This window comes from Sciurus carolinensis, chromosome 13 (assembly GCF_902686445.1).
Source record: "Sciurus carolinensis chromosome 13, mSciCar1.2, whole genome shotgun sequence".
Lineage (NCBI taxonomy): Eukaryota > Metazoa > Chordata > Mammalia > Rodentia > Sciuridae > Sciurus > Sciurus carolinensis.
In genome coordinates this window covers 2,243,597-2,387,775 of record NC_062225.1, presented here as the reverse complement: position 1 = coordinate 2,387,775, position 144,179 = coordinate 2,243,597, and the positions used below count along the sequence as shown (strand labels likewise).

At 47.3% G+C, this 144,179-nt stretch overlaps 1 long non-coding RNA gene and 4 gene segments (V, D, J or C); all 5 read right to left on the bottom strand.

Annotated features, from left to right (window-relative positions):
* Positions 1-10,190: 10,190 nt before the first annotated feature.
* On the bottom strand, positions 10,191-10,874 carry LOC124963517 (immunoglobulin kappa variable 1-9-like). The segment is given in 3 exon segments: positions 10,191-10,223; positions 10,417-10,718; positions 10,819-10,874. Coding segments are annotated over 3 exon segments (390 nt in total).
* A 22,893-nt stretch (positions 10,875-33,767) lies between these two features.
* Positions 33,768-35,999, bottom strand: LOC124963516 (immunoglobulin kappa variable 1-6-like). The segment is given in 3 exon segments: positions 33,768-33,845; positions 35,531-35,832; positions 35,933-35,999. Coding segments are annotated over 3 exon segments (435 nt in total).
* A 2,583-nt stretch (positions 36,000-38,582) lies between these two features.
* Positions 38,583-67,818, bottom strand: LOC124963515 (immunoglobulin kappa variable 3-11-like). The segment is given in 5 exon segments: positions 38,583-38,633; positions 58,359-58,533; positions 67,093-67,156; positions 67,252-67,536; positions 67,728-67,818. Coding segments are annotated over 5 exon segments (624 nt in total).
* A 5,463-nt stretch (positions 67,819-73,281) lies between these two features.
* LOC124963128 (immunoglobulin kappa variable 3-11-like) lies at positions 73,282-73,893 on the bottom strand. The segment is given in 2 exon segments: positions 73,282-73,659; positions 73,808-73,893. Coding segments are annotated over 2 exon segments (357 nt in total).
* Positions 73,894-97,200: 23,307 nt separating this feature from the next.
* LOC124963129 (uncharacterized) lies at positions 97,201-101,536 on the bottom strand. The gene is made up of 3 exons (XR_007104658.1): positions 101,354-101,536; positions 100,379-100,442; positions 97,201-99,352 (listed from the first exon to the last, which is right to left on the bottom strand). It is a non-coding gene; the product is annotated as an uncharacterized LOC124963129 (long non-coding RNA).
* Positions 101,537-144,179: the final 42,643 nt, after the last annotated feature.

Here is a 144,179-nt window from a genome sequence, read left to right as displayed (position 1 = left end):
GAGCTGCCATAATCCAGACCTTCTGGACAATTCAGGAGTCCACAGTTCCCATTTGGCCATCCACATTGGAGTGGGTTACTCTAATTCACATAGGTTGGAGGCCTCCCTGTGATAAAGGCACCCCATAATCAACATGGAACCCTGGTGAGAATGTGCTAACATACACTCCAGGTGGTCAGATGCACAGAGAGACTGGTTAGATTCCATGGTAAAGCTGATGGTTAGAAAAAGGCAGAAATATGAGAAACTGACAGAAAAATCTAACCAGAAGTGAGACAGTGAGTGACTGATGTGACCCAATCAGGGAGAGAAGGTTTTCTCCCTGGAGCAACACTGAGGGAGCAGCTTCAGAGACAACTAGACAAACATTCAATCAACTAAAGACAATTTTCCCAGAAAAACAGACACTCTCTCCTCCCACCGTCACAGCCTATTTATCAGAGGGCCTGTGCCAAGCTGGCCCCTTGTCAGAAAACCAACTAACTGAAACACCCTCAAGGTTTTATGATCAACCTAGTTGACACACCACTGACTTTCCATTAACTGAAGTGAAACACCACAGAGGATTAAGCACCAATCTAGTTGAGACACCTCTGGGCTTTACATTCACACCAAACAGAGAGAATAAATAAGGAACCTCCCAGCACGTAGTCTCTTCTGTCTCCTCTTCATGCCTGGGATAGAATCAGTCATCATGTTGGAACCAAACTACAGAAAAACCACAGCATAACCACAGTGGAGGACACTCCTCTGTGTGTGTGGATTTAGGTTCCTGGGCAGCACAGAGTCACAGTTTGGATTTTGGCCTATATCTTCATGTGGCCTCCAAATGTTAAGGAGACTTTCCAATAACTCAAATAAAATTCTGGGTCCTTTTGAAGTAAATGACAAAGGATAAGTTTTGGTCAGGATCAGGGAAGTAGAAAGGAAATAGTTCTGTAGTCTCCAACACCCCCATGGGGGTCAACTGCCCCTTAAAAACTGGAAAACCACAAACAAGGGAGGAGAGTTGTGGCAGTTACAACCACAGGTTACATGAAACATGTTTACTCAGAAATCCTCAGCACATGTTCATAAAGGGAAGCTCACATTCCATAAGTCAAGGGTATGGTGGTCAGTGTCCAACGGGAGTGCAGGATGTGTTAGCTTCCATGCGAGTGGACTCAGGAAGAAAGGGGGATGATTTCACACAGGATGAGTTGTCTGAACAAAACAGGGTCAGCTTAGCTTAATGTTCAAATCAGGCAATAATGAGCTTCTAATGTAATTCAAAAATAACTTGAAAAGTACTCAGATTCCAAATTGTAAAGCTTACATTATTAATACTGATGAAACAATAATACATGCTGGAAAAACCAAAATATGTAAAGAGAAGAGGAGAGAGAACAAGGGAGAGAAGGAGACAGTTGAGGAAGAGGAACAGAAACAATGTCTTGAAAATACTAAAAACCAGTTTTCAACCTAAAATGCAGGAGCCAGACAATTGAGGTTTCAAAAACTTTTCACACAAAACCTGGAGAACACATCATGGGTCTTTGCACAGGATAGGAAATGACCCCATGACTCTTCCAGACAAAGGCAGGTGGAGGCACAGGAAGGACTCAGTTGCAAGGAGGAGGTAAAAGAAGGAAAGACTGACAAAACTGTCTTCTCTTCTTTAAATTCTTTAATATTTATTCAACTGTGTGCTCACAACTATACCAGGGCAGCATGCGGTGTGTAGCATCCAAGAGTCAAACGCCTGACAACAAGCACAATTGAAACCCCTTTCCTGCAGAATCATGGGGCAGAGAATGCTGAGAGGAAGCTCCAGGAAGGAGGCCTCCAGGGGAGAGTCAGGAACAGGCTCAGCCTCCCAGAGGCCCTGCGCCCTGCCTCCCGATTCCACTCCAGCTGTTCAACACTCTGCCTCCTCACAGGACAGAGCTCTCCTGTTCCCAAGCCAGTGCCAGAAAGTATTTGTGAGTGACCTGAGAGGCCAGGACACTGAGACTCTTACCTGCTGACCACTCTGTGAGAACAGCTCCAGGGGAAGCCAGAGGACACCTGGTGAGGACTCTCAGGCAGCCCAGGGCAGGACACGGTGAGAACCCCAGGCCCTGGCCAATGGCAGCATCCACTGACCAATGTAGGGGAGGCCCCTGGGGATCCAGCAGAGAAGTCTCTCCATGCTGCACCTGTGGCTCACATCCCACACACCTGAAGACACACCTGGAGCCACAACCAGGAAGCCACCCCTGTTTCTTCACTCACAGAAAAAGCAGGGAGAGTGAAAGACTAATGGTTTACTTTGCTGGTTGGGGCAATGTTTTACACAGAAAAACACAGTGTATGCAAAATAATAGTAATAACTTTAAGAAAGTTGGCAAAACTACAATTTTGACTGACTACATACAGTAATCAGGCTTCACTGGATGAACATACACAAGGAAGTATGGGCAAAGTATTATAATCTTACATAGGTTAGATTATATGAGTTTTTCAGGCAAAATACAGATTTGTTCTTTGTTATCTATTCTGTAGTTTGACTTGCTAAACTGTGATTTTTATTTTTTTAAGAAAAGAGTTTTCCTCACTGGTAAATCTTTGTTCAAAAAGTCACTCACTTTCTGTTGTTCCGTCCCAGAGCATAGTGACAGGCCATGGGTTCCACATGGTGCATACACAAGGGCACAGAGCCTCCCCAACATGTGTACACCAGAATTTCTTTATCCTTTCAGGTGTTGAAGGACACCTAAGTTGGTTCCATAGTTTAGCTATTGTGAGTTGAGCTGCTATAAATTTGATGTAACGGTATCAATGCAGTATGCTGATTTTAAGTCCTATGGATATGAACCTAGGAGTGCGATGACTGGGTCAAATTGTGGTTCCATTTCAAATTCACAACAGCCTCAAAAATATTTGGAAATCAATCTAACAAATGGAGTGAATGACCTCTAGAGTGAAAACTTCAAAAAAACAAAGGGAGAAATTGAAGAAGACCTAGGAAGATGAAAAGATCTGCCATGCTCTTGGATAGGCAGAATTAACATTGCTAAAGGGCCATACTACTGAAAGAAATATACAGATTTAATTCATTTCTTATTAAAATGCCAATTAAATTCTTCATAGAAATAGAAAAAGCAATCATGAAATTCATTTGGAAACAGAAGAGAACCAGAATAGCCAAAGCAATCCTTAGCAAAAAGAGTGAAGCAGGAGACACCATAATACCAGACTTTAAACCAGACTACAGAACCATAGTAACAAAAACAGCATGGGATAGGCACAAAATCAGGTATGTAGACCTGGTTCAAAATTCAAGACACGGAGACAACTCACATAAATGCGGTTATCTCATACTAGACATAGTCACCAAAAACGTGCATCGGAGAACAGATTATCTATTCAACAAATGGTGTGAGGAAAACTGGAAATCCATACACAGTAAAATAAAATTAAACCCATATCTCTCACCCTGCACAAAAGTCAACTCCAAGTGGATCAAAGACTCAGGGACTAGAACAGAGAACCTGTGCCTAACTGAAGAAAAAGTAGGACCAAATCTTCACCATTTTGGCTTAGGAACTGACTTCCTTAACAAGACTCCTGAAGTGCAAGAAGTAAAATAAAGAATCAGTAAATGGGATGGAATTAAACTAAGGAGCTTCTTTATAGCAAAGGAAACAATCAATAACATAAAGACAGAGCCTAAAACAAGGGAGAAAACCTTTACTGCATGCACCTCACATAGAGCATTGATTCCCAGGATATATAAAGAACTCAAAAAACTTAACACCAAAACAACAAATACTCAATCAATAAATGGGCTAAGGAACTGAACAAGAACTTCACAGAAGATGAAATGCAATCATTTAACAAATGAGTGAAAAAAATGTTCAATATCTCTAGCCATTAAAGAAATGCAAACCAAAACTACACTGAGATTAAATCTCACTCCAGTGAGAATGGCAGTCATCAAGAATACTAGCAACAATAGATGTTGATGAGGATGTGAGTAAAATGTACACTCATACATTGCTGCTGGGACTGCAAATTTTGAAAGTAGTATGGAAATTCCTATAATTCCTAGTATTTAAGACAAGGTTACTTGTTTCCTGTGGCTTCTCTGCCCTCTACTAGTTGTTAATAGACATAGTGTCGTCAGGATTTTCAAGTCTGGGTCCCAGTGAGTCTTCATTGTTAATCTTCCCTGCTACTCATGAAACTGACCCTATGGTGTCCACCACTAGGACACCAGATGTTCCCTCATATTAATTATCTTTCCTCTACTTGAGGACAAATGACTAATAGACAACCAGAGATGGAAAGAGAGATTTGTTGTAAGAGAGTTAAGGAGAGGCCTCTGAGATCCATGATGGATGCTAAGGGTGTGTCTCTAGGAGGCTCCTGAGCATGCAGTGGATAAAGGCAGGTTGGGTGGAGCCAAGCCTCCTGGTCTCCATCTGTCAGTGCAGCCACCTTCCTGCCCTCTCAGACACATCCCAGGGACAGCTCTAGACCACAACCCCTGTGTCAACTGGGAAGGTCCTGAGGACACACAGGCCTGTGACCAATGGCTGGGAGGTTTCTACTCTTGGCTACATCAAACTTGGTCAAATTAACATTTCAAACCAATGATCGTCAACAGAACATCTGTTGCCACCAGCCACCTGTGTGTATTGAGCACTTGGGATGTAGTAAGTACACCTGAAATATTCAAATTAAACTCTAATTTCAATTTAATTTATAAAGTCACATGTGGCTAGTGTTCACAGCATAGGCCAGTTTAGTCCTAACAGTAATAGTCAGCAATGTCACTAAGACCCCCTGAATGCTGTTTTATAAACACATGGTCTGCCCTGCACCATCTTAATAGTGATGGACAGTCACATCCCAGGCTCCAGGCTGCTGTGTGGAGGTGATCTTGCTGTCAGACACAGGGCCAGTACCACACTTCAAGAGAACCTGAGGCCTGAAGATGCAGAGACTGTGCCCAGGGCTCTCTCTGGGAGCAGAAGCCTGTCCTGCTTGACCTCTTCCAAGACACCATGCAGGAGACAAATATCCCCAGCCACCAGGACTGACTGGCAACACTTTCTCAATGTGAATCCACAACCTGAACCACTAAAGCATTATTTCCATATGGAATCATGAGGATGCTGACTTCCTTGTCCACTTGTATCCTACATGCCCTGTAATTAAATCTAGGGAATTAAAGAAAGGAGGTGTTAGTGCTAAATGCACTCACTCCAGGTTTAGTCTCCCTGAACAAGATTTCCAGGGACACCTGTGGCCCCTCTCTTCCTTCACTGCTGTGCACTGACCCCTCCAGTGGCCACATGCAGACAAACCCTGAGCAGTTTCCTGTCCACAGAGCCATTTCTGGAGCAAAGAGTGCCTTCTTGCTCAGATCTTTACTTAGATAAATACTTTATCTAGATAAATACTTTACTTATATTTCAGACACTCCCCTGAACTGTGGTTCCTTGAGAAAAAGAGGCATAGTTTCCAGTTAGATGTTAATAGTCCAGAAATCTGTATTCAGCCACTGGAACTCAGAACCCACACAATAGTCTACTGCTCAAGTCTGTCCAGGTAGCAATAGAAAGAATGGAGAGTCATGGTGCTTGGGGTTCAAGCAGTGCTGTTTCTCTGGTTGATAGATGCCTTTGTTGACCTGTTCTAGTCACCATCAGTGATGCTAATTAGTTATGTATGCTAATCAGTTAATGTGGACCAAAACCAGAAAGCTCTGCTCCATGCTCTTGAATGCTAGTTGGAACCATTAACAACATGTGCCCAACAGCACACTCAGTGACTGTGAAGCGCCTGATCACCAACCTCACTTAAATGATAGCAGCAAGTGTGTCCCTTAGGAATGTTCATTTATCGTGAAAGTTGTTTCTATTATTGCAATTTTGTCACTTTCATCCACAACCACTGTACTCTCTGTGTTTAAAAATCTATGCCTTCCCTCTCTGAACATTCATTCTGAAAAGTGTGCTTGGCTTTCAGGACAGGAGCACCTGTTTCTAGGTGGGATGGAGCCTGGTCACTGGTGGCTTCTGGAGCATGTCCCAGCATTTGGTGTTTCCTCAGCAGCCTCTGAAAAGACACAGGGCCCACTTCATATCAGAGAAACAAGAGTCTCCAGAGGTTTGGGTCAACAGTGACCATTGTCCTTCCCTCATCCATCTGCAGCATCCATGTTTCCCATTAGTAAGAAAGAGGTGATGGACACACAGAGAACTGGCCTCAAGTCCTCAGTTCTGGCTGGAGCTCAACTTCATTAAAATACCCAAGAGGACCAGGATGGTGCCTACAGGATGGTGGAGGGAGGGGAGAGTCTCCCTCACCTATCAAATTCAAGTCCGTCCTGTGTTTTGTGAGTGTTCAAGTTAGTTGATGATGATGGGAAGATTTAAATGCTTTCTTCAAAAGTGCACTGAATTCAGTACCTGAGGCCTAGGAAGGGAACTTTTGGGCAGTGTATATTCAGTGTGTGACCCACAATATGGCTCTAAGCCTCAGGAAACAGCAGGAGACAGTGGGAAGAGTGTGCTGTTGTCATTGTTTCTCTTTCCTTCCAGTGAGCTTTATTTCCTTAGGTTTAAAAACCAGCTCCTTTACAAAATAAATTTAAAAGTCACACTGTGGATAGATTCATTTGAGCTAGGAATGTCATTTTTGACCAATAAAGAGTTGATGGCTTGGTGTTGTCCAGGAAGGAAGGTTTGGAGTAAAGGACCCCTCGTGCAAGACTCTTAAACCCTCCAGAGCATTTCTGAGCAGACACAGGGACAGAGCAAATGCAGGAGCTGCTGACCTCACCACAGCTGCCTGGGAGGTCAGGCTGGGCTCAGCTTAGGTCTAGGAGAAGGTGCAGGTCCCTCTGGCTCATGGAATTAGCTCCACACAAGGGCATGACATGATTCCCACATGTGGGAGATGAGGGCCCAGCAGAGGTTGTTCTTGGTGGATGGATGCTCAGAAGCACCAGGAGCCATGTGAGCACTGGCTAGCTGACAGCCCTGCTGTAGACACCTGCAGGGACCTCACTGGAAAGACTGGGAGGGTCGCCGACTGGGTCTCTATGTTGGGTCATGTTGATAAGGGAGAGACCCCTGCTGAGCAGAGACCAACTGATTTGTATTCACTTGGAATTTCATTATTTTCAATCATGGCCATTTCATAAGGTCCGGTCACAGCTTTTTAAAACAATTTCACCTCCACACTTTCAGTTGTGTTTATCCAGGGTAAGAGAACCTCTCAATACAAACCTTCAATGTCACTGAAGGGCCCCCTGATCTTTTCAAAGGCACCATGAGACTTGTCTCAGGAGTGCCCCCTGTGTGATCTCCAGTCTTCAAGGAAATCCCTGACACAGGCCCTGGCAGGACATGGTCCAGAATAAGCATCTGACAAAGGACAAGGCAGACAGTATCCCAAATCCAGAACTAATTCAGAAGCAGAAAAAGTGCCTGGATTAGCCATGATGCTCTGCCTCACCTGAGGCCCAGAGCAGTGGAGTTGGCCAACAATGGACTGAACCACTGAAACCATGAGCACCCAACAACCTCCCTCCTCTGAGACTGTTCCTGTCAGGCCTTCATGTCACAGTGGTGAAAGGCTGACTAACATCTGGGCCCCAGCTGTCCATCCCCATCATCAGTCATTCCTGGAGCACATCTGCCATTAGCACTTCCCACTCCTGGCTTCCTGCAGAGTTGCTCACTAAGTGGCCAAGAGGAGAGGGTCCTTTCCCATCCCCCAGCACCTGTGCTGAGACCTGTGCACACAGGTGAGAGCAGAGAAGCCCCTGGGAGGCTCCAGCTCTGAGGGCATCTTCTCCTCCAAAACGGGATCCCAGAGAGGCTGAGGGCCTCATGGCCAGAGGGTTTACACCTTCTGTGGTCATCACACACTGATGGCTGGGGAGGACTAGAGCATCTCCAGGTCTAGAAACTGTGTCTCTTGGTGCCAAAGGTCCAGGGATTAGAAAGATTCACCACAAAGGAAGGATTACTGCCTACTGTGAGGGATGTGCTAACTGCATAATTTCATGATCATATGATGCATAGAAACCTCACATTGCAACCACAAATGCATACAAGTGTTATTTCAAACAAAAGTTCAGACTGTTTTCAGTTAGATGCTTAGTCAATTCATTTTAAAAATACTCACTTGGAATATATGCAGTGACCTACTCTTCTTTGCAAACATAGCCAGGTTTACGTGGTCCTGGGAAGAGGCAGATGCCCCACACATCAGCAATATCAATCCTGAGACACCTGCATGGCCTGGAACACGTGTGAGAGTCCACTGCTCCACTCTTTCCAAGTGCAAAAATAGAAAAGGAGGATCTAGAAACTACCCAAATGTCCATCAAGAGTTCAATGGAGCTGAGTGTCGTGCTGCACACCTGTAATCCCAGCAGCTTGGGAGGCTGAGGCAGGAGGATTGCAAGTTCAAAGACAGACTCGGGAAGGCCCTAATGCACACACTGTCTGTAAATAAAATATGAAAAATTGCTGAGGATGTGACTGTGTGGTTGAGTACCCTGGAATTCAATACTAGTTATATCACCTTCCAGTAAAATGTTAAACATTTTTCACTTTATTTCTTTCTTTTTCATTCTTTCCTTCTTTCTTTCTATCTTTCTTTCTTTCTTTCTTTCTTTCTTTCTTTCTTTCTTTCTTTCTTTCTTTCTTTCTTTCTTTTTCTTTTTACTAGTATTGTTGGTTTGGGCTTACAGCTTCAGAGGCTCAGTTCAGGGCATAGTTGTCTAACTTCATTCCATTATTCTGGTCCCAAAGTGAGACCCAGGGTAGAAAGGTGTGGAGGAGAGACCCTGCTCACCTCATGGTCCCTAGAAGCCACTGGGACAAGACAGACTGTTCAAGGACATGTCCCCAGTGGCCTAACTTCCTCCAGGAGTGCCCAGCATGCTTAGAGTTACCAACAATTTTCTCCATTGTATTATGATTCCACTAAATGGATTAATCTACTGCTAAGGTGACAGCTTTCATAATCTCATCGTTTCACCTCTGAACATTCCTGCATTTATGACAACTTTGTTGGGCACCTCATATTCAAACAACAGCATTGTGCCCCTGAACCCCTGAAGTTCATGTCCATCTCACCATGAGAAATGCATTCAATCTCTCTGTAAGAGTCCCCACACTTTTAACAGTTCCAGCTTCAGCAAATTCCTACTCCAAGATCTGATCCAAAACTCAAGACAAACTCTTGACTGTGAGCCCCTAAATGTCACTAAAGGACAGAGAACTTCTACTCATTTTTTCCCTGAATATTACCAAGAGTATGGATTTAACCACATGCACAGTTTCTCCTTTACTCCTCAGTCACTGAAATGCTGTGACCACAGTCCTGAGGAGCTGGGAATCTACAACCTGTCCATCCTGTTGGAGCCATGAGGACATGGTGGTTGTGAGCAACTGAGTCAGGTCTGCAGGTATTCATAGTTTCGACTTCTGGCCTTACTGGAACCTGCAGTTGCTGCACTTCTTCCTACTTGGATGAGGAGCACCTTGATCCTGGGCAACTTGACAACTGTGAATGACAAACCAAACTCCAGGGACATAGTTCTCATTCATATTCATTCACTACAAGGATCTTCTTTCAAGTGTAGTTTCCAGAGAGGTATCCCCATGTTTTCTTACCAAATTTCCTTTACAACAACATCATGTCCACTGGACATGTTCCCTGATGCTATGGAACCTTGCCACTGGTCACTGCAGGAGCTCATTCCAGGACATGGTGCTGCTCAGAGAAACACCTGTATCACTTCAGTAACTTCATTCATTTCAAAGAAACTCGTGTCTCCAGAGCTTTGCTTCAACAGGCAGAGGCCCTTTTCTATACCTCAGGCATTGCAGAATCCTTGGGATGTATCAGGAGGGCAGAGCTAATGGTCACACAGAGAACTGACTTCCAGTTCCCAGTTCTGGCTGCATCTAACTTCAGTTCATTTAATAGCTCTATGGGACCATGTTGTGCCTGCAGATGATTGAGGAGGAAGGGAGAGACTTGTGTATCTTTACAGATCATTCTTAACCTGGATATTGTGAAGTTTTCAGCCAATATTCCTGGGAAACTGCAGACACATTCTTCAAATTCGGCTGAACCCTGTGTCTGATGGCATAAACACCCCACCCCCTGGTCAGGTGCACTGATATGCACCTTATTCAATGAGTAGACACATTGTCAGGTCTGTGCCTCTGGAGTAAGAAGAAAGAGTGAGGCTGCAGAGGAGCCTCCTTGACCCCTTCTTCCAAATCTTCCCAGTGACCTTCACAGCCTGGCCTACTCTGAGCAGTGCTCTCAGCAAGTGGAGGCAGCAGGAGGAGCAGCTGGGGCAGCCCAGCCTCACACTCTGCTTCCCTGGGAGGTTTTTGTCATGGCCTGTATCACTGTGTGTGGGTAACTGTTACCTTGTTGACAATAATAATCGGTCACATCTTCAGGCTCCAGGCTGCTGATGGTGAGAGTGAAATCTGTCCCATATCCACTGCCACTGAACCGTGATGGGACACCAGATTGTAAAACGTCTGCACGATAGATGAGCAGCTTAGGAGCTTGCCCTGGTTTCTGCTGATACCAGTGTAAATAATCGCTAATGCCCTCACTGGCCCTGCAGGTGATGGTGACTCTGTCACCTCGAGATACTGACAGAAGAGCTGGAGACTGTGTCATCTGGATGTCACTTCTGGCACCTAATGTGGAAAAACAATGCAAGACAGAAATATCCACAAATTACACACAATTAGACTGCAGGGCAGGTCTCTGAAATCTTTGGGCTGAGAAACTCCTTACCTGGGAGGCAGAGCAGCAGGAGCCCCAGGAGCTGAGAAGGGGCCCTCATGTCCATGCTGTGTCCTGATGGGACTGACTCCTGCACAGGGTGTGAGCAGCCTATTAAGAAGTCCTCAGGGAGTGGGCTGTGCTGTGGGCACATGCAAATCAGCAGGGCTGGGCAGGCTGGGCACAGCTGCAGGGCTGCATCCTCTCTGTCAGCACAGCCCCAGTGTCCCAGGTGTCCCAGGTCACTTAGAGCAGCACAGGTGTGCCAGAGAAGATCATGCTTTCACCTGAAATACACAGGACAAATCAGTGCACTCTCTTGTAAGTAGTGACTTACTGTTCTCTTCATGGTTCAGGAAAAGCTTTTCTTGGGTTTCTTAAGGACAATTCCTTATCATTGACCTAACTAGCAGGGAGCAGTTCAGGGGTAAAGGGATTTACTTGAATAGGATATCAAAACAACAATGAAAACAAAAGAGATTAGAATCTGGAAACTCTGAGGATGTTCGGGTTTTTCTAGACAGTTACCCTACAGGACTAGGAGTCTGGAGGAGGTGTAATCAGTCATGATTCCAGACCTTAGTGCCTCAGTCTCTCCAACACACACACATAGACAAGATGGTGCCTGACTCCCCAGAGCAGCAGGTGCAGGGCCTGCCAGGATTTTCCTCAGTGTCTTCTCTGGAAAGGTTAGAATAACTAGTAGAAGAAAGTTTTGTTTTTTTCATGACTTTAGTGAAGCATGAAGCTCAGCCCACCCTGGACCATGTGCACTGAACAGTGACCTGCTCCTTGCTGAGGGCTCTGGGGACATCCTGGGGACAGCACTAAATTGCAAACCCTCTCCACTCCCACCACTTCCCCTCCTCTCTGGACACCTCCAGGGTCTGGTCACATTCACTGAATGGGTTCTCTGTGTTCTGTGCCCTCTTTTGAATTCACAGGACAATCCATCCTCACTGCTCACCTGGGGCATCCTCAGAGCAGGGTACTTGTCCTCCCATCAGCCTGGCCCACTGCTGACCTGTATTCTGACTCCACTCCACGAATCCCTGGGAAGGGCTATTCTTATTAGAAGAATGTTAATACAGATCACTGAAGAAAACAGAAAACCTTCCTGAACTTGCTTCTGGGAGACAGATCCAATGTGCAGAGTCCAGCAGCCCTGTGTCCTGAAAGCATTGCAGACTCCTAAGTCTTAGTGGCCCCCACAGGATAGGATAATGGCTCCTCTCCCAGGGCTTCAGGATCAGGTTCCTACGACTGTTATTGTCTGTTGTGTTTGCTCTAGTGACAGGACTGTGGAACAACATGCAGAATTTGTAGCAAGGGTACCAAAATCTTGACCATGAATCTTTTCTTTCCAATTCACAAAACTCTTCCTCTTCCTTCATCACAAGGAGAGATTTGTGTAGGAAACTCAAGTGATCCCTGTGCTCAGGAAACTGCACAAGTACTTAAGGACATAGGATTAAGAGTTTGTCAGAAATTGAAAACACCTGCTGACCTCAGGGCACCAGACATGTAGTATGTGTGACCCTCCTGAGATCCCAAAGATGTGGTTTTGGAAAAGAGAACAGAAGGGGACCTGAACACCACTGTCACCTCAACTCCACCTCCTTCTCCATGTGCTTCATAATCTTTCCCCATCAGTAACTTTTGCAATGAGTGAGTAAATACATCAACCTAGAGAAAATTTGTCAAGGACACTGTATGCAAATATATTAAAAAGAAAGGGGAAGTCATCTTCAACAGCCCTTGACTAGTGTGAGAAGGGACAGATGGTGACAATGACGTGGTCAGGCATTGACCTGGGTTCAACTTTCCTGGGGTGGGACAGGATTTGTGGGATTGGTCAGACAACTGATGTGCCCACCACATGGTGAAGATGCTGGGGTCCAGATGTCTGAGGCCTGCTGGCTCATCTCCCTCAGACTAGAGTGCCATGGTTCTTGGGGTCAAGCAGTGAGGTTTCTCTGTGGTTGACCGACACCTTTGTTGACCTGTTCCAGTCACCATCAGTGTGTTGTGAAAAATTAAACATTTCAAATTGTTCTAAATTCAATTCAAAGAACTTCATAATGCATGGAGGGAAATGCAAATGCTCTCAGATAATGTGGACCAAAACCAAAAAGCTCTGCTCCTTGTTCTTGAATGTTATGTGGAACCATTAACAACAGGTGCCCAACAGCACACTCAGTGACGGTGAAGCTCCTGATCACCAACCTCACTTAAATGATGGCAGCAAGTGTGTCCACTAGGATTGCCCACTTTTCCTGAAGGTTGTCTCCGTTTTTGCAATTGCATCACTTTAGTCCGCAACCATGAGAGTCTCTGTGTTTAAAAATCGATGCCTTCCCTCCCTGAACATTCACTCCAAATAGTGTGCTTGGCTTTCAGGACAAGAGGACCTGTTTCTAGGAGTGATGGAGCCTGGTCACTGGTGGCTTCTGGATCATGTCCCAGCATTTGGTTCTTTCCTCAGCAGCTTCTGAAAAGACACATGGTCCACTTCATATCAGGGAAAAGAGTTTTCAGAGGTTTGGGTCAACAGACAGTGAACATTATCCCTCACCAGGCATCTGCAGCATCCATGGTACCCATCAAGAAAACAGAGGTGATGGACACACAGAGAACTGGCCTCAAGTCCTCAGTTCTGCCTGGATCTCAACTTCCACTAAAACACCCCACAGGACCAGGACGGTGCCTACAGGGATGGTGGGGGAGGGGAGAGCCTCCCTTTTCTTTCAAATTCATGTGTGTCCTGTATTTTATGAGTGTTCAAGCTGATAATGATGAGAAGACTTGAATGCTTTCTTCAAAACTGCACTGAATTCAGTGTCTGAGGCCTAGGAATGGAGATTTTGTGCAGTCCATATAGAGTGTGTGACCCACAGTACAGCTTTAAGTCTCAGGAAACAGCAGGAGACAGTGGGGAGAGTGTGCTGTTGTCATTGTTGCTTTTTCCTTGGAGTGAGCTTTAGGTTTAAAAAAGAGCTCCTTTACTAAATAAATTTAAAAGTCACACTATGGATAGATTCATTTGAGCAAGGAATGTCATTTTTGAATCAATAAATAGTTGGGGGCTTGGTGTTGTCCAGGAACGAAGGTTTGGAGGAAATGACCCCTGGTGCAAGACTCTTAAACCCTCCAGAGCATTCCCAATAATCATGCCACACTTCTGAGGAGACAGGGACAGAGCAGATGCAGGAGCTGCTGACCTCACCACAGCTACCTGGGCAATCAGGCTGGGCTCAGCTTAGGTCTAGGAGAAGGTGCAGGGCCCTCTGGCCCAGGGCATTAGCTCCACACAAGTGAATTGACATGATCCCCACATGTGGGAGATGAGGGCCCAGCAGAGGTTGTTCTTGGTGGTTGGATGCTCAGAAGCACCAGGATCCATGTGAGCCCTGGCTAGCTGACAGCCCTGCTGTAGACACCTGCAGGACCTCACTGGAAAGGCTGGGAGGGTGGCCGACTGGGTCTCTATGTTGGGTCATGTTGATAAGGGAGAGATCCCCTGCTGAGCAGAGACCAACTGATTTGTATTCACTTGGAATTTCATTATTCCCATTCATGGCCATTTTCTAAGGTCCAATCACAGTTGTTTAGAAGAATATCATCATTCAGACTTTCAGTTGTGTTTATTCCAGGGTGTGACAACCTCTCAAAACAAGCCTGCAATGTCACTGAAGGGCCCTCTGATCTTTTCAAAGTCACCATGAGACTTGTCCCAGGAGTGCCCCCTGTGTGATCTCCAGTCTTCAAGGAAATCCCTGATTAAGGCCCTGGCAGGACAAGGTACAGAATAAGCATCTGACAAAGGACAAGGCAGACAGTACCCCAAATCCAGAACTAATTCAGAAGCAGAAAAAGTGCCTGGATTAGCCATGAAGCTCTTCCTCATCTGAGGCCCAGAGCAGTGGAGTTGGCTGACAATGGACTGAACCACTGAAACCATGAGCACCCAACAACCTCCCTCCTCTGAGACTGTTCCTGTCAGGTCTTCGTGTCACAGTGGTGAAAGGCTGACCCTGGGCCCCAGCTGTCCATCCCGGTCATTAGAGTCATTCCTGGAGCACATCTGCCATTAGCACTTCACACTCCTGGTTTCCTGCAGAGTTGCTCACTAAGGGACCAAGAAGAGAGGGTCTGTCCCAGCCCCCAGCATCTTTGCTGAGACCTGTGCACACAGGTGAGAACAGAGAAGCCCCTGGAGGCTCCAGTTCTCAGGGCATCTCCACCTCCACCACTGGGATCCAGAGAGGCTGAGGGCCTCATGGCCAGAGGTTTACACCTTCTGTGGTCACCACACACTGATGGCTAGGGAGGATCAGGGCATCTCCAGGTCTAGTATCTGTGTCTTTTGTTGCCAGAGGCCCAGGGCTTAGAAAGACTCACCACAAAGGAAGGATGAATGTCTAAGGTGAGAGATGTGCTAAATGCATGATTTCATGATCACACAATGTATAGAAACCTCACATTGCAACCCACAAATGCATACAAATATTAGGTCAAACAAAAAACTCAGAAGGCTGTCAGTTAAACTCTTACTCAAATCATTTAAAAAATATGTACTTGGAATAGATGCAGTGACCTACACTTCTAGCAAGCTTAGCCAGGCTACATGGTCGAGAGAAGAGGCTGATGCCTCACACATCAGCCATTTCAATCCTGAGACACCTGTGCAGCCTGTAACACATGTGAGAGGCCTCAGCTCCACTCTTTCCAAGTGCAAATATAGAAAAGGGGAATCTGGAAACTACCCAAATGTCCATCCAAGGTTCAATGGAGCTGAGTGCCTTGTTGCACACCTGTAATCACAGCACCTTGGGAGGCTGAGGCAGGAGGAATTGCAAGTTCAAAGACAGACTCAGGAAGGCCCTAATGCAGACACTGTCTCTAAATGAAAAATAAAAAGAGCTGGGGATGTGACTGTGTGGGTGGTACCCCAGAGTTCGATCCTAGTTACCTCACCTTCCAATAAAATGTTAAACATTTTTCACTTTATTTACTTTTCTTTTTCTTTTTCCTTTCTTTCTTTATTCTTTTGTTTTTCTTTTTATTGGATTTGTTGGTTTGGGCTTACAGCTTCAGAGGCTCAGTTCAGGGCATAGCTGTCTGCCTTGATTCCATTAGTCTGGTCCCAGAGTGAGACCCAGGGTAGAAAGGTATGGAGAGAGAAGCTGCTCATGTCATGGTCCTCTGTAAGCCATGGGGACAAGACAGACTGTTCAAGGACATGTCCCTGTGGCCTAACTTCCTCCAGGAGTGACCAGGAGTTTCCACCATGCACAGCATTTCCAACCAGTTTGTCCATTATATTATAATTCCACTCAATAGATTAATCCACTGCTAAGGTTACAGCTTTTATAATATCATCATTTCACCTCTGAACATTCCTGCATTTATGACAGCTTTGTGGGGCACCTCATATTCAAACAATAGCATTGTGCCCCTGAACCCCTGAAGCTCATGTCCCTCTCACCATGAGAAATGCATTCAATCTCTCTGTAAGAGTCCCCACACTCAACAATTCCAGCTTCAGCAACTTCCTAGTCCTAAATCTGATCCAAAACTCAAGGCAAACTCTTGACTGTGAGCCCTAAATGTCACTAATAAGCACAGAACTTCTACCAATTTTTTCCCTGAATATCATCAGCAGTATGTATTTAACCACATTCTCTATTTCTCCTTTTCTCCTCAATCACTGGGATGCTGTGTCCACAGTCCTGAGGTGCTGGGAAGCCTATCAATCCTGTCTTGGAGCCATGAGGACACTATGTTTGTGAGCAACTGAGTCTGATCTGCAGGTCTCTACAGCTTCAACTCTGGCCTTAGTGGAAACTGGGGGTGTTGCAATTCCTCTTACTTGGATGAGGAGCACCTTGATCCTGGGCACCCTGACACCTGTGAATGACAAGACCAAACTCCAGGGACCTAGTCCTCATTCCTATTCACTCACAACAAGGATCCTCTTTCAAGTGTAGCTTCCAGAGAGGAACCCCCATGTTTCCTTACCAAATTCCCATTAAAACAACACCATGTCCACTGGACATGTTCCCTGATGGTATGGAGCCTTGCCACTGGTCACTGCAGGAGCTTGTTCCAGGACATGGTGCTGTTCAGAGAAACACCTGTAACAGTTCAGTAACTTCCTTCATTTCAAAGAAACTCGTGTGTCCAGAGTTTTCCTAAGACAGGCAGAGGCCCTTTTCTGTACCTCAGACATTGCAGAATCCTTGGGATATATCAGGAGGGCAGAGGTAATGGTCACACAGAGAACTGGCTTCCAGTTCTCAGTTCTGGCTGCATCTAACTTCAGTCCATTTAATAGCTCCATGGGACCATGTTGTGCCTGCAGATGCTTGAGGAAGAAGGGAGAGACTCTTGTATCTTTCCAGATCAGTCTTAACCTGGATATTGGGAAGGTTTTCAGCCAATAGTCATGGGAAACTGCAGACACATTCTTCACATTCTGCTGATCCCTGTGCCTGATGTCTGATGGCATAAACAGCCCACCCCCTGGTCAGGTGCACTGATATGCACCTTATTCAATGAGTAGACACATTGTCAGGTCTGTGCCTCTGGAGAAAGAGTGAGGCTACAGAGGAGCCCCCTTGACCCCTTCTACCAAATCTTCCCAGTGACCTTCACAGACTGGCCTCCTCTGAGAAGTGCTCTCAGCATGTGGAGGCAGCAGGAGGAGCAACTGGGGTAGCCCAGACTCACACTTCTGCTTCCCTGGGAGGTTTTTGTCATGGCCTGTATCACTGTGGGTGGGTAACTGTTACCTTGTTGACAAAAATAATCGGCCACATCTTCAGACTCCAGGCTGCTGATGCTGTCCCAGATCCACTGCCACCAAACCTTGATGGGACCCCAGATTGTAAACTGGTTGCACCATAGATCAGGGGCTTAGGAGCTTGCCCTGGCTTCTGTTGATACCAGTGTAAATTATTGCTAATGCCCTGACTGGCCCTGCAGGTGATGGTGACTCTGTCACCTCGAGATACTGACAGAAGAGATGGAGACTGTGTCATCTGGATGTCACTGCTGGCACCTAATGTTGAAAAAAAAGCAAGACACAAATATTCACACAACTACACCCAATTAGACTGCAGGGCAGGTCTCTGAAATCTTTGGGCTTAGAAACTCCTTACCTGGGAGGCAGAGCAGCAGGAGCCCCAGGATCTGAGCAGGTGTCCTCATGTCCATGCTGTGTCCTGATGGCACTGACTCCTGTACAGGGTGTGAGCAGCCTATTTAGAAGTCCTCAGGGCAGTGGGCTGTGCTCTGGGCACATGCAAATCAGCAGGGTTGGGCAGGCTGGGCACAGCTGCAGGGCTGTATCCTCTCAGTCACTCAGCACAGGTCCCATGTTCCTTAGTGTCAGAGAAAGAAACCTAGATCTACTATCTAAAATGTGTTCCTCTAGGCCATGGACTGAATACTGCCATTTATACATGAACAGTTCTGCTTCCTGAAATGTTGAAGTTTGAACCTAAGAGAAGCACACCAAGGCAAGCATATTAAGCCAGTTTTATTTAAAAGTAGTTCCCCAGACTACTTCCAGAGGAGTAAGGGCCCATAGCTGGTATTCTAGTATCCCAAGAAGTGAGAGAATCTGGCCACTTTTATACATTGTTTTCTTTGTCCTCCTGCCCTCCCCCCCTCATCTCTCCTTTCTGTGTGTGTGACTAGGCACAGGAGGTGCTGGTGGAGTGGCCAATCAGAGAGAAGCAGATGGATATGGGTAGGAACAGATAGAGGAATCCAAGCAGGAAGCTGCCCAGGAGTCACTAAGTAACATCTCCCTCTCTGCCACCTTTTGGGAGGGGTAGTGTAGTCAAGTAATCATGTCAATCAAGGGCTCTGGGGACACTGACTGTCAATCTCCCTGGGTGGTCTCCAAATTCCCAGATGCAAATGGGTCTCCATTTTCTCAGTCTGACCCAGATCACCTACCTACTACCTGCCTGCCCTTCATCCTGGCTGCATCCACCCTCTAATATGCCAGACTCCTTTCTGCTGTAAGGAAATGGGACAGTGACTACTGTGGTTGCTTGGAGCTGAAAGGGGAAACAGTTTGGAGTCCCCTTTTAGAAATCAGGACAGTGGAGGGGACCACAGTAAAAGTCTGGTTGGGGAAGAAGAGGTTGTGAAGTCACCTGGGGGTCAGTGAGTCTATGAGAGAGAACAAAAGACATAGGTACTGAAATGAGGTTAACACACACTGAAGGCTGCAGCATCTGGAACATGTCAATGAATGTCATGAAGATGATAGAGTCAGTGACCTCTCACCATGAGGTGTACGAGAGGAGAAGTTGATCCCATAACAAGGCATAACAAAGACTGGAGAGGACAGGCCTTTATTTGGGAGCATGCATCTTTAACATTGTCAGAATTATGAGGAATGTAAACATAACATTTAATTTTTGTTTGTTCTAATCAGTTTTATATGACAGCAGAATGCATTTACACATTTTGATAAATCATATACAAATGGAGTGTAATTTCCCATTTTTCTGATTGTACATATGTAGGATCTCATTGGTCATGCAGTCACACATGCACATGTGGTAATAATGTCTGTCTCACTCTACTATCCTTCCTACTCCTATACCCCTACCCCTCCCTTCACTCCCCTCTAACTAATATAAAGTAACTCTATTCTCCCCTAGCCACCACCTTATTGTGAATTAGCATCTGCATATAAGATGAATCATTTGGCCTCAGGTTTTTTGTGTTTGACTTACTTTGCTTAGTATGATATTCTCCAACTCCATCCATTTACCATTAAATGCCATAATTTCATTCTTCTTTAAAGCTGAGTAATATTCCACAATATGTCCCCATAAAATATAGTTAAGCTACTTAATATCATCTGATTTTAGTAAAATATACTTTCATTGGTATGACCTCTGTGTTTAGTAGAGTTCCCTTTATTTCATTACTTAGGCTAGGTAATCATTCTATCGAATATTGATTAAGCCTACCTGTTTAGGAGGTTGAAAAGATCTACAGGCCTTACACGGACTAAAACCTTCTGACTCTGGCACTTTCTCTTGATAGTTATCAGGCACTACTGCCTGAGAATCTTTTGTTAACTTCCACTCATACTTATTCTTGGGGCTAAGACAAGTGCACATCTTAAGTCACGTTTACTGTTTTTCTTCTTTTAAGTGCCCAGGAATGACTGTGTGTTGGTTTTAACTGTTTTGGTAGGTGTTTAAGATCAAGCTGGTCAAATTGAACTTGTTCCTATCTGCTCTTAAGAGTCAGCAGAATTCCCAATCGTGGGGAACTTGAGAGCAGTTCCTTAGCTCCTTTAGTGCCATTTACTAGGTAGGGTCTCCTTGATGAGGTGGCTTCCCTTGGAAGATTCAGGAATGTCTCCCTTTTCCAATAACCCTCCTCTTTGCAGCAGGTGATTGATTCTCCATTTTCCAGTATTTTCTATCTAAATCCAAATAAATTTATTTATTTATTTCGTACTGGAGATTGAACTCAAGGGTGCTTATTTACCACTGAATGAATACATCTCCAGACCCAGACCCCTCTAACCCACTTTTTTTTGAGACAGCATCTCACTCACTCAATTTCCCAGGCTGACCCCAAACTTGCAATCCTCCTGTCTCAACTTCCCAAATTGCTGGGATTACAGGCATATGACAAATTATTTAAATCCTAATACACATGCACACAAAAGATACTTTACATCATTTAAGAATGAGGGCATACACAGCAAAATATAGAAGTTCCTAAGGCAAAGTATGATGGTTAATCTTACATGTCAACTTGACTAGGTCACAGGGTGCCCTGATTAAATAATTCTGTGTGTTTCCAGATGAGATTAGCATTTGAATCAGTGGTGTCAGTAAACCAAATGATACTCTCCAATGTGGGTGACCATCGGTCAATTCACCAAGGGCCTGAATATAACAAAAGGCACTGTGCACATGCGTGTATGTGAGAGCGTTCACACACACATACTCTACCAGTTCTGTTCCTCTGTAGAATCTGATGCAGAAAGATACTTTAACGTCAGGATAGTGATGTCAGGAAAAGGGAAAGGGGTGAGGGAGGGGGACAGACAAGTATCAAACAATCTGTAACATTGGGCTTATTAAAACAAAATTATCTGTTGATTGATTGTATTTCTTCTGTAAAGTATCGGTTCAGTTCCTCAGCCCATTTATTGATTGGGTTATTTGGGGTTTTGGTGTTAAGTGTTTTGAGTTCTTTATATATCTTAGTGATTCAAACTCTATCTGTCGCTAATAAGTGGATGATGACACATAATGGGGGGTGGGAAGGGTTAGTGTTGGGGTTGGAGTTGGGTTTAGGGAGGGGGGCAGGAATGGAGGAAGGAAGGACTGTATAGATGGAGGGGAAGGGTGGAAGGGGAGGGGGGGAAGGGAAAAAAATGGCAGAATGAATCAAACAACATTACCCTATGTAAATTTATGATTACACAAATGGTATGCCTTTACGCCATGTACAGAGAAACAACATGTATCCCATTTGTTTACAATAAAAAAAAAAATAAATAAATAAATAAATAAATAAATAGTTAAATTAGAAAAAAAAAAAGAAGAAAAAAAAACGAATATAGTACTCAGAGGATTGCACATGAATACATGTATGAATATGTCCTGATGAATTCTACTATTATGTATAATTATAATGCACAAATAAAAATTAAGTTAAAAAGAAAAAAAAAAAAAACTCTATCTGACTTGCATGTGGTAAAGATGTTCTCCCACTCTGTATGCTCTCTCTTCACATTACTGATTGTTTCATTTGCTGAGAAGAAACTTTGTAGTTTGAAACAATCCCATTTATTGATTCTTGGTTTTACTTCCTGTGTTTTAGGGGTCTTGTTAAGGAAGTCAGATCCTAAGCGAACATGGTGAAGATTTGACCCAAATTTTCTTCTAGTAGGCGCAGGGTCTCTGTTCTAGTGTTCAAGTCTTTGATGCGCTTTGAGTAGAGTTTCATGCAGAGTAAGAGAGAGAAATTTAATTTCATTTTGTTACATGTGGCTTTCCATTTTTCCCAGTAGCATCTGTTGAATAGGCTATCTTTTCTCCACTGAATGTTTTTGGTGCCTTCATCTACTGTGTTTTTCTTTTCTTTTTTTTTTTTTTTATTGTAAACAAATGGGGTGCAGCTTGTTTCTCTGTTTGTACATGAAGTAGAGGCATACCATTTGTGTAATCATACATTTACATAGGGTAATGGTGTTTGATTCATTCTGTTATTTTTTCCTTTCCCTCCACACCTCCCACACCTCATTCCCTCTATACAGTCCCTCCTTCCTCCATTCTTCCCTTCCTCCCACCTCCCATTATGTATCATCATCTGCTAATCAGTGAGATCATTCATCCTTTGGTTTTTTGAGATTGGCTTATCTCACTTAGCATGATATTGTCCAATTTCATTCATTTGTCTGCAAATGCCATAATTTTATTATTCTTTATGACTGACTAATATTCCATTGTCTATATATACCACAGTTTCTTTATCCATTCATCGAGTGAAGGGCATCTAGGTTGGTTCTACAATCTAACTATTGTGAACTGAGCAGCTGTGAACATTGATGTGGCTGTATCTCTGTAGTATGCTGCTTTTAAGTCCTTTGGGTATAGACCGAGGAGTGGGATAGCTGGGTCAAATGGTGGTTCCATTCCAAGTTCTCTAAGGAATCTCCACACTGCTTTCCAGAGTGGCTGCACTAATTTGCAACCCCACGAGCAATGTATGAGTGTACCTTTTTCCCCACATCCTCACCAACACCTGTTGTTCCTGGTATTCTTGATAATCACCATTCTAATTGGGGTGAGATGAATCTTAGGGTAGTTTTGATATGCATTTTTCTTATTACTAGAGATGTTGAACATTTTTTCATATGTTTGTTGATTGCTTGGAGATCTTCTTCTGTGAAGCATCTGTTCATATCATTAGCCCATTTGTTGACTGGGTTATTTGTATTCTTCATGTAGAGTTTTTTGAGTTCTTCATATATTCTGGAAATTAGTGCTCTATCTGAAGTATGAGTGGCAAAGATTTTCTCCCACTCTGTAGGCTCTCTCTTCACATTGCTGATAGTTTCCTTTGCTGAGAGAAAGTTTTTTTTTACTTTGAATCTGTGCCAGTTATTGATTCTTGCTTTTATTTCTTGTGCTATGGGAGTTATGTTAAGGAAGTCTGATCCTAAGCCGACATGTTGAAGATTGGAACTACTTTTTCTTCCATAAGATGCAGGGTCTCTTGTCTGATTCCAAGGTCCTTGATCCATTTTGAGTTGAGTTTTGTGCAGGATGAGAGATAGGGGTTTAATTTCATTCTGCTGTATATGGATTTCCAGTTTTCCCAGCACCATTTGTTGAAGAAGCTATCTTTTCTCCATTGCATGTTTTTGGAACCTTTGTCTAGTATGAGAAAACTGTATTTATTAGGGTTTGCGTCTGTGTCCTCTATTCTGTACCATTGATCTACCTGTCTATTTTGGTGCCAATACCATGCCGTTTTCATTGCTATTGCTTTGTAGTATAGTTGAAGTTCTGGTATTGTGATGCCCCCTGCTTCACTTTTCCTGCTAAGGATTGATTTAGCTATTCTGGGTTTCTTATTCTTCCAGATGAATTTCATGATTGCTTGCTCTATTTCTGTAAGGTACATCATTGGGATTTTAATTGGAATTGCATTGAATCTGTATAGCACTTTTGTTAGTAAGGCCATTTTGACAATATTAATTCTGCCTATCCAAGAACATGGGAGATCTTTCCATCTTCTAAGATTTTCTTTAATTTCTTTCTTTAGTGTTCTGTAGTTCTCATTGTAGAGGTCTTTCACCTCTTTTGTTAGATTGATTCCCAAGTATTTTATTTTTTTCAAGGCTATTGTGAATGGGGAAGTTTTCCTAACCTCACTTTCTGAGGATTTATCACTGATGTCTAAAAATGCATTAGATTTATGAGCATTGATCTTATATCCTGCTACTCTACTGAATTCACTTATGAGTTTTAAAAGTTTACTGGTGGAATTTCCCAGTTCCTCTAAATATATAATCATGTCATCAGCAAATACGGATAGTTTGAGTTCTTCTTTTCCTATTCATATCCTCTTAATTTCTTTGGTCTAATTGCCCTGGCTAGAGTTTCAAGGACAAAGTTGAAAAGAGGGCATTCCAGCCTTGTTCCAGTTTTCAGGGGAAATGCTCTCAGCTTTTCACCATTTAGAATGATATTGGCCATGGACTTAGCATAGATGGCCTTTACAATGTTAAGGAATGTTCCCACTATCCCTTTTTTTTCTAGTGTTTTCAGCTTGAAGGTGTGCCATACTTTATCACATGCTTTTTCTGCATCTATGGAAATAATCATGTGATTCTTGACTTGATATGGTGAATTACATTTGTTGATTTCCGGATGTTGAACCAACATTGCATCCTTGGGATAAAACCCACTTGATCGTGGTGCACTATCTTTTTAATATATTTTTGTAGGCGATTTGCTAAAATTTTGTTGAGAATTTTTGCATCAATATTCATTAAGGATATTGGTCTGAAATTTTCTTTCCTCGATGTGTCTCTGACTGGTTTAGGTATCAGGGAGATATTGGCTTCATAAAATGAGTTTGGGAGGGTTCCCTCCTCCTCTATTTCATGGAATTCTTTGAGGAGTATTGGAATGAGCTCTTCTTTGAAGTTTTTGAAGAACTCAGCTGAGAAACCATCAGGTCCTGGGCTTTTCTTTGTTGGTAGACTTTTGATGACTTCTTCTATTTCATTACTTGAAATTGATCTATTCAAATTGTGTATGTCCTCCTGGTTCAATTTGGGTAATTCATATGTCTCTAGAAACCTGTTGATGTCTTCAAGATTTTCTATTTTGTTGGAGTATAGATTTTCAAAATAGCTGTTAATTATGTTTTCTATTTCATTTGTGTCTGTTGTGTCGTGTCTGTTTGTGATATCGTGTCCTGGTTCATTCCACATTTTAGTCATTTGAGTTTTCTCTCTCCTTCTCTTTGTTAGTGTGGCTAAGGGTTTAACAATTTTGTTTATTTTTTCAAAGAACCAACTATTTATTTTGTCAATTTTTTCGATTGTTTCTTTTGTTTCAATTTCATTGATTTCAGCTCTATTTTTAGCTATTTTCTGTCTTCTACAACTTTTGGTGTTTCTCTGTTCTTTTTCTAAGGATTTTAGCTGCAGTGTTAGGTCATTTATTCGTTGATTTTTTTCTTCTTTTATTGAATGCACTCCATGAAATAAATTTTCCTCTAATTGCCGCTTTTAGAGTGTCCTAGAGATTTTGATATGATGTATCTTTGTTCTCATTTATCTCTAAGAATTTTTTTATTTCCCCCTGATATCTTCTAGTATCCATTCATTGTTCAATAGTGTATTATTTAATCTCCAGGTGTTGGAGTAGTTTCTGTTTTTTATTCTGTCATTTATTTCTAATTTCAATCCATTATGATCTGATAGAATACAAGGTAGTATGTCTATCTTCTTGTATTTGCTAACAGTAGCTTTGTGGTCTATTTTAGAAAAGGATTCATGTGGTGCTGAGAAGAAAGTGTATTCACTCTTTGTTGGATGGTATATTCTATATATGTCCATTAAGTCTAAATTATTCATTGTGTTATTGAGATCTATGGTTTCTTTTTTCAATTTTTGTTTGGAAGATTTGTCCAGTGGTGAGAGAGGTGTTTTATAATCACCTAGTATTATTGTGTTGTGTTCTATTTGATTCCTGGAATTGAGAAGTATTTCTTCGACATACATGGATGAGCCACTGTTTGGGGCATAGATATTTATGATTGTTAGGTCTTCCTGATTTATGCTTCCCTTAAGCAGTATGCAATGTCCTTCTTTATCCCTTCTGACTAACTTTGGCTTGAAGTCCACATTATCTGATATGAGGATGGATACTCTGGCTCTTTTGCTGAGTCTGTGTGCATGGTATGTTTTTTCCCATCCTTACACCTTTAGTCTGTGGGTATCTCCTTCTATGAGATGAGTCTCTTGCAGGCAGCATATTGTTGGATCCTTCTTATTAATCCAATCTACCAGTCTATGTCTTTTGGTTGATGAGTTCAGGCCATTGACATTTGGGGTTATTATTGTGATATGATTTGTATTCCCACTCATTGGACTCATTTTTGTTTCTTGACACGACTTGGTTTCTTCTTTTTGGCTATACCTTTAGGGTAGTTCCTCCCTTTGCTAATTTTCATCGTTGTTTCTCATTTTTTCCTCATGGAATATTTTGCTAAGAATGTTCTGTAGCACCGGCTTTCTTCTTGTAATTCTTTTAGCTTTTGTTTCTCATGGAAGGATTTTATTTCATCATCAAACTGAAGGTAAGTTTTGCTGGGTATAAGATTCTTGGTTGGTATCCATTTTCTTTCAGAACTTGAGAAATGTTGTTCCAGGACCTTCTAGCTTTTAGGATCTGGGTTGAAAAATCTGCTGATATCCATATTGGTCTCGCCCTGAATGTAATTTGATTCTTTTCTCTCACAGCCTTTAAAATTCTGTCTTTATTTTGTATGTTAGGTATTTTCATAATAATGTGCCTTGGTGTGGGTCTATTGTAATTTTGTGTATTTGGAGTCCTATGAGCCTCTTGTACTTGATTTTACATTTCATTCTTCAGGTTTGGGAAATTTTCTGTTATTATTTCATTGAATAGATTGTTCATTCCTTTGGTTTGTATCTCTGTGCCTTCCTAAATCCCAATATTTCTTAAATTTGATCTTTTCATTATATCCCTTAATTTTCGTAGATTCTCTTCATGATTTATCACCATCTTCTCTGTTTGATCAACTTTGTTTTCAAGATTAAATATTTTGTCTTCGATGTCTGAGGTTCTGTCTTCCAGGTGTTCCATCCTGTTGGTTATGCTTTCTATGGAGTTTTTAATTTTGTTTATTTTTTCCTTCATTTCAAGGGTTTCTGTTTGTTTTTGTTTTTTTTTCAGTATCTCTAACTCTTTATTGAATTGATCTTTTGCTTCCTGCATTTGCTCTTTTAACTATTGATTGGTGCGATCGTTCAATGCCTGCATTTGCTCTTTCATCTCATCATTCAATGCCTGCATTTGCTCTTTCATCTCATCATTCAATGCCTGCATTTGCTCTTTCATCTCATCCTTTTAAAATGATCATCTCATCATTTTAACTATGTAATTCTTAATTCCCTTTCTGACATTTCTTCTGTCATGCTGTCATTGGATTTTATTGATGTAGCATCTAGGTTTGTCTGGGACATTTTCTTCCCTTGTTTTCACATATTTCTCAGGTATGTACCCCTCTAGTAGTGAAACTCTGAGATATTACAAATTTCCTCTATTGACTTATAGTGTCCCTGTAGATTTCAGTAGCCTGAAGTCTTGGCGGTACTTGATAATGCAGTGATCCACAAGGGGTGGTGGCCTTCAGGTGGCGTATATTCCCTGCTAATGGGCAGAGGAGCTTCCACTTGTTGACCAATGGTCAGCCAAAGGGGGCTAGAGTGCAGACTGGGGCATGGCTGGTCTGGGCCTGGGTCTCTGGTTCTACTGCCCTGATGGGAAAGTCTCCCCAGCAGGGAAGACTCACCCAGTGGGGAAGTCTCGCTGGGCAGCTCTCCTCCGAGAAGTTCCCTTAGGTCCAGGACTACCCCCTGGGATGGACAGTCCTCCTATGTGACATTCCCTGGGGTCTGGACCTACCTCCTGGGCCAGGGAGCCTTGCCCTGCGAGTGAGTCTGTCACTGGGCGGCCCTCGTTCAAGAAGCTGCCAGTGGTTCAGTCCTGCCACAGGGCCTGGGACCCTCACTCTGTGCAGAAGTCTCTCGCTGGGCGGCCCTCCTCTACAACGCTCCCAGCTGTCCAGGTTCACCACTCCAGCGGGGGAGTTTCTATGGGCAACTCTATTCCATGAAGTTCCCTGTGTTCTGGGACTACCGCCCTGTCCAGGGAGCCTCGCCCAGTGGGAGAGACTCAGCCGGCGGCTCTGAGTTGGTCGCCAGTCTCTCAATACCTCCTCTTCTTGAATCCTGAGTGCTGGAGTGACATGAAATGCAGTCACCCGCTAACCCAATATCTTGAAATCTCCATTTTCCAATTTTGATATCACACAATGTATAGACAGACAAAACGATATGCACATAAAACAAAAGCAAAGACTTTGTAGATGTCTGAGGCCTGCTGGTTCTTCCCCTTCAGGGAAAGGAGAAGGGATTCCTCCTTGTTCCTCCAACTTCTGAGACTTAATCTCAGTGCTGGCCGGGCTCTCTGCAGTGCTAAGTCAGCACCCTCCATGCCGGGTGAGCTACACCAACCCACTGACCAGCTGACTGGGATGCCTGTCTGTGTTGAGTGGTTCAAGCAGGACCCTCTGCAGCAGGCTTGTGCTGTGACACAAGGAGCCCTGTTGTGTGGCCATGTGGCCCAGCTCATTGCTAGGGGAGGAAGTGTGTGTATTGGATGAGGACAGTGTGTGCCTCTGAAAAGTCCCCAATAAAAGTCACAGCACAGACCTGCAGAGGGCTAGAGAAGAGCTGGCCATCCCCAGGAAGCCAAAAAGAAGCAACTCCTCTCTGGTCACAAAGCAGCTCCCAGAACATCACTGAGTCTTGTCACCATGTCCATGGACCCTGAGTAGCTGAGTGACTGAGCTGCACCTCACATGGGGAGTGCTGGACTCAACACAGGGCAGAACCCGCTGGCTCAGCACAACCTATGTCAAGATGGACACAGCTCTTTAGTACTGGGCTCAGCACATTCAGAGGATCCACTTGGATTAGGTGGACAGATGTCCTGAGGTCCCTCACCACTTCCCTCCTTACCCTAGCACCTCTGCATCAGCTCTGTCCTAGGACCTCACAGATTTCACCAAGCAGGTAATGGCCCAGGGAAGAGAAAGCTGGGCTTTGTACTCAGTGCTTTCACATCATAGATGGGAAATCATCATGGAGACCTCAGGCAGGAGCCCCAGACAGCTTCTCACTAAATTTATTGTGATTCTGATCAGAAAGCAAAACAGCTGAGCAATTTCTTAAGCAGGAAACACTGTGCTCAGCCTAACGCTGAGGTCAAAGCCAGGTCCTCCCTCTCCAGCAGGGTCAGAGCAGAGGCAGGAGGAGGAGCCAGGCAGGTCCATGTGCACAGGGTCTCCTGTGACTGACCCTGCTCAGGGAGGTTTGGGAAAGTGGAGTCACTTGCTCGGGTTTTGAAAGAAACCTCAAAACCCTGGACTGGGTATTAAACAACAGGAATTTCCATCTCAAGTTCTGGAGGCTGAAAGGCCACAATCAAGGATTTGGTCCCTGGTGAGGCCTCTCTGTCCAGCTTGGTGGTGTCAATTTCTGTTGCCCCCAGGCCACTCTTGATGACTCTGAGCAGGGAGGGGAGCTCTCCCTGGAGGACCTTGGAGGGTGGACACTTGTGGAGTGGGGTCAGCTCTCACCTGCATCCCCTCACTTAACCTCAGGACCTCCTTCAGTCCCTTCCTCCACCTGAAGCCGCACTGGTGTCGGGCTTCAGCCATGAAATCAGGGAACAGGATTCAACCTATATCATGTAGGTTCTGGGGACACAGAGAGCAGGGACCATGCTGGGCTTCCAGGCCAAGAGAACTGAAGAGCTTTCCCACAAGGCAGCCCCTGATAGCTCCTCCCATGAATCTCTTGTCACAAACCCACACTGGTGAAGCCTGAGGGCTCCCTGCTGATAAGAGGACACACTCTTATTTCCCTGATATTTGGGGATAGGCAGCTCTGTTTACTATGGTTTGTCTGCCATCTAGTGGTCTTGCTGTGACATGACGTCCTCAGGGTGTTAGAGGCTGGGTTCCAGTGAGGCTTCACTGAGTCCACTGTTCTTCATGGAGTTGATCCTATTATACCATCACTGGGATACTGTGTTCTGTAGGGAAAACAGAGGTTCCCTCATAGCAGTAATCTCCTACTCGAGGACAGAAGACTAACAGACAACAGGGGTTCAAAGAGAGATTCACCACAAGAGAGTTAAATGATGCTCTGTGACCCAGGAGATTTGACAAAGGTGGGCTTCAGAAGGTCTCCTCAGGACTGGAGGGTGTAAGGGTGGGTGGGTGGAGCCCAGGCCTCCTGGTCTCCATCTGTCAGTGGATCAGAGTCTCATTCCTGCCTTGTGCCCATTTTCTTGGCATTTTCATGGCAAAGTGTCCTTGAATGGATTCTGGAGGATTTTTTTTCTAACTCCCTAAGTGATTTACTATTTAAGGAATTTATGTCCAGGTGTGTTGAGCTACAGTTGTCTTCACATTCTTTTTCATTCAGGGACGAATACCAGGATGCAGGATCAGGACAGGATAAAGAAAGACAAGACAGAACCCTCGGATGTTAACTCCATAGAATGGATGCAGGAACCTGGTCATGGGAAAGCCTCATCTTCCACAAATTCCCCCTCCTCGGAACCCTGGGCCCTTGATAGGTGGAGGAGCAGGAATAGCTGTGAGAGCCTCCTTGTGCAGGACACAAAGCAAAAAGGAAATGGTCGCATCCACATTCCAGGTTGGAGATGTGGGAGATTCCCCAGCCTTATCCTGGCTGTGAAATGAAATGAATGTGAGCAGGACCTGGAGCAATTTCTGGAACCATTGTTGACAGATCTGTGATTTGACACATTTAGACACCTGTTGTTGAGATCAAAGTGAGAAGGAAGTAACCACCTGGGAATCAGATTACTCTTGGTGATTCACCTTTAACTCTGCCTGTATTGGGGCATTATGACTCTTCAGGATACTCCATCCTCACCTGGGAAAATAGGGAAGTAATAGCAAGGACTCCCATCCTCTTTATCTCTCACATTTTTCCCAGGGAAGCAAAAGAGGACCCAGGACACCATGGATCCTTCAGACCTGAATCAAGCTCAGTTTCCTCTCTCCCACATCCTTCCCAGTGCAGTGTAAAGAGAAAAGTGCAAGAGGTCTGACTCGGTGGCTCAGGAGTTAGCCCTTGTGCCCCAGGGGAGAGAGGGCAGGCAGAGAGGGCATCGAGGTTAGTGGGGGGACTGAGCCCCCATGGTAATCTGTGTGGCCTTGCAGACAGCAACCCTGCAGCACCCCCAGGCTCCAGGGTGAAGGCTGCACTGACCCATGGCCACTGATCCGGGCTAGGACTCCACAGGGCCTGCTGGAGGCACCATGGCTGAGGCATCTGGAAGCCTGCCCAGGCTTCTGCTGGGTCCAGGCTGAGGAGCCTACAACACTCTGACTGGCCCTGCAGGTGAGGGTGACTTTTTCCCCTGGAGACAAAGCCACAGACGCTGGAGTCTGTGTCAGCACAATTTCTCCTGTGGTATCTGAGGTGGAAAGGAAACAGGAGGGTTACTTGTGCATCTAGGTCACACCTACGGTCTCACAGCAGAGCCAGGATCCTGTAGGTACCCAAAGCTTGAATCACTGGACTTGCTAAACAGAGGTGCCAGGACACAGGACCAACCACACTTAAAGTGCTTTCACAGGTGTGCAGAACCATCCCATGTTCCCTTGCCTGGGATCCAGAGTAATGGGAGGCAGAGGAGCTGAATGGGGGCCTCCATGGGTCCCCTGGGTCCCACCTGAGGCAGAGCTTCCCAGAGCCCTGACCAGGCACTGATATGGCTCTGGAGAGATGTTTGGGATGGAAGGGGCATCAGGCAGCTGGGAGAGGCAGGTTCAGCGCCCAGCTGCAGGGACTCTGCTTCCTCCCGTGGGCACCTGAACACCCATGCCCAGGTGGTCAAGTCAGAAAAGGCCTGGGCTCAGCCTGAGGCCAGATCTCCCTCCTGTGCTCACAGAATTTCATCTCTGCTTCCTCAGGCCTCACCTGGCTCATAAACTGACCAGATCATGTTACAACAATACCACAGGGAACACTGTGGAGGCCTCTGTTCTCACTTTTCTCTTTATCCCCCAGGCCAGTTCGCTTTTCTCTTTGTCCCCCAGGCCACGGCCTCTCCACAAGAGCAGGGATACCCGTGCTTGGCAGGTGGAGTTGATCCAGTTACACCTCTTCTTTGTTCCTTACTGATCTTTCCCAGAGGCCCAGAAGAAACTCATCCTTGGTAAGATGTAGGTATGAGCAGCACTCATTAGCCCCAACGTGTGGGTACAAGGAAACCACCAGTGCCCAGGTGGGCAGGGCCTGGCCCTGATCTGGGCCCTGATCAGGTAACATGTCCCTGATCTGGGCAGTGCTGCCCAGCATGAAGGAAGGTCTTTCTTCAGTGACCCTCTAACACCCTCACCTCTCCATCTTGCCTGATATGCGTGTCTAACCAGATCCCACCTTCTCCCCTAGGCAATGTGGAGGGCCTCAGGCCCTGGTCCTGCACTACAGGGGACCCAGCTGGGTTTCCTTGTGATCCTCAGAATGGGGTATATGGGGAGGTGAGAGGACTTTCCCTGGTCAGGATGAGCAGTTCCTCAGGCTTCATTTCCCAGTTCTGACCCTCGTGTCCTATTAATCTGCTTTTCCCAAAGGAGTTCAATGGTCTTCTTCCTCAGCCCTTCTTTAGGTCACAGAGAATTAGTTATATTAATGCTACTTCAAGTTCCAATGGAATCTTTATCCATTCAGAGCTTCTTCCTGAAGGAGAGCATGTCTCCCAATGTTCTAGAAGTTACCAACAGAGAAGCTGAAGTTGGCCCCTTGTCTGTGGTGTAGCGCCATCACCACAGGCCTTGTGGTTAGAGAAGCGACTTCACCTCCCCTTGCTCCATGTCCATGTTGGTGACACTGAGACATAGTAGCATCTGCATATTCCTAAGCAGCAGTGAATAACTTTAGCAGAGATCCATGGAAACAGCCTTAAATCCAGTACCAATGCTTGTCCTCACATTCCCATCAGACCCCAGCCCTGTTGTCCACTAACCTGCTCAGCCCCTACTTCCTCTCTCCTCCTGGTGCTCTCACATGCTCAGTCCCTCAGCCCTGCCAGTGGTCCTGTCTGCCATGTTCCTTCAAACCTCTGTGGTCCAAGCTCCTCCGGGGACAGGCTCACTGGACTCACAGTTCCTCCTTCTCAAAGAGCCCTTATTCTGCCTGTCTAGTCTTTTCTCTATTTCCTTCACACTTATAAGTCACATTAAAAAAAATGCCACTGTCCCTTTGGGGATTTCACCAAGATGACTCATTCAGGCTTCGTCTCTAAGGACTTTATCATGAATCAAGTCAGTGATAAAATTACTTAAGATGGTACTTTATAAGAATATATTTATCTTCTTCCTCAATAAGAAAATAATTTATGAGATTCATGACTAGGAATTTTAATTTTAAAATTAGGTAAAAGAATAAAGTAAATTAGAGAAAAATATACCACAAAAATGCAACACACTCATATCCAACATATCCATTCATACTCATGTATATGAGTTAGTAATATACTATTAAGCAATAAATGTATGCCTTATATATTAATATACAGTATTAATGCACCTCAGGTAAATTACATACTAGCATGTGCGATATCAATGTTGCACATGTTAATAAGATGTTATTGATACATACGTTGATATACGTGTGAGACCATGCCGTATCCACGTGTCAATGCTGTCCCCAGTTTGAAGGCTCTCTGGCTAGAGGACTGCTGCCATTATCGGGAGCCTTCTGGCTTTTCCAGGTATGAACAGAAGCCTGCAGGACTCTCCCAACGACTCTCAAACTTCTCCCAGGAATAAAGGGGAGGCTCACTGAGAAGCCCTGGAAGCAGCAGAGGCTAGTGTGGCTTCTGTTGTCATGGAGTTCCTAGGGCCTCCTGCCTCACCAGTCATCTAGTTTCAGTGACATGAAGCTTGGAGCAAGCCCACAGGGAGAGGAGAAGGCTGCCACCCCAGGTCACTCTCTATGCCACCTGTGCCCAGGGCTCTACCCCAGGGCAGGACAGCATCTGGTTGGAATGAGGAGTCCATCAGGACTTGACATCCAGGTGCACACCTCACTTGTCCTTGTCCTCCTTTCCTGAGGGCCCTAAGGCCACCACATCTCTGTAGAAACTAGCACAGAGCAAGCCTGCCTGAGGGCCACCAGGGGCCGAGCCAGGTCAATCACACATGCATGGATGAGCAGGGCTGCCTGAGCCCTCGGGGAGCTGCTCCTCCCCTGAATGGATGAGAGGGCTGAGCAGCACCCATGGAGCAATTCCTAGGTTCTTCCTGTAGTCTGCCCACTCCATCCTGCACAAGACCGCCATCAACCAGACTCAGGGCCTTCTCTCCTGACAGCTTGGAAACCCTGTCCCACCCCTATGAATCTGCTGCTTCCTTTGAGAACTCAAGCTCTTGCTCTCCTGCCCTTTCCCTAGGTCTCAGTGGGGCTCCTGCACTGATGCTCCCCACATTCCCATGGAATCACCCTCCGCTCAGCAGCAAAGCTTCACCACAGCTGCACAGTATCCACCCAATGGCCTAAGTCTGTCATGCTGGGCCCTGAGTCAGGCCATCTGGGTGGGGATGGAGCTCTATCACTGACAGACTGTGTGACATTAGGAGAGTCTTCAGACTCCCTTGGCTTCACAGTGCACATCTGTGCAGGTGTGACACCCCAGCATCTTCCTGTAGCTCTTACTTCAGTCTAAGCAAGATCAGGTCTTCCAACAGTATCTAGCAGAGTATGTGGGGCTCTTGATTCTGCTGTTATGGTCTCCATGTGATAATGCTCATCATCATCTTAGGAAGACTAGCTGAGCAGAGATCCATGGGAATCACCCTTCAGTTTCACCCAAGCAGGTTTCATCCACAGCCACATAGGCTCTGGGTGTCTTTCACAAACCTGCTCAGGACTCCTAAAATCCTACTTATTTTTCCTCAATCTGCACTGAAATGCTCAGATTTCAAATTGTGTCCTCCCAAATCTGACCAGTGTGTTTCTCCTAACTATCCATTATCTAAACATCACCCTTGGAAAGTTTCACAGGTCCTCCTCCATCCTTCCTTCTTAGACAATCCTCATCTGTCTTCTGAAACTTTCCTCTGTGATGGGAGGCTGCAGACTGGAGGCCAAGCAAGTGAGATGCACCTCAGTACTAGGAGCCAGAGGGCCAGATGAGAGGGAGAGAGATCAGAATGTTTCCCCAGTCCACCTCCACAGACTCATGAGCACATGAGAAGGCAGCGGGTATGAGTCCAGGTTCAAAGGCCTAAAGCATGGGGTCAATGACCGAGGATGGTGGCAGAAGGAGCATATCCTCTGAGGATGAGGAGCTTGATGAGGACAAAGAATGTGTGCTCCTGTTACTCCTCTGCATTCACCTGGGCTTCAGAATAGGGAGCAGAGCCAACTACATTCACGGAGGGTCCTCACCATGTTCCCAGAACATCACAACAATCTTCTCTGAAACAGCTCCACAGACACACCCAGAGCAAGCTTTACAAATGCTCCAGGAGTCTCTCCATCAGGTGAAGATACACCACACAACCATGCACCATGGAATCTTCTGAGAACTACACAGAAGCAATGAGGTCTCCCTTGATGAAATCAACAGAAGTGTCCTCATGTGTGTGATGCTGTGTCTGAGGAGGAGCTAGGGGATTTTAATGCAGAGGAGACTCCCTCTCCCCTTTGGTGATAATCCCCAAGCCCTCAGAGCCTAGTGCCTGTGAGAAGTGCTCTCAGCAGGTGGAGGCAGCAGGAGGAGCAGATGGGGCAGCCCAGCCTCACACTTCTGCTTCCCTGGGAGGTTTTTGTCATGGCCTGTATCACTGTGGGAGGAAGATTGTAACCTTGTAGACAGTAATAATTGGTCACATCTTCAGGCTCCAGGCTGCTGATGGTGAGAGTGAAATCTGTCCCAGATCCACTGCCACTGAACCTCGAGGGGACCCCAGATTGTAAACTGGTAGCATATTTGATGAGGAACTTAGGAGCTTGTCCTGGTTTCTGCTGATACCAGTGTAAATTATTGCTAATGCCCTGACTGGCCCTGCAGGTGATGGTGACTCTGTCACCTCGAGATACTGACAGAAGAGATGGAGACTGTGTCATCTGGATGTCACTGCTGGCACCTAATGTTGAAAAAAAAGCAAGACACAAATATTCACACAATTACACCCAATTAGACTGCAGGGCAGGTCTCTGAAATCTTTGGGCTTAGAAACTCCTTACCTGGGAGGCAGAGCAGCAAGAGCCCCAGGATCTGAGCAGAGGCCCTCATGTCCATGCTGTGTCCTGATGGGACTGACTCCTGCACAGGGTGTGAGTAGCCTATTAAGAAGTCCTCAGGGAGTGGGCTGTGCTGTGGGCACATGCAAATCAGCAGGGCAGGGCAGGCTGGGCACAGCTGCAGGGCTGTATCCTCTCTGTCAGCACAGCCCCAGTGTCCCAGGTGTCCCAGGTCACTTAGAGCAGCACAGATGTGCCAGAGAAGATCATGCTTTCACCTGACATACACAGGACAAATCAGTGCACTCTCTTGTAAGTAGTGACTTACTGTTCTCTTCATGGTTCAGGAGAAGCTTTTCTTGGGTTTCTTAATGACAATTCCTTATCATTGACCTAACTAGCAGGGAGCAGTTCAGGGGTAAAGGGATTAACTTGAATGGGATATCAAAAACAGCAATGAAGACAAAAGGGATTAGAAACTGGAAACTGAAGATTGTTTGGGTTTTTCTAGACAGTGACCCTGCAGGACTACGAGTCTGGAGGAGGTGTAATCAGTCATGATTCCAGACCTTAGTGCCTCAGTCTCTCCAACACACACACATAGACAAGCTGGTGCCTGACTCCCCAGAGCAGCAGGTGCAGGGCCTGCCAGGCTTTTCCTCAGTGTCATCTCTGGAAAGGTTAGAATAACTGTAGAAGAAAGTTTTGTTCCTTTTATGCTTTAGTGAAGCATGAACCTCAGCCCACCCTGGACCATGTGCACTGAACAGTGACCTGCTCCTTGCTGAGGGCTCTGGGGACATCCTGGGGACAGCCCTAAAATTGCAAACCCTCTCCACTCCCACCCCTTCCCCTCCTCTCTGGACACCTGCAGGGTCTGGTCACATTCACTGAATGGGCTCTCAGTGTTCTGTCCCCTCTTTTGAATTCACAGGGCAATCCATCCTCACTGCTCACCTGGGGCATCCTCAGAGCAGGGGACTTGTCCTCCCATCAGCCTGGTCCACTGCTGACCTTTATTCTGACTCCACTCCACAAATCCCTGGGGAGGGCTCTCCTTATTGGGATGATGTTAATACAAGTCACAGAAGAAAACAGAAAATCTTCCTGAACTTGCTTTTGGGGAGACAGAACCAATGTGCAGAGCCCAGCAGCCCTGAGTTCTGTATGCATTGCAGACTCCTAAGTCTTAGTGGCCCACAGGACAGGATCACTGCTCCTGTCCCAGGGCTTCAGGATCAGGTTCCCAAGATGGTTATTGTCTGTTGTGTTTGCTCTAGTGACAGGACTGTGGAGCATCAACATGCAGGATTTGTAGCAAGGGGTCCCAAAATCTTGACAATGGATCTTTTCTCTCCAATTCACGAAGCCGAACCTCTTCCTTCATCACTAGGTGAGATTCAGTAGGAATCTCAAGTGATCCCTGTGTTCACGAAACTACCCAACTACTTAAGGACATAGGATTAAGAGTTCATCAGGAATTCAAAACACCTGCAGGACTCAGGGCAGCTAACATTAGGATGTGTGACCCTCCTGAGATCCCAAAGATGTGGTCATGGAAAAGAGAACAGAAGGGGACCTGAACACCACTGTCACCTCAACTCCACCTCCTTCTCCATGTGCTTCATGATCTTTCCCCATCAGTAACTTTTGCATCGAATGAGCAAATTCTTCCCCCTAGGGAAAACTTGTAAAGGACACTGTATGTAAATACATTGAGAAGAAAGGGGAAGTCATCTGCAACAGCCCTTCACTAGTGTGAGTGGTGACAGCTGGTGACAGTGTCATGCATTGACCTTGGTTCAATTCTGCTGGGTAGGTACAGGCTTCATGGTATTGGTCAGTCAACTGATGGGCCTACCACATGGTGAAGATGCTGGGGTCCAGATGTCTGAGGCCTGCTGGCTCCTCCCCTTCAGAGGAAGGACAAGGGATTTCTCCTTGCTCCTCCAACCCCTGAGAGTGAAGATCAGTGCTGGCCAGGCTCTCTGCAGTGCTGAGACAGCTCACTCCGTGGTGGGTGAGCTACACCAACCCACTGACCAGTTCATCTGGGATGCATATCTGTGTTGAGTGGTCTGAGCAGGACACTCTGCAGCAGGCTTCTGCTGTAACACAAGGAACCCTGTTGTGTGACCATGTGGCCCAGCTCATTGCTAGGGGAAGAAGTGTGGTATAAGATGAGAACAGTGTGTGTCTCGGATGAGTCCCCAATAGTCACAGCACAGACCTGTAGAGGCTAGAGAAGAGCTGGCCACCCACAGGAAACCAAAAGACAGAAGCAAATTCTGGCTCTTCAAAAAGTAGCCCCAGGCATCACTGAGCCCTGGCACCATGTCCATGAGTAGCTGAGTGACTGAGCTGACACCACACACAGTGAGTGTTGGACTCAACACAGGGCAGCACCAGCTGGCTCAGCACTGCCTAAAGTCAAGATGGGAGCAGTATTTGGGACTGGACTTGAGAAGACTCAGAGGATCCACTCAACACACACACTGTTTACCAGGCTCCCCAGAACCCTACCTTTCTCTCCCGGAACATCTATATCAGTTTACTCCTGTGACCTCTTTGATTTTACCCATATGTTAATGCCAAAGGGAAAAAAGCTGAACTTTCCTAAAATGTCACAACGAAGATATACTGCCTTCAGGTTTCAGCCATAGTAATGGGTAGAACTGACGTATTTCTTGAGTTTAGCAGATATCTGAGGAGAGCATATGGTCGTAAACTTACTGTGGACAGAGGAGTGATCTGAGTCAAAGATACGTGCATAACTTTCTGGGGTCTGCTGGGACACTGATGATTGTGCCCACCCCCCAAGAGGACCATCACTTCCCAGCTGCAGAGACCACAGCTCTTGCTGACATAATCTGCCACTGGGACCTGAGGAAGTCTGCTTTCAAAACTACCATGGTGATAGTCTTCTGCTCCTTACTAGATGGCTCAGAGAAGTTTGCCTGGGAGAGTATCAGGAATGAGGAGAACTGATGGACACATGTCAAAAGCAGATGAGAACTTTCCACCAGGGGAGGGAAGGGAAGACTGGGAACAGTCAGAGAATGAATAGGTAACACTACTGTAAGTACTACCCAGGTAAAGCACTGCACAGAGGAGGAGCCAGCATTTGCTATGGAGTGCCTGGGAAGGAGGAAGGATTGAGGGTAAACCAGTACAGTGAGCTGCTTTTATTTTCTTGTTCTTTTGTTTCATTTTGTTGTTGTTGGTACCAGGGATTGAGCCCAGGGCACTTAACCACTGAGCCAGCATATTTTCTGTTTTACTTACTGCACGTGAGAATACCAAGTTATCTCCACATTATTGGGCTCACTAATAATTCGGGTGTCTGGGGTCCTGAGGAGCTCCTGTGCTAGTGGAGGAATCCTCAGGCTCCACCTTCCGTCAGAGGAGCTGTGGCTTCTCAGGTTTTGAACAGATCCCAGGTTTTGAAAGCTGTCACTTAGAATCTGATTCAATGTATTTCAAAAAATCCTGCTTTGAATGGTGGAGTGGCTTCTACATTGTGGTAGGAATCCAAACTGATAGAGAGAGCTGGACTCCTCACCTAGAGTGACAGAGTCACTCACTAAATCTGGAGGATACTGTCAAGTCAAACTTGTTGGGGATGAGAAGGAAGGAGGGTGAGGGTGCTTAGGAGACTCCTGGTCCCTCTACCAAAGTCTCCCAGTGACCTCAGAGCCTGGTGCCTCTGTGAAGTGCACTCAGCAGGTGGAAGCAGCAGGAGGAGCAGTTGGCGCAGCCCAGCCTCACATTTCTACTTCCCTGGGAGGTTTGTGTCATGGCCTGTATCACTGTGGGAGGGAAACTGTGATACTGTTGACAGTAATAAGTGGCCACATCCTCAGGCTGCAGGCTGCTGATGGTGAGAGTGAAGTCTGTGCCAGATCCACTGCCACTGAACCTCAAGAGGACCCCAGATTGCAAACTGGTTGCATCATAGATGAGGAGCTTAGGAGTCTTCCCTGGTTTCTGTTGATACGAGGCTAAAGCTATGCTAATGCTCTGACTTGCCCAGCAGGTGATGGTGACTCAGTCTCCTAGAGATGCTGACAGGGAGGATGGAGACTGAGTCATTGTGATGGCACATGTGGAACCTGATATTATAAACATAAGCATAAATATCCTTATAATTAATCATAGTACAAGAGGTCTTCCCCAATTAGCCAGGCAGCACTGACCACACTGGGCTCAGTATATACCCAGTTTTGTCCCTCCTTACTTGGGAGACAGAGCAGAATGAGCCCCAAGAGCTGAGTGGGGGCCCTCATGTCCATGCTGTGTCCTGACTGGGACTGACTCCTGCACAGGGTGTGAGCAGCCTATTAAGAAGTCCTCAGGGCAGTGGACTATTCTGTGGGCACATGCAAATCAGTGGAGCTGGACAGGCTGGGTATAGATGCAGGGTGGCTCCGCTCAGTCCCTCAGCACTGGCCATGTGTCCACAAGGATCTCAGGTCAGATCAGGACAGCACAGACTGGTATGCAGAGAGCTCATTTCTCCCTGGGGTCATATTGTAACAAAAGGTATTTTAGAGACTATTTTCAAAATGAGAACTTTACAGAGAGGATCCCATGGATTTTGTGTTTCATGGCTGACTTAGGTAGAGGTGGAGCATTTTCTTTTCGTTGAGAACATATACTGCAGTCTTAGAGGGCATCGGCTCAAGCCTTAACTTACTCCAAAATGACCCTGATTGGAAATAACTGTGTGCTGTCCTTGCATATTTGTGACTGTCCAGTGGTTTCTTCTTTTTAAAGAAAGATAATTTTTCAGAAGCATGTTGAGAGCATCAATAGCCATTTGAAATAGCTGTCAGTCATTGTGATTGATAGTAGAAGGTCCAACAGATGACCAAACATGACCCTTGGTGAGTGTGTCACTTGCATTCAGTGTCACCTGCAGCTGCAGGTCTCTTTCATGAACAGAGGATGAAGGCAGCTCATCCTTGACATGTCCTCTCCCTGGCACTACCTCTTTCTGCCCTTTGGCACCATTTCCCAGAGTTCACCAGCATGAAGAGCTAGTTAGTGAGGCCAGACCTGATCACTCAATGACAGCTGCCGCTGCTCAGTGCATTTCCCTGACATGCACCACAAATGCCCCTTCTGACTTTACCCTGCAGCAGTGAGTAGTCTGCTCATCCTGACCCAGGCTCCACCTCCCTCTGGGCTTCTCCAGGAGAGAGTCTCAGCCTCCTGTGCAGGCAGCACAGATGTGCATGGAGGAGCAACTTGAAGCAGGTGGACTTGGGCACACATGTAAACAGCTCCTATGTCACCTGTGCCTTTGTTTAGATGTGTATCCCAGTACAGCAGCAGGGAGGTGGAGCCAGCTGTGCCTTCAGCATCCTCACCCTGGCAGCTGGGGACCAGGGCTTTCAGGACTGAATACAGGCTGAGTGACCTGACCACAGTCCTGCAGGCTGTGCACACACCTGCTGCTTTTCCAGGGTCCTGAACTTCAAGGAGTCTTGCTGGCACACAGCATAGGCAGAGCCCATTCCAGAGAGATCTGCTCAAGTTTGAAAGTGTGTCCCCATTCTTCTGGCTTTATTGGCAGTCCCTGCTGGTGCCCTGTCCCTTCCCCTCCACTGCAATTGTGCTTGCTCCCCAGGCACACCTGTGCCCACTCTGTCTCTAAGGCTGGGGAGGCAGACACAGGACCTGGGCTGAGTGTCCCCAGGGCAGCCCCAGAGGTTCATGGCAGGAAACTCACACAGCCCAGCTCCTTGGCTCAGCTGGAGTCACCACGTTAACTTTCTCAGTTTCCACATGATCTCGAGCTGCCCCCATCCTCAGCAGCAGTGTGGCTTGTGAAGGACTGACTGCACAGGACCCCTGGTCCTGAGACACAGCCTGAGGAGGAAAGGGATCCTCTTCTTGCAGGGCATCCCTGGTTTGAGTTCTCAGCACAAATCCTATGTTGATGGGGAGGGATATTGAGAAAATTCCAGAAGCATTCACTTTCCTTGACCGATGTCTCTGAGACTGTGTTTAATCAATGATTCTATTACTTGGTCAGAAGACCAGGGGTGGCTCTATCAAATACCTATGCACATAAGGTCCAGAGTGGATGCAGAGTGAAGGAAGGAGAAGGGGAAAGAGGGGAATGGGAGGGAAAAGGACAAGGGAATAAGGGGACATAACCTGAAATTGACTTTCATGCACGTATGAGTTTGTCAGGATGAACGACTTCTATGTATAAAGATAAACCTCTAATAACAGTAAGAATGAAAGTAACCTGCAAGAGGGCATGCCCACATCCTTTTATGCCAAGCAAGTCTCATACCTGCTGAGAATTCAGACCCTAGAGTAGACTCCTCTGCTCCAGGGGGGAGCCCTGGCAATGTTGGCCAATCATGAATGTCTTGAATGATAAGGTCAATCACAAGGAAGAGAAGAAAGAGCAACATGCATCCCCTTCTCATTCCAAGCTATAACTAGCAGGGAAGATACCTGAACACAAGAGAGAACACAGTAGATGGAAGTCTTGGGAGCAGGCTGGTCTCTGTAGTGCTGCCCATGGACCAGCTCCTTTCAGAAGGAAGGACTTGGGAGGCAGAGAGGAAGGACTTGGGAGGCAGATGGAACGTCTTCCTGGGTGCTCAGAGGAAGCCAAATAGGAAACCAACATTCTCCTCCCTGCACACAGCTCAGCAGAGGGGGGAGCGACAGTGGAAGGAGAAAAGGCTTCTTACAGCACCTAGAACTCGGCTCTTGTTAAAAACAGGGGAGGCTCCTCATCCCCAGACTCCCACACACCCCACATGTGATCCCCTGATCCCACTGCTCTGCCCAGCAGCTGCCTGTCATCTTCCACCAGGTGGTGGCCATCATCTCCCCAGGTCACCCAGCTTCTTCCCATGCCCTGGTTGCTTGGTAAGTGACCCTGACTCTGAGAAACCTAAGGAAGAGACCACAGGACTCAGGTCTGAGTTCTTCCTTCCCAGGCCTCTGCCCTTCCACAGAACTCACTGGCCTGCTCCATGGGAAGAATCCACCATCCTACTGCCCTCCCAGGACACCTGCAGGAAGTGTCCTGAAACTATTCTTTGTAAACCCTCCAATGCCACCTCTGATAGGGGCCCTGGACCAGCCCACATCTCCTCAGAACCACTGAGACTGGAGGGGAAGCTGAACACAGACCTGGGTGTTGGGGAGAAGCATGTAGCCTCAGAGTCTATTTCCTCTCCATGTCTCTGTGTCCTTAAAATGCAATTATTTTGACACTCCTTAGCAAGTCACTCCTTGGAGGAGGGATGTATTAAAGACAGGAAGAATCTATAAGCTTTTGGAGTATAAAAAGTGAAGTGAATTAAAAGAGAGTACATTTATAAACCTTTCAATGTTTTTGGGTTTCTCTTGATTTTGGCAATGTGTGAGCAAGACACCACGGAGGACATAACTTATCTTGGTTCCCAGTTCCTCATGACTCAACAGACAAAACTGTGCAAAACTCTACAGAAACCCAGGATAACATCTATCTTCCCCTCGAGGGCAGGTCTAGACCTGTTCAGACATTTTCTTTTAAGTGTCTCTTCTGGAGGAGCTGGAGTAGTTACAGAAGAAAACAAAAGAAACTTTAGCAATGTCTTACGCCACAACCAGAAGTCAGAAGGTTGGAATATTTAGTTTGGTGCATCAGCTCCTGACAGCAGTAAGGCCCCAGATCCTTTCTGTGTATCTGTTTCCTTCACCACATTGACTTTAAATTTTGAGTTTATGCCTCGTGCTGTAGAAAGGGCTGCAGCAACTCTCAGCATCATGTTCTGTCCCATCTGTTCCAGGAAGATTTAAATAGCAAAGCTCTTGACCTTCCGTCTTTATATAATCAACCAAACTCCAGCACAAAGATATGCCCACACTTGTCACCTCATATATCTCATGTTTTAGTTCATCCCTTGTGCCCCCTAATCCTTGCTCCTATTCTGGCATAAGAGAGGTTCCTCTTTCCTTTCAAAGAACAGTACAGACTTGGTGCTCAATAAACCAGAGAACTAGCTCTGGCTGCTTCACAGGTATTAAGAGATTTGCCACATTTTTAATTTCATGATACATCTAAGTTGTATGAGGAGTAGAGATCCCAAACTGCATGAGTCTGGGGGGATTAGGACCAGCCAGGCATTGAGATGACAGGAAACTCAAATTGTACTTGTCTGGATGGCATTGGTGGCTTCAGCAAGTAGGGAAATGTGGCCTTGGCACTTAAGGCCAGTACAGGCCTTCCTAGTACTGGGCACATGGGAGATGCTGCAGCAGGGGCTCAACCAGGCTGAGCTCAGGCTGGTGCTGCCCTAGAGCTACAGGCTGTGGCCCTGGGTTGTGAGGATGCCATTGTACTGGGCAATGGGGCTGAGGATATGGACAAGCAGAGGCCCAGCCCTCAGGCTGCCATGCAGGGGATCCAGAGAAGGAAGGTATTCAACACCCTGGGGGCTGGGCCAGGATGATAGCCCACAGCTAGGGGGAGAGTCAGAGAGACCAGAAGCTCAGTGCTGGACCTGGTTCTGTGCAGTGACTGTGCTCAGTGCCTTGATCACTGGTCCTGGGGAGTCCAGAACAAGGAGGAACAACAAAAATTCTCTGCCCCAGTGACTCAGCTTGCATCTATTTTGCCTAAAAATTTATACACTATATTACAACTCTGTGCTTGCATTAATTGAAGTAAAACAATAATATATTAATTAATTATCATTTTAATTGCACAACACATCATTTTCAATTCTGGTAAATTTATATAACATGAAGCTCCCACATGGTGCTCCACCACATGTCCTGTCCCTGCTTTTGAGTCTGAGCAGCATGGGGCTGGGGACCCACCCTGAGCCTGTAGTGAGCTCCTTGCTGAGGACTCTGGGGACTGCACTGAAGCTGCAACTTCTCTTCCTGTATGTGACTCCTCTAGTATGACCACTTGTAAAATGTATGTTCTTTCAGATTGACTTTGGTTTTAAAACTATCCATATATTAGCTGAATCAACTAATGATTTAGCTTTTGATTGGAGCTATGTTTTGCTTTGAATATGAGGTGTCCCCAAAAAGCTCACATGTGAGACATTGTTTCCTGGTTCAAAGGAGAAATGATTGGGTTGTAAGAGTGTTAACACAGTCAGTGATTTAATCCCCTGGTAGGGATCAACTGAGTGGTAACTGAAGTGGTAGGATGTGGCTGGAGGGAATTGGAAATGCGGCATAGCTTTGGGGTATATACCTTATATCTGGGGTGTGAAGACTCTCTCTCTTCCTGCTTCCTGATGATGTGAGCTGCTTCACCCTGCCACATTCTTCCACCATGATGTTCAGCTTCACCTTGAAGCCTGATGAATGGAACTGACTGTCTATGGGTTGAGACCTCTGAAACAGTGAGCCCTCAAGTAAACTCTTACTCCTCTACAGTTATGCTGGTTGAATCATTTATTCACAGCAGCCAAAAAGCTGACTAAAACAGAAATTGGTGCCAGGAGTGGGGTCATTGCTGTGACTAACCTGACCTGGTGGTTCATAAGTGTTTGGAGCATTTTGGAATTAGTGGGAGGAATTTTGAGATGCTTCAAAGTGCAAGCTGGAAATGCTTTAGAGTGTTGTGATTTGAGATTAATGGCTGATTCTTATGGGCCCTCAGAAGACAAGAATGGCAGTAGGACTGTGGTCAGTGAAGACAGGGCTCCCTCAGAGAAGGAGAACTCTATGGGAAGATGGAGTAGAGATCATTCATTTTATGTTCTGGCTGAGAAGTTTTCTGCATTTTGTCCATGTCATGAAACCTTCTGTAAGACTGATTTTAGGAGCAATGGACTTCTTAATCTAGCCAAAGGAATGTCTAAGCAGCATAGCATTCAGGAAGTGGCATGGATATTGCTGGAGAATTTTAGTCAGATACTGTGATAATCAGGAGCAAAAAGCAGAGCAAAGAGATTTTTAAAATGTGAACTTTAAAGGCAAGAGTAAAACTAGGGCTAAGGAATTTACAGCTGTTAAAGACAATACTTTCAAGGAATACTACAGACTATGTCCAGAGACAATGAGAAAGATAGGCTTGAGGGCATCTCAGGAGCTGACAAGATCATATTCATCTCAAGCTCAAGGGAGTAAAGGTGAAAATTCTCTTGACAAGAGACCAGTGGGGCACCCTTCTTGACCAAGGGGACCTAGGAAACTTTTTCAGTGTGCTCAGCCACACAGATCCTCAGAGGCTGCTGCAGCAAGGGCCCCTAGAGGCTTGGCTACTGTTCAAGATGGTGGCAGACTTTTGTGTCAAACACGTGGTGCTGGTTCTGCTGGAATGCAGGATGCTGGAATTAGGGGATCATGGAAGCTGCAACCAAGATTTCAAAGGAAGGAATGAGAGGTCAGGCAAAGTACAGCAGGGTCAGGGTCCCTGCAGGCACCCCCTGAGAAGTCAAAGTGTGGAGATGTGAGGTGAATCCCAAAGATGCAGTAGAAAGAAATGCCAGTAACATGAGATATTGTCCGAGGATAGCTGCAGGAAATGAGCAGAGGCAAGCCCACAGAGAGGGCACTTGGGCTGCAACAAACAAGGTCATAGGGCTGGAGCTACACAAGCTCTTTGGAGAGAACATCATGGCATGTGCTCCAGATGCCAGACATAGAACTACAGGATCCATTTGCCAAGCTGAATTTCAGTCTTGCTTTGGTCCCATCCCTTCTTTCTATGCCCCTATTTTTGTAAAAGGAAATGTTTGCTCAGTCTCTTTATGTATTCAATATTTGTAAATTGCTTTTAATTTTATAGAAGCTCACAATGAGAGACTGTCTTGATCCTCAAAGACTTTGGACTTGAACTTTGAGTAATCTTGGAACTGTGGAGACTGCGGGAACCTTTGGAAATGGAGTAAATGTATTTTGCATTGTCAGATGAGTGTGAGCTTTTGGGGGTGGGGAGTGGAAAGTTGTTATTTTAATACAAGGTGTCCCCCAAAAGTTCACATGTGAAAAATGCTTCCTCATTCAGATGAGAAATGATTGGGTTGTACAAGTATTAAACCCATAAGTGATTTAATCCCCTGATAGGAATTACCTGAGTGGTAACTGAAATGGCAGGGTTTGGCTAGAAGAGAGGGAATTGGGGTGAGGCTTTGGGGCATATATTTTGTATCTGGTAAGTGGAGACTTGCTCTGTCTTCTTCCTGATGATGTGAGCTGCTTCCCTCTGCCACACTGTTCCACCATGATATTTAGCTTCACGTCAAGCCCTGAGGAATTGAGCCAGCTACCTATGGATTGAGACTTCTTAAATTATGAGCACTCAAATAAACTCTAACTCCTCTACAGGTGTGCTGGTAGGATCATTTATTCACAGCATTGAAAAAGCTCACTAAAGCAAGCTACAATTGTTTGGCTTCTTTGGTGATGTTTGTAAATTGTCCTTTTTCTGACTTTCAATGTCTAGGTGTCTTGCAGAACATATGTAGAGCTCTAGAACCAAGGTGATATGTAATTTACTTAGATCACTGTAAACAAATATAAGATGAGTGCACACTTTTACCCTTTCCTAGCTCAGGTAAGACTGCTGGGTAAATAAACACATATGTAAATATATTCATTGGAATAAATTTTCCGAGTTACTGCTCAGGGATTGCCTAGTGAAATGATGTTGCAAACAATTCTTAACACAGAATAAAAATGCAATGCCAATAAAATAGATTCATATTTGCTTCTGTTCTCACTGCACTACATCCCTTAACTGGGAGACAGGATGCTTTCTCCCTGCTTTTCCTCCCTTCTCACTATTGTCTCCTTTCAGTGCTGGACAGCACATGAACTATGCATCTGCACAGAGAAATGCTTTCAGATCACCATTATCACACTTGCCCCTAACTTGTGCTCAAAGATGGGATGGAGTTGTAAAGCTCTTTTATAATGATCTATTGTGGGTAAAGTCAGGATGGAGACTCAAGATTTATTATGCTGTGGCATGTTCTGAAATAAAATGCAGTCGATTATGGAATTATGAAGGAGCAGAGCAGCCACACTAGCCAAGGGGCATCTGGGCCTCCTGATTGTGCACTAAGGATGTGGAGGTGTCTGATCTGGTTTAACACTTTGACCACATGTAATTAGATGAGTGCTTACAAAAGAATTATTGAAGATGCTGTACAATTCCATATTTGTGGTGATCACTAACTAGGACAGAAATTCTCTGTATACACCTACTAGGCCCTGGAAATGCAGCCAGGGTAACTAAGCTTTAATTTATCTTCAAACTGGCTAAATCATGCTCCAAAACATTACTTCCTAGGATTATGTGAATGCATTTTCAGATTAAAACAAACAAGGAATCAAAACAAAATAGCTGCATTGTCAGTTGATTTGAATAAAAGGAAAATTTCTCAAAACTAAACTTTAGGCAGGACACTCACCACGGTTGGAAACATGAGTTTCCTTTGTTTTGTAAAAAAAGACCAGGTTTCTCTCTGTGCTTCTTTGCCTCGTGATGGTGAGGAATGGACCTAGAAGGAGCAGGGACCTGGGAGGGAGAAGGGAAGCTGTATGCTGTGGCACTATGTTCAATTCCCCGGGTGACCTCATGGAGCAGAGTCACTCTCTCAGGGCCACCTGCTTCCTCTGGACTGAGATCAGAGACAGAGAAAACTGCACAAATGTATTCTACTGCATTTTGGGGTTTCTTAGTAACAGGCGAAGTGAACCTCCTCTGTGTCTCCTGGCATCCCCATTCAGTTTTCAGGAGCAACTCATTTTCCACCATGTTTTTAGAGATGGCAGGCCAGTAACAGTGAGAACACACTGTGTCTGTCCATGTGTCCACCACCTGGCTTTCCTTGTCTCCTGTCCTGTCAGAGCAGCTCCAGGTCACTGGGCCTTGTCAGGCTCCTGAGGACTGAATGTGACTCTGCAGTGCTGAGCCCACTCTTTCTCCGTTCTCTGTCTTGTCCCCGTTTTCTCTAACACAGTTTAAGCTCTGTGATGTTGGATGACTCATTAAGTTTCTCCTGTTTCGTAATTTGTGAACTCCAGTTTCCTAGTTTTCCATACACATTTCCTCAAGCAATTTAAAAACCTAATGGATAAGATGTTCCTTATCCCCCAATGCCAATTCAATAATGAGGACATCGTTTTAAGAAAAAGGAAAAAAATAAGTTTTATTGCTTTCCTAGCAAAGGAGAAATAGGGGACTCCTGTCCCAGACACTGTGATTCTGCCCATCAAGAGGAACAGGGGGATTTTGAAGGAGCTCTTCAAAGGCCACATTCCAGGTGTGCCCTGACAGGGTGTCCCAGGGCCCCTGATGGTGTGTTAACATTCACTTGTTAGTTTGGGAGATACTCACTTCCTACATTCTCCATCAGTTATCTCCTTCCTGTGGAGCACAGATAGCTCAGGGTAATCTTGTTCACTGTCCCTTGTTAGGGAGGAGGAGAGGGAGAAGAGGGAAAGGAAAACTTGTTCTTTTTAAGAATAAGCCTCAGAGCTGTATTCACAAGGTGAAGTGGACCACTGTTACACTGAGATCTCCTCCACAACCATGAGCAAATGAGGGAGGGCTCCTCTGAGCTGTCACTCAGCTCTGCCTGTCACTCCTCACTCTTCCTACGGCTCCTGCCATGCAGGGCAACTGCAGAATAGGGGTCTGATATATGGGGCTTGAGCTGTAACCAAGGCACTCATGGTCCAGAACCCTGAACTGCCTCCTGTTCCCCTGGGATCCCCACAACCTTACTGTCACACAGACTCTGTTACACAAACAACACTTGTGGCAGCTGGGCCATCCTAGCAGGGAGGTTTTTGTTCCGGGCTCCACCACTGTGTGAGGAGCATGGGTATGTTCCATGCAGTAATAGACTCCAGCATCCTCAGGCTCCACCCTGCTGATTTTCAGTGTGAAGTCTGTCCCTGACCCACTGCCACTGAACCTGTCTGGGACCCCAGGGGCCCTGTTGGAAACTTTGTAGATCAGAAGCCTTGGAGACTGTCCTGGCCTCTGCAGGTACCAATGCAAATAGGTGTCTCCATTACTATGTAAGAGACTCTGACTGGACCTGCAGGAGATGGAGGCTGACTCTCCAGGGGTGATGGGCTTGGAGAGAGGAGTCTGGGTCAGCACAACATCCCCACTGGATTCTGAAATAATGAGAGACAAGTACAAGGTTATGTACAAATATCATGGGCAGTTTCCATGATGTTAATTCCATCATTTTTTTCAAAATTTTCTGAGTTATACCAAGAAAACATAAAACTACAAGAAATAAATTGCTATTTTATATATAACACACAATGTATTCTTCATTATCATTCAAGACTTCCATTACAGCACTGGTCATTGTTGAGTGGATCCAAATTCTAATAGCAAAGTATGAAATACTCTTGCCTGGAACACAGAATACTTGCCTTTACCACATGGGCAGAATAAGCATAACAAACAATGGGACCCTTCCACCCCATTCTCCATTCCTAAATCCTTCTGTTCTCACCACAGATCCAGAGCATCAGAAGTCCCAGGAGCTGAGGAGAGCACAGCATTTTGGGAAATTGAGCTGAGGAGTCCTGGTGAGTCAAGGCTAGGTTAGACCTGAGCTTTTATCTCAGATTTGTAAAAAGAACCTCCCTTTGGGACAATATGCAAATCCCCTGGTGGGTGCAGTGGGGTGAGACAACCTGCTGGGTGAAGTGGAAAGAGACAGCAGGAGGACAGGCCCTCCTCTGTGAACAAAGTGACAGAAGCCATCCCTTGCTGGTACACAAATATAGATTCAGTCAATATATCAGCAAAATTTGGAAGAAAAATCTGACAGTGTCTGGTGAGATCATGGACACAAGGTTTTGGAGCTGCCACTCTAAGATAGCAAACCCCTGACGATGCATGAGTGTCTGGGATTAATCTGAGGGCAGGATGACTGTCCTGGTTGTTTTACTTCCAGTTAGTGTGGAGAGGGACAAAGCTCGCAACCCCACAGTGCCTGAAGGTCAGAGGCCTCCAGATGGAAAGGTGATCTTAAGTCACATGAAGATTGCCATATGCATTACCAGGTAAAGTGTTGAAGCATGTTAGATTCAGGTTTGGGAAGCTGCTCTCCAAGGGACCTGAAATCCACAAAAGCATCTGTCAAAGGTCAAGATTAAATATATTTTCTTCATTGTCTGAAGTTTTGTCTTCCAAGTGATGTAGTCTGTTGGTAATGCTTTATACTGAGTTTTTAATTTGGTTTATTGTTTCCTTCACTTCAAGGATTTCTGTTTGATTTTCATTCATAATCTCTAGTTCTTTATTGAAATAATCTTTTGCTCTCTGCATTTTTTTCTTTTAACTTTTTATTGATATGAAATTCTGTTGCCTGCATTTGCTTGCTTATATCATCCTTTACTTCACAGATCACTTTAATTATGAACATTCTGAACTCCTTTTCTGACATTTCTTGTACCATGCTGTTGATGCACTCTATTCATATAGCATCTTGGTTTTGGGGGGGAACTTTCTTCCCTGTTTTGTTTTCACGTTGTCGTGTGTCTTCCCCTCTAGCAATCCAGATCCTAGCAAGGTATTACAGTTTCCACACTATAAATTTATAGTGTCCTTGCAGGTTTCCAATACCTCACTGTTAAGGGGATAGATCAATATTAACAGCACCCTATGCAACCAATGTGCAGCCTTAAATAAAATAGCCCCTTTTAAGATGCTAACAGTATTGTTATAATAAACAGAGAAAATGTGCTCTATTTTTTTCTACAGCATAAACAATAGGTTTGCAATAAGGTCTACAATTTCTAATGGTGGACAAAGAGAGGATAGGGGAGGGGAGTAGGATTGTTTCTGTTGGAGTTCAATATCTTCTCTGCTTCCCTTCTCCTCTGATAGGTAGGATTGTCTGGATCTTGCTGGTAACTCCACCCTCAGGGTGATGACAGTTACTGTGGTTGGAGGATTAGACTTAGAGGAAGGACCCCTGGAGTCAGGGTATAGCAACTGACAGTCCCTCTGGAAAATGCACCCTAGGATTCTCCTTTGGGGTCCACTCATGTGACACAGGAGCCTGAACTGAGCCCCTGCCCTCACTTGTGGACCCCACAATTCCTGGTCTATAATTTTTATGGTTTGGATGTGAGGTGTTCCCCCAAAAGCTTGCATGTGAAACAGTGCAGGAAGGTTCAGAGGGGAAATGACTGTTTTGTAAGAGTCTTAACCCAAACAGTGAATTAATCACTAATGAGATTAATTAAAGTGGTAGGATGTGATTCGAGGAATTGAGGAGGTGGAAAATGGGTCATAGCTATGGGGTATATATTTTGTATCTGGAGAGTGGAGTCTCTCTCTCTCTCTCTCTCTCTCTCTCTCTCTCTCTCTCTCTCTCTCTCTCTCTCTCTCCTTCCTGATTATGCAAACTTGCTCTCCTCTGACACACTTTTCTGCCATGATATTCTACCTCACCTCTAACCCCAAGGTATAAAGCTGACCTTCTACAGACTAAGACCCCTGAAACTCTGAGCCTTCAAATAAACCTTTCCTCCTTTAAAATTGTTCTAGTCGGATCTTTTAGTCACAGAAGCAAAAAAGTCTGACTAAATCAATAATTTAGTCTCTAAATTGCATCTCTCCTCCCGCTACCCTTTCGATTTCCCAATCAGGAATCTCTCTCCCCAGAGGTCCTGAGGGCTGAGTGACAGGACCTTTGCACCTGCATCGGTAAGCTGTTCTGTGTTGGGCAAATCAGTGTTGTGGGGCCCAACTTAAGAACAGACCGATTACCACTGAGAAATCCAAATTTGAGAGTCTTTATTAACCTGGCCAACTGACTGTCTCACCCAATGCCCCCAAAAATGGCTATTGGGAGAACAGCCCAGAACACAGGGTTGCAGGGGTTTTTATACCATAAGTCAGTTCATCAATCATAAATGTCTGTTGCTGAGATTCAAAATTACAAACTAACAACATGGGATCTGAAATCGCTAGCAGAGGGGGAAGTGGGTCAAAATGACCTTACTTAGGTACAAACTAAAGAATGGTTGCTAATATCTAGACAATCACTGTTGATATCACCATTAACATGTTTAGGAAACTAGGAATCGAAAACAGAACAATTTTTCATTATACATTAATTATCATTTTGTATTGCCAAACAAGTCAGGCTAAGCAACTGTTGATGGGTAGAGGTGGGGCATTCCCATGGGAGAAGCATTTCCTACATAACATGGAGTATCAAGGTAAAATGCAGTCTGTTTAGTCATTCCTCATATAGCCTGGCCTATAACATTTCCATGGAACCAAATATGTCAACCATCACAATCAGGACCAGGCATTGAAAGCTATGAGCCAGTCATGTAGCTGCAGGCACTGGGCCAGGTTTGTGGCTAGGGGATGGTTGGGAGACTGGGGATTGAGGAGCTGGAAGGCCCTGTTGGCTGCCAAACTGGCAGTACCAGGTGATCTGTGGAGTCATAAACCAGGCTGATGTTGAATCCCAGCAAGTGTTGCCCAAGTTGTCTCTGGGATCTAGGTGGGTGCGGGGCTGGTTGGCTGGATGAACCAGGAAAAGGATACCCTCGCACCATTTTCCCACCCACTGACCCCTTCCAGGACTCTCTCCTGCCTCTGCAGCAAAATGGTGGATATTAGCACACCTAGCAGGGATACCTCAGATGTAACCAAGCCTGCAAAACCCTTGGTCAGGATCTTTCAGGTCCTGGCTGTTATCCCTGAATGTAAGCAGTCACATCCCAAGTTGGTGGCAGCAGCAGCGGCTAACCTGTAGGCACTTTGATAATGAGCCTCTAGTCTCCGGCAGGTGTCCCTAAATGGAAGCTGCCCCAACTAAAATGCTGGTGGCACTGGTGGCAGAGGAATAGCAACACATTGGTAAATGGGGAGCCACAGTGTGAAGGCTTGTTTTTATTTTAGATAAGACATTGAGATTATAACCTGAACATTTTCATACTAATTGTTTCTTCTTTCAGTTTAAGTTCCAAGAATCTACAAAATACTTTTATGAATTTTCTATAAGGAAAATTCAAGAAACTCAGAAAACATGAGATAAAATCAATACATTTAATCTGATTTGTCAATCACCTCATGTTTTCTTTTTTCCCCTTCCTTTTGTTTCCTAGTAAGAAAAATCAGAAGTTCAGAACAAGAAAGATACATGGAATGAATGAACTATTTAGTGTATAATTTTTGTCTTATCATACTACAACAATCAATGCAACTGCTGGAGGTGACTTTCTGCTTAAGGAAGCACAGCTCACAGTAGTGAACTTCACTTCTACTTGTGTTTCCTGTTCAGGAGCTAAGGCTAACCCATAGTCAAAATGATTTTTAAAGTGTCCATTGTCCTCACCCTTCAGAAGGATCCATATATTCAAACTCATCAAAACACCTCCAAGAAAGAAAAGAATGAAGAATCAGCAATAAATATAAAATAACATATATATGTATAAAATAATTAAAGCCTGAAAATGTAAAACTCCTAGAGAAAGCATAGGGGAAATCTCCTGATGTTGGCATTAGGAATACTTGTTTTATATGTCACATGAAAAGCTAAACGAACAAAAGCAAAAATAACCAAAAGGGACAGCAATAATCTAAGAAGCTTCTGCACAGAAAAGGAACTATCAACAGAATAAAAGGACACCTATATAATGCAGGAAATACTTGTAAACCATACAACTAATAATGGGTTAATACTTCAAATACATAAGGAACTAACACAACTAGACAGGCAAAAAGAAAGAAAGAAAGAAAGACAAAGCAACAATCCAACTGAAATTTATGAAAATGACCTGAATAAGCATTTTACAAAATAGTATACTTTTGAATCATGTATCAATGAAGCAACTTAAAAATTAAAACATCCCATCTACACAGTATTGTCATAACACACACACACACACACACACACACACACAGCTGAATGAAATAGGGTCTATGCATAAAACTTCTCATTTAAGGTTAAATGATGCTTAGCAAGGGACAAAGTTCAATGGGAGAGAGGACAAACTTATCAGTTAATTGTGCAGGCAAAATCAAATATCCATAAACAGATGAATTACATTGAATACTTAACTTTATCCTTGTATGATCCACAACTCAAAATCATACAAAAAAATCAAAAACCTAAGGGTAAGAACAAAAATTGAATAAGAAAACACAAGGAAAAGTTTCACAACATTGGATTTGGCAATTATTTCTTGGATATGACACTAAAAACAGTGTCAATAACAGAAAAATATGCACTAAAATTAAAAACATTGTGTTTCAAAAAGTATCAAAAACTCTGTCAACAGAGTGAAAAAGCAACCCAATGGATGGGAAAAAAGTATTTGCTAGTCACATATATGAAATTGCTAATTCTTTTTATTCCTTTTGATTGATTTCCCCACAGTATTCTCAATAGCCTCTCTGTGTGTCAATTTCATAGAAATTGGTAGAAAATTCTACCAAGTCTTGGACTTTTTAACGTTTTTTTTCTTTCATTTTGTATTTCACCTCAGTCTGATAGGCCTCTAGCTTTCCGCTTCAACTCACTACACAGCCTTCACTGATTTAGAGCATCTGTGGAGCTTTCTCCAGTGGACACTTCAAAACATTGCTTATGTCTTGTTATAGTCTGTTATATTTGTATATAGCTACTTCTAATTATGTTGGAATATAGTTCAACTGAACTGTTTCTTTCCATTTCCTCTCTTAGTGCTCATGTTTTTTAGCATTTTTCTGGGTACATTTTATGCTTTTTTACAAAGGAAGTGTGTCCATAAATATGTGACTTTTAGTAGATGTTCATATAACATGTAAGGGCATATATTTGGCCTCTAAAAATAGGAAAAGCACACTGTATAAATAGAAGAAATATAAATTGTATGAATAAGCTTTTTTTTTTGTATATTCACCCTTCAGATCAAATAAAGAGCTCTCCAAACTTCCTTCATACATCTTCCAAGTCAACACCTGACTTTAACTTCTAGCAAGGTGACTGTTACTCTTCAGTCCACCATAATAGTTTTCTTGTTCCTGGATTGGAAATTCATGTACATTGAAGCAAGTATGCTTTCATTTCTAGCAGCTTTCCCTCATCATTCAGTTTGAAATACATTGGATTCATGGTGGATAACAGTAAATGTTCTAAATACCATATAGCATTTCTTCCGTGGATATACCACAATTCATACATCTGTAGTTGATAAGTCACTTAGATTGTATCCAACATTTAGCTTTTAAGCTAGATCTTTTATGCACATTCACCTACATATCCTGTAGTGGACATACTTCACTTATATATCTTTGTTATAAGCCTTGGAATTTACTGATGCTCTTAGAAAACTTGAGCATATTGAATCCCTTTCATGATATTTTTTTCCAATTTTCATATCCACATGCAATTTATGACATCAGATTGAAATCCTCACAAATTTATATTCTGTGTGCTGTACATACAAATACTGTTGGACTTTTATTATATATAAATTGATACAGATATCACTTACAAAAGATTTCTTTGTCCTATTACCTGCCTAACATCACACTGACTGTACTTGTTTTCTGAAACTATTAGGTTCTTTAATTCCACTCACATTGCCCCTTTTTGTTAATTTCTCACACATTTTTCTTATGTATGCATCTCAAACTGCTTGATATTGCTCTGGCTGTTACATGCAGCCAAGGATAATCTTCATTTATATGTATGTTTTCTCTTGCCAGTGCTGTGCTCTCATATACCTTCAAGTTTCTATCCAGGATTACATTCTGTCAGCAGAACTATCTTTGCTTTTTTTTTTTTTTGGCAGTGCTGGGGATTGAACCCAGGGCCTTGTGCTTGCAAGGCAAGCACTCTACCGATTGAGTTATCTCCCCAGCCCTATCTTTGCTTTTATTTTTACACCTTACTGCTGATAACCAATTATTTTGGTTTTTCAAACATGTGTTTGAATATTCTTTCAGCCGAATGTTCTCTTCTCTCTCTTTCTGTAAGACTACATATTCTTAAATCAACTGTTCAGATGATCTGTTTCTAATTGGAAGGATTCAACATTCTCATTTTCTACATATACTTCACCAGTTTTTAGTTTTAAAAAATCATTCTTAAATTCCAGATACTTTCCCAGTAACATATAGTCCATTGCTTTATTCAAATATTTGTACAATACAACAACTGAGGGAGCAAAGGCTTAGGCAGCGAAGAAAGAGCAGTGTTACAGAACAATGGTTAACTCCATCTTTTCCTTTTGGTTAAAAAATGCTTAATGGTTCTTAATATGGCATTTCTGCACACCTTTTCAGTCCCTATGTAGTTTATGGGATAATACCACATGCAGTGACAGAACATCTAGGAGTAAAAACAGGAATCACAAGGGAAAGAGCATTAACAGAACTCCAGAAGTCAGAGGTCCAGAGTGGCCCCACCCAAGAGGTTCCCAGCAGGGTTGGGGATCAGGAGAAGCACAGAGTCCAAGAAGCCGGGCTGCTTTTCTCCTGCAGCCGCTGGTACATCTGACTCTCTTCTACACCTGCTGGATGCACTGGCAGAGCCACAGGTAGGGAAGTCCAGGTGGCCTCCTGGCGGGGTGCCCTGGACGTCCACGTGGCCCATATGGATGAAGACAGCTGACCTGCTGTCTGGAACTCAGATTCTGCACCCTGGTCAGATCTTCCGAGTGAGGCTCTGATGAGACAGTCTGCCACTGTGATGGGCTGACAGATCTGGCTCCATGAGAATGTTATAGGCCAGACTCTAAGGGAAGTGACTAAACAGACTCCATTTTGCTCTGAGACTCCATGTTATGTAGGAAATAAACTTCTCCCATGGGAACACCCCGCCTCTGTGCCCATCATCAGTTACTTGGTGTGACATGTTTAATAATATACAATGGTAACTCCTATGTAGTAACCAATGTACCATGTAAACGGTAATTGTGTGGATGTTAGCAACCATTCTTCAGTTTGTACCTAGGTAAGGGTCAGTTTGACCATTCCCACTTCCCCCTCTGTCGATGATCTCATGTTAGTTTGTAATTTTAAATCATAGCAACAGACACTTCTGATTGATGTGATTTTTGGTATAAGAACCCCTACAACCTGTGGTTGGGGCTGTTCTCCCAATAGCCATTTTTGGGGGCATTGTGTGAGACAGTCAACTGGCCAGCTTAATAAAGACTCTCAAATTTGGAATTCTCAGTGGTGATTGGTCTGTTCTTAAGTTGCACCCCATAACACCACCTCTCTGGTCCAGACTGAATCTCCTGGTCCTGCCCAACACATGTAAATGCCACTCCGCCTGCATCCCGGTCCTTCCCAGGAGCCTCTGGTGGGCGGGTCGCAGGGCATTCTGACGTCACAGACACTGGGCTGCAGGTCCCGGGGCATTCTGACGACACAGACACTGGTCAGCGGTCGCGGGGCATTCTGACGCCACAGACACTGGGCTGCGGCTGGCGCGGGAGCTCCACGCACTTCCTGTTCTGAAGGAGCGATGCCGAGCCTGGCGAGCTGAGGCTGTGCCTCCACGCTAGGATTCTGGCAGCTCCAGCGCAGCCGCCACCTGGAGCCCAGCTGTTCCCACTCCAGCGACTTCAGCCTGAGCAAGATGGCGGTGTCCGGAAGTGGGAAGAGCGGAAGCGGGAGGGCGCTGGCGGGCAAGTAGGGCGTGTGACGTCAGCACGTACTCCGGCGGCCCCGCCCCTCCTGAGGACTTCCGGGGCCATAATGCACCTGTCCTGACCCCGCAGCCTCGCTGCTGCTCCTTGTGAATCTCCGCAGAGTAATACACTGTAGGGTTCCCTGTGTTCACCGTGGGATTTATCATCTTGGAATGGGCGGCCATGGCCTCGCAGAGGATCACTAATTCTGCAAATTTAAATCTTTTATTTTTACTATGTCATTAGTCCATCCCAGGTGTATGTGAAGTGAATGTGGATATATATTGCTTACCGCAATGTGGAAATCAGTTATTTTCAACTAGATAGTTTGATAACGAAGTGCTCACCATCATTTTTCCAGTTTTTCCTTCATTTTCTACGTTTGGGTAATCATGAATGTGCATTTATTGATTGATCAAGAGGTTAATTATGTGCAGTTTAATAGCAAAGCCTGCATCTCTGTGGTAAAATTTAATTAAAAAGGAACAGGACTTCCACCTTAAATTAGAACATTGTCGGTCATGATTAATAAACCCATTTGAACAAAAGTGGAAATAAAATCAAAACATTGAAAAATGAGTTTATAATGAACTCAGAGTGCTGTGAATGAAATGAAGAGCAGATGACCTCAGTTGCAGAGAAGAATACTTGAGTCCATGTTCTCTGGCCACTTTCATCCCATTGAAATTATCCAAATTTGTGTTCACTGAAATTATGGCTACACTCAAGAAGGACTCCCTAGGGAGTAAGAATACAGCTGAGCTTTGAAAGTTGAATGGACCTACATTAAAACATTGGGAATGAGCTGAGCCTTAACACCAGATTAGGTTTTACTTTGGATCATTGGTTGATGTCTGAACTGGGAAATATGAGTGAGTAACTAGGATAGAAATGGAGAGCAAACCTGCAACATTATTGCATCACCACCACCACACCCCAAAATGCTACACTTGACTATCCTTCATGTATGTCTGATACATGGTCCTTGGTCTCCCAATACACCTCTTGCTGATCTTTCCAGCCCCAGATTTTCCTTCTGCTCCTGTGCATCTTAACTATATGGTCTCTTCTGAATGAACATCCTCTCCTAAATGATACAGGTATATAATTGGGCAGAATCTACCTTTGAAACATTGCATGTGCTCTGTTGGGTTGATTTGGGATGTACAATGTGACCTAAGGCATATTTGAATAGGAAGTTCGCTATTGTGTCATTACAGACCTGGAGTTCTGCATGGTGTCCTAATTCTTCATAAGCTTGCAATCACATGAGACCCTAACCTGGAAATCCAAGCAGCAGACCCTTCAAGTCTGTGATTCTTCTCAAGCCATACCTCTCAGTTTCTGTCCACTTGGTTCATAGATCTAGCTCAACCCCAAGAGCATTTCCTGCCCAACATGTGAGACACAGGTGTGGTGTTGAGTCAACAACTGACTACTCCTGTGTGCCCTTCATGTCCTCTTTTACTACCCTCTGCCCCAAATCTGCAGATTCTTATTTTTATTGGGGGAGGGATCCATGTTTGTATTATTCTTGTTATTTTTATCCTCTGTGCTTCCCCATGCTTTGTTGTTCATTTTTGTAATGCAACTTTGGAATTTAAATAAGGCCCTTTTTCTTGCAACATGCTCTGACTAAACTGCCAAAACCTATAGATACTTGACCTTTTTTTTTTTTTTTGAGTAGATTTCCCATACCATCTAGGTATTTGAAAACCTCAAAACTGAATGATCTTCTCAGCTGTTTTCTTTAGAACATTAATATTCAGTGGTGCACCTCCCCCATACTGGATAAGGGCATATTCCAGAAATAGTGGAAGTAAGAACAGTAGGTAAGAGGGAGAAGCACATTCTAAATAACCCCAAATATTTTCCTGCTGCATGTATGCTATCAGCTGACCAACCAAAAACAAAAACACAGCAAAAAAAAAGTATATTAAAAAATGCATAAGTTCTGTATTGCCAGGAGCCACACTTAGCCTCAATTGTGTGACTGTGACCATAGATGCATGTAATCACTGCCTGTGTGCAGGTCAGGAAGATTAAGATGAGCTACGAGTCAGCTCTCTTGTCCCCTGTGCCTGGCTGTTCCAAGGGCAACTGTACCCTCTTCATTCTGCTGCTGCTTAGGTCAGAGCATGAATGCAGGAGTGGCAAGTCTAGCCAAGACACTCCTTGTCCAGAGGCATCAGTTGTGACCTATTCTCTTGAGTCCTTCAACCTCTTCCTGTCACACATGTAGAAACACGTGCTGTCCTTCTACACAGTCAGCAGAGTGGGGAGGTGGGCTCCCCCAAGCAGGGTGGTTTTTGTTCAGAGCTGTACCACTGTGAGAGGAAGTTGTAAGCCTTCATGGCAGTAATACACTCCAGCATCCTCAGCCTCCACCCTGCTGATTTTCAGTGTGAAGTCTGTCCCAGACCCACTGCCACTGAACCTGTCTGGGACCCCAGAGGCCCTGTTGGAAGCCATATAGATCAGAAGCCTTGGAGACTGGCCTGGTCTCTTCAGGTACCAACTCAAATAGCTGTTGCCATCACTATAGAGGAGGCTCTGACTGGACCTGCAGGAGATGGAGGCTGGCTCTCCAGGAGTGACGGGCAGGGAGAGAGGAGTCTGGGTCATCACAGTATCCCCATTGTAGCCTGTAATTGTGGCAGAATCACATGGTTATATACAAAATGTTGTAATTTTGTTTTTTTCTTTTGTTATATTTTTCTGGCTAAACATTTTTTTACTTTGGTTCATATTGTAAAAATATTTAAGAAAAGAACACAGATAGTTGCAAAGCATAACGGGTCTTCTGGAAATCTACTATGTTATCTCCCTCCATTAGTGCAGAGTCTTCACCTGGTCACATGTTTTTGCTTTTTCTGGAATCTTCCTCTTCCTCACAGATTTAAATGGCACATGCACTCCCAGAGGACAGGAACTGCACATCGCCCACGTGTATGTAGGATGCCTGGGCAGCAGTGGTCCTCAGAGCCACCCTCTCTCCCCTGTCTCCTTCCTTGTGCCCTTACCTGGGATCCAGAGCATCAGCAGCCCCAGGGGCTGAGCAGGGCACCTCATCTTCAGAAGTTTAAGTGAGTAGTCCTGATCAGTCAAGGAAAGACTAGAGCTGAGCTGAGCTCAGACTTGTAGAAAGGTCCTCCCCATGGAGCAGTATGCAAATCCCCTGGTGGGTTCAGCAGATGGGAAGAGAAAACAAAAGGCTGTGGCCCTCCCTTGTGAGGATATGACATAAAATGTTTCTTCTGTTTGGAGGAAACTTTGTATGAAGATCACATGGTGCATGCGGCCTGCCCCACATCACAGCATCAGACCCAAGGACATGGGGTGTGCCTGCAGGTCATTCTAGGGTCAGGGTTTGGAGAGGGTGTATGGCCACCCTGCTTGGCCCCATCCCTGCTACTATAGAGAAGCACACAGGGCACACCTCTTCTGGTATTGTGCTTCCAGGATTTATCCAGTAACTGCCTTGTTTATCCAGTAACTGGAGCTAGTTGAAGAGGACTTTGCACCTTGTTCTTACCAGGTTAGCAGTTTCAGAATACTAGCAACAAGGGTTAGAAGTGGTCTTTTTGTGGGACCTAATCAATTAAGTTTGCCAGACACTCAGGCCTAAAGAACTTGACAGAGAAAAAAATCCTATTTCTTGTAGGTAGAGAGTTAAGCGCTTTTGGTAAAGCAAGAGGAAATTAAATGGAGAGGGAATTTATACATCTGGGTGTGAATATGAAATTCCATGTACAATTTGTACAATCTAGTAAATGTCCTGTCTTACTTATCTCACTGTATCTGGGCACCTAATTAGTAGAAGTATTTATTGATAATTTGCTCTGGTCAATAGGATGAACAAAAATATTTTTACTTGTTTATGTTGTTTGTAAGTTGTATTTAAGGAATTCTCTCCATTCCTACTCTCTCTCTCTATGCAGATCCAGGTCGCTCAGGACTCCTGTTTCTTCCCAGTCTCTGTGAGAACCTGTGTCTCCCACTGGCCGGTGTGTGGGGCCAGGGGTCCTCAGCTGAGACCTAATTCCTTCCACTGGAACAGCAAGAACTGCACCCACTGTTTTAATGGGACAGTGTCACCTGCACCCATGAGGGCCTTTCTCCTGGACCTTTATCACCAGAGATGCTAAGGAAGAGGGTTCTCTGTGAATGGGGTGGGGAGAAGAATGCTTTCCATCCCAGTGTGTATAAAGTGTCTCTACTTTGAAAGGAGAAGGCCATTGGCAGGTATTTTATTTTCTTGAGGCAGCACATACTATAAGCAAAAGCACTGATGTATATTGACCTTAATGATGTGAATGCATATTCCTCTTCTACCCAGGAAGTCTGATTGCACCACAATTACCAATTAAGGGGAAAAGGGGATAAGGTGGTTCTCCACATGCAGATAGTAATCACAAGTGTTTGATGTTCAATAATAATGTCGCTGAGGGTATTACACCAAGACAAAAATTGCACCCTTTGTTTCTCATTTAATAACATTTCAAATTCAGTAAACCAAATTTGTCTTAAATACAAACTTTAATTACATTATTACTCATAACTGTAGCTCAACGACCCTAAAAATTTGTAGAGATAAATAGGCAATGAGAAACCTGTTTTAAAAAGTTGTCCAAGGTTAGTATTTCAAAGACAGAGAAATGGAAGTTAAGACACAAATTGACTGGTCTTCCAAGTAGCAATACATTCTCAAAGAAACTGTCAAATACAGGAAAACAAATGTGACCAGGAATTGTAACGACGTAACTTTGTGTAGATAACTGTTCTTGAGTGGCTTCTAGGGTGTTGTTCACGTAAGGACCAGATGGAATTAAACACAACAGAGACAAGGAAGTTAATGAAGCCAAAGTTAATGTCCTCCAAACTAGAGTGGCAGGTGGGGTTGTGAAAGTAGGAGCAAAATGACCTAAAATGTTCTGAACCTCCTCTCAATGGCATGACTGCCCCCCAGGAGGGTGGGCAGCAGCCCCAGCCACATATGTAACACTGTGTGAGTAGGATCAGTAGAATCCTGTCTGGACGTGAGACCATACTGTGAATGGGAAGAGGAACATGCTCTGAAGCTGTCTATGCATGGGTCACAAACCATGGGTCATACAGCATTTATTTCCATTTGGTCTGTTTGGTTAAGGCAAAAATTTAATCATACTCACCAGGGAATCCATCATCTTAGCATAGAAATCATCCCCAATATACTTTATTTCCTTGTCTGAAATTATCATTGTCTTAGCTACTGCTTCAAATATGTTTTAATCCAGTCATAACATGCCATGGTACAACTGGCATGCTCATTATCAATTCAGAAATCTTCTTAGGGCTCTATTTTAAACAGAATTGGTTAAAAGTTTTAATTTTACATTTCATTACTGCCAGAATGTACAAATCAGATTCACTTTGAGTTCTGACCATATGTTGTGAACAAAATGCCTTTGTATCTTGTTTGCAAACACTTTTTAAGACAATGTAGCACTGACCCCAGATAGGAGAGGTCTCTGGAGAAGGGTCCCAGGGGTTTACAGAGGAGTGGGGAGCTCACTTTGGGACCAGCAGGGGTCTTGGCATTCATGATGGAAAGAATTTCAGCCTGAGCCAGACAAAGGCATAGACAGAGGTCTATTGAGGAGGGAGAGGCACATTCAAGGGAGGATGAGGGCTCTCTTGAGAGTGAGCCGCCCTGCCTTGGCTGGGGAGCAGTATTTACACCGGGCTTATCAGAGGCAACCTGGAGGTGAAGCCAGGGTGGAGCTGCACATTTCACCCTGGTGTCCCTGCGCTTGCCTGGCATCTCCCTCATTTCACAAGGGCACGGCCAGGGTATGCGCCTGGAGATTTAGAACTGTTTTCTGCATCTCCATGGCTTGTGGACACTGCCCTTTGGATCCAGTGTTTCTCTGATTCCAGGTTCCCTACAGTCTAAATGCCATCTAAAATTCTAAACCTCAAGAAAAAATAAGACATTTTCATGTCATTTTTGTATTTCCAGTGGTAGTTTGAAAAGTTCTATCTTTCACATCTTCCAGCTGGAGTCTCACACCCTCCTGTCTGCAGGTGATGTGCTCCTCCCTCAGTGAGGGAGAACTCAGCTTCTCCAGCCTATCCACGCTTCTCCCAAGGCAGCAACAGCGAGTGAGAAAGAGTATTTGTTCTTCCTATTTTTATCCCCCACATATTTTCTCTGTGTCTTGGTCAGGACTCACAGTGGCCCTCTCCTAGTAAAATGCATTCAGCCCTTTTACGTGAGGGATATAGCGCTGATACAGTGAAGGACAGAAAGAGGAGCATGAAGTGTCTGCATTCTCAAAGTCCTTCTACTTTATGTGAGGAGTTAGCACTGTCAACAAGAAGTTGATTAATAAAAGAGTGGATATAAGTGCCCTGGTCACTCTACATTAGACATTTTGGCTCAGACATCTAGAAGCCCTGGGTCCTAAAGACAGGCGCACTGCATACAGACAAGACATTCTTTCTCAAATGCTCCCTCCTTTTCTGGAAAGTTCTCATTTCTCATTTATTCAGTTCCCCACATATTTTCCCCTAGCCCATGTCTTGAGTCAGTTCTTCCTGATGTGACCCATCTTCTTCCTGTATTCCTCAGCCTGTTTCCTACACTCAGAATCTCTTGGAGTCTTATAACCTGGTGTATTCTACCTGTTCTTATAGTTCATTCACTAGGAGATCCTTTCTTATTACCCAGGTTCATGGTGAAGCTGCTTTGAAAGTGGCCTGGATATTCCTTAAATAGTGAAAAACAGAGTTACTCTACCCTCCAACAAAACCACTGCTAGGTTTATGCTCCCTCAAAAGAAAATTTGTACTCCAGAGGCTGGGAATATAATCTTTAGGCTATATTCTTTAAATAAAGTATTTGCTTAGCATGTGGGAGGCCCTAGGTTGAATTCCCTGTATCACAGGAAAAACAACAACAACAACAACAATGAAGTACATTGATGTTTATAGCAGCATTATTCAAAAAGACTATAATTAACAAAACACCAAATATCCATCAATTGTTGAATGGAAAAATAAAATGTGTCTATACATACACTGGAGTATTATTTGATCATGACTATAAGTGGGGAACTCAAGGGTGTTACACAAGGATACACATCACAAAGGAATCCAGTTATTAAAGACCACACAGAGTGTGAATTTATTTTTATGTAATTTACATGATAGGCCATTATAAAAATGGGAAGTAGATTTGTGTTTGTGTAGGTCTGGTGGGTAGATGAGGTCATGGAGAGTAACTCTAACTGATACAGGGCTTCCTTTGGCATGAGGATGCTCTTCTGTAGCTGATTCTTCCAATGATTACATGTGAAAGTGGCCTTGTGAAGACATTAAAAGCCACCGAAATGTCCAACTGAAACCATGAATTGAGTGGTGTGTGAATTATATTACCATGAAATGTTAACTGCAACTCTCAGATTTCAAGAGTAAAGAGGCTTTGGGAAAGACTAACAAGACTGTACCCAAAGCAGGTATTTGTGTCCTAGGTCAGGGACCTGTTGCTCTCAGATGCCCTTTGCATGTTTCCAGTTGACCCATCTTTACAACTATTGAAGAACAGCCCTGTCCTGAAATGGGATTCCCAATTTCTCTGTGATGCTCCTCAACAGTTGAGAGACTTTGACACACAAACCTCTTCTATCTGAGCTTTACCTATCTCATCTCTCCTAAATGGTGTAGCAAGAACGAGTGTGTGCATGCTTCTGCCCCACCTGAAAGTCTGTAAAATTGCCAGTGGCTTCAATGCATCCTAAGGACACAAAAACTTTAAACAATGTGTTCCTATTCTATGAATGATAATAAATTTCATTCATAAATTTAGGATGAGTGGAAATCATTGTTCTAGTACAATGCACTTTGAGTGTCTTGGAATTCAAAATTCCAGGACAAATGCTATGAGTGATTCATGTGTCCCTGAGGTCACTAAGTATGTATGGAACTTGTAAAACTTAAGACCTCTACTGCTTTGTGCAGTGAGCTCTTATATGACACACAGCAGTGAATTTACATTATTATTAAATATCAATTTGATGAAACTGCAACAGAAGTTTGTTTGCAGTTGATTACTTGAAATAATATCATGTCTTGTACATGATTGTTTTGTTTTTCTTTTTCAGTACTGGGATTTTAACCCAGGGGTGCTCTATGATGCAGCTACATCCCCAGTCCTCTTTTATTTTTTATTTTAAGACAGGGACTCACTAAAGTCCTCAAACTGACCTTGAACTTGTGATCCTCCTACTTCAGCCTTCTGAGAAGCTGGGATGACAAGAATACACCACCATGCCTGGCTATTGATGATTTTTTAAATCAACTCTTTGGTTAGATAAATCTCATTGCACCAACAATTTTGTTCTTGGTTACTGTGTTGCCTTATTGAACTGAACGTCAGGTACGACTTTAAAGGCATCCACTCATGTGGATCTGATCCAATGTGCTTGGAGGAGTTGTTCTTGAACCTGGTTGTGCAATTACATTCAAGGGAAGTCCAGGAATCGGTTGAAATCTTATCAGCAACTCACTTTTCATAAATGAGGCTTTCCCGACAGAAGCATAGCTGCTCCAGCCGAGTAGGCACCACAGCGGCTGCCGATGGAGGAAGCAGCTGATGTGAGAAAAATAACACCAGTGGTCTCGGGAGGTTTTTGTCACACGTTGAATCACTGTGGGACACCAGTTACCATACTGGTAACAGTGGTACACAGCAGTGTCCTCAGGCTCCAGGCTGCTGATGGAGAGCATAAAGGCTGTCCCTGACCCACTGCCACTGAACCGGGCTGGGACTCCACTGGCCCTGGTGGAGGCATCATAGATGAGGAGCCTGGGAGCCTGCCCAGGCTTCTGCTGGTACCAGGCTAAGGCGCTGCCCACACTCAGACTGGACCTGCAGGTGAGGGTGGCTCTTTCTCCTGGAGACACGGACAGGGAGGCTGGAGTCTGTGTCAGCACGGCCTGTCCAGTGGTATCTGAGAATGAAAATTAAACAGAAGAGTCACCCTTGTACTCTGGATCATACCCCTGGGCTTCACAGCAGAGCCAGGGAGTTCCATCTGCAGTGAGTTTTAATCAGTGTGCTGACTGAGGAGAAGTGCCGGGACATAGGACCAACCACCCTGAAGGACTTCTCAGAGTGCAGAACCATCCCATGATCCCTCACCTGGGATCCAGAGTAACAGCAGGCAGAGGAGCTGAATGAGGGCTGTCATGGCTCCCTCTGGGTCCCACCTGAGGCAGAGCTTCCCAGAGCCCTGACCAGGCACTGATATGGCTCTGGAGAGGAGGGTGGGCTGGGAGGGGCATGCAAAGCAGATGGGAGGGGTGAGCTGGGCTCCCAGCTGCAGAGACTCTGCCTCCTCCTGTCTGCACTTGAGTACCATGCCCAGGTGGTCATGTCAGAAAAGGTCTATGTCTCAACCTTAGTGTAGAATTTTCCACCTGTGTTCAGAGTTAAATCCTCCCGCCCTCCTGCCTCACCAAACACCTAGACTCAGTCAGAAGGTGTTCAGTGCAAACTTGTTTGGGATAAAATAGAGGATTTTGGCCATTTCTCCATCTCTAAAGGGTCTAGTCATCTCCCCCAGTCATGATTGTATCTGCTTGAAATGAACCTTTGATCACAAAGTTTTCTTCCACATTCTTTTCCCTTGCTTAGCAATATATACCAAGGTCCCTAAAGCAACCTTATTCTTTGAAAGTTTCTAAAAACCAACTTTCAACCAGGCTTAGTAGTGTTGCTCCCTCGTCAGCCATGCCTGCACAGATGAGCAGGACCTGGGCTCTTATCCTTCAGGGTACTAACACCGAGTCCATGAAGACAGACAGCAGCACTCTCCATGAACACAGGAACCTATTCCTTGGATCATTCTCCATAACTCTAAGTGGAGTGCACAACACGTCCACCAACACACACTCAGGTCCTCTCACCTTAACAGTCATGGAAAGCTCTGTTTACTCTCCTGGTAAGGTGTCAGCAAACATCCAATGCAATGAGAAAATATTTAATATTTTATCATTTAGGTTGATTTTTAAGAGTGTCCACTTTAACTGCTTTCATTGTAGTGGAGTTCCCAGTAAATTCCACAATACAAAACAAAGATACAAAAGGCACACACGTTTTGAAAGAAAGAAGTAAAACATTTTTATATACTAATAACAAAGTATGAACATAAATTCTTAAAACCTAACTGAATCATCTCTATAAGTAATAATTTTACAAAGTTTCTGGACTCGCTGTGAGTGTAATACAGTGAATTAAAGAAGATTTATATAAACACTTTATCATGTTCATAGAGTAGAAAACTTGATATTATCAAGATTTCATTTTTTCCAAAATTTAGATACACACATACACACACACACACACACACACACACACACACACACACACCAATCAAATCAATCAATTCAAAATCCACCAATAATTCACTAAAATTGAAGAACTAATGATAGAAATTATAAGGAAATTCAAAGGACCTGGTATGATGCCAAAAAGTACAAAGAGGAAAGAATACTAATAATATCCTATATTAAAACCTATTATAGGAAATATATCAAAATATATATTTTGAACATTTGCTCAAAATGCACAGTGCCTAGATTTGTTCCCCAGCACAGCAGAAAAGAAAAAAAGGAAACCTGTAGATCTTTGTAAGAGTGCACTATAGGGGCAAGTACAGTGGGTATACCGAAAAGATCTGAGAGTCCATAAGGACCCACATACACAGTCACCTCATTTCTAAGCAAGGTAGTAAACAAGGTCATGAGGTGTTTTGTTTTTTTTTTTTTTCATTTTTTCAATAATTTGCAAAGAGCCATTGCATATAAAAATGAAATTAAATGGACTTTAGATCAAAGTTCTCATACATATCTTATCAGCAAACATGAATTAGTGGAGGATCACAGTCTACAGGTAGGGGCTAAAATAATGCAGCTTCTAGAGAAAGCTGAGGAAGATAACTTCAAGTCCAAAGAAGGCAGTTTTAAACAGAAAACAGACGTGCACAACCACAACAGGAGGAGAACATTGATACATTAGACTTAATTAAAGAAATTATAGAAGACAAAAATAACTGGTATCCCATGTTCATGAACTGAAACATGCCCACACTTCACAAAGTAAGACAGAGATTCAACACAATTCCTATCAAAAAGTCCAGTGGTATTTTTGATGCAAAATTTGTGAGGATTAACAAAAGACCATGCAGAGTCAAAGCAATCTCAGGAAAGAAAAACAATCTGGCGGCATCATATTTCCTGATTTCAAACTGTATTGCAAAAGTATAGTAATGGAAATCCTATGGTACTGGCAAAAACAGCCTGATATATAGACCAGTGGTACTTCATAGAGAACCCAGAAATGAACCCACACATAAATGGTCAACCAGTCTTTGACAAAAGCCTTGAGAACAAAGAATGGGGAAGAAAATCTCATCAATAAGTAGTGTTGGGAAAAATGGATACACATATGCAAAGAATGAAACTGGACCCTTATCCTACACTATATACAAAAGTTAACTCAAATTTATTAGAGATTTAAATATAAGATTTAACACTGTAAAACCTAAAAGAAAACATGGGGAGTCCTTGCCATTGGTTTTGTCAATATATTTCCAGATGTTACACCAAAAATACAGGCAACAAAAATAAACAAGAGGGACTAAAAATTCTGTACAGCAAAGGAAATAACAAAAGAAAGAGAAAACTTACAGAATGAAAGATGTATTTGCAAAAAATAATTCTAGTAGTGGTTAATATCCAAGATATCTAAGTATTTCACACAATAGCAAAAATCAAAAACAAAAACAAAAATCATGATTAAAAATGGGCCAAAGACCTGAATAGACATTTTTCCAAAGAAGATGTACAAGTGGTTACCAAATATTTGAATAGGTGCTCAATGTCACTGTTACAGTTGAGATGTGAGGTGTCACCCAAAAGCTCCTGTGTGAGACAATGAAAGAAAGTTTAGAGGTGAAATGATTGGGTTATAAAAGCTTTAGCCTAGTCTGTGAATGAATTCACTGATACAGATCAAACTGTGGTAACTGTAGTTAGGTAAGGTGTGGTTGAAGGATGTAGGTCACATGGGGGTGTGCCTTTGAGTTTGTATTTTGTCCCTGGTTAGAGGAGCTCCCTCTGCTTCCTCGTTGCCGTGGCCTGAGCTGCTTTCCTCCTCCATAACCTGCCACCACAATGTCCTGCCTCAGCTCAGGCTCAGCACTATGGAGTCAGCCATCTATGGACTGAGACATCTGAATCCATGAGCCAAAACATACTCTTCCTCCTCTGTGTTGTCTTGTTTGGTATTTTGGTCACAGGAATGAAAAAGTTGACTAAAACAGAAAGTGGTACCAAGAAGTAGGGTGGTTGCTGTGACTAACCTGACCATGTGTTTCAGATTCTTTGGGAGTTTTTTGGAACTTGTGGGAAGAATTTTGAAAAGTTTAGAGATGCAAGTTGGAAAAGCTTTAGATTGTTGTGAGCAAAACCCACAGACCAGAATGACAATAGAGCTGTGGGTAGTAAAGACTGGACTTGTGAGTTTTCAGAGGAGGAAGACTCTATTGGAAATTGGACACTGGAGGTCCAATTTGGACTGGAGGCTATTCTAGCAAAGTTGTTCACAAGCTGTATGTGTTTTGAGACTTTCTGTGAGAGTAAACTTAAAGCTGAGGGACTAATTAGTCTGATGGAGCAAGTTTCATCCTCCATAAGCTTTAAATCATCTCTTTATATAAATAATGATTCTACTATATTGTTTATAGAATAACCTCAAGAAACAAGTCTGTAAATATTCAGTGGAGATTTTTTTTCTGAAATATGTTCAATCTATGATTGGTAGAAACCAAAGATATAGAACCCAAGACTGGAAAGATTTGAATTTGTTTGTCAACAATACATATTAAACTTTAAAAACAGAAAGCAAATTGGCAAGACACAGATTGGGAGAAGATAATCCAGGGCATATTCCTGACTGTGATGGTCAATTGACGGTGTCCCCTCGACTGAATTGTAGGATGCTCACAGGATTGGTAAAGCACACTTCTGGGTGTGTCTATGAGGGTGTTTCAAGAAATTATTGGCAGCTGGGCCAGGGAAATCAAGAGGACCCAGCCTGACTGTGAGCAAAAGAGTAGGAGAAACTATTGTCTCTTCTGTCTCCATTTACCCACTCAACCAAGTGCACTGGTCCACTGTCCACTGCTCCCTGTGGGTGCCAAACTCCAGTTTCCTCTGCTTTGCAATGTGAACTTGCACCAGTGCAACTTTGGGGGATTTCAGGCCTAAGTACTCAAACAGGGGAGTAAATTAGCATATCGTGTGATTTTGTTTCTCTCTCTGTCTCTCTCTCTCTCTCTCTCTCTCTTTCTCTCTCTCTCTCTCCCCTCTCTCCATCTGAGATTTCCATCTTCTTGTACTGAGCAACTACTAGTTTCCTTGGTTTTCTTGCATGGAAACAGCCATTGGGGAACATTTCAGCCTATGTGACCTTGTGGTCCAATCTAATATTCTACCGTACAACTGTATTAGAGTTACATATATTATATACCTATATGTATATGCATGTATGTAGATGTGTGTCTGCTCTGTTTCTCTGAAGAACCCTGACTTGTACACTGTCAAAAACTTTATTTTTAAGATATATAAGAACTACCAAAAGTGGAGGAAGCATAAATGTGATATGTTTTGACTGGATCACTTGCCATTCCTAAGAAAAAATATCCAAAAAGCTAGTGAAAACACATATAAGAAATTACTCAATTTCATTGCTCATCAAAGAAATGTACATTTTCACCTCAATACCAATTCAAGATCTACCAATATGGGTACAATTTCACAAAATCTAACACTATCAAATAATATTAGAAAGTTTTTTTATAGCAACTGGAGCAAGATACAGGTTGGGAGATGGTAAACTTGCTCACTGTTTTAGAAAACAAGTTACTACTTTATTTTAGTGCTAATGATATATTCCTAGGAATATACTCAAGGAAAGCGAATGCGTGTGTCTACAAAGGATGTTGCAAGAACATCCCTAAATAATTAACAACAGCCTCAAACCTAAGCCAACTCATTAGCATGAAGAATGACTGACATGTTCATATAATAGGGAACTGTCCTCAGTAAAAGGGGAAAAAATGCTATCACACCCACGACATGTTGATCAAAAAACCAAGATAGCAAAGGGAGCCTCCTAGAAGTTCCAGAAGATCTGATCCATGCTGACAGGTGGAGCTGAGGGGGCCTGGGTGGTGGGGGGGATGGAAGGGGTGAGGGGGGCAGCAGGAGGGCCTGTAAGATGCTGGGACACCTGAACCCCGACTGGATAGTGGCTAAGGAGGCGCAGGGAGCTCATACTCATTCAGCTCGTCACTTTACATTCACTTTATTGACAACACATGTACTTCACTGCCTTTAATTGTATCTGGTTTTTAAACGAACCAATGATGCACGAGTAGGAGTTAGGGAGTCAGAACCTCAGAGTCTGTTTCCAGCTCCTTCTCCAAAAGCACAGGAAACAAGCTAAGCTCTGAGAGCCTCAGCTTCCCATCTGTGGAGGATCACTGGGGGTCAGCCACACAAGACAGAGGAGCCGTCGCTGTGATATTCGACACCTAGCAAGTCTCCCAATTTCACCAGTGGAACTGCTGTGGAGTGCTGTGCAGCTCATCAGTGCTACTCGGGTGGTACCTCTGAGCACACCACAGGGCAGAGGGCAGCAGTCAACACCCTGTGACCTCCCTGCACCACCCCTGGGAGGAGGGTTTTTGCACAGGCCTGTCACTCTGTGGGAGGCACTACGTAGCCCTGCTGGCAGTAATAGCTGGCGGCATCCTCAGCCTTGATCCTGCTGATTTTGAGAATGAATTCTGTCCCAGACTGTATTCCAGCAAAACGGTCTGGGACACCAGTCCATCTGTCATCAGCATCATAGATGAGAATCGTGGGAGCCTGGCCTGGTTTCTGCTGGTACCAGGTTACATAGTCGCTGACGCTCTGACTGGCCCTGCAGGTGATGGAGGCGCTCTCTCCTGGAGACACAGTCAGGAAGGCGGGAGACTGTGCCAGCTCCAGGCTGCCACTGCCACCTGGGAAGGAAGAAACAGCATTTCTGTTGTCAACACTCCATTTCCCCCAGCAGACCTGGCTGTCCCAGTCCCCAGCAGAGCCCTGGGAGCACCTCGCACTAGGAGGAGAGCTCTGTCACCTCGGCTGTTCCCTGTGCTCCCTCCTCACCTGGGCACCAGAGCAGCAGAAGGCAGAAGAGGGCAGCCAGGTCACCCATGCTCAGTCTGGCCCTGCCTGAGGCTCCTGCTGTCCAGATTCACCAAGCAGCCTGTGAACGGGGACTCTGAGAAGCAGAAATGCTATCTAGGGAAACATGCAAATCAGCAAGGGTTGGGCGGACCTGGCCTGGCAGCTGCAGAGCTGGCACCCTGGGGGCTCAGTTCCTGCTGGCGTCCACACACAAAGTCCCAGAGGAGATTCTTCTTGGCTTTGTGAGATGAAAACATCTCTGTTCTGCTCCTTCTTTGTCCTCAGGGTATGAGAGTTTGTAGTTAGAATAGGACATTCTCCTTCTAAGAAAAAGAAAACATAAAATGCTACCTGATCCTGTGACTTAAACTTTAACATGAACATTTAATTAATTGCCCTCCTAGAATTCTATGGAATATCATCTTCTACAGGTGGCTATGAAAAAATGTCTCTGTGTTGACCTTGGTTTAGGGGGATGCCTGGGAGAGCTGGGGAGGGGGATTCTGGGGGAAATCCACAGCGTCCCTCTTGGGGGTGCTGCACACCAGGGGAGACTCAGCTTATGGGAGCATATTCCCGTGACCAGTGTGATCCTTTACTTTAGAGATCAATACACTCTGCGCCTTCACTTTTTCTTCATTTTCTATATTATTTTTCACTGTCCCTGATCACACTATCATGTCTTAGGGTAAGTCTGTCTTCTTTGCCTGATGATGTTCCAGTGTGATCATGAACAGCTCTCCCTTTCTATCCTCGCAGTGAAATTGTGATCACTCTATGTTCTGATTCTCCTTCCTCCAAGTACACTGAGATACTTCTTAACTGAGAGTTAGTCATACATGTAAAATTAACAAATAGTTTATATCATCTATCAATATGATGGATCTTTGCCTTCTTCTATAACCTATTATTTCATTCAATTACATTAATAAAGATCCTGGGCTCACAGGAGCTCCTGGGGATTATCATTCCTATGGTTAAAAATGCAATTCCCAGAAGTTACTCTTCTTAAAAGGCAGTCCACAGAGTATCTCCTGCGGGAAGCAGCTGAATTTTAAACCACCTTCTAGCCCTAGTACCAGACACTGTAATATTTTATTTGAGTCTTGCTTTGTGAAACCTGGTTTGGGGGTATTGCGGGGGGTGTTTTTCCTATTTTTTCTTAGATAAACATCTATAGACCTTCCTGTGTCTCCTCTCCTTTTAGAAATCTGGTGGGATGCTCCTTTGTTCCCTGCAATTTCCAAGTAGGGAGCTGTCAGTCTTCCTGAGGTCCAGCCACAGTCTCAAGAGGAATTTTAATCACACTAAGAATTGTACTTCAAGATAGACCTTAGAAGAGGAAGGACCCGCCCATGAGATGTTCCTGTAGTTACGTTTTGCATAAGTGACGAGGACTATGTACTGACCTCAGGCCTCCCCAAGCATCCCATGCACAATCCCAATGCTCTGGGTCCTATTTTATGTCATATTGTATCGATTGGAAAAAACACTTTCATTTCGCATCTGTAAATTCCTTAGTACTGTTGTGGTTTTTGCATCCTTGTGAGTTCTTAATATTGCTGCAATTCACTATATTAAAATATACTGTCACAGCATATTTTAATATATGGAAAAAATCTTAATATGCACTTAGTGTTTATAGTCCTGAATGACATGGTCTGCATTTTCCTTTTATGCTATCTTCTCATATCTTAATATTGAAGCTAATATGCTTTTATAAAAATATGGAAAGATCATTCTCACTGCATGATCTGGTCTAAAACCAAAAACCACATGATGATCCAATCCATGTTTTTAAAACCAACTTATGTAATACGAAGTATTCTTATTCTGCTCTATTATACTGTTATAGAAAAAACTGTACTGAGGAATGTGGAGCATATTTTCACCTCCTTTGAGCTTTTGCAGTTCTATGAATTTTCTTATTAAATATTTTTAATTTATTTATTCATTAAATTTCCATGTAAATTTCAGAATCAACTTGCTCCTAATAGCTTACTCTGATTAAAAAAAAAAAAAAAGCATCAAAATTGTGTCCAAATGAAAGACAACTTCTTTCACACACACACCCGCCTGCCTCTTCTTCCTGTCTCTCTCTACAGGGCTACACAGGGTCTTTAGGAGCAAGGAAATGAACCAAGACCCCTTCCTTAAGGGTACAGGTGGAATTGTCAAGTCTCTGAATAGGGTCCTGGACTGGTTTCTTTACTGACCTGTTGAGGTTAGGCTTAATTGTCTTTACCTGCAGACTCTGGCCTGGAAAAGTACCATCTGTGGTCTAGACATTTAACTGCCAACATGGCAGGGGCACCAGCAAGATGCAGAGTTGACCATGTGCTGTGGAGTGGGTGAGTAGCTGGTTTCTCCTGGTTGCAGGGTTTGCAGACTCTGTCACCAGACTCTGTCTGGCGGGTTGTGCTGATAATGGTAATGGTCCCTTAAATAGAGAAACAGAAAGGGGAGAAGGAGACTGAGTGAAAACTTCATCTCCCAGAACATGATACCAGATGTTGAAAGCAGAACTCAGGACTTCTGGTCTGTGGTGCAGAATACGAGGAGCTTAGAGGTGGCCCTGCACCTCCAGCCCATGAAGAGGTAAACCACCTGGGGCATCAGCAGGTCTTCAACCTGTCAGAGAAGCAAGGTCACAGAGCAACTGCCACCTCCAGACTTGGAAAGACAGACGGGATGGTACACAACACAGAACTCACAGGGCAGAATCCCTGAGCAGACACCGTGAGGATCAGTGCAGGGCAAGCAAACCAAACCGCAGCTGGCAAATTGCTGGGACTCAGTGTGGCCCAGTGTGAGTCAAACCCAGGAGAACCAAGAACAGGGGGCCCAGTCTTCGTGGGTTTTACTCTAGGAGTCCCATGAGATCCTCCTAGCGAATGTCAGAATGATCCCCTCATGCTTCCAGCAGGAAATGGAGAAAAGTTAACCATTCTAAATTGTCCCAGAACTTTCTGCTCCTGTTAGTAAGTGCTGTCCACAGGGAAGAGGCGATTTTACCATGACCTTACCCTACCAGGATTTCATGACTGCCCTGTCTGAGGGAAGAAAACCCTGGACCCCAGATATCCCAGATAAGAAAGGGAGGTGCTCACCTCGAGCCCCTTCTCACCATCTTCTGTACCTACAGGGGAGGGGGCTCCTCAGAGGCAGCCAGTGGGCATCATGGTCCACAGACACGGAGTAGGAATCATAAGGCTATAGAAGGAAACTTCACACATCTCCCCTGCATTACTGAAGGACTGTTTATGGCAGTTCCTTTTAACCAGTACCTCATGTCCATGTCAAGAAATATGTTAAAAGGTTCACTATCACACACACACGCTATTGATTTGAAGACATGAAACAAGTATAAGAACCAGAGTCAGGGCAAGAACTTTGGAATTATAAGACCAGGAACTTTAGAAAACTAGGATTAGCATGCTAAGTGATGCATGGGGAAATTGGCCCATAAGAGAACCTGGTTCTCGTGTTCTTCTGTGTAAGTGAAATGAATGACACGGTGATATGAAGGGCAGGAAGGAGGAATTAGAAATATTTTTATTATATATTCCTTGTTACCCATGAAGCAGTATCATTTTATTTGAAAATGGACTTAGATGTAGATGCGAATTTAGGGAAACTACTAAAAGAAGTAAATAAAAATATGTTATATGCCAGTAAGGGAAAGAAACTATGATCATATAAAAAGTTTAATTAATATTACAAAAGGAAGAAAAATTACAGATAATAAGATTGTGGCAAAAAATAAGGGCACAAATTGAAAACAGTGACAAATTTCATAAAAATGCATTCCACTACATCAATAATCACTTTAAATGTCAAATATCTAAATACAACAATAAAGAACAAACGGTCAAAATGATTCAAGGAACAAGGCCTAGCCATGTGTTGTCTATAAGAAACCCAACCTAAATGTAAAAAAGTAAATGTTTTTTATTAAATGTTTAAAGTTAATGAATCTGGTGTGGTGGTGCACGTCTGTAATCCCAACAACTCAGGAGGCTGAGACAAGAGAATTGCCAGTTCAAAGCCAGCCTTAGCAAAAGTGAGGCACTAAGCAACTCAGCAAGACCCTGTTTCTAAATAAAATACAAACTAGGGCTGGGGGGTGGCTCAGTCAGTGGTCAAGTGCCCCTGAGTTCACCACACCCACCCCCCAAAAAAGTAAATGGATAGAGAAAGATAGACCTTGCTAACTAACAACAAAAGTTGTAATGACTTCATTAATTTCAAACAGAAGGGAATTAATGGCCAGGGATATTGAATCATTACATAATTATACAGGAGTCAACTCTCAAAGAATTCCTAGTGTATGTGTGCACACCTAACAGCTGAGTCACAATAAGGTAAAAACTAATGGAAATACAAGGTCAAATTAATGAATGTACTGGTATAGCTAGAGACTACAACAGTCCTGTATGAGAACAGAGAGACTCAGCAGGTGGAGAATGAGTAGACATAGTTGAACTCAGTCAATCAGTGGGATATAATTGACATCTGTATACTGCTTTGTGCAACAACCAGAGATTACACATTCTTAAGTGCAAATGGGAGATCCACCAATATATACCATATCCTGGGTCATAAAACACATCTTAAGAGTTGAATGCCTATATGAGATACAAGGAAACATCTGAAGTCAATAAGTAACATCTGCATCGTAGAAAAATTTTTTTAAAAAAAGCAATTACATCTAAAGTAAACCGATAGAAAAAAATAACTAAAATTAGAAATTAATGAAATTTAAAACAGGTAGTCAATAGAGAATATCAACGAGACTAAGAACTGGTTAAAAGATCAACAAATATTTAAACTATGAATAAAATTGATTAGCCTATAGCCAGGATCACTAAGAAAGAGACCAGACACTAACTGGTAACATCAGATGAAAGAGAGGACATGACTCCGGGTCCTGTGGACGTTGGAGGGATTGGAGGGGGAGGGCTGACCTGGATGAAAGCCAGTGTCCATGTGGAGAAGCCGACAGTGTTCAGGAGGAAACATCTGTCCTTTGACAACGGACAGGAGGAAAATGATGCCCTGCCTGGAGGGACGATCAAGAAATAGGTCTCTGGTGGTCCCTTCAGGGCCACCTTGGAGCAGACACAATAACAGCAGGGAGGACTGACCTGCAGGAAGTGGGGACCCTTGAAGCCCATCCCTCTGTGAGATCAAAATCCCTCCCTGTAGCAGCCGCAGCCTGGCAGCCTCACATCTCATTTCGGAACTACACATCCACCTCCCTGATTCCACTCCTGTCCGGGGCTGGCAGAGCCTCCACACAGGACAGAGCTGGTCTCGGCAAACCAGAGGAGGAGGAGGCTGGCTGCTGTGGGGAGCTGGGAATCTGCCACAGTTCAGTTGTCCAAGTTAAATCCGAGGGGAGGAGAGATCCCAAGGGCAGCTATTCCTGTGGGGCAGGAGGGAGCTGGGCCCTCAGAAGAGGACAGAGTCAAACCCTGATCATGCAGGGGGCGCGTCAGCAAGTGTGCACTTAAACCCAGCACAGCCTTCCCCGCACTGGACTGTGGGAGAGGCTGGAGCAGGGGCTCAAGCAGGGCTGAAGCCACTGCCCTCCTAAGTGCTGGGCCTGGCTCTGGGAGGCGGCTCTGCTCAGCACTGTGCTCAGTGGTGCTGGGGGCCAAGGCCTTGCTATAGCCAGAGCGCAGGGTCAGCAAGTGCCCCCGCCCCGAGCCTTGCTCAGCCAGCATTTGCCCTGCGTAGAAGAGGAGCATGGCCAGTCAAGGTAGTGCACGCCTGTCATGCCAGCGGCTCAGGAGGCTGAGGCAGGAGGACCATGAGTTCAAAGCCAGCCTCTGCAATCTAAAACAAGACCCTGTCTCTCAATAAAATATAGAAAAGAGCTAGGGATGTGACTCTGTGGGTAAGCCCCCCTGGGTTCAATCCCTGGGGCCAAAAAAAAAAAAAAAAAAAAAAAAAAAAAAGGAGCACGTGTTGAATAAATAAATATGTAAATTACATGCATATGCATGTGTATGTAATGATTATTGAATTAAAACTTATTGTTCATTGTTGGTGCAGTATATCACTTTAAGTTTTGCTATAGGAAATGTGAGTAATTAAACTAGAGGTGGCTGTAGCACCCGAGGACCTCCCCACCCCAGAGCTCAAGTCTCAGAAGGCCCTGTGGCCCCCTGGACCTATGGCAATATGACAGGGATCTTGCTGAGGATGCTGCCTGATCACAGCAGGGTCGGGGGAGCCACAGGCTCTGTGAGTGCCGAGCCCAGAGCTCAGCCTGGGGCCACTCTGGTGCTTCCCTCCGGGCAGAGGAGCACGTGAGTGGCAGGGGCTGCATGGCCACAGGAGCAGCCACTCCACAGGCGCTGGCAGACGCTCCTCTGATGAGGCGACATGGGTGCCTCTTCCCATCTTCAGGGCTTACATGACCACAGGGGCTCCGTTCACCATGGCCCAACTGCCCTACGTGCAGCTTCTGAGCGTCAACTGCTTTACCTGTGGTCTCCCATGACCACCCCACCCTCTCTGACCTCCCTACCAAAAACAGGATCAGTGCCCCTTCCTTCTGCTTTAGTTCCTCCTGGCCACCATGCTTTTCTCTTTCCCTCTCTTCATATTTTGCTTGGGAAGAGTTGCCCGCACTCACAGGCTCCCCCTCCTCCTCCTCAGCCAGTTACCACCTGACTTCTGTCCTCGCTGTGTTACTGAAGCTGCAAGACCAGCACCAGCAAATCAGCGTTTTTGCTGCAGCGTCCTGACCCTCTTCTCAGCGTGGGGTTGGACGCAGCCGCCAGCTTCCTTCCGGGAACACTCACCTCCTGCTGGCGAGTCTCCTCCCAGCACTCCAGGCACCTGCCTGGCTTCCTCCCTCTCTTTTACGCACTGCATTCTGTCTGCCCCCTCAAGTTTAGAGACCTGGAATCCCTCCTCAGTCCCCTTCTCCATCTTCTTTGAGCCCGTTAGCTGACGTGAAAGAGACACAGGACACCGGCTGGTCCTGAGCTGGGTCTGCTCTGTGCAGGAACCGCAGTCATGGATCCCGGAAAGTAACCTCAGCCCTGCCATTCCCAGAGGACGCTTCAGCCAGGGCAAAGTCTCCCATTATGATTGATTATCCTCCAATAGAGATTCCCTCCTCAGGGAATCATTATTATCACAACATGTTAGTATCATGATCCCACTGGGGGCTGAACAGTGGAAAGCACCCAGGAGAGACTCCCCAGGAGCCTCACTGCTTAGCCCTCCTATGTAAGCATGCTCAGAACGCTTGGGTCAGCTAGTCAGGCAGAGTACCTGACCCAGAGTCAGTTTACAGGAAAGCATGGGGTCGCTCATCTACACACACAAATGGAGGCTGTGTAGACACCAGGAGATGTGAAGACACCATAGCCAGAAAATGCTGACTGGGAGTCTCCCCCAGAGGCCACGTGGCTGACCCCAGCTGGGACTGCTGCTAGCAGGGGACAGTAACCAGTCCGAAGCCGGGGAAAGATCAATCCTCAAAGCTGGAAGCACACACATGTGAATCCACATCCTTTCACACCACTGTGTCCTTTAAAAACCATCGATCCTGCGCCCTCAGGGAGGCGGTCCGGAGAATGTCTGGGCTGAGGTGTGTGGCCTTTGGGTTTGAGACCACCTGGGAAGAGCACGTGGTGGGCGCACCCTCACTGTGGGAGAGCTGCCTCAGGGGAGCCCTCCCAGCCCCGGTAAAGACCAGGACCTGGCGGCAGGGCAGAGGTGCGGGGAGCCCCCATCGCCTCCTCCCAGTGTGCTCCCGGTCGGTCGGTCTCCAGGGAGAAGACTAAGGCTGCAGCCAAGCTGCGCCCGGGCCCTGCGGGGGCAGCTGTGGGAAGGGAAGCCTGTGGCGCACATTTGAGGGCAGCAGCCTGTTGGCATGGAGTGCAGACTGTCCGGCAGGAAGGACTCCCGGTGCCCACCCTCCCGCACACACCCCCCGCGGTCAGGGGAGGGTGGGAGGGCAAAACAGAGTTGCAGCATCCCGGCTAGGGCTGGGCCAGCAGGACACGCTCATCAGAGCATCAGGAAGCCTGGGATCTATTCTAAGCTGTTTGCAACACCCTTGTGGCTTTGGGCAAGTCACTTCCCTCTTCTGAACGTTGGATTTTTTGTTTCCTTGGCAAATGAAGAAACCGAACCGCGCCAAACTGAACCGCGCCATCTCAAAGGCTCCTCCTCGTTCTTCATCTGAGGCTGCAAATGCACAGTGACAGCAGAGCCACTCTGACTGGAAACTCTGCATGTGCCCGCTTCAGCCCCTAGAGGGGGACCTGCGATCACTACCTGGCTGAGATTTCAGTTTATTTCTTTGTTTCAGATGGGGACGCTAGAGGGCACTCCCGCTTTGCACTTGGATCTGACCAAGGCACCCAAGGGAATCCTAGATTTCCCAGTTTCCCTTTTCTCCTGTCAAAGCTGGACAAAGTCAATTTATCAAAAACTAAGGAATGCTGACTGCCTACCTCCTGCAGAAAGTACATAAGAATGAATGCTCTAAATAGAAATAAGCACTCAAAACCTTGCATTGGCTAATTATGATGACAACATTTTTTGATAGTTGACAGATTCTGTTTGTCTCAGCATTATTACATTAAGGAAAAATTAGATAGTACCCAAGGATCCAAAATCATGGAATCACCTCCTATGTGTTTGGTGGGCTCTGGTTTTGATAAACATCACTGGTTCGAGGACAAAGTCTTTCTCTTCTGTCAGTTCTGCCTCCCACATAGAGCCCATGACAGACCTTCCCAAGCGTGATGGTCTCTGTCCTGTTGGCTCTCTTTTCTCCAAGCTAAGTAGCCACCATTCCTTCAGCAGTTATTTAGGGACTACATCTTGTGCAAGGCTCAGAGATTCAGCAACGAGCAGAGCTGAGGGTCCATCAAAGGGACAAACACATAGACCGGGGTCTGAATATCCGATGTCATGTGGACACAGAGCAGCCCGGGAATCACATTTCAGTGAACTTGAAAGCTCAAGAAGGCTGCCCAGAGAAACAACCCCTAACCTGAGAGCCAAGAAGAGCAAGGTAGGAAAGCAGAACAGGTGGCAGAGTACAGGTGGAACGCTCCGGGCACTGGAGAGCGTGGGAGAGAGCCAGCCTTGAGGGAGCTCTGCCTTGTCGGGTGACTCCATCCTGTGAGCTGCTTAGGACAAAGAGTGTGTTGCTACAATTTCTATGCCTGCCCGTCATCTGCCCTAAACTCCTACCCAGTACTTGGATTACTCCAGTAATGGATTTGTGTTGAAGACTGGAAAAATGAGCATGGTAATGCTCGTGCAGTGGCTGAGAACCGGCTGGAGAAGTGTCAGCCCTCAGCTGACGTGCAGTCCTCGGTGTTCTTTCTGTTCTGCCAAGAACCAAGACTGGCGACCTCTTCCATCCTCAAGGTGCCAGAAGAGGCAGGATGGCCCTTGTGCACAGACATCGTTCCATGCGTCGTGTCATTGTCGAGGCCCTGGGCTCATAGTACAATTTCCCTTCTTTCTTTTCTTTCATTTCAAGTAATGTCTGTGTTTGCACGGCTGAAAGGAACACGTGAGGTAGGTCCTCGAGCCTCCCAGGCCCCCGGCGCCTCTCTCCTCTGGCTTTAGCCACCATGGCTTAGTGAGCAGCTGCTATGGTCTGAGCATGTTGCTCATGGCGTGAGAGGTGGAGGACTGGCCGTGAGGACTCTGACTTCACAAGCGGGCTAGGTACAATCGTCCACTGGCCTGACAGAGCGTCCCCTCGGCCTTCCCACCTTCTGTCACAGGAGGACACAGAACCCTGGAGTCTGCAGAGTTCACGGCTGTCTTGAAAGCAGAGATGGGACCCTCCAGACACGAAGCCTGCCAATCTTCTCAGGCTCCAGGACTGTAGAAGGAAATGTATGTTCTTCACAAATTCATTAGCCTGTGTCTCTCTGCCGTAGCAGCACACGTGGACTGAGACCGCGTCCTCTGGAGAGTCAGCCCTCGCAAACCTGGACAGGCACATGCTTCTGCTCTGCAGTAGGGGACAGGAGCCCCGCCAGAGTTCGGCTTCTGAGCACACAGGACTGCCCCCAGCCCTGAGTCCAGCAGAGGCAGAGGGTGCAGAAGGGAAGCCACCAGCAGGAGGCAGAGGAGGGCGGGCAGCACTCACCCTGGTTTCTTCCTCAGGGCTGTAGAGAGACAGAAAGGGCCTGAGGCTTGTGGGCACTAAGTGTTCTGCTCCTGGGCTCATCACAGGGACGACGCCTCCTGCCAGGACCACTCTGTTCAGCTGCCCAGGTGGGTCGTAAATCAGTAACAACTGGCAGGGGACAGGGCAGTGGTAACAGCACAGAGGTGTCTCTTTAGAATTATTTCTTATTTGATCACAAGGGCTAAGTTCTGCCATGAAGACACAGTACTGACCCACCCAGAACTTACTACTCAGGGAACTAAATTAAATGTAGGAAGTATCCTACATTTAATTTTAAAAATTTAAATGTCCCAGTGTAAGTAAGGAGAAACCAGGCCAGTGTCTTACCGCACACAAGCTCCTACAGCCAAGAGTTGGTTGGTAAACTGCGTCCCTGACGTCCCTGGCCCTGCTGTTCTGAGTGGCACACTGTGAACCATGACCTCCACATTCATGTTTTCAGAGCGTAAAAGTTTACTTCCCTTGCTATAGAGAGGCCAGCGTTAGCAGCTGCAGGGGCTTAGCAAGAAGACTAAGCTTAAATGGCCACTGGAAGGCCATTGGAGAAGGTGTACAGACTTTCTTAACATGACCGTGGAGAATAATGCAGAGGATGAAACTGACTGGGTGCTATGGTTTGAATGTGTCCCCCAAATCCACCGGTTGGAAACTTAACCCCCACTGCAGCAGCGTTGGGAGGCGGGGCCTCTGTGCATCCAGGTCACTGAGGGCTGTGTCTTCATGAACGCAAGATGCCCGAGCAAAGGGCTCGCGGGCGTGGGCTCACCCGCCCCCATCTTCTGTGAGGACACAGCATTCAAGACACCACCTTGGAAGCAGAGATGGGGCTCTTGCCTGACCCCGAACCTGCTGGCCCCTGACCTTGAACTTCCCAGCCTCCAGAACTGTGAGAACATTTTTTTATATATTTTATATATTTTTTATATTTTTATATATTTTATATATTTTTTACATAAATTACCCTGCCTGTGGTGTTCTGTTACAGCAGCACAAAGCAGACTAAGCCCCGAGAAACCATTTTTATTCAAGACATTGACAAAATCCCTTATAAGCAGAGTCACCCAGTCGCTGAGCAAAGGCCCCTGTTGACATGGGACAGTGAGCAACATGGGCATGAACCAAGGCCTGAACACAGGTCACCACTGCGGTAAGCCCCAGCTGACGTAGTGGGTGAAAGTAAGATGCTTCTGCTGCGAGTTTCTCAGTGTATTTTTCCTTTCCTTTATTCAGCCAAGAACCTGATTCTGCTTTAATACCTGGAGGAAGAGTACATGGAGTGAGGGCACCTGACTTGTTTCCAAAAGGATCACCTGAAAGAACAGAGAGCTGGCAGGATCTCCAGGAAAAGGTGAGAAAAAGTACTTCCCACTAGAGAGGCTGAACTGGGGAATCAATTCAACTGGAGAATCATGTGGGTGGGCAGAGGAGACACTTCAGGACAGGAAAGGGGCAGGACCGCAGATGTCCCCTAGTCTGGCACTGACAACATTACAAAGCCAATAAAAATTTAAAACCAATTACAAAATGACTGACAGCAATCAAAAAGGGAAAGGAGCATAAATACACAATAAAGTCAAGAAATCAGTGACTCCGAGTGGGAAAAGAGAACGCAGGAACAACAGAGAGGGGCAGCGGTGCTGGGTGACCAGCCCACTCCGGAGCCGCCCTCCATGCCCACCCCAAATGTGGATGACTTTCCCAGGACACCCAGACGTGGGCAGAGCCATCGGGCGCTGTCGGCCTCCCCGGGGGTCCTCTCCTGCTGACGCCTGTCGGAAAGGGTCACTGGGGATGAGCGGGAAGCGAGGCGGGGCGCTTGCGGGTGGACCTTCTCTGCCAGGCAGAGTTGCACTTGGAATTAGGAAGCTAGCCAAAGCCCAGGAAGAGCCGTGGCTCGCACCTGGCAGCCTCTATCCAGCCCTCACCCCGCCCAGTCCTTCCCCTGTGGCCTCCCCATCCGCCTGGGCTACCAGGAAAGGGGGATGCAAGCAAGCGCTGCAGCCGAGGGCTCGGAACCGCCAGTGCGGTTCCACGGTACAGCACCCCTGGGTTCAATCCCCAGTACCACAGAAAAACGTTTGCATTGTTCTTTTCTGATGTTCCTGTTGTCCTGCTGGTGGTAAGTAACTCTGTGTCCTTTCAAATGAAGCCCTTACTCTTTGGTAACCTCCTCGCTTTCTGGCATGAAAGCTATCCCAGCATTGTCCTGTGGATTTCCTGCCCCAGACCTGGAATCAGCCCTTTAAGAAACCGCCACTCCTCTCTTGGAGCTGAGTACCCAGATCACTGCTGGTTCTGGTACAGGCATGGCTGTTGGGTTGCTTTGCTTCAGTAGAGGATTCATTGAATTCATTGAAAGCAACCAGTTCCTACCAACTGCTTAATATGAAAATTGGCAGTGCAAAGGAAAAATAAGCATTTATCCTGATTTTTCTGTGTGAAGCATATGAACAAATCCCCCCAGATGTGCCACAACAGGAATGAACAAAGCAGAAAAATCACCATTTTCAAGACCCAATAAAAATATTTTCCAGCAGCAATATCGATGCATTTAATTAGTATCTATCAACACTACGACATGTTTGCTGATCTCGGCATCACTAAAATTGGGGCCACAGACATTAGGTGTCTCTAGAGTGATAAGACGGAAATGCACACCCTTTCCTTGAAGCATCCTTGGTCTGGACGTTCAACATGGAGTTACGAAGCCTGCAGAGCTAACTGCCCTTACATGACAGGACGTGGAGAAAGAAGTTAAATGGCATTACAGAGAAACAAACAGGGAGCTCTAGACAGCCAGCCTGGCTAGGGCGATTAACGTGAAGTCTGCAACAGGTCAGCAGCACGGGGCTCAGAGGGAAAAGGGGTCACCCGAGACTAGAGACTCAACAGTCATGCCCGCTAAGGGCAAGGTAATAACCTCAAGAACCAGCTAGAAAGCAATAATTCCGACATTGCTGGGGAGATTCAGTTAGGACCCAGGCAATAAGTGATAGAAATAAAGTCAGGTTTATTTGTTAAGTAAAATAATCAGGTCACTTTATGACTTTTGTGGTCACTGGAAACTTTTGTCTTTGTGAACTCCTTCCTCCATAAAAATGGTGTTCAAATGTATATTTTATGATCTCATAGGCATAAACATTAATATAACCCCATGTAGATTCAAATGTCATATATTTGGTATTATTTATTATTTATATTTCTGACTTTGAAAGAAATAAAAAATCAAAACACTTTTCTGGGCTCCTAAAGGTGATGTGGGTCTAGGCAGTGTGCTCCATCGGCCCTGATGATCACACCACAAAGAACTGAAGGAATTCCTTCAAACCCGTTTTATGCTCTAAACTAAATGAATCAGAACTTAGTTCATAGAAACCGGAGCTCAAAGATAAGCAGGTAAAACAGAACATCACTGAAAGGGAGATTGTGAGCCCACATAACCAATATACAAATTAGAAACAGCCAGGAAGAGAATCGCCATCACTAAAAAATGTTTCTCTGGCAGAATTAACATGGGTGATAATCACATCGAACTCAGAAAACAAAGATTGGGGCTAAGGAATCGGTCTTTATATCCCCAGTTCTGTTACCCATCTGCACTGAAGTGGAGCTCCCTCGGGTCAGAACTGTGCTCTTCTGCATGAGCCGTGCACGGTCTGTCTCCCCCAGGCCAATAGATGGCATGTTCAGCTCTGAGAGTACTCATCTCCAAGGGCAAAAGCCAACAGTGGTAACCGTACATCTGGGTCCAGGCAGGAAACAGACCTCAGCGGGGAACTTCAGGGCAGGAGGCGCTGCTGTTTGGGAATGGTACTCCCAGGGTGCGAGCTGGCAATGCAGCAGCAGGTGCGTATCTTGCATGGTAGCATTTGCATAGGGCCAACTACCAGGTACTGCTTGGACCGGGCACATGCCTTTCAAGACAAAATCCCCATCCAAGCCTCTTTCCTCATTTCTATCCCCTACCTAGCCTCTGGAGACATTTTTGTGATGACTTCCACTCTGAGAGGTAAAAAGACAGAATGCTCATCCAACAGGTCAAATTAGCCATCTCTATGAGAATATATCTCTACCTGTGTGATAAAGAGACTTGCAAGCAAGGCACTTCTGGTTCCTGATGGGATAGGGTGAAAGGTACCAAGCATACCCTACTTCTTTGATCAACTATAAAACGGAACAAGATGCTAAAGCAATGGTTCTACAGGCACTAGACAGTGGACAATATAGGGTTGTGATCCTAGAAAGAAAGAAAGAAAACCACTCAATGTAAGTCTTACATCCATCCCATGTTCCTGCTTAGGGTCATTTTTCCAAAAAAAGAGTTCAGCCCAGAGTATAGTGCTTTGTTTGAAAAGAGGAAGCAGATCTGAGGCGAGGGCTACAGTCGCTGGGTTTGAGGACCAGAGAGAAGGAAACTGACAGAGAAAAATCCCCAGAAGTCTGCATTTAGTTCACCTGCCAGAGAACAGCTACTAGGGACGGGCACAGTATTGCAAGCTGGCCGGAGATCCCAGAGATCACATTATCTTGGGAGACTTTTATATTCTGAGCATCCAGAATGACGAGATCTTGCTAATTGTTCTGGACATTTAATTTAGATCCCCCAAAAGGCCATGATTATAAAAATATGGTTTCTCTAACTAGAGACTAAGAAAAATTGCAGACCTGCCCTAAAGTCTAAAGCCAACACTGTAAGATCAAGGCTACGGACCAGTAAATTAATAATAGAAGACAATGAAATCTGAACTCCCCGACAGAGTGCTATGGTCTGAGTAGGCTTCCCCTAGAGGCCCATAAGTTGAGGCTTGATCCTCAGGGCAGCACTGTTGGAAGGTGGTGGAGCCTTTAGGAGGCAGGGCCTCGTGGAAGGTTCTTAGGTCACTGGGCATGTGCCCTTGAAGGGATTGTGGACCTAGGTCACTTCCTCTTACTTGCTCTCTGCTTCCTGCCTCAGGAGGAGGAGAGCCCTTTGCTCTGCCATGCCCTCCCACCATGATGTTCCACCCTGGCCAGAGCACAAGAAATAGAGCTGCTCCTTCATGAACCATGAACAATGAGCCAAAAGAAACCTTTTCTCTTTATAAGTTTATTGCCTCAGGTGTTTCTTTATAGCAATGGAAGCCGACTAATGTACATAGTATCCATGCTGTCCAGATAAAATGTAAAGTTACTATACATGTGAAGAAGCAGGTGAATGTGACCCATAACCAAGAGAAAAGATGGCCAATAGAAACAGACCCAGAGATGAGACTGGGATTAGGAAACCTGGGATTTTTAAAACAGCAAAATCAATGGGATTAAGGCTTTAAAAGGAAAAGTAATTATAATGAGTGAACATATGAGGAAAATCTCTCCAGAGAAATGGAAACTATGAGCAAAACAATCAAATGGAAATTCTATAGCCGAAAAAATATAGTATCCAAATTGTGAGTTCATTGATCATTTATTTCAGTCACTTATTTGTCAAAACAGACACACAAAAATGTTCCAGCCAAAAAGTGGTTGGAGTCAAAACAGATCCAAAGGGCCTCAGCACAACCCTGCCCCTCTGCTTCTCCTCATGGAAGCCCACGCTGAAGACCAGCTGGCCTGGCTCCCTGATGCCTGGGAACACTCAGATGGTGGTCTGTTTCAGTGGACGCAGCCAAGGCCGGGACCCGGGGGGGGTGGGTGGAGAGCAGCACAGTGTGGGTGCAGTCACAACTGGGCAACCCTCCTTCAGCGCATGGGGACCTCCATCAGCAGCACGGACAAGACCCGGAGAGTGGCCAGCTGGAGGGGAGATGCAATGGCACCAAGGTCCCAGGCTCTGGTCTCCCTGCTCCCACCCCCGGGGGCTGGAGAGTGTGCCCTTTGTGACACGAGGCCCAGTTCTGGCTCTAGAGTGGCTTAGTTTAATTTGCACGATTCTTCTTAGCACTCACAGTCACAGGAACTGGTAGATAACATTAAGAAAAAAATGTTTTTTCTGTGATGGTAACTGCCTTTTAAAATGATGATAATTGCCTTTTTAAAACAAGTTAATATTCTCATAATACTCTTTCTCTTTTGTTGACTGGTCAAGCCAGACTATTTCAGTCAAGCTTTTAAATAAAGAATCAAATCGTGGGCTAATATTTCTTTCCATTTCTACTTTTTCAGATTTTTTATTCCTTTTTTACTGGTACAATTATTTTTTTTTTGCAAGGGTTGACCGATTTGTTGATTTTCTACCCATTTTAATTACTTGGTTAGGTGTTCCATGTAGGGTTTTATTTTTCTTTTTGGATTAATGCTACCTATTTTAGCCTTTCCTGCATGCTCTCTGGTTGCTAGTTTTATTTCTGGTCTATCTATCATCTCTGGATAGTTTGGTACCTTGTTCTTTTAATTTGTGATGATGAAGTTATTTAATAATGCATTTTTTGTTCGTTTGTTTGTGGGTTCATCATTTTTGCAACAGAACTTAATACTGCACTCTGAACCACATCTGAAACAAACGAGGAAACCACCAAAAGCAAGTGTCCGGCTTCCGGCCTGGGAGTTCCCAGCAGGACTCCTTAGGAGGTAGAACAACCGTTCCTCCGCCCATCTGCATGAGACCCCTTTTTGCGTAACTCAAGAATGTATTGTGTGTTTACTGCAGAATGATTCACAACAGCCAAGCTATGGAATCAACCTAGGTGTCCCTAGGCAGATGGACAGGTCAAGAAAACATGTGTATGTACACAATGGAACTTCAGCCATAAAAATAAAATCCTGGCATTTGCAACACAGTGGGTGAATTAGAGGACATTAAGTGATATAAGTGTAGAAGACAAATACCACGTGTCTCCCTCATACAGGGAAGTAGCGAAGGGGCCACCAGAGCCTGGGAAGAGGTGGGAAGCGGGGATGGAGACAGGGTGGCTGATGGGGTGGGGCGCCAGAATATGCACCGATAGAAGGAATAACTTCCAGTGTTCGTAGCGCAGTGGGAAAACTATGGTTGATAACATCTAACCAAATATTTCAGAACAGCTAGTAAAGAGGAGTTTGAATGGTCCTAGCACAAAGTAAATGTCTGAAGTAAATTTGCCAAGTACCCTGATCTATCCGTGCATACTGTATGCATGTATGAAGCACCCCCTAAATATGTGCAATGATTATGCATCAGTTAAGAATTAGAACATATTTAATGATTTTTTTTAAAACATACCTCTTTCTACATATTACATCAAAGTCCTCAGGAAACTCCATCAATATTCTTGAACTCTGGCAACTGTGACTTATACAATAGGCCCTCTCACAGGACAAGGAAAGTTCTCATCACTCAACACACTTTGGAATCACCTTGCGACTTTTTAGAAGGTCATCACCAGGGTGCCCCAGTGACCATAGGAATCCAGGGCTAGGTTTCCAGATGGTCCTGCCTAGCAGCAAGACTAGGGTCTAACAGGTCACCATGAAAAATGTTGACTTAGGAGCTACCACAGTTGGGGTTGGGGTCCTTGCTGATACTTAGGTCCATGAGACAGGCAGGGCTGACACCCGTGGAGAACAAAGAATGGGAAAGACGTCAGGAGGCCCTTGTGGAGGAACAGACAGGATGCAGAAGGCCCAGGGCCAAGGGCCAGGGTTCATCAGCCCTGCTGCTGGACCCTGCTTTGGGTGCTGTGCTTCTTTTGCAAGCTGTGACCAATTGGCAAGGACAATAATCTTGAGGCCCTGATTATTTGAAAAAGGTGCAGGTTGGGTTTCCAAACAGAGGCCTCTGTTCTCATTCATTCCATTTTGCCTTTTCTTTAGGAGCTCCTGCACCTTGAGGGTTATTTCTCCTTGAGGAACCTTCCAGGATGTCAAGGTGGTTGTGAAATGGCTCTGCTGTGAGCAATGGGAATTAAGCCACTTGCTCTCTGCTCCTTCTTTCCCTGATTCTTTAAGTCTATTTGCTGTCACCTTTGTTCAACTGCTAATGACGTTGACTTTCTGACTGAGGTTGTAACTCTATCATGACCAGGAAGCCAATGCTTTAACACTTTCAGGTGGAAGGGGCACAGTGGCCTGAGCTCACTGTGTGATCTTGGACAAGGTCCCTGCTACCTGGGCCTCTTGCTCCTCCTCCAGCAATGGGGTGGCCTGACTCTGAGCCAAAGCAGGGTAGGTAGGTGATGAGGAGGAGCCGTCCAAGTTTCCTGTTGTGTTTGCTTTCTTCAACTTTTTTTCCTTCTCTTTTTCTTTTTTTCAGACCTGGGGCTGGAACCCAGGGCCTCAATCCTGTGTGCTACTGCTGAGCTACGCCCCAGCACATCTTCCATTTCAAACCAGCTGGAAAGCCCATAGTAACAACCTTGGCTCATTTCCTGCTTCTTCCATTCCCCGCCCTTTCTCTTTTTACTCTCTTCCCATCCTTCTTTCTGTCTGTTTCTTTCCCCGTCCCCCTCTCTTCCTCTTAAATTTGGCTTGAAACTCAGACTGAGGAGAATCAACCAGACTGCTTGTTTGACTGCTTGTTTGAGCGTTCTGCCTCCTCCAAGTTGAAATCTCTCAATTTTTTTCTTGATAGTTGATCCCAGATCTGGATTCACAAATATTAGCAGGAAAAAAATTAAGCATTTTTCTTTCCAATCTGGCCAGGACCAAAACATTTTGGAGAGATTCCAGCAGTAAGGGATTTATCAGTAATGACAGTTTGAGCCCGTACTGAACGATCAGCCCTGACCTGATGTTCTTACATCCAGATCCTGCCCAGCCCATACCCACCATGCTGTCACCTCCAGTAGCTGCTCCCTGCTCACGACCTTGGGTACGCTCTCATCTGGTGGTTCTGGTTGCTGTATTGATCTGAGCCTGGCTTCCTCTTCTTGCTAGCTCTGCACAACACCCCACCATTAGCCAGTCCAGTGCTGGGGCTCTCTGTGGGTGCTTGCACCACATCCCTATCACTCTAGCCCTAGTGACAAAGATTTATACTGCTTAGGACCAAGAGAAAGGCACTAGCTGAACTCCATGAAAAGTGTCTGCTTCAAGAGAATGAAGACAAACCTCAGATTGAGAAAACTTTGCAAAAGACATCTTTAATAAAGGATTGCTACTCAGAATATGTGAATTCTTAAAATTAACTGGGTAAGAAAAGAACCTTTTGACTCAGCCTGTGGGTCAAAGACCTGATCAGCTAACTCACTAAAAATAGCAAACAAGCATATTAAAATGATGCTCCACATCAGATGTCATCAGAGAATTACAAATCAAAACAGCAATGCAATATCACTGCCTACCTATTAGAGTGGTCAAAACCCAGAACACTGACAATATAAGATCCCGGTGAGGCTATGAATCAGCAGGAGCTCTCATGATTAATTCCTGGTGCAAACTAATAGACAGGCGGTTTGGCAGTTTCTTATAAAACTAAGCATACGCTTACGGTACAATCCAGTCATTGCACTCTTTGGAATTGACCCAAAGGGGTTAAAAATGTGTGTCTGCATAAAAACCTGCAAATGATGTTCACAGCAACTTTATTCATGATTGCCAAAACTTGAAAGCAAAGCACAGTGTCCTTCAGGAAGTGAATGGATAAGTAATAAGTAAACTGTGGTTCATTCCGGCACTAAAAATTCCTTCGCACTGAAAAGAAATGAGTTACCAGGCCACAAAAAGAGATGAATGAAGTTTAAATACATACTGTTAGGTGAATGAAGCAAATCTTAAGACTATATATACTGCATGATTTCAACTAAAAGGCAAAACTATGGAGACAGGGAAAAAAAAAAAAAAAAAAAAAAACAATGGTTGCCAGAGGCAGCGGGAAGGATGAGTAGGTGGTGCATAGATAGAGGACCTTGAGGGCAGTGGAGAGCTCTCTTTATGATGCTGTAGTGGTCATGCCTGCCATTCGGATCTATCCAAGCCCGCAGAATGCACAACGTCAGGAGCTCTAATGTGAACAACGAACTCGGGTGGTAAAGGTGCATCAATCTAGGTTCATCGATCCTAGCACGGGTAACCTCCTGTGGGGGAGCTTGTGGGGCACGGCAGGGATCAAGTGGGAAACCCGTACTCTCTCCTCAAATTTGCTGTTAATGTAACACTGCTCTAGGAAAGAAAATCTATTGTGAAGGCAAAGTGTCTACAAATCACCTTCCACTCCTGTCCCTGCGGATGGGCGCACCTACAAGGAAGGACTATTGAGACGAGGAGGCTGCGTGGGGAGGCAAGCGAGACAGTCTGCCAGGCGTTTTCCGGTATGCATCTGCCGCTGGAGAAGTCGGGTCACCCGTGCCCTACAAGTGTCATTTTCCACCCCTCGGCCAACGGAGGCGGTGGCCTCAGCGCTCTCCAAACCTTCAAGCCCGACCTAAGGTACTCAAAATCACCACGGGGACCCAAGGATCATAAGCGCTACGCTCCTCCCTGTATCATGGACCTCTGCAGGGCGTGCTGGCTTGCTTGGGTCGCGCAAGCACGCTTGACCCTCACTTTGGCATGACAGCACGTGACTGTTTCCTTCTAAGGAAGCCCTTTTCTTGGGACGAAGGGGCTGACGCCATCCACTGCTCCCATTGGTCCAACGTGACTCTGGTTCGACCAATCAGAACCCTGAATTCCCCTCTCACGGTGATTGGCTTCGGGAACCGAACCCACCAGAAACCACGCCCCTAACCTGTGAGTCTATAAATTGTCTCTGCTTAAGGGGTTGCGGGTTGGGTTTGCTGTCCACCCTAAGAACGCGCTGCAGATTCACCCACAGGAAGCCTGGTGCCCGCTAGGCTGTGCCCATGGCAGGCCAGCTGCGGAGCCTCACACCTGGCCTCGGGGGTGTCTGCGGTTGCTTGGGAGAGAGGAGTAGCTAAGAGACAAAGGAGAGTGAGGTGCCCGGGGGCAGGGCGGGTCCACGAGGGCCACCAGAGGGAGCCTTCCAAGTTGGGGATCTGCCTCCACAGCGGTCCCGTGTGTCGCTTTTCAAACCCAGCCCAGACTCTCCTAGCTCTTTCTCATCAAGTCCCAGCACTCTGCAACCTGCCTTCTCCTTCTCCCTTCACAGCCCATGAGAGCAAAAGTCAGTTCACCCACACCCAAATCAGCGCTCCAGAACTACCCAGGGTTTCTGGAACCTCATCCCGAGAGTCGGGCTCTTACTGACCACTGTCAGCTGAGGCCACGTTTCCCAGAGGCTGGGCAGTACTCGGCTTTGGTGATGCACTAAATCATTCACAAGCATTGGACCAAACACCTAGTTCTGGGCCCCATCCACTTGCTCGGGCACAGGATTTCATGAAGTTCCCCACGTGATTCCAACGTGCAGCTATGCAGCGTGCCTGCTTAGTTTCCCGGACCCTACCAGCATGATTCCTTACACCTGCGTGACGAATTCAGTGGGAAGTCCAGACACAAAGTCTCAAAGAACATTTAAGACTAAAATCTTCCGGTGGGTTCCACTGTACATGAAATGTTCTCTCGTATGGCGGCCTCCCCCATCCCTTGGCCTGGGAACTTCCAATCTGAGGCCTGATACCCACTTCTCAGTCAGTTCTGGGCTTAAACACCCCTTCTCGGGAGGCTTTCCATGACACCCGGCTGAAGGGTCTCCTCAACAGTCACTCCAGAGCATTATTTTGCTTTATTTGTGCTTTATTCGCTTAGCAACTAACAATAGCTAATGAAGTTATCGTGACTGTTTCTTTTCGTAGGTACTTATTTTTCATCTCCCTCTTCCCTCACACTCCCTCCCCAGGATTTAAATCCCAAGAGGACAAAATCTTAGCTCTTTCACCTGTACCCGCCCACAGCACCTGGGGTCCGGAAGTAGAACCTGAGTTTAGCAAATGCTCACTAAATGAATAAAAAAGACCAGAAGATGCCAAGTTCCACCGCAAGGTGGCAGCATGCGCACAATCAATGGAGAGTTCCTCTGGGTTCCTCACCAAAGAATAGGCAGAAAAATTGTCAGCACTTCCAGCTTCCCATCCTTCCAAATCTACCTACCTAAAGAATCCAAGCGCAATGAAGTGAAGCCCTCACACCACTGGAAAGGAGGGTAAGATTTTGAAGTGCCCCTACCAGGTCCAGTTTTGCCTCTTTATAACAGGCACATTAGTCCTCTCCCCAAATATTGGACATCATTTAAAAACCAGCTACAAAACATTTTTTTAATCCCAAATGCTTCAGAAGTGAAGGGTTTAGAAGACTTTTAAAGATGAGGTTGTATAGTGGTGTTTTGAGAGGACGAGTCAGCTAAGACTAGGGAGTTAAGACCTAATTTACAGATATTTGTTGATGAGCTACAATACTATGTGAATACTATATGCCTAACCATGTTGCTAAACAAAACAGGGTTTAAAAATAAGTTGCACACAACTTGGACATTAATAGTAATAAATTGTAATTGTAGAGTTCTTTAATAGATTTTTTTTTCTGGGGGGAGAGAAAATGAATATTCAAAACCTGCAGAAGTAACATGCTGAAATTTGGTAGTTTGCATGGTTAAAAAAATAAGGTAACCAGGAGCTGGGGCATGTCTCAGTGTTAGAGTGCTTACCTAGCATGTACAAGGCCCTGGTTGCATCCCCAGGGCCATAAATAATAATAATAATAATAATAATACAGTGTCTTGTGGATCAGGGTGAAGGTAAACAATATGGGAAAGACCTGAGTTTGAATCCAGCATGGGGCCTAGGCACTTAACCCCGAGTCCCTGGCTTTGGTGCCCATCTGGCCACACACAGACCTTTCTTTCAGTATTTAACACTGTCCACTCCATATAAGTTTCTGGAACAAGCTTGAATGCTAACAATAATGCTCTGGTGGCGTGGAGAAGACTGAATGAGATAATGAATTCAAACGCACTTTATTCATAAAATGCTGCAATATGGCGTGTATTATTACAGGCTAATTGTATGGCTGTAGGGAGCCCAGAGCAGGAATGAAGGGCTGCTGTCCACTGGAGACCCTTGGAAAGGCTCCTTGGAGATGAGAAGGGTTTGATGCTCCCAAGCATCCTTCCCATCCTGCTCCATGCTACCAGCCAGGCTGCCTCCAGCGGATGCCTCCCGGGCAGCAGGAGCCTACCACGCCCTCAGCCACCTGAGGGGGACCTGTGCTCTAACCTGGGCCTGGGTCTATGCTCCAGAGCCTGGAAATGCGTCCCTCTGGGCTAGGTGCTCTCTGCACAGCCAGGAGAGGTTTTCCAGCCAGTTGGACCTCATCATGCCTGCAGGACCCCTCCCACCCCCACCTCCCACATATTAGCATCCTCAGAAGAAAGAGTCTCAATCCATTCAGAATCATATTATTGCCACTATAATTATTATAGTTATGACTGTATGACTATATGACAGTCATCAGAAGGAAGATCACCTAAATGCAGGAAGGCAGAGGGAGGTGGGGCCTCTGTCTCTGAGCCAAGTTAAAAGGCCAGCAACTTGAGGCATCAGCATCCCTCTGCCAGGCTGCCTTCAGGTGTGTGTCCAGGGCGTGGGGCAGCTATGCTGTGTGGGGAGGAAGCCCTCTCTGTCTCCTCCTGACAATGACCCAGGCTTGTACACTGCCCTTCCTTAGTGTCCCTGGTATGCCACATGTCCTCCCCACACCCTCTGTGAGGGCCCCAGGTCAGCCCCCGTCACCTCTCACCTGAATCTTTACACCCTATCGCCCTCCTCTGGTTCACCCAGCCCCTCTGGTCCATCCTGTGAGGATCTTCTCCAGTACCTGGTGTCAAGTCATTTCCCTGTTCAAAATCAGCAGTAGCTTCTCCTTGCTTAGAGAATATATGTTGAAGTCTTCCTCATGGCTTGCAAACTTCAAAGATGGGTACCATTATCTGAATGTGCACCCCGAAATTCAGATGTTGAAATACTAACCCCCAAGGAGATGGTCTTGGAAGGTGGCACCTTTGCGGAGGTAATTAGGTCCCCTTGGTGAAGTGGGCGTGAGTGCCCTATAAAAGAGGCCCAGAGGATCCTCACCCCTTCCATCATCCGAGGACACAGCAAGAAGGCATGACCCAGAAAGCATGTCCTCCCCAGGCATTCTTGACTTCCCAGCCTCTAGAACTTAAGAAATAAGTGTGTTGTTTATACGATGCCCTGGGTATTTAGTTAGAGTATTCCACGCAGACGAAGACACCTGGCCACGACCTCCTCCAATACAGCCACAGGAAGATGCCACACCTGCACAGGTCCAGCCCATTCGTGTGTCCACTCCCATTCTGGAACCAAGTCATTCTCACAGCACCATCTGGAAGTACCTCACCATCTGGCCATTGGCCTTTCAAGGTCTTTCCATGCCCACCTTCTCCAAATATTTGCCAGTGTGGGATTATTTCCTCCTTCACCTCTTCTGCATATCTGCATCCAGGATGACTCCCTCGGCTCTGGGCTACTAGGTTCACACTGCTAGCCTGGAGTTCTGGGTCTCCACCTGAGTCATGGTTCCCTTCAGTACTGAGCACCAGCAAGTGGTTGGCACCAAACACATTTCTGATGAGTCGAAGTGTATTTCACCACTTGCCTTGATGTGTTCTCACAATGGCCCTGGATTGAGCCTGGTGCTGCAGGGGAACATAAGAGGCCAAGTGACTTGGCCTTGGTCAGGCACCAAGGTGACACAGCGTGCACGGAGCCTGGTGCAGTACAGAAGAAGCAAGTGGGCCCACCAAGATGGCACTCTGTGAGCAAAGGCATGAGTCACAGTCCTGTAAGGGTCCAGAGCTTGTCTCGGGTCCTGGTTTCATCATTTCATTTCCACCCGCACCAGCCTGGGGAAGTTTCTTCACCTCTCTGAACATCGGTTCCCTTATTTATAAAATATGCCTGATAATTGCTCCCTCATAAGAGTATTGGGTGGAGGTCAGTCATCGTGTGGAACACCAGCTTTGACTCAGGCACACACCGCTAGCTACAGAGGCAAAGCTTTGTGTGACGAACTCAGCACCAAGAGCACTGAAAAACAGCAGACTCGGACTTCTCTTCTGTGCCTGGGAACAGTGGTGGAGTCCAAAGTACCGTCCCAGGAATGGGGAGGAGAAGGAGAGGCTGCAAAAACATCCCCTGGTCGTCTGAGCACATTCCCAAGATAGCAGGCCACCAGCAGCATTTCCCAAGCCACGGTCACTGTCCTTGCCGCCCCCGTGCCCTGGGAAAGGGCACAACCTGAGCTCCTTCCACAAGCCCCCGGCCTGTTCCCAGGCCCATTCACGACCCTTCTTGTTATTTGATACTCAGAGAGCCAGGTATGGGCCATGTTGGACGTGGTCCTGCCCGCGTCCTCGGGCTGTCCTGGAAAGAGTTGGAATCAGCGGCTGGAAGAGTTGTCTCTGTGCTTCTCCAAATACATTAACCAGAAGGGAATCGAGTTGTCCAAGTGGGAAGTAGAAGACCCTGCAAAACACATAGAAGTAGCAGCAGCAGAGACTGAAGAAGAGTTCAGACCTCAAGTCAGCCTGTGGGTCCAAATTTCTGCCCTTCACTGCCTAACTTCATGGCTTTGGAAAAGTCATTTAAGCATTCTCCAGTTCTTGTGTCTGCCTGCCAATTAAGAGTACTGCTAACATCGGCATCACGGAATGGTGGTGAGGATTAAATGGTTACTTCCCAAAAGAGCTTGCACAACAACGTACACACTAGATTCCCTCCCGGTTTCGGGGCTTGGTGGTGATGAAGGTGATGGCAATGGTCATTGGATACTGACACAGACTGAATGAATATTTTTTCCCCATTTCAGTCGGATAAACAGGTTCAAGATGTTAAGTTCCTTGCTCAAGGTCATGTGGTGGGTCCGTGGCAGACCTAAGGCTGGTTTCTCTCTGTTTCTGCCCAGGGGCTCAGCAAACATTCAGGTGCCCTAAGGAGGAGGAGCTGGGACCAGAATGGCAGACTTCCCAGGGATTCAGAGGCCCAGGAAGACCCAAGCCAAAAGCAAGCTGAGCCGACTGGCTAGGTAACACACTAGAACATTCCAGACCCTCTCTTGGAACCAGGAGGTGATGGCATCTACTGAGAAAGTTGGCTCTGCTGCCAGGAAACGCCAGGCAGAGCTCACCTCTCGCCCCAGCCCAGGCCGTCTTCATGGAGGTCCTTTAACTGACTCCAAGGGGCAGGTGGGAGGTGTCTCTGAGGAGGAGCCCCACACCAGTGGCTTTAGCAGCAAAGACAGGGAGGCCAACCCTGCCTGGGCCACAGAACAAGCCACCTGTCTAGGCCCCGTGGACTATGGTTCTACTCCAGAGGAAGCCTACTCAAAAGCAGCATTTACGACCACCCGACTCAGGGGTCAGAGGTCAGGAACTGGGCTAGTGTCAGGACTAAAAGGCGGGGTGACCCCGAGGGTAACATATGACCTGGGGAATGGCGGGCTGGGGCACCTATTGCCCTGTGGTTGTTGTCCTCCGGTCCCTGGGAGCTCACCTTTGACTTGTCTTTGCAGAGGCCCCAGCACCTAAACTGTGGCATGGCAGGTGCTCATAGACACCTGTTGAAAGAAGAGGCAGAAGTCAGTGGTTGAAGGCAGCTTAGCAAGGCCCTCTGGCCTCTGGTGGCCGCTCTGTCCCTGGTCCTCCCAGCAGCTCTCAGGGTTGACCTCCTCTTATCCAGTCATCCACATGAGCCTCCTCCAGTCCTCTCTGAGGTAAGCAGCAGCACAGGGTTTCTGCCTAGACCCCACGGATGTGCCCTGAGGCTGCCCTGGGAGATGGGGGCAGCCTGGCATACTCTGGGACAGGGGTCAGCTCTCTGCCTCCTTCTCCCCTTTCTCCTGCACTGGCGTTAAGGGGGCCAGCCATTCGTGCCCCTGTAGCATCCTGCCTTAGGTTGCCACTCTGGCTGTCACTCTCTAGCTTCTCTGAGCACCAGGAACCCACTGAGACATTTTTAAGTGTGATGGCTTTTGAGCAGAAAGATCTGGGCTCTAACACCAGCTCGGCTCCCTGCTGGTAACGGGTCACTGGCAAGTCAAAAAACACTTGGGTTCCTCACTTCCCCCACCTGTTCTCCAGGCTGTGGTGATGTGGACTCAGTGAAATGGAAATGGGAAAGGTCCTCAGTTATCTGGCGTATTACAGGTGCTAGAAAAATTGCGAGGGAGAAAAAGAAAATAGGTGCCACATAGTTATCACAGGCTTGGGATGGACAGACATTGCAGCTGCAGAAACTGGTTAATCCCTGGGGCCATGCTGGTCTGCCCCCTCACACCGGAGCCCCTCCCTGACCACTCCTCCCTGGCTCCCCCAGGACCACCTACTGCCCCTCTGCTTTTACCAGGCTCCCCACACTGCTGGGCCTCCGTGCCCACTGGACTTGGGTCTGGTCCAGCCTGGATCTTGGGGTCTGACTCCTCAACCATTCTCCCTGACCTGCTGCAGCTCCTACCTCTCAAAGTCTTACCAGTCTGTGCAACACCCCAGGCCCTGCTGAAGGGCCCCCCTGCCCATGACGTCTCTCCCATCAGCCAGGTAAAGTTGCGTCCTCTCATGTCCATCTTGAACACCTCCCCTCCCAGTTGTCCAAAAGCATCTCCAGTCCTCTGGGGTGCCTTCCTTTTGAACCTGTGACTGAGCCTCTCTACGCTCCTCAGGTAGAACTAACCCTCCAGGCCACAGCCCACCTGTGGGGCAACAGAGAGTGGAGGGAAACGGGAAGGGCGAGGCAGGGATGGACTCCTGACGTCACCTGAGTGGAAATGTGCCCGAGGGTGGCCCTGGTGACTCACTGACCACACGGCCCCAAGCCTAGCGCCTCATAACTGCTCAGTAAACATCCAGTTCCTCAGGCTCACTCCGACATGTAATACGTGTATTTTTATTGTTTTCAAAACCATCCCAAGAATGCAGGTATCCAGGACCCAGGGGCCCACGCCTCGGCCTTTCCCTGGGGACTTTGTGCTTGAGCAGCCGTTGAAGAGGGGCAGACTTACCCCATTCCTACGTCAGCAGGCCAGAGATGACCCCAGCCCTTGTGGGGGCCACTGTCTACGTGACTACGCTTTCTCTGCCACACAGACATGTCCAGAAGAGGAGAGACCAAAGAGGCCAGGGGACAGTAGCCTCCTACTGCGTTCTGAGTTGTAGCAATTGCATTTCCTCCAAGACTGGAACTTCCAAAGTCTGGCGCCGTCCTAAACTGTAGGCAGCACGGCCTCCCGCAGGCATGGAGAGGTTGCCATGGGGATGCTGGCCATCAGCCACCTGGGCCTCTGCACCCTCAGAAGCAGAGATCAGAACTGCTCTGTGAGGGAGAGAGCCCTGAGGTCAGCAGAGGCAGGGCGGAAGCAGGCGAGAGTGCACAGGACAGGAGCCTGGGGGAACTGGCTTTGCATTTGGGGTCTGCCACTGGCCACGCACGTAACATGACCCTTCTGCCCACAGGGCCTTAGTCTGAAATTCGGGAATTGACTCAAATCACTGGTTCTCAAACGGGTGCCCATTGGAATCACCTGGAGACTCCTTAAAACATGGATCCTGGTCCCTGAGCTTCCCACCCAGCAGATCAGGTGAGGCCTGAGCCATTCTAACAAGTTCCCAGATGGGACTGCCCACCCGGGGACCACACTTTGAGAACCACTGGCCCAACTGATGATCAGGACTTCTTTCAACCCTGAGATGTGTGGGTTTTATCTTTAAGAAGCAGTGTAATATGGGAAGAAGAAATTCAAGGGGAAAAAGAATTTCAGAAGAAGCAGGAGAAGCTTCCAAACACTTCAATTAGCCGCAGCAACAAGTGTGCCTAGCCGCGGCCAGGGCCCAGCCGAGGTGGGGCCAGGGCTGAACAGGATAGCTCCGCTCCCGGCTCAGGGTTTCTCTCAGCTGGTTTTCATGGATCCACATCTGAGGCCAGTTTTATGAGAGCGGCTGCTTGAGTCTGTAATGACTTACATTCTGTGAAGACACATTGAAAACACAAAGAGCAAACGGGGTGGGATTTTTAGCATATGTTTACATTTTCTGCTTTATCTCCTCCAAAAAAACAAAAATGATGATTGTGATAAAAGCCAGAGACAACATTGATGGGAGACGTCGAGTGGGTGGAATGGAACGAACTGGAATTAAATAAGAGCTTCATTATCCTTTCTAGTGTCGGGACGCTGAAGCATGGAGGGGAGCAGGATGGCACCTGCACAGTGTCAAGGTCCCTTGCCTGTGCTCCAGGGTCCAGCGAGGGCCATCTCCCTGGGGTGGGCAGCGGGCACCAGCAGCACTTGGAGCGTGGCGACTGTGGTGCCCGGGAGCCCGTGCAGGCAGGCTCCTTCATACCCGTGACCCTGGACTCCCACTGCCAAAATGCCTTGGGCCAGAGCATTCAGCGGCCAGTCTCAGCACGAGCGTTTGGGCTCCCCAGCCCCTGGCCCACGTCTTCTCCTCCATCCCCACAGCACCTTCCACAGCACCATGTCCCTTGCCTGTGCTCCTGCGTATAGCAGAGCACGTAGAATACACAGGCTTCCTGTCGAGGCAGCTCAGTGGCTCCATGCAGACGTCTGCCTTTGCCCTGGCCCTGCCACACAGAAGCTCCTGGATCCCGAGGCTAAAAGACTGATTGAACAGCTTTCCTTGAGCAATATCACCTCAGAGCCTGGAGCAGCCAGGGTCCCTGTGCCTCGGAGGGCTCTGTTCAACCATGACTCTTTTCAGGAGGTGAGGAGTCTGGGGAACAAGGGGCCAAGTCCACCTGGAACCCCTCACCACCTGGACATGCTCCTGCACACATGTCTGCCCCTGGGGGTGGCCAGGGGTGACTGCTTCAGGGCAGGGCTGTGAGGGGGCCAAGATGGCCACACAGCTGTGCGTGAAGCCCCTTGGGGTTCGGGTCAGAGCCAGAGCTGAGGGTAGGACAGACCTTTCACCACAGCTCCTGCCGATCCTCAGAGCTGCCTAGAAAGCTGAAGCTAAGTGCCAGCTTTGCAAAGGAATTGCATTCTGTTTGTTTAGGGAAAGAGGCCAAAGGGAGGCAGAGTGAGCTGGAGTCCTTGCAGTCTCCAGACCCCCCTCTGTGTCTGACCAGAGGAGTCAGCCAGGAGGGCACCACCCCCACCTGCTGGTGGATTGTCCAGCGTCACAGGAGAGCCCTTCTCAGGGAGTCAGTTGCACCCTCCACCAGAGTTGTTTCAAGCCAAGATCCCAGTTGCTCTTGAGAACATCTGTAAGTGGACAGCCGACCAAAGTGGCGCCAGGCAGCCCAGGTCTCAACAACCCCTGTCCTCCTCTCAACCTCTGCACAAGGACAGGTTGAGCCCACTGGGTCAACGTGGTATGGACTCAGCAGAGACACCAAGGACTTGTTTTCAGGGGCCTTGCTGGTACTTAAACAAGCTGGGCATTGAACTATTACCCCCCAGTCAAATAGAAGTCTTGGATTTAGGCTCAAAAAGTCAGCCAAACAAGCACCAAATGAAAAAAACTATAATTAACCAGAGCACTGAGTTAATTATAAGTGTCCCCACACGGTGAGCCTTACGTGAGCTGCTCAGACAGAAACAGGAGAACAGGATTCAAAGCAAAGGAAGCAAAAACGGGTCAGGCCACATTAGGTATATTGTGTTCTGTCTAGTCAGCACATTTTAAAAATCATATTTACAAACCAGAATTTTCTCCACTCCACAGACTAGTACGGTGAGTAGCTTGGAGAGTCGATTGGAGAATTTTAAAGAAACAGCTGATTAGTCAGTGGGCGTAGGAAGCTGGGAAATCTGGGAACTAGCTTCCGGTATTTGATGGGCTGTACACAGATGTGCTTGCTTCCACCTGGGTGTTACCGGGGATGCTGAGAAACATGCCCCACCCTGGAGATGGACACCACTGTCTAGAGACAGTATGCTCCTGCATGTCAAGGCCCCTAAAAATCCTGACATCCCTGGGCCAGGACTGATCTCAGAGCGATGATCAAATATGGCAACTACTTCCCTCAAGTTCCTGCCGTGTCACTTAAAACATGGAAAAATGTGAAACAACCTCAGCATCCAATACTACGGATTTGTTACACGTGTTGCAGCATTTAACGATGGGGGAACGTTCACAGCCTCGGTGAAAAGATCAAGGTGCAAACAAACTCCACAGTCTGTGCAGCTCAACTCTCGTAAAAGGTGTGCCTGCCACGCGTCAAACTTGAAGAAATATGCCGAAAAGCCAACGGCGTGCTGGTCGCTGCAGGTGGCATGCACCAGCCATCTCTTCCACATCGATCTTTCTGTATCTTCAGAGATCTCCTGCAATGCACATGCACCATTTTTATAATTAGAGAAAACGTCCTGTGTATTGATCATATTCTAAGAGCAGCTATATGCAGACTAGGTGACAGCTCTTGAGCTCCAGCGACTGACCCTGCTCAGGTTCAGCTTCTCCGTGGATGCACTTCCCTGTTCTGAGCCCAGGTCTGCACTGGGTGGAGGTGGAACAAGAGGGCTTCCGGTTGGTAGGGTGAAAAGGGGAAATGGTGTTAACAAGCACCGACTATGGGTTAGCCACTGTCTTCCATATCTGAGATTCAGAGTCGGACAACTCCTCTGTGAACTAAAACTGGCGGGAATCTGAATCCAGGACCCTCTGCGTCTTCAGCTCACCTTTGAAGGAGCCTCTTCTGCCCACGTGTGCCCCAGCCTGCATGACCTCTTAGGGGCAAGACAGAGGCAGGACGTCTTGCAACCCTGGGGAAGAACTGTTCCTGGCAGGTTCCTCTGACCTCCAGGTGGAGACTTCTCTGGGAGTGGCAGTAGCACAGCTCGATCCTCAGACTCCAGGGTCCTGTCACCAAGCTTTCCAGGGTGGTCTTCACCTGGATGGAAGCTCCAGGGGATGGACTCCTTCCTAAGTCCCTTCTATCCCTGAAGCAAGAAGCCCCGCCCAGTGCAAATGGACCAGTCCAGCTTAAAACACCCTCCCTCACCTTGGCCCTTTTCCTACCTACAGCTGAGCAGCTGAGATGTCAAAGGACAGAGAGCTGGCCTCCTTTCACAGATGAGAACCCCAAGTCCACCAAGGAGGCCCAGCACCCCTGGGTGGACCTGGCACGCCTGGAACAGTAATACGTCTGTTTCCCACAGAGCTTTTCAACTTTCAAAGGGTTACCTGAGTGAACAAGCTCTGATTTTCAGAGGGGATCCTCTGTGGGCCCCAGAAAAGCAAGCCGTAGCCTTAGTAGTGCTTGGAGTGTTTCTGCCACGTATGCATTCCTCAGCCCCCTCCCCAACCAGCCACACGCACCACCCACCTACACACAAACAACCACACACATCTTCCTCTGAGCACCAACTGGTTTGGGCCTCCCTGGTCTAGCCAGCAGAACACAGAAAGCACAGCCGGTGTTTAGGAACATGTTGCCAGATGTGGGACAGGAAGGGTCTTGGTGGTCAGGCCCAGGAACACCTTCCACCTGAGGCAGAGGAGGTTCAACCTGACCATACAGTCCCTAGGTGACCCAGGGACTCAGCTCTCAGGTCTGTATTAGTCACATAGACGGTCAAGAAATACAGCTTCCCCCATCTCAGAACTAGGGCTCAGGTGGGGAGGTTTAAGGGATGCTCTGTTTCTTATTGTCTGATTCCAAGATGTGTGTCTTTGTGTTACTGGGAATTGAATCCAGTAAAATTGTTTTAAAATTTTATATTTTGAGACAAGATCTCACTAAATTTCTTAGGGCTTGGCTAAGTTGCTGAGACTGGCTTTGAACTTGTAAGCCTTCTGCCTCAGTCTCCTGAGTCCCTGGAATTATAGGCATGTGCCACCATGTCCAACTAATTTTCAGGAATTTTAAAGTATCCATTAGTTTTCTTGAAGCAAAGCTGTACTTCCAAATCTTCCCTGAGATATGCTGTAAGAAAAGGCAGACCCTGACCATAAGTATTTATCTAAAAGTCAGAAATGCCCAGCCCAAGGACACTTTGTTGCTGTTCTGTTAGCCATTTCAGAGCATCTGAATATTCCACAGACAGCCCCAACAGTCCACTGTGGGTATATGACCTTGGGGAGTTTATTTGATGTCTCTGGATATCACCGTCATGCTCTGTAAAATCAGGGTACAACCACCAAGATACCTTCCAGCTTTGAATTATACCACTCAACCCATCCTGAATTGGTCTAGACCAAGTGTTAACAGACTATGCCTTGCTGGTCAAATACAGTCCCTGGTCTGTTTTGTAAATAAAGTTTTATTGAAACACACCAAGCCCTTTCATATTCATGGTTCATGGATGTGATTGTCCTGCAACAACAAAGTTGAACTGTGGCAACAGAGTTGGCCCACAAAGTTCCAAGTCTTCACCCTCTGATCTTTTACAGAAAAAGTGTGCTGGCTACGGGTTTTGACCTAAGAATCCGGGGAGCTTCATAAGGCAGTGGGAGACAGTTGCTAGGCAGTGGTGAGTCTATTTATGTTTCCTGGCTGTGCCCGCCTGGAATCGCACAGCAGGTGGCAAACTTATGGGACGTGGTAAGTAGAACTTTCTCATCATTGTCCTGCTTCTCAGCTTCGGTGGGTGCCCCCTTGGCAGGCACACTGTCTCTCCCACTTGGGTCCCCGCTTCACATCCTTCCTGATGTCCTCCTCCAGAGTTGCCTGCTGGTGTTTTTAAGTCTGTCCTCAAACAGAAGTCTCCCCCTCCCCTCGAGTGTTTTAATTGCTTTTCTCTGGAGCACGTCCAGGTTCATTATGTCTTCACAAGCGCCTGTGGCCAGAGCTGGGCACTTTCAGGAGAGACAGCCTGTGACTTTGAGCAAGGAGAGCCCTTTTGGCCAGGGGCTCAGGGCAAGGGCCAGGCTTCCTGTTCAGATGTGGGCTGGAAACCTGACTCTCACCTTCTGGTTTCGTGGCCTTCAGCAGCAGCTAAGGTGGCTGAGCACAGTGGGTCAGGGAGCAGATGAGATGATGCTCAGCCAGCTCTGCACAGATGCACCTCCTAGGTGGAGAGCTGGCTGCAGTGCTTTGCAGGCACTCTGTCCTCAGGGAAGCCAGCTGTGTGTGTGTGTGTGTGTGTGCGCGTGCGCACGTGCATGCACAAACATATGTGTATACACATGTATAAATGGTTGGAATCAAAACTGACTACTTTGAAGACATGAATCCACAAGCTCATATACGTACACACATGTGCATACACACTATGTATATATAGTTGTATAAATACACATTTGTATGGTATATATATATATATATATATATATATATATGCACTGCCTTATATAAGCACATATACACATTTATCTATTTTTATTTATTTATTTATTTATGTATTCTCATATTTAAAACTAATAAGATGTATCTTCCCAGCTAGGCATGGGCTCCTGGCAGGTACCTGGTCTCACCCCTCTTTCTGCACGTCCAGGGGCTAGCCTGGTGTGTGACTTATTGGACTGCCTGAGAAAGGTGATACTAAAGACCACCTTGCAGACTAGGAAAAAAAAAAAGTGCAGTAGAATTTAAAGCTGTTATGAGGAACTGAGATTGCTCAATAATATGTGTGAATCCATGTCTTAAACTGAACGGCCTCAGACCCTTGTTTAAAAAGTTATTTAGTAGGCTTTTGTTGAATGTCCAGTGAGTGGAACCCCTTCCAGTAGGGTGCGTCCTGTCCTTTGCATTCCCTGGTATGGTTTTCAGCAGATCAGGGTTTGACAGGGCCTGCTGAGAGGAGGAGATTCGGAGGGAGATGTAACCCTGGCAGGTCCCAAGTCAGGGTCACCTGGACAATGCACCCGTGCAATGCCCTGAGAATGCAAGTTCCATCCACAAAGACCTAATGCTTGCCCTGAAAGGAGACACAGGACACCCTGACTCTTTCGAGGGCCCTACTTCAGCACCCAGCATCTCGATGGGCTCTTGAAATTTTCCCGGGCAGGTCATTGAGACAGGCTCTCGGGGAACCTACATGTCCCTTAGCTGCGAGAGCCAGCAAACCCGTGGTCGGGCAACCACAGCAACAGGTCCTGACATAAGAGGCTCCTGTCCCTCAGATAAGAGTCCACCATCAAAGATGCAGATAGCCCGGGGAAGACCATCTGAGGGCCCGGGAAGCCCCACGTGGCTCCCTGCCTCGGCCCCATTTGGCCTGGGTAACTCCGGGTGTTTTTAAAAAGCAAAAAAGTTGTCAAAGGCCTCTGCTGGCGGCTCCCATTACCCCAGCAGACCCCTATCTCTAATAGGGATCGCGCATTAATGACAGAGACAGGTCCTTGGGAAGATTAAAGGCCTTGTATAATTAAAAAGATAAGAGCCGGCCTGGGAGAAGGAAATTGGGATTCAATTAACACGAGGCCTCTCCCCCCAGCCTCTCCCGGCTCCGCTATCAAATGTTACACTCAGAAGTGCCCTCTCCACAGCCAGAGCGGGAGGCTGAAGGCTCTTATTTATGGCTGGCTCGAAGTGGGCCCGGGGCCTCACTCGGCTGGGCTTTGTTTACTCAGAGCCAGGGAGGGGTGGGGGCCGCAGCACAAACCCTGCAGGAGGGGCTGCAAGGTGCTTTCCACTCCTTTTCTTTCCCTTCTCAGTTCCTCTGATCTTCTTGACAGGGGAAGAAAAATACTCAATAGAAGGTCTATTTCCTTCCTCCCTCAGCCCGAGGCTGACACAACAGGCTAAGGGTCACGGCTGAGAAAGCTCTGCGGGGTTATTTGTGTTGGGAAACCACGCCACTTCCCCCTTTCTGTCTTTCTCAGGTTTCCGTGGAGGCAGAAGGAAGATAAGGTTGGAGAGGCAGCTGCCCAAATGGCCTGTGGGACTGGATATGTGGGGTGCCCAGCTCTCAGGAAACCCTTCTTCTGCTGACCTTCCAGAGGGTTCTGAAGCTAGGGTCAGTGCAGGGCTCAGAGGGGCTGTGGATGAGGCTGGCATCTGCAGACCAGGAGCAGCGTGGTGAGCCCCAGCCAACACCAGGTCTGTGGGAGGCAGCCCTGGGGCCTTTACCAGCTGCCCTGCTACCTCAGCCAACTTAGAGGTAAAGGGGAGGCGAGCCCCAGAACCTTGAAGGAATACAACGCGGGGTCCCTGGATGGACGGCCCATGTTCTGAAAGACTCTCTAAAGGCTGATCCAGTCCCCATGTGCAGCTTCTCCCAGCCTCTCCCTGTGCAGAGACTCACAGAAGCTTGTCAGAACCTCCCTGGTAGACTGCAGTCCCCGTCTGTGTGTGGGGTCCTCTGCGCAGCCTCTGAGGACAATGAGACTCAAGGAGACCGTTCCGGGACATCTGGACGAAGAAGACAGAACACAGTTGTCAGCTGGGAGGATTTGAAACACAAATGGAGTAAGATCTTCCGCTACAAGAATTTGCTCTCTGCCTGTTAGCCACCAGGAAGCCCTGTTCAAGGTTGCACATGAGCTTCACTTAATACCCACCGACACCTCAACCTCAGGGGGGCTTAAGCAGGACCCCATATTTTAACCACCCAATATCTTTTTTCCTGGGTTTCCTATTCCTACAAATGCCTTGGTAGGACCTGCTGAGCCTCAGGGTTTTTTCATTCCACACCTCAGGTTTCAGTCCCCACCTTGGAGGAAGCAATGCCCGCTCTGTCTGCTCCAGATGACAAAATCAAACCTGCACCCAGACACCCACGCCTGTGGAACAAGAGCAAATGCAAACAGCACCAAGGCTGGAGACCCCAGCACTGCCCAGGCCCTCCTGTCCCACAGGGGTCACCTCCTTATTGACTCTCAAAGCAGGGCTTTGGTCACACAGATGGCTCTGTGTGAACCACAAGAGGCTGACCAACCAGAACAGCTCAGCCCTGCAAAACAAGAGCCCCAAAGACCTTGCTCAGATGCAAAGCACAGCCATTTCTACAGAACTCCATTAGGGACTAAAGCTGACTTATCAAGCAGTTGACAGTGATAGGAATTTTTAGTAGATGGGAGAGGAGAGCAGACTTGAGGAAGAGATATTTGGTACAAACAGGGACGTGGTTTCAGAGTGAAGACCATAGAGATGATCAGCTATCTCCTCCATTTCCCAGAGGAAACTGCAAGAGAGTATGGTGGGGTGAGCCTCCACCATGACCCCTTTCCCCTGCCTTCTGGAATTCACATCTCTGTGTAGTCAGTCACTCCCCTCCAGATTGCATGGAGCTGATGTGCGGGATTCAAAGGGTATTGAGGAAACCAGAGTGTGCCTAGATCATAAGGCCATGGCGGTGTCTGTCTTGATCACTCACTCTTTGGAAAGCCAACTGCCATGTCATGAGGACCCAGAAGCAATGGAGAGGCCCAGTGGGGAGGACCTGCAGCTTCTGGACAGCAGCCGCAAGGAGCTGAGCCCTCCAGCCAACAGCCATGTGAGTGAGTCATCTTGGAAGAAGACTCTCAGACCTGGTCGTGACCACAGCCCCGGGCAGTCCCCTGAGCTCTGTGAGCAGAACCTTCTCATCACACTAGTCCCATAAAACCACGAGATAATAGATGTTTGTTATTCAATTTCACCAAGGATTGAGGCGATTTGCTCTCTGACAATGGATAAGCAGGACGGAGGACATATACCATCCCAGTTTTGTTCTGAATTTTCACAACATATCAGTTACTACCTCATTTTGTCGTTATCCTTACTTATTCTTTCTGGCACAAAGGTTGAGGAGGTGCAGCTTAGATAAATAGTTCTTCCACCTTCAATTCATGCAGTGGCAGCCGAGAGAGGTAAAGAAACCAAGCATCTTGACTTTGCACACATGATCCAGCTGCCAAAATCACCTTCTGTGGACCTCTGCACCCTGGGCCATTATCACGGGCCCGGTTAACTCCCTGCCCTGTGTTCTAGGGCACAGGGGCAACTTCCAGGTGGAAGTCTGGTATCTCACGTTCGGCTGAGTATTCCCAGCTACACTGACAGGCCTCGATTGAGTGCCTGCCGTATGAGGAGTGTCAAAGAAGCCACGTCTGCAGGCTGCATTTCCTGGAGGCACAGTTCAATAGAGTGCCAGGGGGCGAAAAAAATAAGAAAAGAAAAAATAAGAAAGCTATAACATTTGAGCTTGAAATGTCACAGGGAGCCAAAGAAGTTGTCTGATGGATTGCCCTGTCATCTCCAAGCCAAAAGAAAAAAAAAATTCAGACCCATCAATTTGTTCCTGCCCTTTTAATCCAAACAATATTTTACAGCATCAGAAGGCAAAGAAATTATTTTCTTAGACATTCGGCTGTGCATGTGGATTGCAGAGCACTTAGCCAGAAAGCAGCAAGGAAGAACTGTCGGTTGCTCAATGTCTGCAGAGCCGATGGACCCAGGTCACATGGGTAACAGGCCATAACAGACGAGAGGCTCCGTGGCACAGGCTCATTCACCCCTTCATCTTTCACATGGAGCCTGCTATTTACATAGCTCTGCCCTCAACAGTGAACCTAAGTGACCCCTGTGTCCACGCACTCCGGTTTCCCAGGTCCAAGACTGCGCCTGCCTTCTCTGGCTCCTTGGCCTTCTGACTGGCTCCTTGGTCGGTAGACGTGTTCTCCAGTGTCCATCCCCACCTCAGGACACACCCTAGGCTTCCGCCATCTGCCCTTCCCATCAGACACTTCATCTATTAGGGGGAAGTGTTATTTGCAGAGCAGGCTGAAAGACTGCCTCCCAACAAGGTGGCTGGCAGCATGAGGTGTGCGTGGAAGAAGTTTCGAGAAGGACAAGCATGTTCAGTGGCTTCCCCGGTGAGATGGGACTGACCTGGGATCTGCCAGCCCTGGGCTCTTGCCCTCTCCCATCCCCAGGGCTTCCCACACACTCTGCTTCTGCCTCCTGAAGCAGACCCTCCTTTCATGTACCCCAGGGGCCCGATCTCTCCCCTTCCCACCGAACGTGGTCCCTCCGTCTCCCTTGTTGCCTTTGTACGTGAATTAGCACGTGGGCCTCTACCTCACACCAGAGGGCAATCTCCACTGGGCATGGTCATGTCTCTGTCCCAACACGATGACCAGCTCAGGGAGCAATAAATCTTCACCACAATGACTCGAGTAGGAAGAAACGCAGAGGGTGGGGGTGAACATAGTTATGGAGATCAGAAGGCACAAGGCATGATCAGGGTAGCGCAGCTGGTGGAAGCCAAGATAGAATGTGTAAGAAGGGACTGAAGAGAGGTCACACCATTCCTTTAAAAGTTAGACACTTGTCACAGCAGCCACTGAGTTCACTTCTAAATACATCCTCACAATAAATTAAATATACAACTATATATACATGGATATTTGTGGAAGCCTTATTTGTAATAACTCCAAACTGGAAACAACACAGTGTCTACATCAATACATTGGAATACTACTCAACAATAAAAATGAATGAATAGACTTACTAGTGGTACGTGTAACATGAATGAATCTCAAAGACATCGAGCTACATAAGAAAAAACATAAAAGACTATATACAGATTCTACTCAAATGAAATTCTAGAAAATGCATAACTATAGTGACAAGAGGAAGATTGCAGTTATATGGGACCACTGGTGTTAGCGGACAGGTTGCAAGAGCAGGAACATCAGAGGGACAAGGTAACTTTGTAAGTAATAGAAATAGACTAAACAATTGTGATGGTTGCATAACTCTGTACATATTCTCAAATTCACTAAATAGTATATTTAAGATAAATGAATACTATGTATGCAAGTATACCTCAAGAAAGTTGTAAGAAGAAAATTGGCCCCAATATGGAAGATTTGGGGCACCTCTTAAGGTAATTCAGCCTTCTATTATATGTGAAAATAAAGGAATGCTTGAGAAAGGAAAACATGGATGATACTGGGGGGGAGAAATTGGGTCCAGGAGTTTTCTTTAAGGAATTATGGAATGGAGGAGAGATTACAGCCTAGGTAGCCAAGGAAACAGAAATGATCACGTGAATGCAGTAGACTGGCAAAGAATCACAGACTCTGATGACTGGGGACTAAAGCGAGGAGTGTCTTGGCTTTATATCCAAGTTTGGTAATCTTGGCAAGAGATGTTGGATCTGATCAGAGTCAAAACAGGGTATGTGCTGGGCTCACTTTGAGAATAAAGTGAGTGAGACCAAGGCCTGGAATTTTACCATGGAAGCAGAGTTAAGAAATTGATTAAGGTTAGCGGCCCAAGGATTCTACAAGACAAGCCAAATCTTAGAAGCATGAGGGACAAAGATTCTGGCATTGGTGATAAAAGGGACGTGAGGCTCAGTGGGAATGGAAGTTTGTGGACATTGCTTCCCTTCACAAGGGTCTGCCCTCAGGGTGCTTCAGGGTCCATGTGCAGTGTCTGAGGGGGAGCCATGGAACTGGAGGAATCATCTAGGCCTGAGTGCTGGAGAGCACGGTGACACCATGGATGGGCCCACGGACTGGAGCTGGAGAGTGAACCAGGAAGGGGCATGTGTTATCACCTAGTCCTACCTCACAGCAGCAGAAGTTTCTGCTGTATCCCAACACACTTGGCTTCAACACTCCTTTAGAAACCAAAAGTTTACTGCTTTGTGAGGAGGTGGTTCTATGGCTGAACAGCTGTGAATGATAGTGATGATTACGGTGATGATGATGTGATGATGGTGAGATGTTGGTGGTGATTAGTGATGGTGTGGTGGTGGTGGTGGTATGATGATGGTGGTGATGTTTGATGATGATGGTGATAATTACAATGATGATGGTGATGGTAATGATGATGGTGATGGTGATGACAATGGTGATGGTGATTATGATGGTAATGATATTGGTGATGATTACAGTGATGACAATGGTGATAATAATAGTGATGATGGTGATGATGATGGTGGTGGGCGGTGGTGGTGGTGGTGATGATGATGATGATGATGGTGGTGCTGGGGTGGAGTGTGGTCAGAGAGAGGGAAAGACGGAAGTGCTGTGTAGATGGAAGGGAGCAGGAGAGGTGCAGGGTAGAGGAGGCCGCTTGGGGTAGACCAGGAAATACCTGAGGTTCTGAAGATGCAGGGGAGGGTGTTGGTAACCACCCTCACTTTGTGCTTCGTGGTTTGAAAAGGTTCTCCATGTTCATTATCTCACTGGATGATATACCATCCCAAGAAGGAGGCATTCCTACTTCTAGCTGACAGGTAAGACAATCTATAATGCAAGAGAAGGTATGTGACTTTCCCAAGGCTATAATGGCATAAGAGTTTCTGATGTCTAGTCCCTTTTCCCTACTCTGTGGTTGAAGCCTGTTACACTGTGCACCAGAGAGCTCAGTAAAGTGTGAACCGAGATCTCGTCTCAAAAGGGAAGCAAGAGAAGTCAGTTGTTAAGAAGAATTAGGAGCCAAGGAGAACTGAGAAGATTGAGCACAGAAAAAGGAGTCAGTGAGGGAAGCACAGAAATCTTGTCTGGCAGCATCAACATTGAGATCACCAGGAAGATAGCTGGCCTGTGCTGGTCCAAGAGAGCCCAGCTCAACCTTCTCCTGCACTCTGAAAACAATGATCCATGCATCAGTTGCACTGGACTTAGTGCCACTGTGGGTCAAAGAAACAGCAGGTGACTCAGGCAGGAGTTTTGTGTGGCCAGAGATGGCGAAGAAGGTATGAGATACACATGAATCAGTGGCTGTGCAGGGCAGATGTGACCAAAGAGCAAGGTGCCTGCACAGAGGCCACAGGAAATGAAGGAGGTTCCATGGAGGTGGGTAGTCTAAGTCCATCCCTGGGGATTATGCACCCAGAATCCCACATGCATAAGCATAGTGGTGAAACTCAGAAACCTTGGTGATAATGGACACGTTTGGGGTAAAGTCAAACCCTATCACTAGAAGGGCTGGAAAGCTTTCAGAAGGGCCGTTACATCTTAGAAAATCTGACATGAAGAGGAGGAGTCAACAGAAGGTTGAAATTCTCTGTGGGAAAGCAAATCAAAAGACTACTAGGATATGCTTCTGGAAACCTAGACCAGGATGCTGGCAGTATAGATGGAAAGAGATGTTATGAAGGGAAGAACGGACGGGATTTTATTACTGAGTAAGTCATTAAGCAAGAAGGAGGCAGGAGATGTCAAAGCTAACCCTTGATCATCAATGAAACAGTAGCAGCATTGAGGGGTAAAGAGAAATTGGAAGTACCACAGTCTATGAGGAGAGAAGAGTTTTAGAAGGCACAGGAAGATGTGTGTAGGTATCTGGAAAGGAATAGAAAGTTCTCATCAGTGCTCAGACCCAGAGGTCATCTACAAGGACATACACATGACTCCTGGAGGGTGGGCAACCAGGGAGAGAAGAGGGGACCTGAGTCCTGAGGGGACCTGAGCCTCACCTGGAGGGACAGGGATAGGAAGGGGGCCCAGGAACATGGAATTTTTTCAGGTAGCTGCCAGACTCCCTTGGCTCCTGGGGGTGCTCTTCTTGAGGTGCTGTCAAGGTAGGACCAAGGGTCCAGGCCACATCTTCAAGGTCACTAAATTCTAGCCTGAATTTCCAGGTGCCATGTTGGCAGGTGAGCAGGCATCAGATCGGTCTCACAATTGTCCCAAGAGCAGTGTACCTGGAGGACCTTGGCCAAACTGGAGATTTACAGCAGAGGGACACAAGAGGAAACCACAGGGAGCCCTTCCATCTCTATGTGAGTGATACTTCAAAAACGTGCTGGCAGTTTTAGGAGTGGGGGAGTTCAGCAGTTCTCTGGAAACTGCCTGACCCCCACTGTACTGGAAATCTGGGCTCAGTTACCAAGTCTCTTCTGAACCCCAAATCGAACTATGTGACAAAATATTTGAAGTTATCCCAGCCCATACAGGTACAGTCACGTCTGTGTAGTAAAAAGGGACTCCGAATTGCTTGACCCGAGTCTGGGTCCTGGTGACCTCCCTGACGGGCTCTCGGAACCTGAGCGCGTCTCCAACTTCCAATCTCAGACCGCCTCACACTGTTGCAAGAATAAAATGAACCATCTATTAAGGTGGACTAAGTGCTACAGGAGACTTCAGCAATTATTAAGTGCCACGTTTGTACTATAACATTGCCTGTAAGAGGACTTTCTTTAAACTGGACTCGAGCCTGAGGTTCGAGTACTCGCAGAAGACGCCCCTGAACGCCTCTCTTCCTCATCTGCAGTTCCCGACTCAGTAATACCAAACAAGTTTCCTTTTGCCAATTATCCTCAATCATTCTTAGCAGGAAACGTCACAGCCCCATGCCCTCTGAAATGAGCTTGGAACTAAGTCAGTATGGGAAGAACGCTCGGTGAACTGAAACAAATAATTCATCTGGGGGCCTATGTCTCATTTTCTTGTAAGGTAATTCTGAGACCTGACTCGCTTCGGACTAGAGCTGTTGGAAAACTTCCATGTGGCTTCGGGTTGAGAAACTCGTCCTCTAAGGCCTATCTTAATGTCAGGCGCTTGCACATCCTTTACAATGCAAAATGTAGTCCTCTGTACAGCCTCTGGAGTTGGGACAACTATTCCCACTTAACAGATGAAGAAACTGAGGCTCAAAAATTTTGGGAAGAAAACTGCACCCAAAGTCATGTGAAGAATGTCAAAACTGGGATCCTACCCTTTCTCTTCAAGCTCAGTATTCTTTTCACCCCTGGACTGCCCCTATGAAGAAAAGTTGCTTAAAGGAAGCATTTTGACTCCTTTACACAGGGTTTTGGCTCCAGAGCTTCCTGGAATCTGCTGGTCCATTGGCAGAAATGACCGTGGCGAGTTGTCCAGTGGATTACAGAATGCAGAGATGGATCCGCACATGTACAGACACCACTGAATATAAACACAACTGACTGCTGCAGGTAAGAGGAGACGCCATCAGCAACCTCATGGCAGCCACTGCTTAACCATAAAGAGAAACGAAATTGAATTCTCCTTCCCAGCATGCACAAAATCAATCCTAGACGGCTTACTATCTTCAATATGAAAGGTAAATTGGAAAAGTTTAAAAGAAAATATGGGGGAATATATTTATGACCTCAGAATAAAAAATATTTCTTTTACAACCTAATATAAAGAATAAAGTTCATAAAGAAAAGATCGTTGGCTATGTTGAAATTAAGAACGTGGATTCATCAAAAGACACCATAAAGAAGATGAAAAGACATCACAAACTGGAAGGAAATTGTGCAAGTAAAGCGTTTCAGAACAGAATTTCTGCCGATTAGGAAGAAAAAGACAAACAACCTAAAAAGAATCATCCAAAAAATCATTTTGATCATTTCAGACAAAGAAGCACAAGGGGACAGTAAGCATGCAAAAATCTACCAAGCCTCATTAATACTCTAGAAAATTAAAATCATAACTAAGAACAAGTTCACACCCAAAATGTAAAACTGATCACACCAAGTGCTGGTGAAGACGGGGAACACGCGCTCAGTAAATCGATACCGCCGCACTGGAAGGCAATCCTCAGGACCGCCTACACCGGAGCCACACACAGCCTGCAGCCCTCCAGTGACACCGATGGTCATGCCACAGAAAGGTCACTCTCCAATGCAGCAAGACAGTAAAAAGAAGGGTCTCAACCACATCGCTGTACCAGAGCGATACGCTCTAGCAAACGAGCAAATCCAATGTTCATTAACAGGAAATGGATAACTTAGGACTCACGCCTGCACTGGAACATCACACAGCCATGCAGGGAAAGCCCAGGCGCAAACCTCGGCACCCAGCAACCTCACAAACATAGCACCGAGCAAAACCAGGAAACACTTACCTGCCCAAGAACACACATAGATATCGCATGAGCCCGTTTATGTAAAATTCAAAATGATAAAATAATTAGGTATTGTTGGAATACAGATAGGAGACCAACTATGATAAAGAGTATAATAAACCCAGAATTCAAGAGAGGCCAAGCCTGCTAGGAGGAAGGGGGCGGGGCCTCCAATGAGGTATGGGTGAGGTTTGCTTGATCCTCAGGAGACGTGGTGTTTCCACAGGTGTTTGTCGGATCAGTCTTTGCACGTTGTGTATGCCACGTAGGCTATTTGTGCAAGTCTGACTTGCAGATAGGGTTTGGCAGAGGATCCCTGAAGGGAAGTTAACAGTTATACTGCAGAGAGAACAGCTGTGTAGCACTCTGGCACAGCTGACCTAGAACTAAGGCTCAATGATGCTCTTACCAAACTCTACAGCCAGCACCTGGCATGCTAGCTAGGACCTTACAGGTGCACAGTGAAAACCTGAGGTGGGAGTGGATGGTGTAGGACTGGTCGGAGGGACAGTTGAGTGGGTGGGTGAGTGAGTGGAGTGGCCAGCTCAAAGCCTAAGTAATATAAAGGTGTCTAATAGAAGCTCTGGGCAGCTGAGGAAGGGTGCACGGGCTGGAACCCCCTTCTCTTACCTCCTACATGCTCTCATCAGATACGTGAGAGCCATCTAATTTAACCAAAGCCTAAATGAATGCACTTTCCCAAGTGCAAAGAAGTGTGCGTATGCTAATTCTGCACGGCCCTCCCCACCCACCCCGGCCACACTCACCAGCCTGCCTGGCGAATCGCCTCGTCCTTCACTCTCCTCGTCCCCTGCCCCATCCCTCTTCTCCAGTCAGTGCCAGTTGGATCCCTCAAATGCACTTTGTGGGCACTGTTTACTGGTTTGCAAGCTCTGCCCATCTAGGCCCCACTAGGCTATAAACTCGATGAAATGGGTCTTATTCATCCTTTAATCTGCACCTATTACAGCACTTGGCAGATCACGTGTGCCGGACAACACATACTTCTTCTGAAACTAACAGACGCTGAGATGCAGACCATGAAAGCGGTGAATCTAAAGTCAATGACTCAAAGCACAAGAATTAATAGATTAGCAGAGTAGGGAATCTCAAAATCAAAAGAAAGGGCAAAACTACAGAGTAGACTCAAGGCTGATTATGGCTGAGACGTAAAAAAGCAATTTAAACCAGGCCCTGAAGTCTTGCTGAGTCCTCTGCTAAGCCAAGCAAGTCCAATACACATAAGATGCCCAGCGGGCCACACACAGCCAGGGGAGAGAGCAGTTCCATGAAGTTCGGGCCAGGATAGCTTGGAAGATGGAATAAAAGTCAGCTTTGTAAAAAATACAGCATTTCAAGTGAAAATTATTATATGGTATTTTTCCCTAAAGGACCCTCATGTGAGTGTACCCTGCAAGGAACAGACAGGTGTTAAGGTCAAAGAGGTGCAGAAAGGCAGGCAGATGAGTGTGGAAGCAGAGATGGCATTCACAGACAGGTGTGAACGCTGGAACTAATGACGCCTCTCACCTCTCAGGCCACCACCTGCACCAACTGATCCTGCACAAGTTCTGCCTGGTAGCCAAAACCCAGTTGAAATTCTCTAGCAGAATCTGCTAGAAACTGCTCTTCTAAAAACCTAACCAAGTTGCTTCATTTGGGTTATACATTGAATACGTCCTTGCATCCAAATCAAGTGCAAAACTTGAGGAAGAACTTGAGGTTGCAACTCACAACTGAATCAGATGACTTATTTCCTTTTTCCACTTGAGACTTTCAAACCTCGACTGGTTTAGCCTGATTAGTGACAACTATTGTCCACGCTACTGGATTGAGTGCCTAACATGACAAAGTAGCAGCTACCAGTCAATGTGCCCTGTCCTTGTCAAAGTCACAGTCATGTCCTCAGGTCAGGCTTGCAATTTTCACTTTCTGCACTAGCATTGAGGTTATTTTCCAGGAACAAATGATTTAATCTCCCTCTAATTAATGTTTGTGAGGAGCCATCTCTAAGGAACGCTGGGCCCTCTTTAAGCACCGTCAGCTTTTCTGCCCACTGTGCAGACCAGCAGCAACTGTAAGGCCATGGGAGACTCATAGGCAGGAAGGAGAACAGAGCTGGGCCTCTCGCGACAGGTTGGCGGCTGCTCCAAGCTTGTTTGGAAGCCAGGAGAGCATGGGACTTTGACAGCGTCAACCTATGACGATTCCCACTTCCGGGCTCTTTCTTCTTTCCTCTTCCTGTTTTCTCTTCCCATTTTCTTTCCTTCCTTCCTCCCTCCTGCCTGCTGCATTATTTATAGGCCCTGACTTCCAGGGGTCCAGTGCTCCGCCTGAGGCACAGACAGAAATGACCTGGGATCCTCACTCCAGGGCTCGGCATCCAGACCCAAAGACACAGCACCGCTACTCCAACTCCAGGGGAGCGTGTGAACGAATGCAGGCAGACCCACCGCCTTCTCTGCGTTCACCATTAGGGCCACGTTTCCACGGCACCCAGGAAGCAGAGGGAGGGCTCCGGGTGCATCTGTCTGGCATGTGGGGGCAAGTCTGCAAATGAATGGACCACGTGGCACAGAGGAAGGACAGCACAGTCACAAGAGGAAGAGCCACAGAGACAGAGCTGGAGGGAGGGAGGAGGGCCCCAGGCAGGCAGATCCCAGGATGAGGGGAAGGGGCCCCACAGGCCTGGGAAATCACTTGGGGATCAGCAAAATTCCTCTGCCTGGTCACGCCCCCCCTCCCACGCTCAGCCCACATCTCCAGAGGAGGACTTTGACTTCTCTCCTCTTTGCCCTTAGTCTTGTAAATAAGAATGGAAAATGTAAATCGAGCCGGCAGTGAGAGTAGACGGAGCTGGAGTCTGCCCGAGGAGCGGAGGGGGAAGATCCATTCGCATATTTATTTATTATTATTATTTCGAGGAGAGAAAAAAAGCCAGAAATATTTCCAAAATGTCAACACTATTAAGGGAATCTGAACACCTTAATCCATTCAAATGTCAGCCAGAACCCAGCACGGCTTTGGAAGTGAGGAGGGGCAGAGGAATTAATGCCAGATTCCACATAATCTATCAAAGTTTCTTTCTTTTCTTAATATATTAAATATTAAATGCTTCTTTGCATCTGAGTGAGAGAGAAGAGAGAGAGGGACCAGGGTGGAACTCATAAATGCCTAGATAATTGGTTTTGAGGTTTTTTTTTTTCTTCTTCTTTCTTTCTTTCTTCTTGGCGGATTCTCAATTTCCCTATAAAAGAGAAAATTCATTTCCAGCCGCTAATGTAATGTCAGCGTGCTGTTTACTAAGCATGGATGATGTATAGGGGGACACTACTTTCAGAGGACTACTTAATGATGCATAGAATTAAATCCTGGGCTCCTCAGCTGAGCCTCCTCCCTCCCCCCTGGTTCCCAGGCTCCCATTGCATCCTGGGAGAAGCAGGGCTGGCACACGCTGCCTCCCTCCTCGCTAGAACTCTGGGGTCTCTGCCGAGGACACTTGGAAATGGCCCCTTAACCTCCGCAGACACATGTGCCCCTAACATAGCCTGGGATGAGGGCCTAAGCTGACGTTCAAGGCTCAAGGGGCGGAGTAAGGAGTTCGCGGACCACACCACGCATACCACACCGCGGGAGCAGCAGGAGGAGGTGCGGGGCCAAGTGGGCGGCCCTGGTAGGAAAAGGGCTGGCCAGGAAGAGGCAAAGGGGGAGCTTCAGGCTTGCCCTCTGTCCCTGGAGATCACCGCATTTGGATGTCAAGGAAAATAGATGTCTGCTGTCCACTGTGCCTGGAGACCAGCGCGGCTGCCACCGCCAGAGCAGCACCTGGTCCTTCCGCACCCGACGGGCACGTCTGACAGCTCCCTCTGCTCTCACAGGGGCCTGGGAAGCCCGCGTCACCAGCCTCCCCAGGACCACACCCTGCCGAGGGACTGTCCTGGCTTCCTCCCTGGGGAAGGTGAACCAGCCATGCCACCCAAGGAGACCCCCACTCCGGCCTCCTGACTCAGCCACCAGGGAACTGGGAGCTAAGGTAGAGAGGCAGGCAGCTGGAGGGTGGGCTGAGGTGCTCTCCCCGGCTGGGCCTGGGAGAGGGTACGGGGACAAGCAGGCCCTCTGCACCCCCTCCAGGAGACTTCATCCCTGCTGGTCTCCAGTGGCCTCACTTTCTCTGACCTCCAGAACAGTCAGTGTCACTGACCACTGTCTCCTTCTGGAAGGCCCTACTCCTGGAGTGTCCTCCCTGTCCTCCACTTCCAGCTCCGGTTGCCCGCCTCCCTCATGTTCTTTGGTTTCCAGTCTGCGCACTGTAGGCTTTCTACAGGACTCTTCTTTAATGACTCTCTGTGGATTTCTGTGCTCTGTCCAGGCTCCCTGCCTGTCATGACTCCAGAGCCCATATCGCTAATCTAACCACGTGCCCAGGTTCCCAGGCACCTGTGCAGCTGCCTCCAGGGGACCAGGTGCTCTGCCCTTAAGGCCAGCTCAGTGTCATCCCTCCCTGTCACCTGCTCTTCCCCTCCTCCCTGTCTCTGCCCACATAACTGCCATTTCCCAGGCTCCCAGGCTGGCACATGCTCCATCACTGCATCTCTCCTTGATCAAAGTTTTGAGATGGGCCCTGGCTCCATACTCTCCTACACTCTCCAGACCCAGCATCCTCCGATGGGGGGCTTGGTCCTGGGCATGCCCCAGCTCTCACCCTCCTCCAGTCCCACCATACAACCTGTCCAGCCTCAGGCAGGCCCTGTTTTCAAAAAATACCACTTGCAACACATCATTTCACGGAGGCTGGTCACCACCCACTGAGGCTTGCCCAGACTACGAGGCCTGAGCCAGCCATCCCACTTCAAAGGAGAAGTGAGGCCCAGGAAGAGCCTTCCAGCACCGGGCCATCCTGGGAAGAAAACCCAGGCCACAGGCTCCCTGGGGGTGGACAACTGGAGAAAGTGAGTGTCCAACCTGGAAAAGGGAGGCTAAAAATTTGCAGAGCCTGATTTGGAAAGTACCAGAGTTGTTCTGCAGTGTAGGGGGAGAGACAATGGTGGACACAGAGAGATACGGCCCAAAGAAAGTCCCCAGCACAGGCCGAATACAAGGCCAACTTCTAAGCATGGTGCTCCTATCCTGTCCTCCCCTGACCTTAAGCCACCTTGCCAAATGGTCCAGCATCCCTCACTGTGTACACGGACAAAAGAAGGATCGCTGCCCAGCTCTGTTCCCACTGTTCCGCTGCCTGGGATGCCCTTCCCCTCCGGGTTCACCTGGAAATCCTATGCACTCTTTAAAGGGCCCCTCGGAAAGCTCCTTCTCGGAGGAGCTCTGCTGATGACCTCTGGGCAGCTCCTCGCCTCCCGCCTGTGCTCTCAGGACACCTTGGGCAGATCTCCATTATACTGCTGGCCATGTTTTATTATAGTTAATTGTGTACACACCTGCCTTCCCCTGTCGGGTGTGCATGCCCTTCAAGGGAAGGACAGCGTCTTACCCTCCTCATCCCTGATACCCAGCTAGAGTGAGTAATTAATGAAGAAGGAGACAGGGGAGGGGAAAAGGAAAGGGAGAGCAGGGGGAAGGACAGAGGTAAGGAAGGAAAGAAACAGGGAAGCAGGGTGGGCAGTGGGGTGGTCACAGCACGGGTTTTAGGAGGCAGTGTTGCCTGACTTGCGGGTAATGAGTGGCCAAGAAGGCATTTTGTGAAACTTCCTGGGTCTGAACAAAGAGATCTCTGCCTTCGCTCAGGAACATCCACTCTGCTGTGAACTGGTGTGGTACTTGGTTTCAGATTCTTTGCAACATAGCTCACGCTAATGCAAGCAACCCCTCTCTCCCTTTGGAGTCCTCGGCATCCCTCCCAGCATCCCTCCCGGCATCCCTCATGCATCAGACTGAAGAGGAGCACTAATTCCAGAAATACTGGAGTTTCTGCATTGAGTGGGGGCATGTCTTGTCTGGAAGTGTGTTTTATTTGGCCTGTGGGGAAAGGTGGTCCTAGGCCTCATGGTGGTCTCTGGACAAGTTAGAATGCCTTTCCTCAGGACCAATTTGCAGCAGAGGTATTCAGGAGAGCTCTGGTCTGGACCCTCTGCCCAGTTAATGCTCCTAATTGGAGGTGTCCTAGCTGGGCAGGGCAGAGACTCAGGTACCATCTGGCAGATGGATCTAGGACATACCACTGCCTCAAAATATAGCTGAATCTTTGACTATGGCAACACTAAGATAGCTTCCAGAAAAATCTTGGAATGAATCTATGGGAGTTTGCGCATAAACAACTATTTGGTGGCTTTTTGCAGATAACCATTTACAGGTAGGAGTGAAAGAGACCCACGAAATAATTCACCAGGAGGGAAGAAGTCTTCCTATACTGCTCAGCAAGCTAGGGCTTAGACATCACGTGATTCTGTGTGCAGCCCAAGAGTCTTATTCCAACTCAGCTGCACTGAAGACACGGGAGAGAAGAGGTCTGCCTGCTTGTAAGCTGGAAGAGGTCTTTCTCTAAACACTGGTGCTTTGGGGTTCTGAGAACTCCTGCAGCGGCTGTTCTCTTCCTAAGAGTCAGTAGTCGAGCCAGTTAGCAGTGGCTCCCAGGGACCGGGCTCCTGGTGGTGGCGTCTCAGGGAAAGCGAACTCTTGCTCAACAGTGGAAATGACAGCCCCAAATAACAGAAGCCAGCACCAAAGGTAGCCCAGTCTAAAACCCTGTGATGAGCGTGTAGTCCAAGAACGTTCGAAAGGAGAGAATACAGAAAGGGCTGTGGAGCAGGAGGTCAAAGGTAGACGGTCAGAGTCATGACCCAGGTGCCAGTGTCTGAACCCACAGGCTGGTGAGACTCACGACACTGAGAATACACTGCTTTGTGGTGGTGGTTGCTTTGCTGTATTGTGTTTGTTTAAATATGGAGTAACCCATGAGGCCAGAAGAAGAGAAAACAAAATAAGCGGCAAATATTCCTACATCAGACCAAACCGTAACACCCTCCACACGGGCTCCCTGAGTTCAGGATTTGCACGTGGGTCCTGCACACCCTGTAGATGCGGGGCTCCACCTGAGAGCCCTGGCTTTACCCTGAGAGTTGGGGAGTTCTGGAGGCACTCCCCAGGATGAGACAGAGAATGGGTAGGCCCGGCTCAAAGCTCATCTGAAGGGTGTCAGGACAAGTTCTCCCTGCCTTCGAGGCCTCCTGGCATGAAAAGGAAGGGGTTTTAAAGACCCCCAAGAAGCTGACACCTTGGTACCCATCAGTAGGGTGCCCGGGTTGAGGCACAGTCTGCATTTCTTTCTCTTGTTCTCGGGACCCTTTGGTGCTCCCCCCGTTTATTCTTTCCTCCCGACTATGCCGCTGGGTTTTGCCCTTCCACACACGGTCCTCCTTCCTCTTCCTTCTCATCTCCGTCACACTCCAGCCCACCTCCACCGCCAGGCCCCACCTGCCCTCCCAGCTGTCTGCTTCCTCTGCGGGGCATGCGCTCCCGGACGCCCTCAAATCTCCAGTGCCTCCCAGCCTGGCCCACGGGCCTCCAGCCCCTCTCCTCCCTCAGCCCTGTGCTTTTCCGCCTCCTCCAGGATCCAGCTTCCTGAGTCCTGTAAACCCAAAGCTAATCTGATAAACCTCTGTGGGTCTGCATGTTAATGGTGGGTAGTGAATAAATGGTACGCATTTCCCCTGGGGTCTTCTCAGGTCTCCACGGCAGAAGATTTCCACCCAAGCCTTCAGGCAGAAGTTCCCAAGACACCCACATTCAGGTCTGTGAAGAGTACCACGATAGCGCTGCCGGAGGACCTGTGACCCAGGTGACAACACCCCATCCCACACCCCTTTCCTGGTCTGCTTAGGTCCAGAGGGTCTTGATGCTCCTGGGAGTCTCAAGACCCCTGGTCAGCAGTCCAGGGGGCAAGATCTCAAATCCACCTGTTGATCTGGTTAAATCAACCAACAGAGAAGCTTCTCCCGATCTCCCTCCCTCCTCCCTCCCACTTTCTCTTTGTCTTTCTTTCATAGCCTTCTTTGAAAATATCTCCATGAATTCGCTTTCAAAGTAAAAGGTTTTTAAGAGCTTTAAGAAATTCCGTCCTGTGGCTGTGGTAACATAAGGGCGATTTCATCCCATGTATGGCTTTTGCATCATTTTAAATGACTGAATTAGAAATCTGGATTGAGAAGAGATTCCCAAGTGTTACTCTCTGAGCCAGGAGTGGAAATAGGCCCTTCCCACAGGAGGGCAGGGACGGGGGCAAGGAGGGCCACTGAGACACCTGAGTCACACTTGGAAAGGGGAACCTGCCAGGAAACAGGACTCCAGTCCCTCCGCAGGCCATAGAGTCTCCCCACAGGTCCCCAGGAGGGCACCTCCCACACATATGTAAACATGGAGGGGCTCCAGGGAGATGGCCTGAGCAGAGAGGAGGGAGTCTGAACACTGAGGCTCTGAGTCCAAAGGCTGCAGCGGCCGCCCTCAGCTGGGACTTGAGGAAAGGAGCCTCAGTTTCCCCATTGCGAACCATAATACCCAAAGCTAACAGCCTCCCCCGGGACAGGCATGGCACAGTTCTTGAAGGACACCCGCAGTCATTACCTCAACCCCATGGGGCAGGGCCTGTTGCTAATTCCACTATAAAGATAAGAAGCTCAGGCTGGGGGAGACTGCGCGCCAGCCAGAGGTCCCACTGAGCCTCTGCAGTGCAAACCCAAGCCTGGCTGTTTTCCTGGTCACTTCTCTGGAGGTCCTAGCAGCCCCTGGGTCTTATCCCTTTGCCGTGCAGACATGGTCCCAGGCTGCTCCCCTCCATGTCCCGTTCTCCTAGCCAGCAGGCAAAGGGCAGAAAGAGGGTGAGCACATTTCCTTGGGTACTAAGTGGGCATACAGGTCAAATGGGAAGCTGGCCACAGTAAGAACCATGCATGTGGACAAAAGGAATCCATGGACTTTACGGCAGCCATAACATATAAACAGAGCAAGGTTTCCTCATCTGTAAAGTGAGGGCAAAATTGCCTGCCTCGCAGGGCTGGTATGGAGATGAGCCAATTCTAGGAGAGCCCTAGGACAATGTCGGGCACACGATTGAGTCCTGCTGCAAAGGCAACGTCCCTCCTCGGGTCTTGGAAAAGGCCAGCACTGATAAGCAGGCAGCACTGGATACGGCCTTGCAACTGGAACCCCACCAGTCTAGGATTCCTCTCTGAGCCAAGAACAGCCTGGCACCTGTGTCTCTTCTCTGGGCTGCCTTTCTCCCTTCTTATTTCCCCTCTTCTCTCCCCACCTCAAATGCCCCATCACAAATAGAGTGACAACATGATACTAAGCTTTAATCCAAGAATCCCAGAGAAGCTCTCTGCTTCCTGCCTGTCACAAACTGAGCAGATTCCTCGGCCACATCCTTCCACCATGATGTTCTGCCTCACCTTGGGCCCAGAACTACGGACTGAACCTCTGAATCCATGAGCCAACATAAATTCTCCTCTTCTAAGTTATTATTGTCAGGTCTGTTAGTCGTAAAGATGAAAAGCTGACTGATAAGAAATTGGAATCAAGAAGTGGGCCATTGCTGGGGCTCACCGACCATGTGGTTGGGAAACCTCTGGAACAGGATTGTAAGAGGAGTTTGGAACAGTTTGGAGATGCAGGATGGAGAAGCCTCAGAATGTTGTAAGCAGAGCTTAAGGGGTAATTCTGGTGGGAGCCTGGAAGACCAAAATGCCAGCAGGACTGGCAGTAGAAACTGGCTTCATGAGAACTCTCTTGGAAACTGGAGTCGAGGCCATTTGTGTTAAATTCTGACAAAGAAGCTGTCTATGTTGTGCTTATGTCCTGAGACTTTGTGCAAGACTAAACTTACCGGTGATGGACTAACTACTCTGGTGGAGAAAATTTCAAGGTAGCATGGCATTCGGGCAGTGGCTGCTGGCTTTTAACCAGCTTTACCGTGAATCAAGAGCAGAAAGTAGAGTGGAAAGACTTGAAAAGCTTGCAAGTGGGCCAGAAAATTGCATGTAAAATTGGGGCCAAGGGAGGTGTTTGCTGAAGATATTTCAGGCACTAAAAATGCAAAGCACGTAGAGCCAATAGGAAAGATGGCTCGAGGGCATCTCAGGAATTGACAAGGCCATGCCCATGGAAGGCTCAAGGGTGTAAAAGTAAAAATTCCTTTGAGAAGAGATCAGATCATGTGGGCTCCCTGCTTGAACAGAGGTCCCCAAAAGTCGCTTCCCCGTGCTCAGCTGCTCAGAAGCCAATCATTGTTTCAGTCAGTGTTTTCACCACTGTGACCAAAATTGCTGAGGAGAAGTTCAGAGGAGCCAAGTTCATTTAACGCTCACAGCTTCAGAGGTCTCAGCCCAGAGGTGGGCAGCTCTGTTCCTCAGGGCATGAGGTGAGGTACAGCATCATGGTGTAAGGGAGTATCAGAGAAAAGCAGCTCAGAACATGGCGACAAGGAAGCTGAGAGGCAGCCATTCACCAGGGAGAAAATGTAGACCTCAAAGTCGCACCTCCAGTGACCTATCTTCTGAGTCGTGACCGCCCAGTTAATCCCTACCAGTGGATCGCCCACTGGTTAACTTTCAACTCTCATAATCTTCTCATCTCTGACTCTTCTTGCATTGTCTCAGGTGAGCTTTTTTGGGACACCTCATATCTAAGCCAGGGTCCCAGGAGGCTTGGCTGCTGCTTGAGCTGGTGGCCGACCTTGGCATCAGTTGTGTAGCTCTTGCTCTGCAGGGAAACAGGCTGCTGGAGTAGGGGGGGTGACGGAGGCATCCCCTGAGGTTTCGAAGGCAGGCCTGGGAGGCCGGCCAAGTGCAGCAGGGTCAGAGTCCACGCAGGCAGACCCTGAAACGGCAGTGCATGGAAAGGCGGGAAGGAGCCGAGCTTCAGTAGAGACCCCCGAGAGTAGAAGAGCAGTGACATGGAATGACTGCCAAAGAAAGTTTCAGGAATCGAGCAGAGACGCACCAGGAGATAGGCAGTGTGGACTTCGACCAGCAGGACTGTGGGTGAGAACGTGGTGGTGACACGTGCCCCAGATGCTGGAGGTGGAGCTGCAGGGCTGGTGTGCCCAGCCGAACCTGGCCTTGCTTTGGTCCCATCCTTGCTCTCTATGCCCTGTTTTTCCCTTTGGACTGTAAATACTTACTTGTGCCACTGTATACTGGATATGTGTGACGTGTCTCTTAGCTTTACAGGGGCTCGTAGTTGAGAGTTTGCCTTGAGTCTCAGATGAGATTTTGGACTTGGCCTTCTGGGTCCTGCTGAAACTCTCAAGACCATGGGGACTCTTGGAAATGGACTCAATGTATTCTGCATTGAGATGGGCGTGAGCTTTTGAGAGCCAGGGAAAGAATATGATGGCTTAGATAGGTGACCTCCCCCAAAAGCTCTTGTGTGAGACAATGCAAAGAGGTTCAGAGGTTAAATGATTAGATTATATACACGTAACCTAATCCGTGAATTGATTCACTGATAGAGATTAACTGGGTGGCAGCTGCAGGCAGGCAGGGTGTGGCTCCAGGATACGGGGCACTGGAGCATGACGCTGGCGTTTATGTTTTCCCTGGTGAGTGGAGTGCTCCCTCCCCACCCCCTTCCTGGCTGTCATGAACTGAACAACTTTCTTCGTCCACACTCTTCCACCATGATGTTCTGCCTCACCTTGGGCCCAGAGGTATGGAGCTAGCCAACCATGGACTGAACCTCTGAAATCAAGAAACAAAATAAACTAAAACTTTTCTCTTCTAAAAGAAAGAAGGAAGGAGGGAAGGAAAGAAGGAAGGAAGGAAGGAAGGAAGGAAGGAAGGAAGGAAGGAAGGAAGAAAGAAAGAAAGAAAGAAAGAAAGAAAGAAAGAAAGAAAGAAAGGAAGGAAGGAAGAAAGAGAAAGAAGAATCTGAGAAAAGACGGCACATTTGAGTAGGTAAGGCATGATTTGGTGACAGGAGGCAGTGATCTTTAGAGAGGCAAGGGTGTAGGTCCCTGAGGGGAGGAAAGGGAGATAACACTGAGAGAGAGACAGGTGAATGCTCAGGAGTTGAGGACACGTGCAGCTTGTGCACACGCAGATGCACATACTTGCACATGCACGCACACACCAACCACACACGCACCAAGCAGGTGATTCAGCAGGCCACACCTCCAGCAGCAGTAGACTTAGCAAATGAAGCCCGGCTCACTGTAGAAAGAACCGTTCATGCCACCTGCTACTTCAGGAAATGCTGCCTCCTCAGAGGCTCTTATGAAGGAGCAATCTATAGTTGAAATACATGGGACACTAACATCCGTAGACACAAATGCTCTGCAGACCAGCCCCCTTGACCTGCCCCGTGGCCACCACAGGTGCCCCTGAAGCATCCCCACAGGTCCTCAGGGCTCCACACTTTGGAAAACACAACCTTAAACCAAAGAAGGAAGAAAAGCAGCATTTGGGGGTGGGAGACAGCAGGGCCATGGCTGACGCTCCGATCCCACAATGCAGGCAGTCGCAGGCAGCTCTGGAGTGAGTTCAACTAAGTCTCTACCAACTTGGGGAGTCCCTGAACCGATGCGGGGCTGTGACCTCCACCTCTCTTGCCTGGTGAGGGCTGTGGGCCCTTGCTCTGCACAGGCCACCCCAGCTGGGATCTACTTTTGCACACAGGTCAACTCAGGCCTCAGGCGAGCCCCACACCATCCATCCCCTCGGGCCTCCGGCCTCCCGGCTGACCTCCTGCTCTGGTGTCCCCTTCTTCCCAGACTGTTGGTGCCTTGACCGCTCCCTCCTGCAGACAAGTCACCCGACACGCCTTCTGGCCTGACTCGTTGTGGCGTGCCCAGCATCAGAGCTGTGCTTGACACACAGTAGGCACTCAGTGAGGGTCTCTGAGGTAGACAAATGCATAACCTCGCCAGCCAGGCACCGTTCCCATGGTCCAATAGCGACTCAGCCCCACCTCATCCCTGGCCCCTACCCCTCACCCATCTCGTGCTTCTTATTGTCTGGGGAAGGTCTCTATTTGGTTGACCTTGCAACCTCCACAGCGAAGCTTGTCCAAAGCAGAGCTTGATATCCTCCCTTCCAAAGCCCCTTCCCGACTTCCCGGTTATTGCTGGCAGCACAATTAGCCTTGGAACCGCGAGTCATCCCTCTTCATTTTTCTCTTCTCCTGGCATTTACTCCCTCTCTAAATCCTGCCTGCTCTTTGTCGGCTAGGTCTCCAGCCCCGGTGCTCTCTGACCCCGGCTCTGCGCTCTCTGCTGGGACCCCCGGCCGTTGCTTTGCACCAACACGGTCAAGTGCAGCTGCCACCAGGCCCCTGCCCCCAGGGAGCTCAAGAGTGAGCAGGGTCTGCACATCATGAGCGCTGGCTGGGTGTGAGATAAGGGGCGAGGGGCAGGGGTGGTCCTGCACCCTTCTCCTTGAGGAGAGGGGCCTCTGTCTGCTGTGTCTCCCCACACATGACTGAAGAAGGTTCGGAGGATGACGGGAGGCCTCTGACTCCCCAGCTTACTTCATCCCCAAACCAGACGTTTTCCACCCCACCATGTCTCTCCCCGTCTCCTGGACTGGGCTGCCCTGCACTGTGTGACATCCACACGGCAGCTGGAGAAGGATCACGGGCGAGCTCTGCAGCCTGCCTGTGGGAGCAGAGTCCTAGGCCCCGGGGCCAGCCAGCGTCTTCCTCCACCTCTCTCCAAAAAAAGCTCCAAAGAAAGCTCTCCAAAGCTTCAGGCCTTCGTCAATGTTTGTCCTGGAACTATCTTATGAATAAATAGGCTAATGACAAAAAGGGAAAGACAAAGACCTCTTCATGGAGGCAAAGCAGGCCCTTATCAGCGTCACCTTCTACCATCAACCCCAACCCTAACCCTACTAAAAGTGCTTCTCCTGTGAAGAACGCAGGGGTGGCGCCCAGCTTAGCACGGTGGAGGCATACCATGTGACCAGATGAGCCTTGGGGTCCTGGCATCCAGCACCCCTCAGAGTCTGTGTGTCTTGTGAGGAGGAAGAAGTTTCCTGAGAGAACAACATGGGCTCGAACACGTCCAGCCACGCCCGCTGCCGTTGACAGGGTCTTGGTGGAGAGCGCCCGGCAGTGAGGACCTGCAGATGGAGCGAGCCGTCGCGTGGACCAGTCTGAAGCCAGGGCTGAGCAGTGGAGGAGATGACCGCAGAGAAGGAGGGCAGCTGCCAGCCTGTGGCCCAGAGGCCCTCTGAGGGGAGAGGGTGCATCTTCACGCTGGAGGAGCGGCAGCCTCCTGGCACCAGCAGCCTGCGCCCAGTGAAGGAGTGGCAAGGAAGAGAGGAGCCCCTCGCCCCCATCGGCAGCTGTCCGACTATCTCTGCTCCAGAGCGAGGGGTAGCCACTCTTGAAGAGGCAGCCTGAGAGGTGGAGATGGAGACACAGCCAAGGGGCAAGGGGCGTCAGAGACCAGGAGAGCAGTGTTCCTGAGCATCCCGACCTCCCCTGGGGAGGATGAGAGGGACCCCAAGGGGGACTCGCGTGGGGGAAGCGATGACCAGGGCCCATGCTCCCAGACATGACCTCTCCAGGTCTGCTAACCGAGCTCAGGTTCCCTGTGACCCCGCTCTGCCCACAGGCAGGGAGGTGAGGAGCAGTCGATTACATAAAGAATCCTCCAGGGCAGGAACGGCAAGTCCAGAGATGGGGGAGGGAGAAAAGCAGAGCCAGAGCCCTGCTGCCCAAGCACCCAGCAGGCGAGAACGGATGGTGCCCAAATGGAGCAGGAGGGAGGGAGGGGCAGCAGCCCGACGCTGGGGCCCACGCAGCCCAGCCGGAGCCAGCACTGTCCTCCAGCGTCAGGAGTTAGGGCAGCGGATGCCCTAAGACTCCTCCTCTTACGCTAATGGACACGAACTGGCTTTTCACCAAAGAAAACAACTGAAAGTCGCATCTGGGTGGCAGCATCCCAGGGCCACCCCACAGACACAGCCCAATAATTCTCCTGGCGTTTTCACAAGATAAGGCTGTCCTCACTTTCAAAGCAAAGAAAGAAAGGCCCCACGGTAGTCAAGACCATGCCCAAGGTCTCCCGGCTCCACTGCACACCACTCTGCTGAAGTGGGCAGGGGAGGAGGGCGCTGGACACAGACCCCAACCCAGGAGAACACAGAGCCAGTCAATCCGCAAGAGCACACAGCACCCGCGGCCCACACGAGACGTTAGTGACGATCACCAAGTACAGGCTGAGGGGGTCTTAAGGACTAGCGAATCTTGCAAAATACAGGAGAAATGGAAGATTCAGGAAAATCGGATATGTACGGCCAATGTTTGGGGTGCATTAGAGTGCCTCAAAATGGCAGGCGTGGGTGTCCACCCACAGACTCCCCTGCATTTCCCAAGCCGCCCAGGTGATTCCGCTGCATGAGATGGTCTGAGAGCTCTTGCTCTGGGCTGTAACTCACTTTGATTTACGATTTCCTAAACAGATAATGGTAACTAAGTTGTAAATTCCCACATCCACTGCTGGACATCTGGCTTCTCTCCAATGATAGTAACGGATCGGCACTTGGCCATGCCATGTATGTATCTTCTGATCAAAGCCTCAGAAATCTCTGTGGGGTCAGCATTATCACCCTCACTTTTTAAAAGCAGGACCTCAAGTTCAGAGAGGCAGGTGCTCAGCTAGAGACACACTGGTAAGTCGAGGCCAAGCAAGGTTCTGCCCCCAGTGCACCCGGCTCCTAGCTGTGCTCGCTCCACGGCAGCCACCAGGACCCTGCTCTGTTCTAGGAGGTGCACCAGGGGCTGGGCTGGGAGGTGCAGGAAGAGTCTGCAAAAATGATACACAGGCTTCTCAGCCTGCCGGTGAACACGGCTCACAGGGCGGCAAGCAAGACGCTGGAGGAGCTGGTAAGCAGAGGAGTGAGCAGGGCCTCGAGACATTCTAAAAGAAACAGGGAACCTGGCTGCCGAGGAATTATGGAAGATTAAGGAAAGAGAGAACAGGATCAAGGAGAGAAGAGCAGAGGCGGAGAGGAGCCCGACTCTGGAACTGGGAGGAGGGGGCTGCTGTGGCAGGGCAGCCGGTGGGGAAGAAGGAAGCGTCCAGATGAAGGGGTGCGAGGGCAGAGCCACGGCAAGGCAGGAAGGAGAACGAGAGGCAGGACAGCAGGACGTGGAGCAGGCCGCAGAGAGGCGGAGAGAGAGGGAGCAGAGGAGCAAGAGAGGAGCCCACCAGGAACGGCAAGCATGGGTCTCGGTGGGACCAAACCCCCGGCAGACTTGCAACTTGCGGACTGTCAGAGGCCTCTGGGACTCGAGCCTCCTCAAAATTGTGATCCGAGACCTTTTCATATCCTAAAAGATCATTTAGAAAAATGCTGACCGAGAGCATTTGCTTATGTGGGGTCTAGCTATCAATATTCATCATATTACATATGAAGAAAAGACGTTTAAAATATGCATTTATGGATTGTTATGGTTTGGAGGTGAGGTGTCCCCCAAAAGCTCACACCGGAGACAATGCAGGAAGGTTCGGAGGAGAAATGGCTGGATTGTGAGAGTCTTAACCCAGTCAGTGACTCAACCCCGGGTGGGATTGACCAACGTGGTGGGTGTGGCTGGAGGAGGTGGGAATTGGGGCGTGGCTTTGGGGGGTGTGTTTTGTATCTGGAGAGTGGAGTCTCTCCCTCTCTCTCCCTCTCTCTCTACCTCTCCCTGCTTCCTGATGTGAGCTGCTTCCCTCTGTCACGCTCTTCTGCCATGATGTTCAGCCTCACCTGGAGCCCTGAGGCATGGAGCTGGCCTTCTGTGGACTAGAACCTCTGAAACTGTAGGCCTCAACTCAACCTTTCCTCCTCTGTAATTGTGCTGGTCAGATCATGTAGTCACAGCAGCCAAAAGCTAACTAAAACCTGAATCATTTACAAACAACAAGAAACCCATTCATGTTAACAAAGATAACATTTTCAGAGAAAATAACTATTTTCAAAAACAGTGAGCTGAGTGTGATTTTCACACGTTTGCACATCTGGCTCAGGAGAGTTGGCAAGATCTTGCTATCTGCATCTGCATCAGGTGTGGTGATGCTTTGGTCAAAGTCTATTGAACAAAATCTGGTTTCAAGGAGACAGAGAACTGGAAAAGGGAGGAGTGAGTTAATCACCTTCTCAGATGACGACAGACATTTTTCTCTGAAACTACCTCAGAATTCAACAAATGGTAGTTCATTTTTTTATTGCTTTTTAATTTTTTTGTACCCAGGATTGAGCCCAGGGGTGCTTAACCACTGAGCCACCTCCCAGCCCTTTTTATTTTTCATTTTGAGACAGGGTCTAAGGGCCTCGCTGGCCTTGAACTGAAGATCTCCCTGCCTCAGTCTCCCGAGCTACTGGGATTATAGATGTGCCCCAACGTGCCCAGCAAATGCAGTTTCTTAGGGGCTCATGACAGTGTGAGTCTGAAGCCACATCAAGACGTTTCCGTTCTCCCCTCAGCCTTGTGCCTTGAGTGGGCGCTTCACCCAGCCGTCATTTCCAACAGTACCCATCGGTCACTTGGAAAACACGGGTTCCCAGAGCTGTGCAGATAGATCATCCCCACGCGCAGCAGAAAACCCACTGCACACTCAGGGGCAAAGGACAAAGCCCGGGCAAACGACTCTGAAGCCTCATTGACCTCCCAGGCCCCCAGGGAAGGTCGCAGGAGTCCAGGGGTCCTGAACACACCTTGAGAATTACTGCTGTGTTAGAGTAATAAAGAGCATTCTGAGCTGGGAATCGGACCAGCCGGTCGCCAGCTCTGCCGTGATGCTTTATTAGCGGGGGCGCCTCTGAACTTCTCTGGGCCCCTGCAGCCAAGCTGGGGGGTCTCTTAGCATTCCTCATGAATTCCCCAACCATGCCTTTCTTTGCTGCCTCTGAGACGACGTCTCCATCCATTTCTCCAGTTGCCACCTATCAGTCCTTCCTCTACTTGGAGGCCCCTCCCCTATCCACCCCTTCTGTGATACAGCCCCGATTTCTTCTGAGTCAAATGCATCTCTCCCCCCAGGCCCTCCACTGTGCTGCCTGTGTTTGGATCTCTCTTGGGGATTTTATCCCAGTTAAAATGACCACAGTGCTTGCCGGGCACCCTAACATGTATCCCTCCCCGCAACTGCCTCCCTACTAGACTGCGAGTCCCTGGAGCACAGAGAACACTGGGTCCCGTTGGCTTCTGCGCCTCCTCCGGCCACTGTGCCTGACACCGAGTGGGTGCCCTGTGGAAGTGAAATGAATCGGTCAGCGCATTTCGGGAAGATCTATCTGTAAGGTCGAATGGATATTTATGGGGAAGAGACCGGGAAGAGGTGACTGGGAGGTGAAGGGAGAGGATGGGAGATAATGAGAAGACGGACGGGAGGGGACTCAGGGAGAGAGCAGCTGTGCACCTGGGGGCCAGGGAGCGAGGGAAGGGTGCATGGGAAGTGGCATTCCACTCTAAAAGGGTGGCAGGAAGCCGAGCCTGCGGTCTCATCTCCAAAGCTCTCCCCTCAGGATGCCAGGGATGCTGCTGGCCCTCCTGGCCAGGGCTTCCCGGGAGTCCCCCTCCCGGACTCCCAGAAGCCGTCGCCGCCCCGACACACGGTGAGGACGGAGCCCACACGAGGCCCCAGTGGAAAGAGCAGGATGCCTGGAGCTGCGGCTTTCTTTTCTCCCAATATTTGCTGAGAGGGAGTGAGGCAGGAACCCAAGGAACTCCATGCTTATTGCTCACACTACATTAAAATTCAGATGGGCTTGTGCAGGATCCCTGGCACCGCTCTGTGCTGATATTTTTATAACTCTTAATATCAAACAAATTGCCTCTTCGCTGAAGCAGTTTCATGTGACGGGGGCTGTGCCCGCCAGCTTCCTCACGCCGGTCCCATAAAGATCACCGTTCTGTTACCGGGGACAGAGGAGCCATGAATTTCCTATCAAAAATATGGCTGGATTATGCAGAGGAAATCTTGAACTGCATGAAAAGGATTGGGTGCTTTAATTTCTTTTCTCCCGCCCATACCCACCACTACATCCATGCTTAATAAAATGAGGTGGGGATCTCCAGGCTGAATCAACCAGGAGTCATCTGTTTAGGGCTGGGGTCTCTGTTTTTGTCCTCTTCCTGCCTCTTCTCTGGTCATCAGTAGATCTCTTCACCCCCCACCCATCTCCACTAGGTTCCGCCTCTCTCCTTCATGGTCTCAGTGGGAAAGATATTTGGATGGATTTTTTTCCTAGCAAATCCCCACCCATTTCAGGATCAAACGAGTCCTCTCCTGTTTGGGGTCCCTGTGCCTTAGTGGCAGCTGGGTAGTGGCAAGGATTAAAGCCCAAATGCTGACAGCTCCTTTCCAAGCTGGGTCATCCAAGATCCCTTGATGACCATGCTGATTCCTACATGGTGAGGAAAAAGACTGTTTGTTCAACATCTTTTTCTCCCTATCATTTAGAAATCAAACACCTAGACAAGTGTCAGTCTGAGAGAGTGAGTCCTCCCAAATCGAGTTGGTAAAGTCAGCCCAAATCAAAGAAACTCTGCGTTTTACTGAGACATTTTATGGTAGGTAATCAATCCTTTCTGAATGTCAGAAAGAGTTATGGACTCCACCCCCACTGGAGCCTCCCAGAGCTGCTCAGAGACCCAGGACACTCAAGTGCAGGGCAAGTGGTATAAAGTGTCCCCAAAGACCTCAGGAAATAGATAGATTGGACGGGTCATGGCAGTAGGTATCTCACTACAATATTTGCATGTTTTCTTTTGTTTACAATAAAAGTGCTGGTGGAGACAAAGAACAAATGCTCAAAGTGTTTTTCCTCATCTTCCAGACTCCTGAGAGCCACAAGCTCCCCACTGACAGACAGACAAACAGACAGGTGAACTCCAGTCCACCATCTTTGTTTGCCAAGGCAGGTGGACCTCCATGTCAAAGGTACCAGCCACCTAAGTGCAGTAACACATTTTTATTTTCCCCCCAATATCTTTATACCTCAAATCCCCATTTTCTTCTCCAGTCCGGTGTTACTAGACACTTCATAATGGAGTTTTACCACGATTCTGCCACTTTCAATACACTCTGAAATCAGCATCACCATAGAACATACGTGATGCCAGTCAGAGGCAAGTCCACCCTTTCTTATAAGCTGGCACACATTTTAGTTGTAAATGTCTTACAAAGATTCAAACCAATAACCATTTTCTTCAAATACCATATCTCTTTTTCTTCCTAAACCATATCCTTTGCTTCCAGAACATTCTCAGATGGCCATGGCTTAGAGATCAGGGAGGTCTTTGAAAGAATGCAAAGTTCTAGAAGGGTTGGTCCAGGCTGGGAATTGGGATCAGGCCCCGTAGATTGCCAGCTACTCTATTAAAATGCCACCTCTTATCCTCAGGAAGCCAGGGAGGAGCAGAAGCCATGTTTATCACTGTGATAAAAATGGAACGATTTGTTAAAGCTGAAATTTGCACATCTTTATAACAGCAAAATTTAGAAACAAGATGAACAGAACATGTGTCTTGCTACAAAATAATCATCTGAAGAACATAAAATGTCACACTCATTTAAAATTGTTTTAGAAGTATTTAATATGATTATAAAAAGGTATTTGTAATATAATGCCAAGTAGCTAAAACACAACAAAATATTTATAACATGATCATGTCTTTGAATACATATGTATTTTGAGATTAAGGATAAATATCAAGATATCATTAGCAGAATAACAAGTGATTTCTTTTTCTTTTTTCTTTTTTTTTTTTTTTTTTTTTCCTCTTTCTGCAGCGCTGGAGGTGGAACCTAGGGCCTCGGGCATGCTAAGGACAGCTTTACTCCTGAGCTACACTCCCAACCCCTTTATTTTCTTCTTTATGTTCATCTCTGTTAACTTCATGATTGTCAGAAAAATAAGTGCATCACTTTTGAAATAAGGGGTGGGGATAGTCTGGTTGCACTGCCCATCCCGCTGGAGCTGAAGCGGCCTGGAACCTTCTATTCACCCGCTCACTCGCTGCACAAATGCCCAAGACCTAGGGGGAGCCAGCACTTAGGTGCTAGAAATCAAACACCCGCCATCTGCCTGGGGCAATTTGTGGGTCCTCCTCTCTGATGTCAGAGGAGTTCACCGTCCTCCGCTGTCCAGGGCCACCGAGGCTTCCTGAGCTGGGGCTGCAGCCGGCGCTGCCTCCTGGCCCCTGGGGGAGCCCTACTGCGGCCGCCAGGACTTGGGAGGCTGTCGGGCGGCCCCTCGTCCACCCTCCCGCCACCGCGCCCTTGACCCCCACCCACTGGGCTCATCCGCCCTACCATCCCTTTGGGCGCCTGGGGACCTGCTGCGCCACCCCATCCGTTGCTTGCGCCTTACTCGAGGTCGCTGCCCTGTCGCGCCGCGTCCTGGGGCAGGGAGAACCGCGCCCCTCCGGAAGCTCTTCTGGGGCAGGCGTCCCCCGAGTCGGCGGCAGATGGGGAGGCCCCGTGGGGCGCACGTGGATGCCTTTCTGGGAGGAAGCCGCGCGCCATCCGCTCCCTCGCTGCCATCCAGCTTCCTTCCCCCAGTGAGTCTCTTAATTTTGCTCATTTATCTTAAAGAGCTCCGTAAGCGCCGTGGGCTCCGCGGGGGCCGCGCGGGGCTCCGACACCGACCCCCACGCCTGCCTCCCAGAGGAGCCATCCGGCACCGACCAAATCTCATTTTCCTACAAATAGTTTGTCAGAAGCAGCAGGGCAAGCAATAAATCACGGCGAGCCGGCGCAGAGGGAAGGGCGGCTGCAGGGCGGGGCGAGGGCGCAGATGGGGCGCGCGCGGAGGCGCGGCCGCCAGCGAAGGAGGGAGACAAAGGAGGAACCGGAGGAGAGGGTGGGAGACGCTGGGGGCCGGGGGGCCCGGGAGAGGGTCAGAGAGCAAGGAAAGCGCTGGAAAGGACAGCGAGGAGTGACTGGGGAAGCGGAGAAAATGAACCCAAGGGGTGCTAACCATGAGCAAAGAGATGTCCGGTAGGGAGCCGGACCCCCTGAAGGCTGGTGGGCAATGCGCCACGCCCGTGCCCACTGGACCCCAGGCCACCCAAAACCTGACCACCTCCTCCAGCTGGGTCCCTGCCACCTGCTCCTCTGCATGCAGGAGTTCCTAGGCACATGCAGAAGTAGGTAAAGACTGTCAGCTTGGTCCCCTGTCTCAGCCAGCCCAGAGAGGAGGCCACTCTGTGCTGGCCACACGTGGGAGACCTGCATGGCAGTCTCTGTGATGACCTCCTTGGCCTTCAGCAAACCTCGCTCTGCCTCTGGGCTTCATTTCCCAATTCAGAAGTGGGAAGGATGCTAGACCACAGCCAGCCCAAGCTGTTGATGAGGAGAAGCTGCCTCCCTAGAGTGTGTTGGTGAACTTGGCCCTGGGCAGGGGTGCTGGGCCCTCAGAATCCCTGCGCAGCCGCCACCCCCGCAGCCTGTGATCCTCAGCCAGACTGATCCCGCAGCTGTCAACAGGAGCACACTCCAGTGCTTTCTGCCCTGCCTGTGGCCTCCCCGGGGACGCTTTGAACACTAGTGAGATCATCACTGTCAAGTTCTCCGGGCGTCTGGTGCAAGGGCAGCTGGATAAGGAGGGCCAGAGGTGCCAACCCTCCACTGTACCCCCAGCCCCACCCCTGCCGACCTCTGACTCCCGCCTCCTCTGGAACTATGACTGGGTGGAGGTTTGAGTTCCGCTCCCTCCTCCTCCCTGGCTGCTGTGGGAGTCTGTCTCTGTGGGGAGAATGTGGGCACCTTCTCAAGTGGGAGGAGGGGAGGGAGTCTGGGGGTCTGTGTGGTGTTGGGGACCAATGCAAAGTGCAGGAGGGCAGGGACCTTGATGTGTGGCTCACAGAACCACCGCCAGCTCCTAGCGCAGCTCTGGCGAATGGCAGGCCCGTGATCACGTGAAACTCTTAACAGCATGAATGCACATTGGCTCCTTATGGCTACAGAAGCAGTCGTTGGTCCGTTTTATGGACCCCAAATCGCAGAGGCAGCCTGGGCCTCCCGGGAGCCCTGCATCAGCCAGCGGGACTTTGGGGAAAGCTTTTGTTGACCAGGTGCTTGAAGGTTAAGGGGAGGATGGCAAAGGGACCCCGACCTGCATTCCTGCCCTGCCTCCTCCTGGCCCTCCAGGTTCTGCAGAGGGACCACAGGGCCCGTGTTCCAGGTGGCTCATTCATTTCTGGGCTGCTTGCCACCAGCACTGTCCTCCAGCTCTGGTCATCACTATCAGACAAATCCTCAGTCCCCTGCTCTCCACCCTGCTTGGGGCTCTGAGGACAAGGCCACATGCCCTAACCTCCCTCTGCTCAGATCTTAGGAACCCAGCTTCACCGGCTCTGCTCCCCACCCTCTGAGTCTCCAGCAAGGTGACGTCCTCTGGAGAGATGACTGGAGCCTAGGAAATAGACAGCCTGACTCCACTCTCCTGCCACGTGCCTGCTAGGTAACCCTGAGCAAGTCTTTTATCTCCCCCAGCCTCAGGTTCCTCAACTGGAAAATGGGATTAAAAAAAAAAAAAAAAAAAAAAAAAAAAACCCATGCCAAACTCCCAAGGCTGCCCTGAGAAGCAATTGAGGCAAAAACTATAAATGTACTTCCCAGATGAGGGACCTTTTGTCCCTCACCTCCTGACAGCTCCCCAGTCCCCTCGCTCGGGCCCCACTCTGTGCATGAGTCACTGATTCCAGGGTGCCCACCTTCTCTTCATGAAGAACCGCTAAAACCTAGATGGCGCCTCTCCAGTGAAGCCTCTCAGAGGAGCAGAGACAGCAGCGGTTGGGAGCTCTGGCAGGAGTGAAAAGTCAAGTTTCCAAATTCCAGACCTCCCACTGATTGACGGCGCCACCTGGAACAATCGTCTTGTCTCTCTGAGCCTCAGTCTCCCTGTCCACAAAATGGGATAACAATGACACCACTCATCTTCTAAGGCAGGTATGCCTATGTGGGACTAGGCACATATGAAACACACAGTAAATATTGTTACACCTCCCCCCCACCTTTTTTTTTTTTTTTGTCTTGACTCCTGAAAATCCAATTAGTTGCCAAACTTTTTTTCTTCTCTAGTCTTCTCCGTGCCTTGGTGCACACCCTGTCCTCCTCCTTCAGCCCAGCCTCAGTCTCTCCTCCCTTCCTCCAGCCACGCAGCCTGCTCTGGTCTGGCCTCATCACCACCTTGGATTCCCAGTAGGTTACACTATAGGAGGAGTCAGGGACACAGGCCCCAGGGGACACAGGTCCAAGGAGACCTGCCCAAAGTCACAGGATGCTGAACAGGCAGAGCAGGGCCCATCCTGTGGATTACCCCACCTGAGGGGGCTTTAATTCCACACTGCCCAGGTCTGGCTGCTCCTGATGGAAGCTTCACCAGGGTGCCCAGGAGGGAGGCCTGGCCCCTGCTCCAAGCTGCCGTCCGCTTCCTGCCTCGGCCCCCTGGGCCCCCCTCCTGTCTTCCCCTGTTCACTCAGCTCATCTGCGCACGCGCCAGGCCTTGGGCTGCCGGGGATGCAGGAGAATCTGGGCAGTCTTGCCCTCAAAGAGCCCCGGTCTGGCCCGTGAACCTCCCACCCTAGCCATCTGGCTCAAGCTGCCTCCTCCTATCTGTCCCTCAAGGCCACCTTCCTCCATGAAGCTCTCCCAGACTGGCTGACAGGCTGAAGGCTCTTCCCAAATCCTCCCAAAGGGCGCCTTTCCTCTTTGAAAACTGTACGCATGAGGTATTTTTATCTCCTTTTGAAACCGTCCTTCTCTCTGTGTTGATATAATATATACGGCTGACATTTTAAAGTCCATTTTCAAAATGCACCCTGTCTTATCTGGTTCCTGAATATAGAAGTCCACATCACTGTCTGCAGAGAAGTTTAAACCCCTGGTTCCGTGTGAGTCGCAGAGGCCTGCCTCCAGGAGCAAAGGGAAGGACCCTCAGAACTGAGCCCCAAGCCTCTCCAGGGAGAGACGAGTGGACGTCTCTGGATGTGGAAAACCAGAGATGCGCCCTCCTGAACCGCCCTCCCTGCATAATAGCCTCGCTGTTCCCCCCAGCTGCATTTGAGTTTCCCCTGCTAAGGAAACACCCCACTGTGTGTGGACCTGCCCTGTGACGTGGAGGGGATTCTCGGGGGTGGGGTGGGGTGGGTCACCTCCACGCACAGCTTTGCTTTCTCTCTCCACAACTTGATTGTGCAGATTTGTCCTGAAAAGACACTTCCTCAATACCCCCTAATTTAATGCCAAGTGCTTAGTAGATGCTCAATAAATATTCTAAGAGCAGAAGAGGGGAACTAGAGGAAGGCAGAGAGGAGGGAGAGAGGAAAAAGGGATGGAGGAAAGAAGGAAGGAAGGAGGCGAAGAGGAAGGGCTTCAGAAATGCTCTGGGTGGAACCGACGCTGAACAGCACAGAGAGGCTTTTCCCTGTGGTCTCCCTCCCAGCACCAACCAAAGGGCTGGGCCCAGATGCAGCAGGAGCTTGCAGGTAGGTGGGAGGGCCGCCCCCAGATGGCGCACACCTGGCGATGGTGGGGAGGGCCATGGGGCTTGGGAACTGGGGACACGCGCATTCAGGGTGGCCAAACCTCAGTCCACTGAAGGGCAAACCAAACAGAACTGTGTTCCCACGCGCTTCTCCTTCCAGGTGCAGAACCTCAGAGTCCCATCCCATTTCTCGGTGGCAGAATAAA